General features: G+C 48.8%; 3 protein-coding genes across 15 annotated transcripts; 2 read left to right on the top strand and 1 right to left on the bottom strand.

Annotated features, from left to right (window-relative positions):
* Nucleotides 1-44,661: 44,661 nt before the first annotated feature.
* Slc9a8 (solute carrier family 9 member A8) lies at nucleotides 44,662-99,837 on the top strand. Of its 3 annotated transcripts, XR_006071674.2 has the most exons (17): nucleotides 44,662-44,784; nucleotides 47,204-47,382; nucleotides 63,761-63,841; nucleotides 68,242-68,300; nucleotides 70,236-70,319; nucleotides 72,603-72,704; nucleotides 73,658-73,692; nucleotides 78,866-79,009; nucleotides 83,373-83,511; nucleotides 84,998-85,103; nucleotides 86,736-86,852; nucleotides 89,044-89,126; nucleotides 90,710-90,821; nucleotides 93,013-93,233; nucleotides 95,005-95,151; nucleotides 95,759-95,927; nucleotides 98,889-99,837. XR_006071674.2 is itself a non-coding variant. In XM_042276849.2 (16 exons), the coding sequence occupies exons 1-16, from the start codon at nucleotides 44,771-44,773 to the stop codon at nucleotides 95,864-95,866; spliced, it is 1,731 nt and encodes a 576-aa protein (XP_042132783.1). In that variant the 5' UTR covers nucleotides 44,662-44,770; the 3' UTR covers nucleotides 95,867-99,837. The 3 variants fall into 3 exon arrangements, 2 of the variants coding, with proteins under 2 accessions (XP_042132783.1, XP_042132784.1); XM_042276849.2 differs by having other exon boundaries at nucleotides 95,759-99,837; XM_042276850.2 differs by lacking the exon at nucleotides 44,662-44,784 and adding an exon at nucleotides 44,922-45,190 and having other exon boundaries at nucleotides 95,759-99,837.
* A 3,331-nt stretch (nucleotides 99,838-103,168) lies between these two features.
* Nucleotides 103,169-114,955, bottom strand: Spata2 (spermatogenesis associated 2). 3 transcript variants are annotated; one of them, XM_006992629.4, is made up of 3 exons: nucleotides 114,820-114,955; nucleotides 107,237-107,672; nucleotides 103,169-106,630 (listed from the first exon to the last, which is right to left on the bottom strand). In XM_006992629.4, exons 2-3 carry the CDS (start codon nucleotides 107,552-107,554, stop codon nucleotides 105,404-105,406), a joined length of 1,545 nt encoding a protein of 514 aa, XP_006992691.2. In that variant the 5' UTR covers nucleotides 107,555-107,672; nucleotides 114,820-114,955; the 3' UTR covers nucleotides 103,169-105,403. The 3 variants fall into 3 exon arrangements, with proteins under 3 accessions (XP_006992691.2, XP_042132787.1, XP_042132786.1); XM_042276853.2 differs by lacking the exon at nucleotides 114,820-114,955 and adding an exon at nucleotides 114,130-114,150; XM_042276852.2 differs by lacking the exon at nucleotides 114,820-114,955 and adding an exon at nucleotides 113,151-114,093.
* A 15-nt stretch (nucleotides 114,956-114,970) lies between these two features.
* On the top strand, nucleotides 114,971-134,888 carry Rnf114 (ring finger protein 114). 9 transcript variants are annotated; one of them, XM_076571127.1, is made up of 9 exons: nucleotides 114,971-115,225; nucleotides 120,049-120,146; nucleotides 122,401-122,624; nucleotides 122,869-123,034; nucleotides 126,869-127,019; nucleotides 130,532-130,638; nucleotides 131,081-131,195; nucleotides 132,599-132,706; nucleotides 133,329-134,888. In XM_076571127.1, the coding sequence occupies exons 4-9, from the start codon at nucleotides 122,892-122,894 to the stop codon at nucleotides 133,392-133,394; spliced, it is 690 nt and encodes a 229-aa protein (XP_076427242.1). In that variant the 5' UTR covers nucleotides 114,971-115,225; nucleotides 120,049-120,146; nucleotides 122,401-122,624; nucleotides 122,869-122,891; the 3' UTR covers nucleotides 133,395-134,888. The 9 variants fall into 9 exon arrangements, with proteins under 9 accessions (XP_076427242.1, XP_076427243.1, XP_076427240.1 ...); XM_076571126.1 differs by having other exon boundaries at nucleotides 115,058-115,394; XM_076571124.1 differs by having other exon boundaries at nucleotides 115,058-115,394; nucleotides 119,996-120,146.
* Nucleotides 134,889-141,065: the final 6,177 nt, after the last annotated feature.

The raw sequence follows: 141,065 nt of genomic DNA, 5'->3' as shown, positions 1-141,065 counted from the left end.
TGGAAAGTCTGATTTGAACTCAGGTCTCATTTGTTATAGAATATTATTTTAATGTGTTACATTTGTTTATGCTGTGGAATATTTGTTCAATGATGCAAAGATGTGCTGCATTCCTTTATGTTGCATCTGTTTAACTCTGTGAAGCTGTGATTCTTTGCCTGTCTAAAATACCTGATGGTCTAATAAAGAGCTGAATGTCCAATAGCAAGACAGGAGAAAGGATAGGCAGGGCTGGCAGGCAGAGAGAGTAAATAGAAGGAGAAATCTGAGAGGAAAAGAAGAAGAAAAAGCAAGAGAAAAAGGAGGAGAGGAAGATGCTAGGGGCCAGCCACCCAGCCACCCAGCCACCCAGCCACCCAGCCACGGAGTAAGAGTGAAAGTAAGAATACAGAAGTAAGAAAAGGAAAAAGCCCAGAGGCAAAAATAGATGGGATAATTTAAGTTAAGAAAAGCTGGCTAGAAACAAACTAAGGCCAGTAATTTAAAAATAATAATAAGATTCCATTTGTGATTATTTGGGAACTGGGTGGCAGGCCCCCCAAAAGAGTAAAGAGCAAAAAACAACCAACAACATTTTGGCATCTAATGTGAGGCTCAAATATCCCTAAGACATGGGAAAGCTGAAGAAACAAAAACAAAAACGGCTCCTTTAAGAAATCCTGCTGGCCGGGCAGCGGTGGCACAAGCCTTTAATCCCACAGAGCCAGGTAGATCTCTGTGAGTTCAAGGCCAGCCTGGGCTACAGAGCAAGATCCAGGACAGGCACCGAAACTACACAGAGAAACCCTGTCTTGAAAAACCAAAAAAAAAAAAAAAAAAAAAAGAAAAGAAAGAAAGAAAGAAAAGAAAAAGAGAGAAGAAAAAGAAAGAAATCTTGCTGTACAACAGAACACTTAAACAGCATTTTTCACACTAAATAGAAACAAAAACCTAAGTAAAAAAGCCTGCCACAGTGCAGGGCACTGGCTTTCTGTAGCTGGGGGGTTGAATGTGGTTCCAGGTCAAACACACCTCCAACCAGGCCGCAAGCTTTAGGCTTGGCTCTCATGGATCTAGAAATATGCAAAGCCAGCCAAGAGAGTGGCACAGAGAATCCAGGTGTAGCTTAGCAGTCTAAAATTTGCTCACAAAAGTTAGTCAAAAAAGACTAGAGATGTGGCCAGGTGGTGGTGGTGTACACCTTTAATCCCAGCACTCTGGAGGCAGAGCCAAGCGGATCTCTGTGAGTTCGAGGCCAGCCTGGTCTAGAGAGTGAGTTTCAGGAAAGGTGCAAAGCTACACAGAGAAACCCTGTCTCAGGGGAAAAAAAAGAAAAAGAAAAAGAAAAAACCAAGGGGTGGAGGAAGACTAGAGATGTGCAGTAAAAGAGGTCAAAGTAGAAAAAAACCTCTAAACAGGTTCCAGTGTGTTTACAATGTGTATAGGCTTAATAAAGAAAAAGGGTATGGACAGTCATAGAAAGAAAGAAATAGTTTAAAAATAATTAAGTTTTAAAGAAGTATAATAAAAAAATTAAAAAAAGAATAAGCTACGTAGAGATGGGAAATACAGAGGGAGTCTTCATCCTGATTGTTATTGTGTTGATTTTGAATTTGATTGTTGGTAAGCAAACATCTGCTAAGAGACATGGGATTGACAGGACTGTTGAAATAAACCAACCTAAATATTTTAAGAATGCCTTAACTTTAAAATGGAAGTAAAAAAAATGCATTTGTCAGATAGAAGTTAAAAATGCTTTGGAGAATAGGTTTTGCTTTTGTTTCCACAGGAGACAAGAGGCTGTGGATTTGTTCTAGGTTAATATGGTTCAAGTTTGATCTAGAAAGGCCTCCTGAATCTTGACAGGTGATATCTGTTAACAAAGGTTACAGCTGATTTTCCCAGGACTTGGCCATCATCTCAAATTTTCTCAGGGCCCCTAGAGATACTTGGTCCACAGATAGCAAGAAACAGTATGGAGAAAACAATGTCCACATTCCCAAGAGTTGGGGGTTATAGATGATCTTTGGTTATTTGGTGGGTTATGGATGTTTGTTATCACTTAGGGGAATACAGTACATTGATACAAATTTGAAATTTATTTTGTTTCTACTCTTGTTTGGGGTATTGTGCTTATGCAGCTCGTTTTAAAAAGGCAATACATAATTAAGAGATTAGGTTGGTAGTTAATGTATAATAATCAAACTTGTAGTCACATTAGGTATGTTTTCAAGGTTAAATAGATACATTTAGATAGATAAATGGTTTTTAAACACTTCAAAGATCTATAAAATATGGCATTTTAAATGTTTTATTAACATAAGGTTTTTCATGACATTAGACACATCTGCTCCTGGCAGCACCCATTTACTTCAGAAATGATGGGCATTGAAGAAACTCCTTATGGAATTTGCTTTCACTGTGCAAGGTTAGCCACTGGGCAAAGAACCTGCTCTTGCCTTTGACTGCTGACAATGTGCTGTGCAGACTCAACATGCAGGACACACGGGAAAAAGACTGTTGAACTTTGCCAAAACAAGACAGGGCAGTACTTCAAAATTCCTGCTTCACAAAAGAAACTGCCAGCCATTCTGCAGGACACGGAGGAAAGTGACTGACGGACTTTGCCAATACAGGGGGGACAGTCCTTCAAACTCCCTTTTTCACTGAAAAGTCTGCCTGATACTCTAGGCCTGTAGGCTGAAGATGGATGCCCCAGTGCTGCAGAGAAACTTTAGGTGACTGTCCAGGCAGCCAGAGGTCTGTCATTTCTAGAATCTTGGAAGTTGCTTGCAATGCAACTGTTTACTTATGTAATATTGTATTCTTCTGGATCTTTGATGGAGTTGAAGACTAAATAGATATAGTTTCAGTTTTCCTGTTATGATAGAAAGTAAATTAGGTATAAAACTTTGGAGTCACTAAGATGGGATGGGTAATTTGCTGAATACAAATGAACTGAATATTGTAAATCTAATTCTTACTTGATAACTGTTTTTGTTGTGTATAGTTTTACTATGTTAAAGTTAAGATCTTTTTATTTAGACAAAAAGGGAGAAATGTTGTAGAATATTATTTTAAGACATGTTACATTTGCTTATGCTGTGGAATATTTGTTTAATGATGAAAAGATGTATTGCGTTCTTTTATGTTGCGTTTCTTTAACTCTGTGAAGCTGTGTTACTGTGCCTGTCTAAAACACCTGATGGTCTAATAAAGAACTGAATGGCCAATAGCAAGGCAGGAGAAAGGATCTTCAGGGCTGGCAGGCAGAGAGTAAATAAAGGAGAAATCTGGGAGGAAAAGAAGGAGTAAGAGAACAAGAGGTGGATGCTAGGGGCCAGCCCCCCAGCCACACGGTCACACAGCCAGCCACGGAGTAAGAGTGAAAGTGAGATACACAGAAGTAAGAAAAGGAAAAAATCGCAGAGGTTAAAGTTAAGAAAAGCTGGCAAGAAACAAGTCAACCTAAAGGCCAAGCATTTATAATTAAGAATAAGCCTCCATGTGTGATTTATTTAGGAGCTGGGTGATGGGCCCCCCAAAGAGCCAAAAAAGAACAAAGGGTAGAAAAAAGTTTAAAAAAACCCACCTGTTCTTGCCCACTACTTGATCATTATTAAGCACTTGGTTTAGACACTACTTACAACTTATGCTCTCGCTCTCTCTCTCCCTCTCTCTTTCATACCCAGACCTGTATGAGTAACTTGCCATTATCCCTACCTATTTGGCAAATGATGAAATTGGAATTCAGAGAGGTTAAGTAATGTACCCAAGGTCACACAGCCTACTAAGGCATAAAACACTGCTGTATTGATTTCCAGCTGCAGAACAAGCATGTACTAGCACTCCAAGTGTGTATGTATCTACTGAGTTTTAAAAAGGATAATGGTGATTGCCACATTTACCTTTTGTTCAGTTTCTTTGGATCAGATAATTTGGAGAAAGATTCAAAATGACCCTTGAACATACAGTCCTGACTGCTCTGACAGTCAGCTTGGCACACATGACCTGGCAGCTTCTCCCTGCTTCCTCACAGCTGGATGTAGCCATGCTCCTCCACTATGGCCAAGGGGAAGCCCTCCTGGGGTGAACTTTCAGCCCACTTCTAGCTCCTGCCCGTCAGTGTTCCTCTTCCTGCTGTTGGGATGGCAGATATGGTGCCAGGGAGCTACGTGGGGCTACCTGGAGGAGGATGGGTCTCTCGGGATGCTGGAGTGGCAGGTTCCCCGACCCTGTGAAGTCCCACAGCAATGCCAGACAGACACATGGTGCTGGGGAGCCTTCTCCAGAACAAAAGAGAACACAAAGGGAAGGGAGGAGAAAAAGAGAGGTCCAGTGTGGAGGTGCAGGGGGTAGAGGCAGGAGGACTAGAAGTTCAAGGTCATCCTACACTACACAGAGAGTTTGAGGCTAGCCTGGGATACATGAGCTCAAAAACCAAGACGGGGCTGGAGCCATGACCTAACAGTTAAGAGCACTGACTGCTCTTCCAGAGGACCCAGGTTCAATTCCCAGCACCCACATGGCAGCTCACACCTGTCTATAACTCCAGTTCCAGGGAATCTGACACCGTCACACAGACATATGCAGGCAAAACACCAATGCCCACGAAATAACAATAATATATAAAATCAACAAAACATGGTTGTTTGGGTGTGTTGGTTTCACTGTAACATACAGTACCCTGCTGTGTGGCTTGGGTCATGTCCCTCGTAGGCTTGACCCCTGGTCTGCACTGTCAAGAGCTGGTCAACCTTTAAAACATGGGACCTATGGGAAGTTTAGGTTGCCAGGGGCGTGTCCTGGAAAGGGAGGGCGGGACCCACAGGTCCTCCCCTCCACAGATCCTCCCCTCCACAGGTCCTCCCCTCCACAGGTCCTCCCCTCCACAGATCCTCCCCTCCACAGGTCCTCCCCTCCACAGGTCCTTCCCTTCACAGGTCCTTCCCTTCACAGGTCCTCCCCTCTACAGGTCCTCCCCTCCACAGGTCCTCCCCTCCACAGGTCCTCCCCTCTACAGGTCCTCCCCTCCACAGGTCCTCCCCTCCACAGGTCCTCCCCTCCACAGGTCCTCCCCTCCACAGGTCCTCCCCTCTACAGGTCCTTCCCTTCACAGGTCCTCCCCTCTACAGGTCCTCCCCTCCACAGATCCTCCCCTCCACAGATCCTCCCCTCCACAGATCCTCCCCTCCACAGATCCTCCCCTCCACAGGTCCTCCCCTCCACAGGTCCTCCCCTCCACAGGTCCTCCCCTCCACAGGTCCTCCCCTCCACAGGTCCAATTTCTGTTTTGTTTCCTGGTTTCACAAGGAGGCACTTTGTATTCCATGAGATCCACACCATCTGGGACCCCCATCAAAACACAGAGTTCCAAAAGTGTGAACTCATGTAACTGTCTTCTCTCTATAAATTCATACCGTCGTGTGTTTGGTACAGTGGCAGAAAGCTGTCCAAAGTCCACAGAGAAACCTTGTCTGGAAAAAAATTTATATTTATGTGTCTGTCTGTGTACGTGACTGTGTATGTCCCTGGTGCTCAAGGAGGTCAGAAGAGGTCATAGGCCCCCTGAGACTGGAGTTACAGATGGCTGTGAGCCACTGTGTGAGTGCTGGGAATTGAACCCAGGTCCTCTCCAGAGCAACAATTGTTCTTAACCACTGAACCAGCCCTCATGACCTTACCCCATATATAGTTTACATTTATCTATTGAGTGTAGGCATGCTGTGGTGGAAATGAACGCAGGTTGTTAGGCCTGTAAGACATGCACTCTATCCACTGGACCATCTCACCCTCCTCCATTTTTTTGTCAAGACAAAATCTTACCTTAGTTGCCCATAGTAGTCTTGAACTCACTTTGGGGCCCAGGAAGACCTTGAATTCACAGTGGTCCTCCTGTCTTAGCCTCCTCTGCTGGCCAGTTTTACATCAGCTTGACACAAGCTGGAGTTATCTGAAAGGAGGAACTCTCAATTGAGAAAATGCTTCCCTAAGATCCAGCTGTAGGGCATTTTCTTAATTAGTGACTGATATGGGAGGGCCCAGCACTTTCTGGGTGATACACCCCTGAGCAGGTAGCCCTGGGTTCTGTAAGAAAGCAGGATGAGCAAGCCATGGGGAGCAAGCCAGTAAGCAGCACCCTCCATGGCTTCTGCATCAGCTCCTGTCTCCAGGTTCCTGCCTTGCTTGAGTTCCTGACCTGACTTCCTTCAGTGATGGACTATGATGTGGAAGTGTAAGTCAAATAAACCCTTCCCTCCCCAAGTTGTTTGGGTCATGGTGATTCATCACAGCAATAGTCCCCCTGACCAAGACAACTGAGTGCTGGGATTGCAATGAGCACAAAGCGTTCCTAGCATTGGTTTTTATGGGTCAGCATCAGCTCCCACCCCCTCGCCACACCACCTGCCACCCGGGAGGTTCTTTTGTACTCCATGCCCATGTGAGGCCTGTGGAGTTTACTTGAGCCGTGGGGAAGGAAGGCTGAATGCAACAAGCTGGTCAATCAGCATATCTCATAGCTCCACCCACAGAATCTAGGATCTAGGCATGGTCATGTATCCCGAGAGGCCGATGAGTCAGCCTTTGGAATTTGGGAGGCAGGGGAACAGTTTGTTTTTTTTTCCTGGAAACAGGACTCACTACATAGTCCAGGCTGGCCTTGAACTGTGACCCTTCTGATCCAGCTTTCCAGGTGCTGGGAAGATATGTGTGCCAACATACCTGCTTCAGCCCTTGGGATTTTGCTAGAATGGATTTTGCTAGAATTATAGGGTAGGCATTGATTTCTTTCTTTTTCTTTTCTTTTTGTTTTGGAGACAGGGTTTCACTGTGTAGTTCTGGCTGACTTGGATCTCACTCTGTAGACCAGACTGGTCTTGAACTCACAGAGATCCGCCTGCCTCTACCTCCCGAGTGCTGGGACCAAAGACGTACGCCACCACCCCGTGGTGATTACTTTTAAATTTTTTTAATTACACTTAGTTTACTTATTTTGTGTGTGGCATCAGAGGGGCACACAGGCGCCATGGCACTTCCGTGACCGTCCAAGGACAACTTGTTGGAGCCAGTTCTCACCTCCCAGTGACTTGGTGGGTCCCAGGGACCAAACTCAGGTTGTCAGACTTGGTGCTGATCGCCTCTACTCACTGAGCCATGTCTCCAGCTCGGGAAGGCTTTCTCTCTGCTGAGATGAACCAGTGAGGCTTAAAGCTCAAAGGTGGCCAGGGCTGGGTCTCCAATCACGAAACGCTGAGTCCTAAGAACACATGAGGCAGAATCCAGCTGCACCTGAACCTAAATCATGCCATCTCCACGTGCCAACGTCATTCCTTCTTCAGCTGTAGCAGGTGATGTTGGTTCTCCGCGCCCGCCCACCACTGTTGTGTAATATTTTGATTCCACTCTGATTCTCCTGAGACTGCCAATAAAGTTTACTTTGAATCAGAGGGCGGAGCTAGCTACTAGCTGACCAAAATTAGCCATAGAGGTTGTGAAGGACCGAGCACATATAGAGAGACACCGGAAGTAGTAGGGAGGGGCTTAAAGAGATGCTCGGCCCTTTTGGATGGAGGAAGGAGAGAGACAAGAGGTCACTGGTCACTTTTCTGATCAATCTGACTCCCGAGTTTTATTGATAAAGAATCAGATAAATGCTTCACACCATCCTCGTACATGGTGGCCCAGGGGGTCCCATCACCTGTGATCTTGGCTCAAGGGTTTTCTCCCCAACTGGTGTTGAGAACACACCTGTGGAAGTGTTGGGGGGCACTCACTCGCCTGGGAGCAACACTTAAGCCATGACTGACAGGAGCTGGTGGCTGTCTTGCCCTCAAGTGGACAGTTCTGAGGGGTGCTCTACCCCATGTCCCAGAGTCCCCAGGGTGCTGAACCCCGGAGCCCAGACTGGCACCCTGCCAAGTGGCTGTCCATGCTAGCTCCCTCCCTCCCGTCTCCTCCCTGTCCTCGGTCTCCAGCTGAGTTTCTGGGGACCGGCTATCTCGCAACCAAACCGTTTGCACCCAAACCCAGCCTCAGACCCATTTCCTAAGTGTGGTTTCTGGCCTGCATGGCTGAGCTGCTCTAACTGACACCCAGGGTAAGCATTTCTTTTGAATATATTTGCCTCCTGGGGCTAGTGAAATGACTCAGTAAGAGCACATGCTGCTCTTGCAGAAAACCCAAATTCAGTCCCCAGCACCCACACCACATCCTGGTCACTCACGACCCCCTGCAACTCCAGCTCCAGCTCCAGGGGGGTCTGACACCTCTGGCCTCCTCCAATACTTACACTCACATACGAATATTCACGTATGGACATACACAAAATTAAAAATCAGATAATAACCAGGCATGGTGGCACACGCCTTTAGTCTCAGCACTGGAGAGGCAGAGGTGAGTGGATCTCTGTGAGTTCGAGGCCAGCCTGGTTTTACATCTCAAGTTCCAGAACAGTCAGGACTACATAGCCCCTGTCTCAAAATAATAACAGTAATAGTAATAGTAATAATAATAATAATAAAACAATAGTAAATCATCTTTAGAAGTATCACCTCATAGCTGTATTTTCCCAGCCTGCTTTACACCTGAAGCAGAGCGTGTGCTGTATTATATAAGGTAACTCACGTATGGTGTGTGAAGGGGAAAGGCCAGGCAACAAGGAGAGCCTCCTGCTGCTGTCCCTGGGCAGGATCCAGATGCCCTCCCACCCTCCCACTCCTACCTCCTCCCAGTCCATTCATCACCGAGCTTGGATCGCTCCCCAGCTGGCCCCAAGGGAGCCCTTAGTCCTTCCTCCATCCTTTCATCTGCAAGGCCTCCAGGTGATAAGAATGTTCCACGTCCTCTTCCTGTCCCTGACCTTTGAAAGAATCCCGTCCACCAGGGACCTGTGACGAAGACTTTGACGTTCTTTCTTAGGACAGAGACGGTGGGAATAGAGGAGTTCCCAAAACGTACCATCCATTCATCCATCATTCACTCACTCAACAAATACTGAATGGGCACTTGGGCAGGGGTTCCATCCTGCAGACAACAGAGTGAACTAGAGGGCTAAGGATGTAGCTCAGTTGGTTGAGCACTTGCCTGGCAAGCATGAAACCCTGGATTCGATTCTCAGCACCACATAAACTAAGCATGGTGGCATAGGCCTGTGATCCTAACACTAAGGAGGTGGAGTTAGGAGAATCAAGTTCAAGGTCATCCTCAGCTAGTAGGGGGTTTGAGGCTACATGATACTGCCTTAAAAACAGAAGAATCAGCTGGAGCCAGCTGAGCAGAAGCGAATTCATTAAAAGCAGTAGAGGGGCTGGAAAGTGGCTCAGAGGTTAAGGCCACTGGCTGCTCTTGCAGAGGAAGGTTTGATTCCAGCACTCACATGGTGGCTCACACTGTAATCTCAGTCCCAGGGGATCTAATGCCCTCTTCTGGCCTTTGCAGGCATATGAGTGGTGCATAAACATGCATGCAGGCAAACACATCATACACATAAAATACAGTAAAATCTAAATTAAAAGCAGAGGAGCTGAAGGAGTGGTACACGCCTGTAATCCCAGCATTCTGGAGGCAGAGACGGGGGGGGGGGGGGGGGGGGGGTAGGGGGTGGGGGGTAGCAAGTTTGAGTACAGCCTGGGCACATAGTGAAACCTGTCGCCAAACAAAACAAGCACACATTGGTGGGTACCTAGATGTTAAAGGCACATCAGAGCCAGGAGCTGTTCCATCTGGAACCCAAAAGACATTTTTTTTTCCAAAAGACATTTTAAACATCTTTTTGTTTTGTTTTGTTTTTATTTTCGTTTTGTTTTGTTTTGTTGAGACAGAGTTTTTTCTGTGTAGCCCTGGCTGTCCTGGAACTCACTCCATAGACCAGGCTGGCCTCGAACTCACAGAGATCCTCCTGCCTCTGCCTCCTGAGTACTGGGATTAAAGGCATGTTATACCACTGCCTGGCTCAAAAAACCTGTAACTCCAGCTCTAGGTGATCCAATGTCTCTGGCCTCTGAGGGCACCTGTACTCATTCATGCGTGTACACACGGGCACCCAGGCACACATTCACACAGAGTACAGGGAGCCAGGCCTTAGTCATTGTAGATACATTTATAGTGTTGTGTGGGAGAGTCCCAGAAAGTGTTTGGGGGAGCGAGACTCCAGCGTGTACATTCAGGCCTTAGCATGGTTCATTGCTAATATACAGGAAACAGCTGTATATTAAAGAAAAACTCACTGTACTGAATCCTTGCTCCTCAGATCCTGAGGCCTGTTAGCTGCACTCTGGAGTGCCCACAATTTTATCTCTCTTCCTAACCTGCTTCATGGATATTTTATTTACTTTTGAAGTGTGGTATTAGGCTGTAGCCCTGGCCATCCTGGAACTCACTATGTCAACCAGGCTGACCTCAAACTCACAGAGACCTGCCTCCCTCTTCTTTCAGAGTGCTTGGATTAAAGGTGTGCTCCACCATTCCTGGCTTTCTTTTTAAGTGTGTGTGTGTGTGTATGTGTGTGTGTGTGTGTGTGTGTGTGTGTGTGTGTGTGTGTGTGTGTGTGTGTTGTGCTGGGGACTGAACCCTAGGCTTCACATATTTGAGGCAAGCCCTCTACTACTGACCTATAACATATGACCTAGGTCCTTTTCTTAATTTTTTGTTTGTTTGTTTGCTTTGTTTTTCGAGACAGGGTTTCTCTGTGTAGCTTTGCGCCTTTCCTAGAACTCACTTGGTAGACCAGGCTGGCCTCGAACTCACAGAGATCTGCCTGGCTCTGTTTCCCAAGTGCTGGGATTAAAGGTGTGCCCGGCCTCTTAATTTGTTTTTAAATGGGATCTATCTGTAGCTCTGGATGGCCTCAAGCTCACTGGGTAGCCCAGGGTGGTCTCACAGAGATCCACCTACCTCTGCCTTCCAAATGCCGGGATTATAAGTACCAGCTAAAAACTTTTTTAAAGAATTACTATTTTCTTGTACATTTTTTTCCTTGTATCAGTATGTCACCTCTGTGAGGACACAGTTTTTTGGTTTTGGATTTTTATGATGATCATCACTAGGTCCACGGGTCTTTGAGCAGCCTAGCTAAGTATTCAATACACATTTGTTGCATGAATGCTGTTCTGTGCTCAGCAGGCTTATCTGAGCTAAACAGTGCCATGGCAGATTCTTTCCGGGATAATGTATATGACTCTGCCTCAGTTTTTTAGATAGATGTGCAAAGTCTACAGATGGAACAGAACACCCACTGAAGCAATCATGAAAGTGATCCTATAAGGCAGAAGGCCTGGCTCTGGTGGCACACCCTGTAATTGTTATTCTTGGGAAGTGGAGAACAGAGGGTCAGGAGTTCAAGATCATCCTCAGCAACTTACGAGTCTCTGTCTCGAAACAAAACAAAAACCCCACCAAACCAAACTGAAATGACGTTAAACAAAGCAGGGGTTGAGTGAGTCAGGACCCTTTCCCCCTCCACTCCCAAATACCAATACAGGACAGAACCGAGGAGGGGACCCAGGGGACCCACCCAGTCTTTAACAGGTTCCTTGTGTTTCAGAGAGCCAGCCCTTGAGCAAACAAGGGTGACTTCATGTCCAGGCAAGAACTACCGAAAGAACACAGTCCCCAAACACAAGGACAAAAGCATGCAGGCCACTCGCTATTGCCACAATGCTACAGGGAGGCGGGGTTAGCTCAGTTCTCACGCCCAAGAGCAATCATGCTTGTGAAGTCAGGACTTTCCTGAGCAAGCCATCTCCCTAGTCCCTACATCCACAGCCACTGCTCAGCCCCCAGTTCTACAGTCCTTGGTCGTTGAGGACTGTGCCTTCTATGCTCAGAACACCAAAGACAGAAAGAGACATGGCTGTCTGAGCTGTCCTCTGGAAGAGCCAACCTGCTTGCCCTCTCAACTGTCTGTTGGGATTCAGTTCTTGTGGCTGAGATCCCTGTCTTCTTATTTGGGGACACGAGGCAATTCTCTCCATAGTCGGAAATGAAAAGGCACTGAACTAGGCAGCCTGGAAAAGGGTATCTGAAGCTGTGACCTTCATCTGGATGGGGCGGGGCAGATACTAAAGTGCTGTGGATGAGCGTTCCCAGAAACAATGTTCACCTTGCACTAACCCTTCCCAAAAGCTGGTCAACTGATTAGGAGTTCAGGGGTCGATAAAAGGTTGGAATATTGCAAATCCAGAGTCAAACCATCTTTAGCCACCCTTAGCCCTCTTAAAAGCCATGTGTTGCCTTGGTCCGTGTGTGAGCTAACATCTGTGTGGCCATTGGGTAAATCTCTAAAATGTACAAGCATCCTGTGCACACCAACCAAAAGTCAGAGTGTCACCAGGTAGCATCTGAGACCTGTAGCTCAGATTTACCCATTAGGCTATAACCTTTCTACCTAACACTGCCACCAATGTAGTTCAAAACTGTCTGGATTTATGACTTTCTTTGTTCTGTTAGTATAACAACTTCCTAAATCTGCTTTCATGCTGCCACTGGACTGTGAGGTGATGTGAATGCGTGTTCTCCGGCCACAGTTGCCCGCATTTGGCTCCAGAATACATTCTGAACACCTCTGAGGAGAGAGCTATTTTGCATGGCCCAGCTTTTGTCCAGGAAGAAGAAGGAAGGGAGAGGGTTCTATGACTCACAGGCCACGGAGGGAGGACAGTGTCAGTGAGAAATGTCAACATGTGGCCTGGCCTTCCTGTGACTAAGCAGGCATGGCAGGCTGGTGCCTTTTAGTTTGGAAATGAGGATGGGCACTTGGTGAGTGTGCCGGACATGGGCAAGGGTTTTGCTGACCTCCTCTGTCTGTTCCTGTCTTTCCCCAGCATGCTACACAGCAGTCTGAGGACACTTTTAAATTAATTAGATGATTGACTTTATTATAGTCCAGATCAGACGCAGCCCAGGCTAGCTTCAACTCTCGGTGCACCTGAGGATAACCTTGAGCTTCTGATCCTACCACCTCCACTCTCCAAGTGTGGGACATCCTCACTTCCGGCTTCCTACAGCCTCCACCCTCCAAGTGTGGGACATCCCCACTCCTGGCTCCTTTCTCCCTTTTAAAATTAAAACATTTTTTTCACAGTTCAAACCATTTGCTATTTGCATTAAAATCAGTAAAATAGAAATAAGCAAAAGGAAGAGAAATGGAGGGAAACCTCACTGGTCCCTTTAGAGCAATGGTTCTCAACCTGTGGGTCACAATTATTTTGGGGTCACATATTATATATTTATATTATGATTCATAAAAGTAGAAAAATTACTTTTATGAAGTAGTAATGAAATAATTTTATAGTTGGGGCGTCACCACAACATGAGGAACTGTATTAAAGGGTTACAACATTAGGAAGGTTGAGAACCACTGGAACACAGGAACCAAAGGGTTAAAAGGTGGCACTGACTGAGACCTTGGGGAGAGGACAGCACCCTGTGACTGCACTGAGGATGTGGGCTCTGGCAAGGACACAGGGCGTGCAAAGGGCCTGGGGCAGATGGACCCTCGGTTCACACAGAGCGACAAGGAGGCCAGAGAAAGGTTGGTGGTGACTGTGACCGCCGGGGAAGGGGGTGCTGAAGCCAGGCCAGGTGGAAACTGAAAGTAGGGGTGCAGACGAGTCCTGGGTGAATCTGAAGGGTCTAGAGTGCAAGCCATCAGATACGGGGTGAGTAAGAACTGGGGCCGTTAACCAGGAGGGAGACACGGAGGTTGGGAGCGGCCTCAAGGCCACCGTAGTGGAGGGAAGGACTAGGGTCTGGGTGGGGGAGAGCAGTAGGAGCTCCCTGTTGGGATGAAGATAAAAACTACAGCTCCTCCTCCGCCCAGCACCAGCCCGCGTCACCATGCCACTCCATGGCACCCGGTGTCTGCCCCTGAAGCAAGCACCACAGCAAGTGCCTTCTGCAGGGCCTGGGGACAGCCCCCGGGGCCACACAGCAGCAGGGGACATTGAGAAGGCGCAGGGGTCTTGGACTGGCCCAGCAGAGCCCCCAGCGCAGGGTCCCAGGTTTCAAAGGTCCTGTTTCCCAGGTAGCAGCACAGATGGGTCCTGGGGCCACTGGGAAAGGTCCAGGGGCAACTCAGAAGCCCCAGGCAGAGGGAGAGGGACTGAGGAGGCTGGGGAGGGGCTCTGTCTCTGTCTCTCTCTCTGTCTCTCTCTCTCTCTCTCTCACACACACACACACCCTGGGATAGGGACATAGCACAGCTACAATCTGAACCTGGGTCTTTGAGACCGAGTCTGGGCCACTAAGCTGTGTTGGGGTACCCAAGACTCTTTCTGAGGCATGGGGGCCTGAGGTGGAGTTCTGGGCTTCAGGGTTGGTCAGATTCTTGGTCCAACCCCAGAGGGGCTCCCCACAAGCCCAGCTCCAGCCCCAGCCAGGTCTGTGCCTGGTCCCTGTGCATCAGGACACTTGCCCAGGAAGGGAAACCGGGACTGAGCTGGGGACCAAGGTGCCTAGGGGAGTCAGAACCTGATGCCCCACTGTCTCCCAGCCCCCCTCTTCTGGAGGAACTGGATACCCTAGCCCCAGCCTCCAGCAGATCACAGTCACCACTAACCCTTGAAATGAATGCACTGTGCTTCCCCACCCCCACCCCATCCCTGGCTAGCTGGACCCACTCGGATGCAGATTGCGGTGTGACATCAGAAAGGAGACATTCCTTTTCTGGACCCAGGGAGATGTCAACCTGTGTAGCTGCATGAAGCTTGAGTCTGGGCCACCCTCCCCTGGGCTGGGGTGGGGAGGTCACACTGCTCATGGGGCTCAGCTCCCCCAGGAGTCACTCATTTATTCTTTTGACATTTACAGAGCACCTACTGTGTGCCAGGCACTGTAGTAAGCTCAGGGGACACTGCAGGGAACAGAATCAATGAAAGACCAGGCAGCCAGCCAGCAGAGGAGCAGGAGGGGTGGCCACCAGGCCCCGGGACAGACAGGGCGGGTGGCAGAGAAGCCACAGGGTGTAGATGCTTCTTCGTGCTGCCATCACCCTTGGAGGTCATGAGAGTGCTACACCTCAGCCTGCTGACTACTGATGCTCTCCTCACCGGTTCCTCCGAACACCTGGCTGGGTCTGGGGCCCCTCAAGTTTATCACACAGAATCTGCCACAGTCTCAGGAGAAGGGGCTCCTACTGTCCCCCAGACAAGGTCAGAGAGGCCCAGGGAGGTGAGGCGAACAGACAATGGTCACACAACCAGGAAAGAGCAGTCAGGAATCAGGTGAGAGACGAGAGATAACTAATGCCAGGTGGGTGACCTGAAGCCGCTCCTGGGAGGCACCAGGCAGGGCTTGGCCTGGACAGAGCTGAGATCAAAGCCTCAGCAGCCACAGGTTACAGTCCCTGGGCCCCAGATAGGGTGACAGCCACACCCAGGATCAGCACTGGCCACGCCGCCTGCTGGAACATGAAGTACTCAGACCAGAGGCTCAAAATAGACAGCACCAAGCCTGGGGGGGGGGGGGGGGGTGCCTGGGCTCAGGGAAGGGCCAAGCCAAGTCTTGCCGGCCTGGGGTTGTGGGCTGGAGGGTCTGGTCAGCCCTGGGTCAGAGCTGGATCTCTCCTGTGACATTCTCTTTACATGGCTCTCAGGATGTCAGTGACAGTCCTGATAAAACCAGCTCTTCAGACTGCCATGTGGCCTCTGATACAACCTCTATGAGACTCGAGATTCATTATCTGCCATGGACTCATCCAGTCCATCACTCAGTCATCTCCTAAGGCCATTGGAAAGCACAGATATTTACATTCCAGTTCATAATAGTAGCAAAATTATGATTAGGAAGTAGCAATGAAAATAATTTTATGGTTGAGGGTCAGCACAGCATGAGGAACTGTATTAAAGGGTCTCAGCATTAGGAAGGTCGAGAACCACTGGTCAGGCTACTGACAAGCAGGGTGGCGAGGGGTGGTGGTGGCCAGGAGGCTCCCACTCTCAGCTTCCTGGAGCTCAGCAGGAGGCCAGGTTAGCAGTCCAGCCTGAAACCTAAGACCCCCCACCCTAGCCATGAAAGCCCCGCTGGGAAAATTATTAAGGATGTTAGGAAACCATGAGGAATGCAAGCATCCAGGCCTGGATGGACAGCGCCCGAAGACTCAGAGGCCAGCGCCAGACCACTGCCCTGCCCACGCGTGGAATCTCTCAGCCCATTGACCAGGGTAAATGGCGTTCCCAGCCTCGAGTGGCAGGGGGGACCTTCCCGTGCCCCAGCCCAGTCCACTCTCTTTACAGAGTGGCTACCTTGTGTGTGTTACCAGCACCTCCCCAGGGCTGCAGGTACCACAGAGCCCCCCCCCACTCTCTCTCTCTCTCTCTCTCTCTCTCTCTCTCTCTCTCTCTCTCACACACACACACACACACACACACACACACACACACACACACTGCACAAGAGGAGGCTGACTTGTCCCCTAGCACAGACACATCAAGCCAGGGGAGGGGAGACTGTGCCTGTGAGAGCAGAGGAGTGTGGGCAGACTGCATGCAGGACTGGCTCAGGGGAAGCATGCACTCCCTCATTCCATGTGTTCACAGGGCAGCAGGGCCTGTGCTGGGAGGTGGGTGTGCAGCCTAGAGCAAAACAGCCGGATCCCCCACCTGTGCCCCGGGTGCATTCCATAGGAGAGAGATGGAGGAGAAACTGGATAGACAAGAGGATAATTTCTAGAAAGTTCCAGGTAGGAGACAAGAGGGGTTGGCCAGGGAGGGCCTGTGAACTGTGACCTGGAACAGAGAAGTTTGTGCATCGAGCTGGGGGACCAGCGTGTGCAAAGGTCCTGGGGCAGCAGAGTTGCAGGGATGAGGCTGGTGTGGTCCTGAGGGAGGAAAGGATGGTGCCAGAGGGTCTGGGGGCAGAGCTGGGGTGCAGAGCCTTGCAGCCTCTGACGTCTTTCTGCTGAGGGACTGGAGCCCCGGAGGGTTCTTTTTTCCATTGTATAGTTTTGGCTCCTTTGTCAAAAACCAGGTGTTCATATGTGCATGGATTAATGTCAGGTTCTTCAATTCAATTCCATTGGTCCCTGTGTCAGTTTTTATACCAGTACCAAGCTGTTTTTATTACTATAGCTCTATAGTAGAGTTTGAGGTCAGGGATGGTGATGCCTTCAAAGGTTGCTTTATCGTATAGGATTCTTTTTTTTTTTTTTTTTAAGATTTATTTATTTATTATGGATACAGTGTTCTGCCTACACACATGCTTACAGGCCAAAAGAGGGCACCAGATCTCATTACAGATGGCTGTGAGCCACCATGTGGTTGCTGGGAATTGAACTCAGGACCTCTGGAAGAACAGCCAGTGCTCTTAACCTTTGAGCCATCTCTCCAGCCCCATATAGGATTCTTTTAGCTATCCTGGGTCTTTTGTTTTTCCATATGAAGTTGAGTATTTTTCTTTCCAAGTCTGTGAAGAATTGTGTTGGGATTTTGATGGGATTGCATTGAATCTGTAGATTGCTTTTGGTAAGATTGCCATTTTTACTATGTTAATCCTACCTATCCATGAGCATGGGAGATCCTTCCATTTTCTGATATCTTCTTCAATTTCTTTCTTTAGAGATTTAAAGTTCTTATCAAAAAGGTCCTTCACTTGTTTAGTTAGTGTTATCCCAAGGTATTTTATATTATTTGTGGCTATTGTAAAGGGTGATGTTTCCCTGACTTCTTTCTCAGCCCTTTTATCATTTGTGTATAGGAGGGCTACTGATTTTTTTGAGTTGATCTTGTATCCTGCCACTTTACTGAAGGAGTTTATCAGCTGTAGAAGTTCCCTGGTAGAGTTTTTGGGGTCACTTAGGTATACTATCATATCATCTGCAAATAGTGAAAGTTTGACTTCTTCCTTGCCAATTTGTATCCCTTTGATCTCCTTTTGTTGTCTTATTGCTCTAGCTAGAACTTCTAGTACTATATTGAATAAATATGGGGAGAGTGGACAGCCTTGTCTTGTTCCTGAATTTAGTGGTATTGCTTTGAGTTTCTCTCCGTTTAATTTGATGTTTGTTGTTGGCTTGCTATAAATTGCTTTTATTATGTTTAGAAATGTTCCTTGTATTCCTGATCTTTCTAAGACCTTTATCATGAAGGGGTGTTGGATTTTGTCAAAGGCTTTTTCAGCATCTAAGGAGATGATCATGTGGTTTTTTTCTTTCAGTTTGTTTATATGGTGTATTACATTTACTGATTTTCGTATGTTGAACCATCCTTGCATCCCTGAGATGAATCCTACTTGGTCGTGATGGATGATTGTTTTGATGTATTCTTGGATTCGGTTTGCCAATATTTTGTTGAGTATTTTTGCATCAATGTTCATGAGGGAGATTGGTCTGTAGTTCTCTTTCTTTGTTGCATCTTTGTGTGCTTTGGGTATCAGGGTAATTGTAGCCTCATAAAAAAGAGTTTGGTAGTGTTCCTTCTGTTTCTATTGTGTGGAACACTTTGAAGAGTATTGGTATTAGTTCTTCTTTGAAAGTCTGGTAGAATTCTGCACTGAAACCATCTGGTCCTGGACTTTTTTTGGTTGGGAGACTTTTGATGACTGTTTCTATTTCTTTAGGGGTTATTGGTCTATTTAAATGGTTTATCTGGTCTTGATTTAATTTTGGTATGTGGTATTTATCCAGAAAATTGTCCATTTCTTCATGGTTTTCTATTTTTGTGGAGTACAGGTTTTTGAAGTATGATCTGATGATTCTCTGGATTTCCTCATTGTCTGTTGTTATGTCTCCCTTTTCATTTCTGATTTTGTTAATTTGGGTGCTCTCTCTCTTTGCCTTTTGGTTAATTTGGCTAGTGGTTTGTCTATCTTGTTGATTTTTTCAAAGAACCAACTCTTTGTTTCATTGATTTTTTGTATTGTTCTCTTGTTTTCTATTTCGTTGATTTCAGCCCTCAATTTGATTATTTCCTGGCGTCTATTTCTCCTGGGTGAGTTTGTTTCTTTTTGTTCTAGAGCTTTCAGTTGTGCTGTTAATTCATTGGTATGGGATTGCTCCATCTTCTTTATGTGTACATTTAGAGCTATGAATTTTCCTCTTAGCACTGCTTTCATAGTGTCCCATAAGTCTGGGTATGTTGTACTTTCATTTTCATTGAATTCTAGGAACTCTTTAATTTCTTTCTTTATTTCTTCCTTGACCCATTGATGTTTCAGGTGGGCATTATTCAGTTTCCATGAGTTTGTGGGTTTTCTATAATTTTTGTTGTTGTTGAGGTCTAACTTTAAGGCATGGTGGTCTGATAAGATACAGGAGATTATTCCAATTTTTTTTGTATCTATTGAGATTTGTTTTGTGTCCAAGCATGTGGTCAATTTTTGAGAAGGTTCCAAGGGGTGCTGAGAAGAAGGTATATTCTTTTGTGTTAGGATGGAATGTTCTGTAGATATCTATTAAGTCCATTTGAGTCATAACATCTGTTAGGTCCTTTATTTCTTTGTTAAGTTTCAGTCTGGTAGATCTGTCTTTTGGTGAGAGTGGTGTGTTAAAATCTCCCACTACTAATGTGTGGGGTTTGATGTGCAGTTTAAACTTTAGTAGTGTTTCTTTTATGAATGTGGGTGCTTTTGTATTTGGAGCATAAATGTTTAGAATTGAGACTTCATCTTGGTGGATTTTTCCCGTGATAAATATGTAATGCCCATCCTGATCTCTTTTGATTGATTTTAGTTTGAAGTCTATTTTATTAGATATTAGGATAGCTACACCAGCTTGTTTCTTAGGTCCATTTGCTTGGAAAGCCTTTTCCCAGCTCTTTACTCAGAGGTAGTGTCTGTCTTTGAAGTTAAGGTGTGTTTCCTGTATGCAGCAGATGGATGGGTCCTGTTTTCTTATCCATTCTGTTAGCCTGTGTCTTTTATAGGTGAGTTGAGACCATTGATATTGATGGATATTAATGACCAGTGATTGTTAATTCCTGTTATTTTTTTGTGGTTGTGTTGTATTGTCCTTCTTTGGTGTATGTTGGTGTGGGATTATCTATTGCTTGATTTTTCATGGATGTGTTTAGCTTCTTTGGGTTGGATTTTCCCTTCTAGTGCTTTCTGTAGGACTGGATTTGTGGACAGGTATTGATTAAATCTGGTTTTATCCTGAAATATTTTGTTTACCCCGCCTATGGTGATTGAGAGTTTTGCTGGGTCTGGGTTGGCATCCGTGGTCTCTTAGTGTCTGCATAAGATTTGTCCATGATCTTCTAGCTTTCATAGTCTCTACTGAGAAGTCTGGTGTTATTCTGATGGGTTTGCCTTTATATGTTACTTGGTCTTTTTCCTTTGCAGCTCTTAATATTTTTTCTTTGTTCTGTGTGTTTAGTGTTTTGATTATTATGTGGCGAGGGGACTTTTTTTTTGGATCCAGCCTATTCCATGTTCTGTAAGCTTCTTGTATCTTCATAGGTATTTCTTTCTTTAGGTTAGGAACGTTTTCTTCTATGATTTTGTTGAATATATTTTCTGTGCCTTTGAGTTGGTATTCTTCTCCTTCTTCTATCCCTATTATTCTTAGGTTTGGTCTTTTCATGGTGTCCCAAATTTCCTGGACGTTTTGTGTTACGACTTTTTTGTCTTTAGTGTTTTCTTTGACTGACAAATCTATTTTCTCTATTGTGTCTTCAGTGTCAGAGATTCTCTGTTCCATATCTTGCAATCGGTTGGTTATGCTTGTTTCTGTAGTTCCTGTTTGTCTAGTCAGGATTTCTATTTCCAGCATTCCCTCAGCATGTGTTTTCTTTATTGTCTCAAATTCATTTTTCAGATCTTGAAATGTTTCTTTCATCTGTTCAATTGCTTTTTCTTCGCTTTCTTTGATTTCTTCCCATTTTTTGTTCATTTTTTCTTCCATTTCTTTAAGGGAGTTTTTTATTTCCTCTTTAAGGGAGTTTTTCATTTCCTCTTTAAGGGAAGTTTTTATTTCCTCTTTAAGGGAATGCTTTATTTCTTCTCTAAGGGCCTCTATCATCTTCTTAAAGTCATTTTTAGGGTTGATTTCTTCTGTTTATTCTGTCTTGGTATGTTCAGGTCTTGCAGGTGTAGAATCACTACATTCTGATGTTGCCATATAGGTCTTTATGTTGTTGTCTGTATTTTTGCACTGGCGTCTACTCATCTCTTCCTCTGCTCGGTGCAGGTGGTGTCTATGTCTGAGAGTGCCTCTCTTGTTCTAATTTTTAGTCTTGGTTTAGTTGGTGCTATTGAGCTGTTTCTTCATGGGCAGCTGATGTCAGTCGGTGAAGTATATACTTATGATTCTGGTAATCTGGTTTGGTGGCTGGGCAGCGCCTTCTTCTGTATTCCCAGGTCACGTTTTGTTCATTCGTCAACTCCTCAGCTATCTTGTTTCTTCAGACTTTGCTGTGGGATGGACTGTATGTCAAATAAAACACTGATTGGCCAGTGGCCAGGCAGGAAGTAGGTGGGACAAGGAGAGAGGAGAATTCTGGGAAGCGGAAGACTGAGGTGGAGAGACACTGCAGCCGCCGCCATGACCAGCAGCATGTGAAGACGCCGGTAAGCCACCAGCCACGTGGCAAGGTATAGATTTATGGAAATGGTTAATTTAAGATAAAAGAGCAGTTAGCAAGAAGCCTGCCACGGCCATACAGTTTGTAAGCAATATAAGTCTCTGTGTTTACTTGGTTGGGTCTGAGCGGCTGTGGGACTGGCGGGTGACAAAGATTTGTCCTGACTGTGGGCAAAGCAGGAAAACTCTAGCTACAAATGGCGCCCAACGAGAGGGCAAGAGTTTCCACCTAAAACCTGAGAAAAGATTCTAAAACGGAGCTAAAAACAGCTTCCTAATTGTCTCTCTCAAATGAGCAGCAGCTGTCGGTTTGAGTTACTGGCGGGTTCCTGGCGTGTGAGCTTAACCTGCAGTATGGCGGGAATGAGGCCTCTGCAAGTGGCACATTAAGCTGCGTGGTGGATTTAGCCTTTGCTAGTACAAAACAAAAAAAAGAGGTTTCTGGGCTACACGCTGCTTTGATAAAAGCATAGACCCAGGAGGGCTCCCAGAGCTGGCGGAAAACGTACCACCGCCATGTTGGAAAGCTGAAGTGGGCGGAGCCAGCAGCCACAGCGCCGTTTCAGGCTTAGAAGGCTGCAGTTTAAAGCAATAGGCTCAAGGTAATATAAAACATAAGCCACATAAAGATGGCTACCACACAGAGAATCTGGATTATGTTCTCTTTGATATTCGTAACTGAAGAGAAACATTTGATTGCAAAAGCTGTTGAGTTATGCCAAAATGTGTGTTTTAAAGGTACCTTAACTTCAAAATTTGGATGTAAGGATATGTTGCTTTGGAAAGGAGGCTCTGCTTTTGTTTCCACAGAAAGCCAGAGGCTATGGATTTGTTCCAGATTAAGATACATCAGGTTTGACCAGCCAAGACCCCCTGAAAGGTCTCCGATGACACCATGGCCCAGATGATCCAACATCCAGAATTGTTTCAAGGCAACTGGCTCAGACGATATGGTCTCACGGACTACTCCATGATCCTAAAATTTTCTTTGTGTCCCCATAAGATACAGCGCCCCCCTCCAGCAGGAAGTAGTAAGAGAAGCTACGCCCAAATTCCCAAATATACCAAGCTGGCTTTGGAGATGTATAAAAGTTAAAACCTTCCTTTTTAAAAAAAGAAAAGGGAAAGTGCTGTGGGATGGACTGTATGTCAAATAAAACACTGATTGGCCAGTGGCCAGGCAGGAAGTAGGTGGGACAAGGAGAGAGGAGAATTCTGGGAAGCGGAAGACTGAGGTGGAGAGACACTGCAGCCGCCGCCATGACCAGCAGCATGTGAAGACGCCGGTAAGCCACCAGCCACGTGGCAAGGTATAGATTTATGGAAATGGTTAATTTAAGATAAAAGAGCAGTTAGCAAGAAGCCTGCCACGGCCATACAGTTTGTAAGCAATATAAGTCTCTGTGTTTACTTGGTTGGGTCTGAGCGGCTGTGGGACTGGCGGGTGACAAAGATTTGTCCTGACTGTGGGCAAAGCAGGAAAACTCTAGCTACAAGACTTCAAATTGTAGGCATCTGAATCCTCTCCCGGGTGGATTTCAGCAGAGCGGGGTAGTCTCACCAACACCTTCAAGTTGTTGGGTTTTGCAGGATCAGCAGCTGGGCCCTGGGTTGTCCTCAGACAGAGTATTCATATTCGTTCTGGTTCTGACCCACGGAGATAGCTTCTTCCCTGGGTGTTGGGGTTAGAGGCGTCCCGTTCCAAGCTTTTGATTAAGAGTTTGTTTTCACTAGCTCTTCAGTGGGTAATAGCTCTGTTTCTGGTCTTTATTGCGACTGTGTTTCCACCGACCGCCTGCTGTGCCTGCCTGCCTCCACTCCAGGCCTGCCTGCCTCTGCCGGCCCCTGCCGTGGACCTACCTGTGTCTGCTTGTCTCCGTTGCCAGGCCTGTCTACCTCTGCAGGCCACCGCCGGGCCTGTATGTCCCTGTCTGCTGCCACCTGGCCTATATGTCCCTGTCGGCTGCTGCCGGGCCTGTATGTCTCTGCCGGCTGCCGCCGCGGGCCTACCTACCTCTGCTTGTCACTGCTGCCGGGCCCGTCTACCTCTGCGGGCCGCTGCCAGGCCTGTATGTCTCTGCCTGCTGCCGCCGAGCCTGTATGTCCCTGTCGGCTGCCCCAACGGGCCCATCTACCTCTGCAGGCCGCCGCCGCGGGCCTACCTGCGTCTGCTTGTCTCTGCCACCAGGCCTGTCTTACATCTTATTTCTCCTGGCGGCCGCTGGCAGCGTCTCCTAATTCCACCTTCCATTTCCCAGAATTCTCCACTAACTGTTCTTATAGTTTAAATTTATCCATTTCCATAAATCTATACCTTGCCACGTGGCTCACGGCTTACTGGCATCTTCACATGCTGCTTGTCATGGCAGTGGCTGGCAGTGACTTCTTCCACCTTCCTGTTCTTTCTTTTCTCCTCTCTGTTAGTCCCGCCTACACTTCCTGCCTAGCCACTGGCCAATCAGTGTTTTATTTATTGACCAATCAGAGCAATATGACATACAGACCATCCCACAGCAAGCACCAGCAAGGGGATAAAAGGTGGTCTTGGTCTCAGCTCTTAGCTACTACTCTGAACTCTGGGGCTTTTAACTCTGCATTTGGCTCTGTGTTTCTTATTTAATAAAACCATTCAGAATTACATCTACAGGGCCCCTCACTCGCAGCCCAAGCCCTTAGGCAGAAGTGTTTGGGACAGTGGCAAACACTGCCCGTTGGGCAACCCACCATCCCTGGCTCCTTGGTTTCCAGAGTGACCTCTGTCTCTCTTCTCCACACTGCTCTGGCACTGCTTTGAACCTTCTGACCCAGAAACACAAACTCCAGGTGGAAACAGAGCAGATGGGGAAACTGAAGCCTGAAGAGGACGCTGTATGTTCCATGATGGCCCCAGAAAGCACTGTATCTTCCCCCTGACATTCCTGATGTTCAGGACGGCATTCACCCAGGAGTACAGTAGCCTTCAGGGGGCACAGCACAGCCACGATTGGTCCACCCTTGGGCAGATTGCTCCACCGCTGGGGCCTCAGGTTCCTCATCTGAGAAAGGGGTCGTGTTGAATGATGCTTCACACAGCATTTGCAGAGATGAGACGCTAGGGTTTGTGGTGAGGTTTGGCCTGGAACGCAGGAGCCCTTCACTCACAGCCATCGATTAGGCTGCTGGTGGTTAGGGCTCCCTTATGGCTGCCTAGCCTTAGACTTCATTTGGGACAGACTGTGGCGGGAAAGACCCCAGCCTCTTGCTCAAGGTTGCCAAAGCCTCAGGGCGATAGAGGGGTAAAAGGGGTGTGGAGGTGTCTGGGGACAAGGCCAGGCCTGTGAGATAACTGCAGGCATTGACTGTACCCATCCCCTGGGGCCACTGCCTGCCCACAAAGGGGATGCCACATCTTGCACAACACAGGAAGTGGGGCCTGGACCCCATGTCCACCCGGCTACAGACAGGACAGTCAAGGGAGGCCCCGCCAGGCTTCCTGTGTGCTGAGCACATTGGGCAGAAAGCAGAAGTGGGTCGTGAGGTCACAGGGCAATCCCGGCAGCACCTTCCCCTCCCCGGCCAACTGTTCCGCCTGCCTGTCCTGACTCAGGGGTCCTGGGTTCAAATACCAGCTCTGCCACCTACCAGCAGCGTGATTCTGAATCCCACAGCTCTCTACACACACACACACACACACACACACACACACACACACACACACACACACACACCATGGTCAGTTGCTGTGAGAAGCTGTAGACTGCCCCAAGCCTCCCATCTCCACTGGACTTTTCAAAGCACCAGATAATTGTTACCTGCTGTGCTTGAAGATGTTAAGGGACCTCAGGAGAGGGTAGACTGGGGACCTGCTGGATGAGGAGACATGAAAGGGAGACCACTGACAGACACCCCATCCTTGTTCCCAGGCTCACATCAGGCACTACTAATCAATGAGGATTCAATTTCCCAGGAGTCCAGCTGCAACCTCAGCAAGGCTTAACTCCACACTCCAGGGGCTCCCACCAGGGACAGCATGATGTCTGCAAAACAGTGCATCTGCTCGCTCGGGGGTGACAAAGTGGATGGAGAGGGACACTGGCCCTCGGGAGGCTGGTACTGGCAGGCTGGCTGGGGGCCTTCCTGGCATCACATCTACCTGTGACCAGGATACTCAGGGCCACTTCCTCAGGGCAGAAGTGGCCCAGTGGCAGGCGGGGTACGAGCCACAGCGGGCTTTGGGGGGGGAGGAACCGCAGCTGCTCCAGGGACGGGGTCCAGGGCTGACCCTAGAGAGGCCGCAGGCTCCTTGGCAGTGCCATGGATAGTGCGCTGACCCACAGCCTGCGGCCAGCGGTGCGAAAAGAAAGCAGAGAGGAAGACAAAGCGTGGCCCCTCGCCAGCCCTGGCCACGTGCCCTGCATTGCTGGCCGTCTCCAGAGTCCAAGACACCGTCATCAGCCGCCTGGACATCTGGGTCCATCTCCAGTCTGTCTTCCTGCTTTCCCTGTCCCCACATACTGCCAGGAGGACATGGGTACAAACCCCAGCAACTGCCTCCTCCGACACTCCCCAAGTCTCCCAAGGTCCCTTACACGTCCACCGGCTCTCTGCACTGTACCCTTGCTGGTCCCTCTACCATCCCCTGCCCCACGACCCTCCAGGAAGTCACTGTGGGGTGGACTCATGTCTGAGGTGATCATGGCGTGTTGTGGGCCCAGCACTGACAGCAGAGCATGGTGTTCAGGTGGTTTATGGAACGACAGTACTTAGAAACTGTGACTCGGTGTTCCCCAAGCCACCCCTGAGGGAGGGGACTTACGATGTTCCACTCAGAGTACCAGGTAAATAACAAACGCTGTGCCTTCTGGGGAGGGAGGAACAGCAGGGAAAGTTGATACACACACAAAGCTTCTGTTTGGTTTTTGTGTGTGTGTGTTGTGTGTGTGTGTGTGTGTGTGTGTGTGTGTGTGTGTCTTTTAAATTACACTTTTATTTATTTGGTGGAGGACACTGTGCACGCCACAGCAGACATGTGGAGCTCAGAGGACAACTTGCAAGATTTGGTTCTCTCCTCCTACTATGTGGGACCCAACTGTCCCAAAAGGGAAGGAAAACCTGTACCCTAAGGGAGGGCGGGGCTACCTAGGGTCTGTCTGGGGAAGCTGCAGCCACAGGACCTTCTAGCTGCTCTTCCAATGCCTGTGTCCACCACAGGGCCCTTGTGATGCCGAGGCCCCTTGTTCCCGCTTTCCCATTCATCCAGCTCTGTTCACCTCTCTGCTCTCAGCTTCCTGGCCTCTCTACCTGTCAGGCTGACCAACAGGTAGGGCTGAGGCAGGACCGGTCCAGCCAGTCTCTCCCTAGGGTTGAGTGGGATGGTGAGTGTGGACGGCCCAGACCTCCCCATTCCACCTGAGAGAAAGCGCACTGAGCCGGGAGCCTTGTCAAAGCAGGAACTCATTTTATTGCATCAGGAGTGGACTTACATAGGTTGGGGTGATGAGGGATGGGGTGAGGACAGCGGGCCAATGAGATGATGCCATCTCAGCAGTTACTAGGCAGAGGCGATTCTAGGTCAGGTTGAGCTGAGTCACTCATATGTGGAAGCCATGTCCAAAGACAGGTCGCCAAACTCGAGCTAGGCTTGGGAAGTTACACTGGGCGTCACACCTCGACCTTATAGGGTCCAACATCTACCCTCCCAGGCTCCTCCCTCATAGTTGTTCACCTGTCATCCTGAACTGACACCCCGAGGGGCAGGAATCGTCAGCTGAGCAGACTAGGTGATTCTTGAATGCTGGCTGAGTGAGTGAGTGAATGAATGAATGAATGAAGAGAAGGAACAGGATGCACAAGTCACCTCACCCCCCTCCCCACAGCCCTGCCACTCTGGTGGGTGCCCTGCCCCTAAAAGGCCACCTCTATCATTCAGTCATGGCCCCCAAATGTCTCCTCCCGCCACTCTCAGCCCACCCTGCCTGGATGGGGACAGAAGGAGGGCTCCAGTCAGGGGTATCTGGAAGGTCCCAGGTGCTGTTTGGCAGATTCAGGACTCTCCTCTAACCACACGGGACACTCCACCACCCTCAGACAGTGCCCTGGTCCCCTGACCCACACACTTGCGTTCTGGCACAAAGTGATGCTCAGATCCCTGCAGGAGCTCCGTCGGGGTGGGCTGAGCCGGGAGCCGGCAGGACCCAACACCTCCATCCTCAGGGCCCCCCCCCCCCACCCTGCACACTGGTCTTCAAATTTCTTAGTAGGATGCTTTTATTCTCCTGGAAAGACAAAAACAGCACCCTGCCCCAACGCTAACTTTGGGGAGTTTCCTTTTTGGTAGGTTATACCTGATCATACGAAAGTCATTTGTAGCTGGGCAGTGGTGGTGCACACCTTTAAGCCCAGCACTTGGAGGCAGAGCCAGGTGGATCTTTGTGAGTTCAAGGCCAGCCTGGTCTACAGAGTGAGATCCAGGACAGGCACCAAAACTACATAGAGAAGCCCTGTCTTAAAAAGAACGAAAACAAAAAAAAGTCATTTGTTAGTCTTATAAATTAGTTTAAATGAATAGTCACGCTACTTGATGAACTATCACCTCTCCTAATTAAGAGGTCTCTCCTCTTTGCATTTAACCTTCATCAATCTTGGTGGTATCCATAGCTTTTCTTCTGTAGAAACAAAAGCAAAATCTCCTCCCCAATGTAAAACATAGCCTCATTTCCATTCTGAGGTCAATACATCTTTAAAGTATACAGGCTGATTTAATTCAGCAGTTTTTTTCTATTATCCAATATATTTCTGCAGCTATCATTCCTTTCTCATCAGCATTTAAATATTTAAAATTAATAAAGCACTGTGTAATCTATTTGTGGAGGTCTTTATTACCCTTTTCTGTTTATTAAGCATATCTTTTAAAGTACAGTTAGCTCTTTCTATAACTGCTTGCTCTGTAGGATTGTGTGGTATACCTGTAATATGCATTGTGTTGTAATATGCAAAAAACTGTTTCATTTTACCAGAGACATATGCTGGAGCATTGTCAGTCTTAATTTGTACAGGTATCCCCATGTTGGCCATGACTTTTAATAAATGTGTAATTACAGAATCAACCTTTTTGGAACTCAAAGCAGTTGCCCAATGAAATCCTGAATATATATCCATGCTATGGTGCACATACTTTAATTTTCCAAACTCCACAAAATGAAACACATCCACTTGTCAAATCTCATTCCTTTGAGTACTCTTCGGGTTACTTCCTGCAGGTAATGGAATTTGAATATACAGAGAACAAGTAGGAAATTTCCTTGGCTTGTTGCCAAGTGATAGAAAAGTGATAGAAAAAATCTTTCTTCAAACCTTTGCTATTAACATGGTGTTTCTTATGAATAAATGAGGCTTCAAGGACATTTTCTGCCAATAACTGATCTTTCATCATTACCTTGTACTAGAGGGTGTGGTAGACTCTTATGGGATCTGATATGTGTTATATACAAGGAATGATTTCTATTTCTGATTATTTGTTGTAATTGAATAAATCACAAAGCTAATTCTGATTCATCTGAAATAAGTTCAGTGATTTCAATATGTAAAACAACTCTTTCTGCATATTAAGTGTCAGTAACAATATAGTTACTTAATATAAAGAGTTTCTGGAAAATCTAGTAATACCATAAGAATAGCATATAATTCTGATCTCTGAACTGAATCATCAGGGCTTTGAGCTACTTTAGTTAAATTTCCTAATTCATAACCTGCCTTTCCTGATTTATTTTTTTTATCAGTATAGAATGCCAGCGTTCCAGAAACTGGTGTTTCTCATACAATGTGGGGAGGATCCAACTAGTTTTTTATAAAAACTGAAATCTCTTGCTTTTGTGATATTTGTTGCTAATCTCTCCCAAGAAATTACTGTAAGCTCTATTTCAACCTTCATTTTCTGTCCACAATGAGGCAATTTTAGCATTAGTAAAAGGTACCACAATTTCTGTTGAGTCTATTCTTGTTTTAATTTTCCTTTCATAATCAATTCAGATACATTTTCTGCATAAGTTTTTAATATACTGCTCTGTTTATCCATTCTTAGTTATTATTTTGTCTCTGCATAAGAATTCCAGTGGGAAATTCATAGAAGGTAGTGTGACTAGAATACAATCAAGCTCTGGATCCAAGAAATCCACATGTGCATCCTGTAATTTCTTTTCTATCAGAGCCAATTCTCTCTCAGCCTTAGCTGATCATTTTCTTGGACTATTTAAGTCCTTATCACCTTGTAATGTTTGAAATAAATTATTTAGCTCTTGAGTAGTTAATGCGATTGTGGGTCATAGACAGTTAATATCTCCCAGCAATTTTTGAAAATCATTAAGAGTTCATAATTGATCTCTTCTGATGTGTATTTTCTGTAAACCTATCTTATATCCTAGGAAATTAACAGAATCTCCTCTGTATTTTTTCAGGAGCAATCCCCAACAAGGCAAAATTCTCTTTACTTCATTAAACAGTTTTCTAAGGTATCTGAATCTGAATCAGTTGGTAAGATATCATCCATATAATGGCAAATTACAGATTGAGGAAACTGTTTATGAATTATTTCTAATGGCTGATATACAAAAGCCATTAGACATATATTGACACAAGGTGGGGCTATTTAACATTGCTTGTGGGAGAACTTTCCAATGGTACCTTTTAACAGGCTTGGGATTATTAAAAGTAGGCACTATGAAGGAAAGTTTTTCTGTATCCTGTTCTTGTCAAGGTATAGTAAAAAAGCAGTCTTTTAAATCAATCACTAGTATAGACTATCCTTTAGGTAATAAAGAAAGCAGGGGAATTCCAGGCTGTAAAGAGCCCATTGGCTAGATCACCTTATGTTAGGTCCTGCCTGACTATTAGACAGTCTTAAATGGAGGAGTGAGGATTAAGAAATAATAAATATGAAAAATAGAGACACATATATAAAGAAAAAGGCAGAGACACAGAATAGCATCGAGAGGGCTCTGGGTCAACACCACAGTCACCCCAAGTTTATTATGCACAGCTTCTTTATGCACCAGCAAGGGGAGAGGCAAAAGACCTCCCCCTCTCAAGGTTAAGGTACAAAGTATGACCAAGTGAAAACACCCCCTTAGTACTCAGACATCACATGTCTTTGGCTAGAACATCTTGTTATGCATCCTTGCCAGGCAAAACAAGCTCGGACTCTCTGACCTTGAGTCAAAATAGAATAAGGCCTCACTCTGGAGTCTCTGGGGCTCCACAACCTTATTAATAGCCCTCAGATTGGTTATCATTCTCTATCTTCCAGATTTCTTTTTAATGACCAATACAGGAGAATTCCAAAGACTGGTTGATTCTTCGATATATTGAGCATTTAACTGCTCTTATACCAGCTGTTCTAATGCCTGTAATATTTCTGATGTCAAAGGCCATTGTTTCACCCACACAGGTTTGTCAGTTAGCCACTTTAAAGGTAGGGCTGTTGTTACCTTTGAAAGAGGCTGTTTATGTACAACCTGAATGGTCAGTGCCTGTTCTTGATAATACCTTTTAATATTTCTGTCAGAAGCATTCCTTATTTTATAGTTTGTTTCTAAGATTGGGGGAATGTTAATCTGTGTTTTCTATTGCTGCACAATCACATTCCCATAAATTCATTGCTATGTTAGCCACATATGGTTTTAATTTTCCTATCTGTCCTCTGGTCCTATACACTTGACCCACCTTTTACTTTATCTGAGGTAAAATTCTAATTCCTAGAAGCTGAATATTTATCTCCTGAAAATGCCAATCTTGATGCCAAGATTTTGGTGAAATTATCGTTACATCCATGTTAGTAGACTGTCAATTTCAATGCCATTTATTCATATTTTTAGCATTGGTCTTTGATCATCTATAGCAATTTGTCAAAATACTTGTTTTTTGGTCTCTCCTAAAATTTTTGTTTTATCTACTGAAGCTGTTCTTTCATTCAGAGCAGTATGATTTTTTGTTGTTGTTTATTTGTTTGGTTTTGATTTTTTTCAAGACAGGATTTCTCTGTGTAGCTTTGGAGCTAGTCTTGGAACTTGCTCTGTAGAGCAGGCTGGCCTTGAACTCACAGAGATCCACCTGCCTCTTCCTCCCAAGTGCTGGAATTAAAGGTGTGTGCCACCATTGCCCAGCAAGCAGTACGATTTTTAACAACATGAATTAAGTCTTTCAATTGCTCTGTGGAAGAGTTTCTCCACTGCTGACAGGGAATGACTAAACCAAATTTGAGGCCTGTGAGAGGCCCCCTAAGGCATTCCCCAATGGCAAAGGGTTACCTTGTCTGTCCCTTGTTCATCTGCATTCATTAATCTAATGCTAGCCTTTGCCACACCTTCTGCATACTCCTGAAGACTTGGGTCTTCTGTTTGGATTATCTCTAGAAAATCATTGTTTCTAGGAATGCCTTGCCTATAATCCCATTTCAGATGACCTTGCTTACTACAATTAAAACATCTGACATTTTGATTTTTCTTGCAGTTTTTAGAAATCACTTCTCCTATCCAAGTATCCTCATAAGCATGAGCTCCAATATCAGCTGTATTTCTAACCCATTCATCTATTGGTGCTGATCTTGCCTTTAAAGGCCTAATTACCCTTTTGCATTCTGAATTAGCATTTTCAAAGATTCAATTAATATTTGTCTGACTTCTGGATCTGATATCATTCTATTCACAAATGAAGTCAATCTTTGTAAAAAAAAAAATTCATTGAAGGCTTCTTTTGGGCCTTGTATAATTTTTGTAAATGACTCAGTCCTCTTTCCTGATTCTTCAACCCTGTCCCAAGCATTCAAAGCTGCTATACGACATAGTGCCAAGGTGTGATCATCAAATCTAAACTGTCTTTGCAAATCAGCATACTGGCCTTCACTGAGAAGCTGGTCTTGGGAAATATTCATATCTCTTGCCCTACTTTGTTGTTCTAGGACCCTAGCTTCCTCTCTTAACCATGTTCTCTATTGTAACTGAGGACCAGCTTCCAATATTGCTGTAGCTAAATCTTTCCAGTCTTGGGGGATAATTCTGTTCTGAGGTGCCCATGAATTTAACAACTGCTTCATATACAGTAAATGCAGACCATATGAAATGACCACTTCCTTAAATCTCCTCAAGTCTAACATTTCTATAGGATTCTATTTAACATCTATATAAACTTGGAGTTATCTATCATCTGCTGTTCATACTTGTATGGTACCTGGAAAAACTAAGATTTTTTTTTTAATAACCCCAGGCCACCTCTCTTCAGTTTCATCATGCAGTGGTGTGGTAGGTTCTGGTCTAAATTCCTCTGTCTGCATCTGAATATTTTTCCTATGTTCATTAGTAGGTCTTTCTAAGGCTTGTATCTTATCAACAGTAAGTCTTTCTATGGCTTACATCTTATCAATTTTTCATATTTAACACAGTTATCAAACCACTTTTTTAAGGATAAAATATGAGTTACCTAACTGATAATAATTGTAATTGATATATCAATCCCAGCTAAGTTGTCCATCCCTTCATTTATTTTTTCCATTTTCAAGCCATCCATTGCAGCACTATACAGAATCTTAACTCCCTGCAGTGTGATATTTCCAAAGGTCTTAGCAAATCCACTGACTTTTCAGTTTGTCCACAGCAGTGGTGGCTGTAATGACAGCAACAGGTGACATGGGGGGACAGTAGGATGCTCAGGCAGTCGGACTGGCGTGGTGGGTGATGGGAGCATAGGTAGCAGGGGCGTGGAGGATGTGAGGACTTGGCGGGCTGCCTGAATGACAGAGCCAGCAGAGGGTCCCGTGTGTGGAGGATGAGTGGCAGCAGACGCCAGAGTGGGCATCGTAGTGTGAATGGGTGACTTACAGTGTATGTGTGTGCAGTGTCGGCCTGGGGAGCTGATGCAGGGGGACCGTGGCTGGAGAAGAGCTTGGGAGGGGTGGTAACCCAAGGAGTGGCTGCAGGGACAGGGAGAAGTGGTGGCTTCAGAAGCCTCGTGATCTGCAGTCATGCATCGGAAACCAGGTACTGTGTTTATCTAAGTTGTTCTATTACCAATAAAGACTCAGGTGTCAGGTATTGGGGTGAAAACCTGATAGATCAGAGAAGCAGTGGAGGAGCAACCAGCTGACCACTCTTCCCAGATCATACTCCCTCCTGTGCGTCTTCTCTGTCCATATTCCTGGCTTCTCCATGGCTAATTCCAGTCAGCTAGTTGCTGGTTCCTCCCCTGATTCAAGGTCAACTTTATTAACACATTTGGCTTGTCACAGTGGGATCAAATATTCCACAACACATGCTGCCCCTGGGGACAAAGTGCTGCTTTCATAAATGAGGATCCCACTCTGAACCTCTCATTGTATCTTGCATCTCTCTCTCTCTCTCTCTCTCTCTCTCTCTCTCTCTCTCTCTCTCTCTCTCTCTTTCTCTCTCTCTTTTGAGACAAGATTTCTCTGTGTAACAGTCCTGGCTGTCCTGGAACTTGATTTGTAGACCAGGCTGGCCTCAACTCACAGAGATCCTCCGGCCTGTGCCTCCGGAGTGCTGAGATTAAAGGCATGTGCCACCACCATCCAAATGGTGTCTTGCATTTCTCATTCAAGAATATCCATGCAGAGAGGGTGCACATCTGTGCTCATGGCAGCCACAGCAACAGCAGCCCGAGAAAAGAACAATGGTGTTCACCAGAGTGAAAACAGAAGCAAGATGTGGTTTACCTGTAAGATGGAACATTACTCGGTTAGGAAAAAGACAGCTGCCAGCTGCAGTGTGGAGAGCCACAAGGACTCTGTGCATACTGAAGGGCACAAAAGGTCACATGTTATGTGGCAACAATGTGAGCAATATGCCCTATGGAAACCCCATAGAGGCCGACTGGGGCTTCAGGGGCTGGGGCAGGAGCTCAGGGTAGGGGAGGAGAGGACAGGAAATGTTTGTCACTGGAGAGCTGGGCAAGCACAGCTTGTGACTCAGTGGTTACCTGAGATGGTTACTTGTGTGTTACTTAAGGGTTCCCAGATAACGTCCCTGTAACTTAGGCTGGCTTTGAACTTGCAACACAGCAGAGTATGGCCTTCATCCCTCCATCCTTCAGGCTCCACCTTGCACATGCTAAGAGTACAAGCTTCTCCTGCCATGCCTGGCTTAAAACGGCTACTTTTGTGATAAGTGGCTTTTCTCTCATTTGAAAACAAATGTCTACTCTTTGAAAACCAAAAATGGGGGCAGAAAAAGCAAAATACCAGATGCATTGCAAGTTCCTTTCTTTGTAATCAAACACAAAGATAGAGAGAAGGCAGCTTACAGACAAAGACTTTAAACCAAGCATACAAGAAAGGTCGCCTGGGGGTAACCAGCAATGCCTCTTCTTTTGTTGTTGTTGTTTGAGACAGGGTTTCTCTGTGTATAGCCCTGGCTGTCCTGGAACTGTTGTATCTGTTTCTCGAGACCACCAAGGAGCTGGTTTCCGATGAAAGCACATAAGGATCCTTTTATTGTCAGGTTCAAACCTGGGACACTGCACAGCAGATGGAGGGAAATGCGGCAGTGGTGGGCCCAGGGGTAGAGAGTTGTTATAGGGAAAAACCGCAAGCTGGGAATTACAAGCTTTGGCAATTTGGGAATGGGTAGAAGGGATATGGGGCAAGGTGATTTTTTTAAACTATTGGTTTAGACTTTGGAGGTGAAACCACATTTGAAACCATTGGGTTAGACTTTTTGGCGGGGAACCACAACTTGCTGAGTGGATTATTTGAGCTGCTCAACAGGATTATCTAGAGATCTTCAAGGGCCATAAACCACAGACAGAATGTCTACAGGAGCGAACTGCTCTGCATCTGTTCACGTTGTCACGGCACCAGAGGCAACCAAAGGTGTTCGTGATTGCCCAGGAGGCCTGGCTGGTAGACTGCAGGCTGTGTGCGGCACCCAGTGCTGTCTGTCTTGGCCAAGCCCGGAAATGCTCACATCAGGCCCCAAACAGGGTTTGCAGCCAGCTAGGGAGGCTTCTGGAGGGCCCCTGATGAGGTCCCCATCAACTTCTCTGAGCCTCGCTGCTCCTAGGAAATAATAAGTTTATTTGGAATAGAAATCGCAAGAGGCCCCAAAGCTGTCACGCTACTGAGAGACAAGATCAGAACTGGAAAGCTGTGGAAGGTTCCAGAGGGCTGTGTGCTGGGCTTAAGCTCCTGCTCCTTGGGGACGCAGGGCCAGCACATGTAGGCGTTGTCACCGTCCATGGGCTCTCCGTGGAGAGGAGGCGATGGCTCTCGGTGGTGGGAGCCTGAGAGGAGGGAGTTAGAGCAGAGGAGACAGAGGCACCAGGATGAGAAAGGGGAAATGGGGAGAAAAGAGAGTGAAAGACAAAATCCAAAACACCGAGAAGACAAGAGCGAGCTGGAGCGTGACCACAGAGACAAAAAGAGACACAGAACCCCCATGTGGGGAGGTGACACCACATCAGCCTGTCTCCAATGCTCCTGCTGGCACCCTGAACGCCCTACAGAGGCCCTAGGCTCTCCTTGCCAAGCACACATTGAGCACCTACTGCATGCTGCATACCGATGCTTTTCCATGCAGGGGACCATGCTCCAGAAGCAGGCAGAGCTTTGGAGGACAGGGAGCTACACAGTGAAACCCTATCTCAAAAAAAAAAAAAAAAAAAAAAACCAAAAAAACAAAAAAACAAAACAAAACAAAACAAAACAAAACAAAAAAACAGAATGGAGAGAGAGAGAGAAAGAAAGAAAGAAAATAAAGAAATAACACAGCTCTCACTTCAAAAAAGGAAAAGAAATATACCTTTCTTTTTCTTTTTATTCCTTTGTTTGTTTGTTTGCTTTTTGTTTTTTGTCTTTTTTGAGACAGGGTTTCTCTGTGTAAAAGTCCAGGCTGTCCTGGAACTCACTTTGTAGACTAGACTGGCCTTGAACTCAGAGATCCACCTGCCTCTGCTTCCCAAGTGTGGGGATTAAAGGTGTGCGCCACCACAGCTCAGCTAAGAAATTTTTCAAATACAGTTGTGGGGGCATCAAGCAGTCTAGTGGTTCTCAACCTTCCTAACACTTCGACCCTTTAATACGGCTACTCATGTTGTGGTGATCCCCCATCATAGAATAATTTCGTTACTACTTCATAACCGTGATTTTGCTCTGTTGTGAATCATAATGTAATCATCTGATATGCAGGATTTCTGATATGAGACCCCTATGAAAAGGTTCTTCAACCCACAAGTTAGAACCGTTGAAGCAGACAGCTGTAGCCAAGCAGACATACCCTTATTCCAGGCCTCAGATGCCATATGATGACATTCTTAGCTTTGGGGTGGGTGGAAGCCAGGATTCTGGTAATACAGCCCAAAAGCTTTCATGTGACAGAAGGATGTTAGGTCTCACACAGACATGGACAATGAGTGGCTATTAAAGAGAGTAACCATATCCTGAGATACTTTGGTTCAGGATTTGCAACAACCCAACCTCCCGAAGTCAAGGAGGTTTTGTTAGTTAACTGTCTTACGTAGAACATCCAATGTAAATGCATTTTCCCTCCTGAAGCTTCACTTTACAGGCCTGTAACTCAGCAGGTGGACACTTACTGGGTGTGCAGGAAGCCCAGAGTTCCACCCCCAGACTGCACAGAATGGCCATGATGGAACACGCCCATAATCCCAGTAGGATCAGGGGTTCAAGGTCACCCTCAGCTACAAAGCTCAAAGTCACCCTTGGCTACACAGTGATTGTCCCAGCAGCCTGGTCTACAGGACACCCTGTCTGAATTTTTTAAAAGGGTTGGGGGACTGTAAGATGGCTCAGTGGTTAAGAGCACTGGATGCTCTTGCAGTGGACCCAGGTTCAATTCCCAGGACCTCCATGGGCACCAGGTGTGCAGGCAAAGCATTCATGTACACAAAACAAATGAAAATCTGAAATTCAAACTTTTCTTTATAAAAAATTATTCACATGTGCGTATGTGCACGTGTGTATTTGTGTGTGTGTATTGTGTGTGTGTGTGTGTAACTACAGATAATATGTAGACGGTCACGTGTCAAGGTCAGAGGACAACTTGAGAGAGTACGTTCTTACTTTCTACCATGTGAGTCTCTGGGATTGAACTCAGGACCTCAGGCTTGGTGACAAGCACTTTGACTTACTGAATCATCTAACCAGCCCAGACTACTGGCAATGCATATATATTTGATAACATGTAGCCCCCCTGGTAGGCTTGGAATTTGCTACGTAGTCTAGGCTGGCCTGGAACTCAGGAAGATCTGCCTGCCTCTACTCTCTAAGTGCTTGAGTGAAATGTGTGTGCCACCATATCTTGTGCTGGATTTTTTTTTTCCCTTGCTACCAGGGGATTGAGCCTAAGACCCCATGAGTGCCGGGCAAGAGTTCTACCACAGAGCTACATCCCCCAGCCCAAGCCTTCCAGTACTTAAAGGTTTTATCAGAAGCCAGCTGACCCGTTGGGTGTTTGCATATTGTGACTCTGAGGCTGTGTCCCATGGGGCGCCAGGCCCCAAATCCCACAGTACTTCCTGTCAGCTCTTTAGAGACGAGCCTCAGCCTGACCGGTCAGGGAGGGCTGCCACAAGTGGTGACATTTCAACTGAGCCAACAAAAAGCCTGATAACGGGAAGGGAACAGAAAAGGCCCGGCAGAGAACACAGGCGAGGGCTTCCCTGTAACCAGATGGCTGCCTTCTACGGAGGGCTCTCAGAGCAGCTGCAGGCCAGGGCTCTGGTGGTACTGTGGCCGCTGAGGCTGGGAAACAGTACCTGTCGCCAAGACTGGCTGTGCTGTTAGCAGTTACCTCTCTGTCTGGCACGGCACACGCCGAAGTTCAATGACTCTATTTGCCTTCCTGGGGCAATAACCCAGGAATAGGTGAGAAGAGCCTGGGACTGACACAGAGGCCAGAGGGCGGATGCAGAGCAGCCCCAGGAATGGCTGAGGTTGGCGCCAGGCCCAGCAGAGGCATGGCTGGGAAGCCCATGGTCTTCACACAAACCCAGCTCAGCCTTGACTGTAGGCTCTGCAGCAGGAGAGTGGCTGGGGAGAGGGGGCAGCCCTCGGGGAATTCCAGCTAGGTCTCTGAGACTAGAAGAAGAGTGAGAGCCTCGGGCCCACAGTTAACAAGTGTGACCAGCCAGACACCCAAGTCTCCACCCTTCACAGCCCAGTCTCCATACCACGACACAGTGCCGGAGGATGGAAGGAAGCTCAGCGCAATTTAGAGGCAGACAAACTAAGACGGCCTGGAGCAGTAAAACTTTGTCAGAACTGAACTGCACCGGAATCCCAGCCACAGGAGCAGCTTGCTGTGTGACGGCAGGCTTGGCTTCTTGGTGTCTTTCGGCTACATTAGTATCTGCTGGGGTAACTCACAAGGAATGAAGGAAACAACAGAGAACACCACACCTACAGGAAGGACTAAGTGGCAAGCTGGCAGGTCTTAACCACTCGTATCAGTGTGTTTTTGACCACAGTCCTAGGAGGCCTTAATGGGCAGAGGGCTGTCAGCCACTAGGCCCAACCCTGACTTTAGTCTGCACTAGGAGGCCACTCATTCCTGCCACCTCCACCATATCACCGATGTTATCAGCTCTGTGTGGGTCACTGGTTCAGGGCCTCCATCCTAGGGCTCCCGCCCAATCAACGCTCCCTAAGCAGCCAAGGTTGACATTTCTCTTCTCTTTCAAAGGAAACCCTCCATGACTTCCTCCTACCCGCAAGACACAGCCTTGTCTCTCTACACAGCCCTGGCTGTCTCAGAACTCACTAGGTAGACAAGGCTGGCCTCGAACTCACAGAGATCTGCCTGCCTCTGCCTTGAAAGTGCTGGGACTAAAAAGCATGTGCCACCACAGCTGGCTGATTTATTTTTAAATGTTTATTTACAGTGTGTGCGCATGTGCATGGGGTGGGGGGCAACTCATGACGTAGCATGCATGTGGGGGTCAGAGGACAACTCTGGGGCCGGCTCCTCTTCCACCTTTTCACTCTTTTGGTAAAGTTGGGTTGCTGTCTTGCTGGGAAGCATCTTGTGCTGCTGAGCTATCTCCCACCCCCTTGCTTCACTTCCTAACACACCCGGGATGAACTTATTTACATTTATTCTGTGAGGCTGGAAAGAAGGCTCAGCCCTTAAGAGCGCCTGTTGCTCTCGCAGAGGACCTGGGTCCGATTCCCAATACCCAAATAGTGGCTCACATCCATCTATAACTCCAGTTCCAGGGGACTTAAAAAGTCCTCTTCTGACTCCTAGGGGCAACAGATTTAGCTATGTAACCCAGGCTGGCCTAGAACTGGATACTTACAGCAGGTAGACCTTGAACTAGAAGTGATCTGCATTCTGAGTGGTGGATACAGGAGCCCAACACCCATACCCTCACCCCTTTCTAGAAAGGGTCTTGCTACACTGGCCAGCTTGTTCTCAACCTCCAGAGTGCTGGGATTAGGGAGAGGTATAACCCTCATACTACTGGTGGCCCTGGGGTGTGGCTGGAGACACAGCTCTATACTGCCGCCTGCAGCCTGAGTTCTTTCCAGAGATTTCCTCTCAGGTAAATTCAGGAAGAATTCTTTTTCTCTTTTGCTTCGGAGACAGGGTCTCACATAGCCCAGGCTAGCCTCTGGCTCACTAAACATCAGGGGGAAGACTTTTGATCCTCTGACCCTGTGGGAAGTGTCCAGGCACACACTGCACGTGCACAGAAGTTAAAGAACAAAGCTTTTTCTCCTTCCACCATGTGGGTCCCAGGGATGACACTCAGGTCCTCAGGCCTGGTAGCCGTTATGTTTAACCCACTGAGTCATCGTGCCAGCCTAGCCCCGGGATTTTTGACTCAGACACAGAATTTCAAGATGAGTATGATGAGGGTTTTTTTGTTTTTTTTTTTTTTTAACATTTCTGTGTGTGCACTTCCCATGCACAGGTCAGATGATAACTTTCAGGAGTCAGTTCTCTTCTGAAAGGCTTAGCATCAGACACTTTTACCTGCTGAGCCATTTAACTGGTCCTTTAGAGATTTTCTTAAATACACACACACAAAACACACACACACAACATGAGATTTAAGAAAGACATTCAGGAACCAGCAAGGCTGGCACATACTTGGGAGGCAGAGGCAGGCGGATCTCTGAGTTTGAGGCTAGCCTGGTCTATAGAGCGAGTTCCAGGACAGCCAGGGCTACATAGAGAAACCCTGCTTTGAAAAACCAAAACCGAAAGAAAGAAACAAAGAAAGAGAGAGAGAGAGAGAGAGAGAGAGAGAGAGAGAGAGAGAGAAAGGTGCTGTGGAATATTTCTTTACACCATGTGAATATATGTCTCTGTGACTGGTTTAATAAATAAGCTGACTGGCCAATAGCTAGATGGGAAGAGACTGGGCAGGAAAGCTAGACTAGGAGAATGCTGGGAGGAAGAAAGGTTGAATCTAACATCACAAACAGACTCAGAGGAAAGCAAGATGGGCATGCCATGCTGAGAAAAGGTACCAAGCCACATGACAAAGCATAGATAAGAAACATAGGCTGGGTGTGGTGGTGCATGGCCAGGCATGGTGGGGCATGCTGTTAATCCCAGCACTCAGGAGGCAGAGGCAGGCAGATCTCTGTGAGTTCAAGGCCAGCCTGGTCTACAGAGTGAGTTCTGGGATAGGCTCCAAAGCTACACAGAGAAACCTTGTCTTGAAAAATCCATATATATCTATGGATTAACATAAATGTAAGAGTTAGCTAATAACAAGCCTGAGCTATTGGCCAATCATTTATAATTAATATTGGTGGGATGACTCATCCCTAGGAGGCTTGAGGCCCAGCCAAGTGAAAAAGATACTTTCTGGGAGCCAACCTGGGTCTGCTTAAGGGCCTTAGCAACAGCAGCTGAAACATGATCTGGAGATGACCTGGACCAATGAGAGACAGCCAATGTCACACCAGCAGATGCATATTCATCAGACCTCCCCGCAAGGAGGGGTGGAGAGTATATAAGGCTTTCCTCTTCCTGAATAAACTGAGCTTGTTGTTTCGACATTCTCCTGGAGTCTGTGTTGTTGACTCTGCGCCTACTTGGTCCCCTCCCCCAAAGGGAACAACAGCAAGGACCCTGCTACAAATATTGAGTCTCTGTATCAGTTATTTGGGAACTGGCAGATGGGAAAGAAAAGTCTGCCTACAGAAGGGTACCTAGGAAAGGGGAAGGCCGACCTGAAAGTGTGGGTATGGGCTTCTCCAGAGAGCTGGCTGTCTTTACAAAACCCATTGACCTGGCTTTGGTGGCTTCTGAAGGCACTCACAGGGTGACTAAGGAACTTCTTGGGTGGAGAACATCATAGGGTGGTTGGTTCCTGATGTGCCAAGGACAGGATTGTGGCTGATTAGGTTAAACCCTCCTTGCCAAGGACTGCATGGGAAATTCAGGTGTTTTCACTATAATTTTGGGAGAGTTCCAGAAAATATGTGAGCAAGGAGTGAGGTCATACTTACAGTAATCTATGCTCAGGCCTTAAGAATGCTTTACTGCTGTGGGCTGCAGAGATAGCCCATGGTTTTAGCTTATAGCTAAAACTTATTGCATAAGCCAACCCTGAAGACTTGAGTTCAGTACCTAGAATCCACATAAAGGTGGGAGAGAGAACTGACTCCACAAGGGTGTCCTCTGCCCACCACATGCAGACTCCAGTATATTTTATATTCATTGGTTTTTTGCCTGCATGTATGTCTGTGAGAGTGTCAGATCCCCTGGAACTGGAGTTACAGACAGGTGTAAGCTGCCATGCAGGTGCTGGGAATTGAACCTGGGTCCTCTGGAACAGGAGCCAATGCTCTCAATCATCTCTCCAGCCTCCATTATTTTTGAATTTTTCTATTTATGTGTATTTGTTTTGCCTGCATGTGTGTCTGTGCACTGTGTACATGCAGTGCCTGCAGAGGCCAGAAAGCAGTGCTAAATCCCCCAGAACTGGAATTACAGTTCATTCTGAGGCACTGAGTGGTTCGGGGACTGGAACCCAGGTCCTCTGGAAGAGCAGGCAGTGCTCTTATCCACTGTGCAACCACTAGAGCTCCTCATTATTTTAATAACTTTTGTTTGTTTGTTTGTTTTTCAAGACAGGTTTTCTCTGTGTAATAGCCCTGGAACTCACTCTATAGACCAGGCTGGCCTCAAACTCTGAGATCTGCCTGCCTCTGCCTCCTAAGTGCTGGGATTAATGGTGTGCGCCACTGCCCAGCTCATTTACTGCCTTTTGAAATTCCTTGTAAAAATTACAAGTATTTAGTATGTGTATCTTAGTTAGGGTTTCTATTGCTGGGACAAAACACTATGACCAAAGCTACTTACGGAGGGAAGGATTAATTTGGCTTATACTTTCATATCAGTGTTCATCATCTAAGGAAGTCAGGGAAGGAACCTGGAGGCATGAGCTGATGCAGAGGCCATGGAGAGCTGCTTACTGTCTTGTTCAGTCTTCTTTCTTACAGAACTCAGGACCACTGGCACAAGGATGGTACCACCCACCATGGGCTGGTCCCTCCCACATCAAATACTGATTTAAAACATGCTCTACAGCTGGATCTTATGGAGGTATTTTCTCAATTGCGGTTCCCTCCTTTCAAATGACTCTAGCTTATCTGATGTAAGTTGACCTAAGACTAGCCAGCAGTGTGTGTGTGCACGTGCCATATCACACGTGTGGAGGTCAGAGGACAGTTTGCAGGGGTCAGCTGTCCCCTTCCACCACGGGTGTCGCAGGAACTAAGCTAAGGTCATTAACCTAGTGGCAAGTGCTGTTACCCAGTCATCTCCGCAGTCCTATTTTTAACATCCACACTTGAAAATGTCTTTATGTGGGAGGCCTTCTTGGCAAACATTAATTGTGCTAGAATTCTTATTCTCAGCTGGTGGGTGGCTTCAATTAGACTCTGCATGGCCTTCCCAGGTCCATTTCATTTTATCTTGTTCATTTGTATAGCCTCAACTTCAGAAGGTTCACCTAAGCATACAGTAGGTCTCTATTCCTGACTTAGGCATGTTAGCTCAGCAGAAGACTACCTACCTATCTTGTGTGTTGCCCTAGGTTCCATTTCTGCTCCACAAGAGAGAAGATAGATGCCTGGGTGGGACGGGGCTCTCACACTCAAATCTCAACTACTCAGAGGCTGAGGAAGAAGGATAATTTTGGGGGGAGGAGGACAGAGCAATCATTTATTAGGAGTTATTAAACTTTATTAAGGGGGAAAGAACTACCCAGGGTGGGAAGGGCTCTGGAGAACGAATACCCAGAAGGTCCCTTATAGACTTCAGCAGTTCCAGGCCTGCTTAGGCAGTCGAGTAAGATTGTCTCAAAAATAAATAAATAAAGTATGAAAGCATGAGGACCCGGGTTCGAGTTCATATCCTCAACCCTCACATAAAAGCCAAGCCGGGCTGCTGGCATCTGTAACCCTAAGGCTAGGGAGGCAGAGGATCCTGTAAGTTGCTGACCAGCCATTATGTCAGATGCCCAACTTCAGGTTCAGTGGAGACTGTTTCATAAATTACGGTGGAGTGTAAGCAAGGAAGACATCTGACCTCAGGCCTCCCAGTGAATACACACACACAGGTTAAAAAGAATTTGTTGGGATGGTGAGATAGCTCAGTGAGTCAAGGTGCTTGCTGCCAAGCCTCACTACCAGAGTTCAAAACCAAGGCCCCACATGGTGGAAGGCGATAATCAAACCCTCAAGTTGTCCTGCCTCTCCCCATCTACACAGAAACCACACACACCAATGAACCAACGGCGAACGCCCAACCCTACACCCCCAGCACTCACTTTTATACTAGGGATGGCACAGTCCAGGGTTTCAAAGGCCCTCTGCTTACTCCTTCCACAACTGGGGAAACCGAGGCTGACTCGGGACGCGCCCCTTGGCGCGGCCAGCCCGGGATGCCCAGAGAGCCCATCCCCCCCTATTCTTAGCCCTGTAAATTCCACGCGGGGTGGACAGCCTGCTCGCAGCTGAGTCATCGGGATCTCAGAAGAGTTTCCCCCGCGTCCTCCCCGCCCGGGGACAGGAAAGCGTCGGACTGCCCAGGGGCCGGAGCGTCCCATGGCCCGAGTCGAACTGGTACTCAGAAAATCCCCGGCGCCGCCCCACTCTCGGGTTTCCAAGACAACGGGGCACAGAGTCGCCCGGGGCGGCCAAGCCCCGCCTCCGCCCGTAGCGGAAGCCGGAAGCCGGAAGCCGCCGCGGGTCCCGCTAGCCCCGCGGCGCCCAACTCGGTAGTCTCGGAGGCTCGCAGGATTGGGGAGAAGATGGCGGAGGAGGAGTGAGTTCGCTGCTCCGGGTGGCGGAGGCGGCTGGGCCGGCCCGGCGGCGACCACGGGCCCCGGGCGCCCGGGTGGAGCGGCCCTGGCCCAGCCGGCCGGGGTCGGCAGGGGGGCGGGGTGAGGACTCGGGCCCCGCGGCCTCGCCTAGGTCATACTTCGGCCTCCGCGCGCAGGCCCGTAGCGTAGCCGGGCGGAAGCGCCAACATAGTTCCCTCTCCCGGTTTCCGGTTATCTGAGGTGTCCCAGGCGCTCCTCCTCCTCCTCCAGGAAGTCCTCCCGTTGCCACCGCCCTCTTTAACCATCCGCAGTCGTCAGTGTTCATGTCTGTCCCCAGAAGGTTTCATTCATTCATTAACTGCCGGTTGTCCGCTCCACTTGGCCGCGGGCGCCAGGAGCTGCCCGCAGGTAGCAGCCATTCCGCTATAGTGGGAGACTTTGTGTGGGCAGGGTGTTTTCCCGACCCTGCCAAATGCTTGGAAGGAAACTGAACAGTGTGAGGGAAGAGGAGTCGGCCCTGGAAGAAAAATGTCTTGTGACCCAAAACTTGAATCCACAGGAGAGATAGGGAGGGTGACAGGTTCAAAAGGCCTGAGCCAAGAAGGAGTTGTAACTCAGTGAGTCCCCAGTTCAGTCCTTAGCCCTGCCAGGAAAGGAGAGGGAGAGGGTGATGGGTGATGCCGCGCGGCTGGTCGACGGTGTAGAGGGCAGCTCACAGGATGAGGCGAGCTCTAGCTCTCTGGGCATGTGCCGCTGCTAGTCCATCCTCACACGGGGCAGGACACCATTGTTGTGGCAGGTTACAAGTTCTGTCTTTGGAATGAGCTCCTGAGAACGAACAAGGAGCCCTTCAATGACACTGAACTTGTACAGGGAGCGTTTCACTTGAGGTATCTTTTGGCCAGTCAGGTACCCAGTCATTAACACCTTGTGTATCTGTGCTGTCACAGACACTAAAAGAGGCCTGGGCAGTTCGAGGCTAAAGAGGTAATGGGGAGTCAGATGGTTTGAAGTGTGTGCGTTTGAAGCTTGGTCATTTATGCAGTCTGGAGCTGCTGCTGTGTTTCTAGGTCCTGGAGTGGAGCGGTGCTCAGTGGATGACAGTCACAACTATGTCACTACGGCATTAATTCACAAGCCTAACAGTGGGAGCAAGGACCATAGCTGAGGGTGGCGTGGGGTGTACAAGAGCAGGCAATCTGAGCCTTTTGAAATTCAAGAAGGGTTTGGCAGGCAGGTTAGGGCACTCTGAGCACAGCAACTGGGCAAACTCAGGTGACATTTTCAGTTTAGGAAGTAGTCCTGGAAGGGCTGGGATCTAAGTGGTAGAGCCTTACCTGCCACAAACAAGGTCCTGGGTTCATTCCCTAGTAACACACAGTGTATACAAAATCCAAGGAGACTGTAAATTAGGAAAATAAAAGGCACCAAAAAATAGTATAGAACCTGGGGTGTGGGGCGACTCCAGTCCCACCCGGAGTATTTGTTTTGTTTCTTCCTCTTTGAGACCATTTCATGTATCCCACAGGACCGGTCTTGAACTCACTGTGTATTACTATGTATGCCGGGGTCTCTTTACCTTGAACTCCTCATTTTCCTGCCTCTTCTCCCAAGTGCAGGCATTATAGGCGTGGGTTACCATACCCTGCTAGCCTCACTAAGTTCAAAGGACAGACAGCATTTCCTCTTTTTGTTGTTTTTGGTGGAGAGAAAGGGGCCTACTGAGGATTGACCTGTAGAGTCTGGTGCGTGCTGGGCAAGCGTTCTGCTAGACAGAGTTTCACTATGCAGCAAACTTGTGGTCCTCCTCTGTTGGTAAACAAGCATGTGCCACTGTGCCCAGCTCCTCTTTTACTTATTTTGAGACAGGGTCTCACCAAGTTAGCTAGGCTGGCATTGAACTCACTAGCCCCTGCAGGCTTTTAACTTGTGGTCCTCCTGCCTAATCAACTGATAGCCTTAGGCTCAGCAGTTTTGTTTTGTTACACAGGGTTTCATGTGGCCCAAGCTGGTCTTGTAGCTGAAGGTGCCCTCAAACTCTTGATCCTTCTCTTCTTCCTCCTCAGTGCCGGGATTATAGGCCTGTGCCCCACACACCTGGTTTATGTACTACTGGGGATCAAACCCAGGGCTTTGTTGCAGGCACTACCAGCTGAGCTACATACATCCCGGGCCCTAGACTCAGCCTTTTGCATTTCATTCTGCACAGGCCTGACCCCCTTCTTCCTGACCTCTGGTCGGCCAAGGTCAAAGATGCTAGAGGTCACTGGCACTGGGTACTGTGTAGGCAGGACTTCCCTCTCTTCAAGGCCTGCCTACTGTTTGTGCCCTCAGGGCTTCGCTAGGTTCTCATTCAGTCAATGCTGTGTTTGTCCCTTGACCCTCTTCTTCATGCGACTGCCACTTGTATGTTTCCAATAGGTTTGCCAACACAACCCATGAGAGCGTCAACTTCACCCTTCACACTACCCTGGGGGTCACCACGAAGCTGGTGCTCCCGACACCTGCCAAGCCCATCCTTCCAGTGCAGACAGGGGAGCAGGCCCAGCAGGAGGAGCAGTCTAGCGGCATGACCATTTTCTTCAGCCTTCTCGTCCTCGGTGAGTAAGCCTGGGGTGGCTGTTACCTGTCAGCCCTTTGCTTCCTGAAATCAGAGGCCTCGCAGTTCTGAAAAGCCTTGAGCGCAATGTTTTGGCCTTTGAAAGAAAAAGCTTTTCCCTCCTCCTCGCTCTCTTCTCTCTCCTTGCTCCTCCCTCCTCCTTTCTCCTCTCTTCTCCTCTTCTTCCTCCTCCCTCTTCCTCTCTCCTCCTCTGTTCTCCTCTCTCCTCCTCTGTTCTCCTCTCCCCTCTTTCTGCTTCCCCCTAACTTACTAAAAAAAAAAAAAAAGAAAGAAAGAAAAAGAAAAAGAATGAAAGAAAAAAGCTTTTTTTAGACAAGGTCTTGATGTACAGCCCTGGCTGTCCTAAAACTCTCTCTCTGTAGACCAGGTGGGCCTCAAACTCACGAGATCCACCTGCCTATGCTTCCTGTGTGCTAAGATTAAAGGCAAGCGCCACCCTGCCTGGCCAAGAAAGAACTTTTGATGTTGTTGGTGTTTTTTATTCTTTTTACTCTTTGTTCTTTTGGGGGCCTGCCACCCAGCTCCCAAATAAATCACACACAGAGGTTTATTCTTAATTATAAATGTTCGGGCTTGGCTTGTTTCTTGCCAGCTTTTTTTTTTTTTTTAACCTAAATTAACCCATCTACCTTTTGCCTCTGAGCTTTTTCCTTTCCTTCTGTACTGTATATGTTACTTTCACTCTTACTCTATGGCTGGCTGGGTGGCTGGCCCCTCATGTCCTCCTCTCCTTGTTCTTTTTTTTTCTCTTCTCTCTTCTCCCAGATTTCTCCTTTTATTCATTCTCTCTGTCTGCCAGCCCTGCCTATCCTTTCTCCTGCCTTGCTATTGGCTGTTCAGCTCTTTATTAGACCATCAGGTCTTTTAGGCAGGCAAAGAATCACAGTTTCACAGAGTTAAACAAATGCAATATAAAGGAATGCAACGCATTTTTGCATCATTAAACAAATGTTCCACAGCATAAACAGATGTAACAGTTTCATCTGGACAGGTGTGGTGGCTTGCACTTGTAATCCAATTGCTGGGATGGCAGAGACAGGAAGACCCCTTGGGGTCATTGGCTAGCCAGTCTACTTTAATCAGTGAGCTCCAGGCCAATTGGAGACCCTGTTTCAAAGAAAGTGGGACGCATTTCTGATGGTAATATCCAGGATGTCTTCAAGCATCCATAAGCACCTGCCTACCCACTCAATTTTTATTAACCAATCTGAAGCCATATAAATACTTTAGATAGTAGTTCTTAGCCTGTGGGTCGACCCTTTCACAGGGGTCACCTGAGACCATCAGAAAACATATATATTTACATTATGATTCAGAATAGTAGCAAAATTACAGTTACGAAGTAGCAATGAAAATAATTTTATAGTTGGGGGTCAGCACAACATGAGGAATTGTATTAAAAGGGTCCCAGCATTAGGAAAGTTGAGAACCACTGCTCTAGATTATCTAAGGGAGAAAAAGCTTAGGGAATGTGGTCCCAGTCTGTGCTTTGCCAGACAGTAAAGCTGCACATTTACTACTCTGCCTTTTTTTTTTTCTCCCATGTTTTTTGGATGCTTAGTCTGGCCTTGAACTTATTATGTGGCACTCAACCTTACTCTCCGGGACTATGGGGGTCCAGCCCCTTGATAGTCCCATCCCAGGGTCTGGGAAGAATCTACAACCAGCTGATAATTTAATCTCTGATGAAAAGAAATGAATCTACATACATGAAACTCCTTAGTCCATTCACTTTATTCTTCTGAGTCAGCTCTCTCTCTACACAGCTTCTATTCTGCTCTCATGCCTAGCCCCTTTCTTGTCTGACTTCTCTCCACATTTATCTGCTGTCCCCTCTCAGTTCTAACTTAATTCTCTCATCTCAGTTCTGCCCCATCTAGGTTCTCATCCATCTAGTTCCTTCCCATCTTAGCTCCTCTCCCATCTCTCTCTTTCTTATCTTGTTCTTCCTCATCTGGCTCTTCCTCATCTTCCATATTGTTCCTCTAGTACTCTCTTTTAGCCCTTCAATCTAGTTCTTCCCCATCTCAGTTCATTCTTCTCCAGTTCTTACCCATCTAGTTCTTCCGTTCTCTTTTTTCCTCTCTCACTCCTCCTCTCAGTCTACTTATTCTCTCAGTTCTCCCCAGGTCTCTCAGGAATCCAGTTATAAACCCAAGCAATAGCAATCCTCTCAAAGAGCAAGGTCACCAGGCTTGAACTCTTATGGGGTTATGAAGTCAGGTAAGAATTTTCCTTAGACAGTGACCACCAGGCTTTCTTTTACAACCCAAAAGGAGGAGGTCAGTAGAGAGCTAATGATCAGTTAATATATCAAGAAGGGCATTTATGTGCTCAGTCTACATTCCTAGAAGTGGTTAGGTAAGAAATTAGGAGTCTATTAGTAAAGCTGTAAGGAAGGAGGGTCTCACCCTAAATTGCACAAGAAATAAAGCTATCCTCCTGACCTAGGAGACAGGTGTTGTTTCGTTTGGCCTTGGATGCTTGATAGATATTTTAGATAAATACACTGTTAGGAGTTCTTGGAAGCATGCATAGCACTACAAGAAAATCACTGTAGGAACCAGCTAATATGTATACAAAAGCTAAAACATCACCAAGACTTCTTAAGCCATGGCTTGACCTTTGGAGAAGTCCTTGACTTTTCCAAGTAGTAGCTTTTGTGATAGCAGCTGATTCCATGACGTTTTCCTGCGGCTTGCAGCAATTCCAGATTTTTCCTTTAGTTAAAAAAAGGAGAATGTTTAATTCTCTCTCGGGTAGCGAGAAACATGGATAAATTTAAATTTGGAGATGACTGAAAAATGATAAGTAATAGTTAATTAATATTGATATTTCATCAATATTTGTATCAATAGTCTATATAGATGGCAGGCTGAGAATTAGTTTAACCATCTAATAGGTATAGTTGTTTATAAGTGGAATATCTCTGTCCCAAAAACAGAGCAGAGGAGTAACATAAAAATCTATCATTAGCTAGTATAGCATAATATGGTCAAATGTGTCTAAATACTATAATTGTGACTTATCAAAAAGAAATGGTTAGTTGGGAACATTGACTATCTATTAATCTTTAATTAGTGGTATTAATTTGGTTAAAGCGGGATAGTTAAAGAGTTACCTGAGTTAGTCATGAGCACTTGTGAGACCAAGGCTGCAGTAGAAGCTTACCTAATGATTTAAATATGTAATCAAGGAAATATTAACCCATAAGCTATGAGAGGACAATAATAACCTGTATCAGGGTATACATAGCAAGACTTAAATACAGAACAATTGCCATAAGTACATGAGAAGAATGTCTGATAGTACATACAATTCAGGATCATGGGCAGAAATTATACAATTAATAATAGGACTTTTTTAAGGGCAGTCCAGCCCCTGGGCTGGAGAGTTCTGTTCAGAAAGAAGGGTAAGTCACAAAGGGGCTGTAGAAATCGTCCATGGCCACTTCCTGCTGAGATGGGGGCGAAACTGAGGGTCTTAAAGGCTGGAATGCAGTGGAAACCCAGGAAGAGCAGACTGTTTCAGGCTTTGTGAGACATGGTTATAGCAGGATTTCCTTTCTCATGGGCTGGATGGCGGATGCAGGGCTGAGCTGGACAGCATGTCCATGGTCCAGAGGATGACAACCTGTAACTCTTTCAATGATTAGAATTTCTGTTGGGAACAAATATATGTGTTAGTGGTAGAACATGCAGTTGAGGAGTTTTAAAGAGGAAACTTTTTTCTCTTAGGTGTACCTATGGAATATCAAATGCATGGTTTTAGCAGATAAGAAAAGGGATTTCGGGCCAGGGAGAGAGGGAAAGTTCCCCTCCCACCCCAGAGGAGAAAAAGAAAATTTGTAAGTGAGAGAAATAAACTGTAGTCAGGTTACATTCTTCCCAGTCCTTCTTGGCTTGTGAGCGTTGGTGAATTTTGATCTCTTGAAGCTTATAAGAACCTTCTTAAAAGACAAAATCTTTAGACATATTAGCAACATGGTAACTGGTGAATTTTGTCAGAGCAAAATTATGAATCCTTGGAGTCTCAACCAAACAGCAGGATAGTCAGAATGAAATCTGAAATGTTTCATTTATATATCTCAAATCTTGTTTATCTTTTGATCAAAATTAATAAAATACATTTAGAACAGAATTACTATTTTTAATCATATTCATATAAGTTTTGATATCATTGATGAACTCTAGTTCATCAAAAGGACCTGAAATTATATCAATTCATTCATAAAGCCAAAGCTCAGTATTAAGAATCTATGAGTAATTAACAGCCTGTATTCAGACTGGCAGCTTTAGAGCACCTTTGTCCTGCAGTGGCCTAGTATGTGGCATGACCAGGCGATCCAGGATTCATAAACACAGGTCAATGTCCTGTGAAGACATGTAAGCATATCCTCTTCCTGACATTATGAAAACATCAAGACCTTTTCAAATACCAGTGAGAAGAGCGTAGAGGCTTAGGTATAACTTTGTGGCTTGGCCTGGGGGTAATAAGGAATGCCTGTTGTGGGAGAATATGAAAAATTAAGCACCAATTCTTAAGAGCTCTTGAAGTATATGTAAGGCCTTTATCCATTATGAGCTCTAGGCATTCCTAAAATTGAAAGGCAGTGAAAAAATATTGTGTTACCTCTTATAACATAGCCATAAATCATAAGGATGTAGGCCTTGTGCGTGAGCTTCCATAGGGAGAGAATTTATAGTTGTTGGTCAGACATAAGAAAGTACAAGTATATCCTGTAGACCCATCTGTCAGTCTATGGACTCATAAGTTTTGTAGTTTGAGATAAGTATAATATTACCTGTGCAATAAATGTATTGCATTTTGTGTGTGTGTGTGTGTGTGTGTGTGTGTGTGTGTATGTATATACATACATACATACATACATACATACATACATACGTATATTATTACTGGGTTAGGGGACTGTGAGGGAACTGTAACTGACAGTTCTGATTATTAATCTATACATATACTGAGCAATTCTGCCAAATAAAATGAGTACTGGATAAACAGAACTTGTACCTCCTGCTCTGTATGTCAGCTTTGGCCTCCATCATGGCAGGGTGAGTAGGCAAGCTAAAAGCAAAGTGCTGACAATCTTTAGGGTGAGGAGGCATGGTAAAAAAGCAATCTTGTAAATATATGGCAATTATTTTTTGATTTCTAGGGATGACCGTGGGAGATGGGAAGCCAGGCTGTGAGATTCCCCTTGGCTTTAATAAATTTTATTTAATTTCTTAAGGCCTTGTAATAGTCTATAAGCCTGATTTTTTTAAGTAAAAAATATTGGGGTGATTTAAGGGCTGGTATGGGACCTTATATGCCCAATATTTAAGTTTTTCCTCTACCAGCATTCAAAGTCCATTGTTCAACCCAGATAGGAGCATCAGATTTCCATGTAGTGGAGTTAGCAGTAAACAGTGGCCTCTAGGATAAAATTTGATATCTTAGGCCATGTCTGTCATTTATAATTTCTGGAATAATGGGCTCAGTTATGCCTTGGATTTGTTTACCCAAGTTCTTTTAAGTTTAAAACCCATCTATAGCATTAGAGCTGATATCAGTCCATAGCAGAGATTAATGATACACCCATTAGTTGCAGCATGTCTCTTTTCCACAGAGTGTTAGGTATAAAGGGGATGACATATGGGCAGAATATGCCATAATTTTATCTGACTATCTTAATATTTTTGAGCTGCTGGCAATAATATTAGGTTGACCTAGGCCTATAAGAGATAAAGGAATAATAGTCGTCTTAAGTGCTTGGCCAATCTTTTCCTGAAATAGAAGAAACATCCGTGCTTATCTAGCAAGCTAATTATTTTCTTTCCCTGTATTTTAAGTGTTTAGTTAGTCTGGAATATTTAATTTCTGAACCCAGAAAGCCATATCCCTAGAATCCAAACTGGCAGCTCCTTTAAGTGCTGCCCTATATGAATCTGAATTGTTTTTGTAGGGGGTTGTACAATGATTTCAATCTCTTCAGTAAGGTCAGGAATCAGTCCCTCCAGGGAGGACCTTAATATTTTGTATAGCCCAGGAGCTACGGCCTATTATTAGCCCAGGGTTGCTTCTGAGGAGGTCCTAGACTCTTATATTAAGGCATATAAGTCCATTCTTAAAGCCTCAATAAAAACTTTATCCATAGATCTAACTTAGGCATACATCCTCAGTATCTCTAGGTTATTTACTGAGATTCATGTATCATTTATAACATATCTAGATGTTTATGTTACATTTATCTATCCCAATAACTGGCAACTCATATATCATAAGTTATTTTTTTTAACTTTCTTAAATATTCTCTATATCTAAATTTTCATACCCTTACAAAAACTTTACATCCAAAAGTATCTATATATTTAATTTGTCAGGAGACATAGGTGATTGATTATTGAGACCAGCCAATGTGTAAATTCCTTTAAACCAAGGAATAGTCAAAGATTATTTTGAAATCTGTTTGGTGAGCTGTCTTTTATTTGAAATTGGATAGCAAGGCAAATTATCTTTAGACCTGGTAAATAGAAATATAATCTAAATGATCTTAAAGTGTAATTTGGACAAAACCCTGGCAATAAAAAGTATGGCATAGTCTAAAGTAGGAAGCTTAAACATTTTTAAAATGCCAGGGGTTAAGTAAGGAATTTATTATATTAATACTTAGCATGTATATAAATATAGTTTTGTATACATTAGAGAATTTGGTCATTTATAAGATGATCAAGCTTTAATTTGTATCCTAATAATTATCTTTAATAGCTCGTAATTTAAGTACAACTTATCCTTAACAGTGTACAGTTTAGATTGGCCAATCAATAGGTTTTATTTCTTAATTATCTTTAATAGTTTATAATTAAAGTAAACTTATTTTTTAATAGTTTATAAGTTAGTTGTGCTTATAAACTTAAAGTTTTATTCCTGTAAAACCTTATAAATAATAAGTTTGTACTGACATTATTTTAATATAGAAATAGGAGCTCTTATTAAAAAATATAGTATATAAGGAGAGTAACAATTTAATAAATTCTTTATTGTGTATCATGAATTAAGATAAGCACAGAGGAGGAATTTTTTTTTTTTTTTTTTTAGCAGCCTCAGCCCGTTTGTCCAGTCTGTAATGAAGCCAGAGAGCTGCAGGGAATGGCAAGGGGAGGGGTCGGGTGGAAGTGAGCTGAGATGCAGATAGCAGACAGTTAGGTTCAGAGAGAAGTCAGATGTTTAGTATTCCAACCCCCAAATTTCTTGGGGGGCAGGGATCTGATGAATCCATACAGGTCGTAGTAGGGCGTCCCTAATCAGGACCTGCTTTTACAATGGTTTAACTGAAGTTCTTAGACTTGGCCGAGATTTTTGTACATTTCCAAGAACTTAATAGTCAACCCAAAAAGAGGAAAGAGAGAGAAAAGGACACTTTTTTAGGAGAGCTGGGAGTTGCTAGAGTTTTTAAACCAGCCCAGGTGGGGCTGTCAGGCTTGCATTGTTATTTAAGTGAGGGCTGCTGGAGTGAACTGGCTAGCTGCCAGTTCCCAAGGTTTACAGCTCAAGTTAGCCCTTAGATTCCAGTAGTTTTAGCAAAAAAGGCTATTTGTAGCACAAGGCTGCTGCTAGTATGGAGAACTTAGTGAACTTCATTAGCTCTAGTTACACTCTCAGGAGGTCTTGTAGTCTGATAATATTGTGTTACCTCCTTGTAAGACCCCAAATGAAATAATGGCAGGTTTCTCCCTAGAAGGGAGGGGTTAGAATCTCTGCCGCTTATCATAGTCTCACAGTAGATCAATTTTATAAGGTCAGCAGCTTTTAGGGGTCCCCTGAATCTTTCCTTACATTCTTTAGGAGGCCTTATGGGATTAAGATAGTCTGTTGTTTCCTTACCTAAGCCTGTAAACAGACTGGAGCTGACTGAAATGCCTTTCGTCTTAAGCCTGTGTCCTGTAACTTCTATCAAAAGCTGTTTCTCTTCATACTCATTCTGACTATTCTTGGGGTGGGGGAAGGTTATTCATGGCTATTCACTGCTCCAAACGGGGGGGGGGGTCGGTGTCCCCAGGATCTGCAGCATCCTTCGGTGAGGACTGATTGTAGCTGATACTCCAAAGGTCTCCAAAAATCGAACCTCTTGAAGAGTTGAGCCTCTAACTGGGGCAACCCTCTCTCTGTGAAGCGATACCTCACACCCTGGATATGCTCCAAACCTTACTTCCTATCAGTCCCCCCGAGTACCTAAACAGTTAAATCTGTTTGTGGTACGAGGTATCAGGGACTATAGGGGTCCAGCCCCTTGATAGTCCCATCCCAGGGTCTGGGAAGAATCTACAACCAGCTGATAATTTAATCTCTGATGAAAAGAAATGAATCTACATACATGAAACTCCTTAGTCCATTCACTTTATTCTTCTGAGTCAGTTCTCTCTCTACACAGCTTCTATTCTGCTCTCATGCCTAGCCCCTTTCTTGTCTGACTTCTCTCCACATTTATCTGCTGTCCCCTCTCAGTTCTAACTTAATTCTCTCATCTCAGTTCTGCCCCATCTAGGTTCTCATCCATCTAGTTCCTTCCCATCTTAGCTCCTCTCCCATCTCTTTCTTTCTTATCTTGTTCTTCCTCATCTGGCTCTTCCTCATCTTCCATATTGTTCCTCTAGTACTCTCTTTTAGCCCTTCAATCTAGTTCTTCCCCATCTCAGTTCATTCTTCTCCAGTTCTTACCCATCTAGTTCTTCCGTTCTCTTTTTTCCTCTCTCACTCCTCCTCTCAGTCTCCTTATTCTCTCAGTTCTCCCCAGGTCTCTCAGGAATCCAGTTATAAACCCAAGCAATAGCAATCCTCTCAAAGAGCAAGGTCACCAGGCTTGAACTCTTATGGGGTTATGAAGTCAGGTAAGAATATTCCTTAGACAGTGACCACCAGGCTTTCTTTTACAACCCAAAAGGGGAGTGGTAAAGGAGGAGGTCAGTAGAGAGCTAATGATCAGTTAATATATCAAGAAGGGCATTTATGTGCTCAGTCTACATTCCTAGAAGTGGTTAGGTAAGAAATTAGGAGTCTATTAGTAAGGCTGTAAGGAAGGAGGGTCTCACCCTAAATTGCACAAGAAATAAAGCTATCCTCCTGACCTAGGAGACAGGTGTTGTTTCATTTGGCCTTGGATGCTTGATAGATATTTTAGATAAATACACTGTTAGGAGTTCTTGGAAGCATGCATAGCACTACAAGAAAATCACTGTAGGAACCAGCTAATATGTATACAAAAGCTAAAACATCACCAAGACTTCTTAAGCCATGGCTTGACCTTTGGAGAAGTCCTTGACTTTTCCAAGTAGTAGCTTTTGTGATAGCAGCTGAGTTCCATGACGTTTTCCTGTGGCTTGCAGCACTTTACTTCCCAGGTACGGGGATTATGGGCATGTACCACCAACAGAGGGCTTATTACCATCTGCTCTTCTTTGGTAATACCAGAGTAGTCTTTTGGATTAGACATTCCAGGAGAGCAGAAGGCAGAAGTGGGTTTTGAATATTTCTTTTCTTGAAATAGGGTCTCATGTAGTTCAGGCAGGTCTCAAATTTGTAGCTAAGAGGAATTGACCTTGACCTTCAGACTCTCCTGCTTCTTCCTGTTGCTGGGATTGCAGGTATACCACCATGCACTGTTTGAGTAGTTCTCTGATGTCTATTAGGACTAGGTTTTGAAGACAAATATAATTTTTTTCACATTTATATTCAGACTGTAGTAAATAGTCAAAGAATTGAATTGAACAATATAGTAATGACTGATTAATCAATTGGCTGACCTTTTTGTTTTTTCAAGGCTCAGGCTGGCCTCAAATTCTGGACAGTCCACCTGCCTCTCCCTTCCCAGTGTTAGATCACAGATGGGTGGCCAGGCGCCACCATACTCTCTTTTGTAACAGCCCTGGAATAGCAAATCTTTTATCAGATAAAGAAATATTTAGTGTCTGAAGTTTTCTCTGAGCGTGTTGACCATGGTTGCAGTTAGAGGCTATGAGAGAGACACCTGGAAAGGACTTTTGTAGCCCTTTGTTTTGGAAGGTCACAGAGGCATTGAAGGTCACTTTGAGGGTGTGGAGCACTTAAGCTTAGCTTGGCTGGAGACCGGAGAACTGGCCTGCAGAATGTGCTTTCTACTCTAGATTGCAGCCGCTAACCCCCCTTGGGGCAGAAAGGGCTGCACTGTGCTCAGAGTCTCCCTGTTCTCTTGGCTCATTGGCTCCCTGTTTGTTTGTTTGTTTGTTTGTTTGTGGCTGGGTCTCACTGTGTAGCTTTGGCTTGGAACTCATAGAGATAGCAGCCTTTGCCTTCCCAAGTGCTAGGATTCATAGTGTCTGCCACTATGCTGGGCTCCTGGGGTGATTTTGAACTCCTGATCCTCCCTGCCTCCACTTCTCTGGATCACTGCATTTGGCACTACACCTGACTCAAAGGCATGGTTTTTTCCTGTGTCTCTGTGTTATCACCAGCCATTCCTGATTAGGTATCCAGACAAACAAAGTCAGCCTGATAAAGGGAAACTATTACTAAGTGACTGAAGAACTCTGACTTCCTGTAACCCTCTGGTGCCTAGTGTCCTAGTGTTTTCTAGACCTTGGGAACCACTTTGCAGCCACACAGCCCCCGCTTTTGTTTCTGTTGGAGTGAAGTCATTGGGAGTGTAATCTAGTGTTCTCTAAGCTTGTCACAACAGTCCAGCATGGCCCCGTGGCTGAGGATGAAGGCTTTACCTTGCATTTAACCCTCGATGAGCTTTGACTCCACAGGAAACAGTGAATCAGTTAACATTTAACACTGTTTGGCATAAACATTCTCATTAGTGAGTCCTCACCAAGTGTCCTGGGCAGGAAGGTGGAGAATCTGGTTAGCTCCAAATAACGTGGCTGAACATGAAATCCCACCAATCCCTGAGCTTGCCCCAAGATCAGACCACAAAATGCATGCCTGAATAGACCATTATAACTTCAGGAATTTTAAAAACCTTGATGATCAAATATATGTTGTTAAATCCTGTTGTCCATAAACCTTGTTCTTGATTTTGTCCCCATCTGTTATTTTTCACTGTCATGCAAAAATCATCATACAAAAATCTATCCTAGTGTAGGGACCATTGAACACACCGTCCTGGAGGTCTGGTGTCGCCTCCCTAGTCTGCAGAAGGAGGTGCGGTGACAACCAGAGGGGCTCAGTGGCCGAGCTGCCTCATTGGCGCTGCTTTGGTTGGTTTATACCTTAACCACGATGGTGAGAAAGTCACATGGTATGCGCTCTCTAGCCTTAGTGATGACAGCTGCTGGCCTCGTGGTTGCTTCCATCCTGATGAGGCCATCAGTGGAGATGAGGTCATCAGTGGAGATGAGGTCATCAGTGGAGATGGCAGCTGGCCAAGGTGCTGCTGTTTACTCCATGGTGAGCCCATCAGGGACCCAGCCCTTTTTTTTTTTTTTTTTTTTTCTTTTTTAAAAACATCTATTTTCCTAAACAAGAGTTGAATCCAAGTTTCATACAAGCATGCTGTAGCAAATTAAGATTACCTATGTATGTATATAAATACATATATATATATACATATATATATATATATATATATATATATATTTAACAGCTGTTTCTGTTAAAAAGTTTGAAGCTAACTTTGTTGCAGATTTTACAGATCTTTTAAACCATACTCAGTGAATTACAAATCCTGGGATACAGAAGTTTATACTTTAGCAAAAGTTTTTAGAGACATTGGGAGTGTATTCAGAGAGTTAAATAACATACTTTGTCGTTTGTAGAGCTAGTAAACAAAACTGAGAAAAAGTCTGTGAGACAAGCTGTAGCAGTCCCTACTGGGAATAGTCTGCTTCTTAGCTGTTTTAAGTACATAGTGTGTTTTCCTGCGCTGCTCTGGTTTGCTCTCCTTCTCCCTGTCACAGAATCACGTGGCCAGACTGACTCAGGACAGAGACTTGGGAGGAAATAAGCATGCTTGGGTCTGAAGAGGGAGGTCTACATGAGCTCCAGAGTCAGCTTTTTAATAAAGTAGAACAGCATGTGGCAGTTTTTAATGTTATCCACATTCAAAGACATTTGAATCCCTATAAATTGAATTTAATGATCAGGTAGAGACTAGGTCGGAGAGCAGAGAAGGCTCAGAGATAAGGTATTTGGAGATCATTTGCTTGTGTGTGGCAGAAGTTGTGAAAATCTGGAAATTGAGTGTGCCGTTTTTATCCATTGCAGTAAGACAGCTAGGCTCTAATAGAATCTGAGTCCAAGGAGGGAAAGAGAATGGAGGAGGCAAGTGAGGAGTCAGGGGACTGATTCTGAATGGGAAGAGCTTGTGGTTAGAGACAGGAGCAAGCTGAGAGAAGAGAAGACATCCTGCAGAAGCAGAGTGAGGAGGAGGTGGCAGAGGCTTAGGGAAGGGTCACAAATAGGAACTCTGCCAGACTGGGGATTCCAGTATTGTAGAGCGCCAGGAGGGTGTAGAGAAGCTGCCTGATGACCGGCACAGCGTCCTGGAGTACGGCTCCAGGAGCCAAGAGATGGAAGGCTCCGCAAGCCAATGAGCAGGCAGAGACAGAGCAGGCAGCTCCTAGTGTGCGGCAAGGAGAGACAAATGGTTAGCCGCGGTGTAATCTGGAGGTCTCTGGGTCAGTCCTGGGTTTCAGCCTCAACTATAACTGATGGTGCAGAGAAACTACTAAACTAGACTGCTCCATAGGTAAAAAAGTTTATTGGAGATCGAATTGCTAAGCTATTGGGTAGAGGGGCAGAGAGATGAGCAAATTATGGGAAAGTAAGTAGTTATATGTCAGCAGGTGGAGATCTGAGCTAATACAGGGTATTGGGATTGACTGGGACTAGGTGCCCTTGCTAGAGACCGTTGACCTTTGGGGGAAGGTTAAGGGAGGTTCTTGGAGGACTAAGGGTGGTCCCTGACAGCTGGGAACCCAGTTTGGGTGATCAACCTTTCTGGTAAACAGAAACCTGCCCAAAGGCTTGTTTACTGGATAACAATCCTTCTGTTTACCCAGCCAAAGTCCTTGTATAAACTGACATGACCACTCCTTGGTATGGTTAAGATGGGGTTTATTGTACATAAGAGGGAACAGCCAGAGGCTTCTGGAAGAGTCCAGAGCAGAGGGAAAGAGAAGTATCAACACGGCTAGAGCTGTCTGTGAGGAAGAGTCCAGAGCAGAGGGAAAGAGAAGTATGAGCATGGCTAGAGCTGTCTGTGAGGGAGCGCGGCAGGGGGTAGAGAACAGAGCAGACACAGTGAGAGAGGACGGGGAGAGAGAGCACAGTGAGAAAGAACAGCCGGTCACAGAAGGAGTAGCTGAGGGGAGGGAGGGAAGCCTGTGAGCTGCTGGAGAGAGTTTGGGGTGAGAGGAGGTGAGAAGGGTTAGGGTGCTAGCATGGTCATGAAATGTGTAGCAGGGACAGTTTCAGAGGTTTAGTCCATTATCATCATGGCAGGACATGGGAGCATGCAGGCAGACTTGGTGCTGGAGAAGCAGCTGAGAGTACATCTTGACCCCCAGGCAACAGGAAGTGAACTATGGTACTAGAGACCTCAAAGCCTACTCTCTCAGTGACACACTTCCACCACCAAGGCCACACTTCCTAATAGTGTCATTCCCTTTGGGGGCCATCTTCCTTCAAACCACCACACTTTTTCTGGCCTCCATGTGCATACCCGTGCACATTTGCATACAGACAGACACACATAAATCAGAACAAACCTAGCTTGTTACAAGCAACAGAGACCTCCCTTCTTTCATCTCTTGGGCTCATGGCCCCTGTGCTTACTTAGCTCTGGCTCAGCAGGAGGGTGTTGGTCACATCTGCTTGGTGTTGAGTGTAGGATGTTCTAATTGTTAAGTGTCAAAGTACAAACAGGACAAAAGGCCGGGGTGCCTAGTTAACATATCAGAGCAGACCTGGCCCCCAGGTTCTCCCAGCATCCCTCAGTCCCTGCCTGTCACAGGGTATGACTGGCATACCCTGCCCTCTACCTTGAACTCTGCAGCCCTGGGGCTGGGCTGCCCTTCCCCCAGAGGCTCTTCCCTATGTAATTCAAACATCTTGGTTCCGCCTCTTTTAGTACCTTTCACCTCCTGGCTGCTGTACCTGGATCCTCTCTTCCTCCTCTCCCTCCCCCACTCCCCCCCACTTTTCCTCTCATGGCCCAGCTCAGTCTGGTCATGATCACTCTGGACTCTCCCAGATGTGTGTCTGACTGTGGCTACGCTCTTCCTTTTATCTATAATAAACTTAATCCTCCACCATACCTAGAAGCAGTCATGTCCTTTCCTTTCCTCTTTTTTTTTTTTTCATTCACTGACTAGGTTACTTATTTATATTGAAACGACATCACAGATTGATAGCGTGCAGTGCAGATGGAAAAGAGGGCAGGACTTCTGAATTAACAGCTGTTTCCTCTGGCCATCTGGTCCTTTTGATGGAATTGAAGAAATCACAGTTGTCAATATAAACTCTGAGGGCGGTCTGTTAGTGTTCCGCAGATTCAGGGTCTCTGTCTCTGTCTTTGTCTCTCTCTTCTCTCTCTTCTCTCTTCTCTCTTCTCTCTTCTCTCTTCTCTCTTCTCTCTTCTCTCCTCTCTCCTCTCTCCTCTCTCCCCTCTCTCTCTCTCTCTCTCTCTCTCTCTCTCTCTCTCTCTCTCTCTCTCTCTCTCTGTGTTCTGTGTGTTCTGTGTGTTCTGTGTGTGCTTGCAGTATGAGTGTAGTATGTGCATATCTGTACATACATGCCTGTGGAAGGTAGGGTCCATTCGGGTGTCTTCCTCAGCTGCTGTCCTCACATTTCAGATGAGTCTCTCGGGGAACCTGGAGCACACTGACACAGCCAGGCTGGTGGAGCCCCAGGGCCTCTTCTGTTTTCACTTGCGCAGTGCTGGGATTGCAGAGCTGTGCACCACTCAGCTTTTTATGCCAGTGCTGGTGCTCTGAGCTCAACTCATGCATTTCTCCCACTGGGCCAACTCCTTGCCGCGTTTGAACATTTTCTTTTTTCTTTTTGGTTTTTTCGAGACAGGGTTTCTCTGTGTAGCTTTGCGCCTTTCCTGGGACTCACTTGGTAGCCCAGGCTGGCCTCGAACTCACAGAGATCCTCCTGGCTCTGCCTCCCGAGTGCTGGGATTAAAGGCGTGCGCCACCACCGCCCGGCTGAACATTTTCTTTTAAGAATTATTTCTAGCCGGGCGTTGGTGGTGCACACCTTTAATCCCAGCACTCAAGAGGCAGAAGCAGGCGGATTTCTGTGAGTTTGAGGTCAGCCTGGTCTACAGAGAGAGTTCTAGGACAGCCAGGGCTACACAGAGAAACCCTGTCTTAGAACAAACAAACAAACAGAAACAAAACCAAAAACCCAACAGTAAAAAGAAAGAGGAACGCAGGACATTCATCATAATCAGGAAACTGTGAACCAATTTAAGTGGCTGTCAAAGCTTCGTAGCTCTCTAACAATCTGCTATTAGAGGCCACAAGGTGGTTCAGTAGGTGGAAGCACTTGCCAAGCTAGCTAGTGACCCGAGTTCCATCTCCAGGACCTGTGTAAGGAGCAGAGGAGAGGACTGTAGCCAGAGCTGTACCTGCTGTGGCATGCCCCATAATAAGTTTAGAAATAGGTGCTGCCCTCCATTAGTCCCAGCACTCAGGAGACAGAGGCAGGCAGAGCTCTTTTAGTTTGAGGCCAGCCTGGTTACTAACTGACTTCAGACAAATAAAAGTAGTGAGACCCTGTCTCAAGAAACAAACAACAAAAACCACACACCATTTGTGGAGCTGGAGCCGGCCCAGTGATAAAGAGCATTTCTTGCTCTTGCAAAGGACCCAAGTTCAGATTCCTAGCACACACACAATAGCTCACAGTGGCCTCTAATTTCAGTTCTAGGGGATCCAGTGCCCTCTCCTGCCTCCATCAGGCACTGCATTCACATGGTGCGCATACAGACATGCAGGCACTCACTCATATATACAAAGAATAAAGATCCTTTTTCTTTGCGAGCGCGCGTGTGTCAAAAGCACACCTAGATATCTGAGACGGTGAGACACCTCAGAAGTAGAGTCTCACCTTCTACATGTTGGTCATGGGAATCGAACTCTGGTTGTCAGGTTTATCAGAAAGCGCCTTTATCTGCTGAGCCGTCTCATAGGCTGTACAGATAGTCTGTTGTTGGTGTTGTGGGGAGGGGGAGGAAGAAGACACTAAAAATAGGACCAGGGTTCAATGTTTGCCTCGGAATGTCTGTTAGCTGACAGCCCAGGATAGCCACTGCTTGAGCATGCTGTCTCTTGCCTGATGGGGCTTTTAAACCGCGCTTGTCCTTCTCACAGCCATCTGCATCATCCTGGTGCACCTGCTGATCCGGTACCGACTGCACTTCCTGCCTGAGAGTGTGGCTGTCGTTTCTCTAGGTAAGTGATACTGGCAGTCCATCCAGAACACCACACCATACACAACAGCGCCATTTCTCCTGGGGCCACCTCGGCGCCAGGTTTGTAAGAGATGTGTGACTCTCCCAATTCCTGCCATCCTTTCCACAGCTCATCACAGGGCCTTAGAGTCCATTTTACTGTGTGTGTGTGTGTGTGTGTGTGTGTGTGTGTGTGTGTGTGTGTGTGTGGTGGGGACCTAAGAAGGGTGCTGACCTGGAGGCTCTTTCTGTAGCCCACTGCTTCTCACCGTGGCAGTGTCCGGCTCCACTTAAGTTGGCGGTTGGCACCTAGCTTACAGAGTCACTGTCGCAGTTAGAAGGGCCCTGGCTTTACAGCTGGCAAACGGCTCCTGTAGCACCAGAGCCTGCCCCCTCCCTCCCTCCCTCCCTCCCTCCCTCCCTCCCTCCCTCCCTCCCTCCATCCCTCCACCCCTCCATCCCTCCATCCCTCCATCCCTCTATCCCTCCCTCCCTTTTTGGGGCATTTCAGTAAAGGGTTAAAAAGCTACCTCAGGGAATTGACAGTTTCCTGGATAGTTTTTTTTTTTTTTTTTTACCATTTATTAAGAATAAATATTGGGGAGCTGAAGAGATGGCTCAGCAGTTAAAAGCACAGGCTTCTCTTCCAAAGGGTCCAGGTTCAATTCCCAGTACCCACTTGGCAGCTCACAGCTGTCTGTTGTTCCAGTTCTAGGAGACCAGATGCCCTCTTCTGGCTGCTTTGGGAACTGCACACAAGTGGTGCACAGACCTATATGAGGACAAAACACCCATTCTTATAATTTAAAAAAAAGAGTAAATATTGGGCTGGGTGCACACCTTTAATCCTAGCACTCAGGAGGCGGAGGCAGGCAGGTCTGTATGAGTTCGAGGCCAGCCTGATCTGTGTGTCAAGTTCCAGGACAGTCAGGGCTAAATAGGGTCTGTGGGGGGGAAAAAAGAAGAAAAATTGGCTGCTTTTACAGAGGACCTGGATTCAGTTCCCAGCACCCACAGAGTAGCTCCCAACCATCTGTAACTCTAGTTCTAGAGGATCTGAAACCCTTAGGCAACAGACATGCTTGTAGTACACAGATACACATGAGGTAAGACAGCCACACATAAAAAATTTTTAAATGAATCTTTTTTAAAAAAATTAAAAAATAGGGGCAGGATAGGTTGCTCAGTGGTTAAGAGCACTTGCTGCTTTTCCAGAGGACACAGTTGGATTCAGAACCAGCTGTGGCTTCAGAGGGTCCAATACCTACTTGTGAACATGTGCACACACACACACATAGACTGTTAAATGTGGGCAACTGTGGCTCCCTAACACCAGCACTGGCCCTCGGGCTCTCAGCAGACATGCCTGCCTGGCAAGAGCCCTCTGCCACTTGTTTCTTGGAAATAGAACCTTATCTTATACTTGGATTTTGTTGCCGGGGACTGAACTCAGGGCCCTACAAGTGCTAGGTAGGTAGGTGTTCACCCACTGAGCTATATTCCCACCACCTTTGGTTTTTCAAGACAGGGTTTCTCTGGGTAGCCCTGGCTGTCCTGGAACTCCTCTGTTGAACAGGCTGGCCTTGAACTCAGAGGTCCACCTGCCTGAGCCTCCCAAGTGCTGAGATTAAAGGTGTGCGCCATCACCCAGCAGAATTCTCATTCTGATCAGACATCTTTCTGTGGGATCCAAGAAGGAAGGGGTGCTCGGATAGTTTTGGTCTTGGCTATCGTGATATCACATGTTTCTTTGATATGATTGGTTGAGAGGGGTAAGACAGTTGGGCCAAATTGAAGTATGCCAGGATGGTAGGGTTTGGAAAACTTTTTCCTTCCTGGTGGAATCTAGAGAAGTTAGCCTCCCCTTCTTTTGATGCTGCAGTTGAATATACGATGCCTGGAGCACTGTAATCATCTTGTAAGTACATGGCTGAAAGACAAAGGCAGGTACTGAGTATGGCCAAGGGGACCGATGGGAAGGCAGGAGTCTTGGTTTATTATTGTTTTCTTGAACTGATGGCCCACAGTAACCTGGGGCTGGCAAGGTGGTTTGGGGCGGGGGGGGGGGGGGGGGGGGGGGGGGGCCCCGCGGCGCGGGTAAAAGTGCTTGCTGCCAAGCCTTCAGTCTGAGTTTGATCCCCAGCTTCCACATAGGGTGGAAGGTAAAAACTTGACTTTTTAAAGCTGTCCTTTAAGCTCTACATACTATAGCATGGATGCCCCCCCCCACACCATAAAATGAATTAATTTTTTTTAAATGTAAATAGCCCCTTAATTTTTTTTTTTTTTTTTTTTTTTTTTTTTTTTGGTTTTTCGAGACAGGGTCTCTCTGTGTAGCTTTGCGCCTTTCCTGGAACTCACTTGGTAGCCCAGGCTGGCCTCGAACTCACAGAGATCCACCTGGCTCTGCCTCCCGAGTGCTGGGATTAAAGGCGTGCGCCACCACGCCCGGCTTAATTTTTTTAAATTAATTAATTTTTTAAATTACATTCATGATATTCATTAATTATACTCATGGTATTAATTACATTTGTGGTATTCATTGATTACATTTGCAGTATTCGTTCAATAATTATATTTATGATATTAATTACATTAATTGTATTGATTTATTACATTCATGATATTATGTCCTGCTACTACTGTCCATTTGTGGGTTTTTTCCAGCACAACAAAACAGAGATTCTGTACTTAGTGAATCATTGCTCTATATTCCTTTCATGAATTAGTTTTTAAATGACTTGAAATGGAAAGAACACCTTTCTCCAGCTGGAGCGTGGTGTGACAGTGCTGAGATGACCACTTGAAGAATGCCAGACTCTTGTGCCAAGAACAGCTCCACAGGAGGCTGAAAGGAAGTGAGCCTGTCCCTTACGTACGAGTGGCCTGCAGCAGCTTAGCGCGTGTGTATTGGCCTTCTTTCTGTGTTGAGGCTAAGAGGAGCTCCGTCCACTTCAAACACTTCCCCTTCCACTTGACTGTGAATGAGAGCCGCGCTGCCTTTTCACTCTAGAAACAATTCCAATTATACGTTCCTTGTTCACAGCTTCCTGGATAGCTCTGTGTTTGGGGGCGTTACTCACAGGAGCAGAAATGACTCAAAGACAGCTGCATCACCAAAGCCCACCCCAGCATGGGTGATGGCTCATGGAAGGGAAACCTGGGGTTGGCCTTCCGGCAGCTCAGCAAATAGAGCTGCCATTTCCAGGCCACTCACTCAGCTGATCTCTTTTCCTTCCAGACAGCTCACAGCTGCGGGGAGAGGGAAGGGGTATGGCCCCTGGTAGACGGCCACATATCCAAGAGTATTTATGGGCAGCACATATGGACTTGATAATTTGGTTCTGTCTGGGTTTTTTTTCCTTGTTTGTTTGTTTAATCAATTTTTTTTTTTATTTTTTTATTTTATTTTATATACGTTGATGTTTTGCCTGCATGTAATATCTGTGTGAAGGTGTCAGATCTTGGAGTTACAGACAGTTATGAGCTGTCATGTGGGTGCTGGGATTTGAACCTGAGTCCTCTGGAAGAGCAGCTAGTATTCTTAACCACTGAGCCATCTCTCCAGCCCCGTCTGTTTGTTTTTCAAGACAGGATCTCACTATGTAGCCCTGGCTGTCCTGGAACTCACTATGTAGACCAGGCTGGCCTCAAACTCAGAGATCCATCTGCCTCTGCCTTTTGAGTGCTAGGATAAAAGGTGTATGTCACTATGGCCAGTGTGTTTTTTAAAAATAAAAGGACACAAAATTGAATAACATTGCAGAAAATAAAGGATCAGGAGTTCAGGCTCTCCTTAGCTACAGTTTGAGGCCAGTCTCCGAACTGGCCTTTGTTCACCTCAGGCTGCCCTCCACTGTAACCCACACAACAGTTGTGTGTGTGCCCTTGCCGTTGTGCTTAAGTGGAGGTCAGAGGACAACTTTTGGGAGTCAGTTCTCTGTGTGGCATGTGGGTCCTGGGTTAGAACTCATGTCATCAGGTTTAGTGGTCAATGTCTTCACCAGCTGAGCCACCCCACCCCCAGCCCCATTTTTAATGGTAGGAATAAGTGGTGTAGGGCACGCCTGGCCTATAACCCTCTGCTGTCCTTCATTGAAGCTGGGTGGTACAGGAAGGGTGACCAGCCATGTGCCCTCCACACCAGGCAGAGCAGTGACAAGTAGGTTTTTCTTCTCCCCACGTATCTTAGATTTTGCCATGGTGTGTTCATTTGAGATATAAGTGGGTAATTCACAGCGATTTACACCACTTCATGGTAATTCCTCCTTTAATTCTCAGACGCAGACCTGAACTCTAGGACAGCCTACTCCAGTGGGTACCACCCAGTCTCGAGTACTGCCCAGTCCAGCCAAGTATCCTCGTGTTGTGTTTTTATTGAGCTTTGCTTTTCCTTTCCAGGTATTCTCATGGGAGCAGTTATAAAAATTATAGAGTTTAAAAAGCTGGCAAATTGGAAGGTAGGTTTGACATAATCACAGCTTTTGCTTGTCTTTGTGTGTGTGTGTGTGTGTGTGTGTGTGTGTGTGTGTGTGTGTATGCATGAGCACATGTATGGAGACCAGAGTCAACAGTCTTAGGTGTCACAAGTTCCTGGTGCTGTCCACCTTGTTTTTTTGAGAAAGGTCTCTCACTGGCCTAGAACTCATTATGTAGGTCAGACTGGTAAGCCATGGAACCCAGGAACCATCATGTCTCTGCCTTCCTGGTGCTGGGATTCCGAGTATGCATATATCTTCTTGTTTAATTGCCAGGGATAGATCTCTTCTCTGTCTCCTGAGTGCTGAGATTAATTAAAGGAGTTGCCACCACACTTGGCTTGGTTTGTTTTTTTGAAACAGAGTCTCTCTGTACCCAGGCTTGCTTGGAATTGTCAATCCTCCTGCCTCAGCCTCCCAAGTAATTGGGACTACATGTGAATGCCATGCACCCTGCTGGGTGATCATTCATTTAATTTGGTGCTGAGGATGGGCCTTGAGCATGCTAAGCTGGGCTTTATTACTGAGGTGCACCCCTACAGCCTACATAGATTGGATACAAATGAAGTCGGGCTGCTCCAGGGGCCAAGCCCAGGGCTGTAGCCTGGGCTATAGACTAAGGTGCTTGTAAATACTTAAGATTTGAAAAGACCTAAGGGGATATAGGTGGAGAGATGGCTGTGGTTAATAGTGCTTGCTCTGTTGTGAGGACTGGATCCCAGTGTCCATGCTGGGCAGGCGGTTCAAAAACATCCATTTACTCTCCAGAGACCTAACCCCTTCTTCTGGTCTACACACACACACACACACACACACACACACACACACACACACCACGCACGTGTGCACACACCTACTTTTTTGAAATTCATTTATGTTTTGTTTGCATGTATATCTGTATTACATGTGTGCCTGGTACCCACAGAAGCCAGAAGAGAGCATCAGATCCTCTGGAACTGGAGTAACAGATGGTTGTTAGCCTCCATGTGGGTGCTGAAACTTACACCTGCCTCCTCAAGAGCAATCAGTGCTCTGAACCGCTGATATCTCTCTTTAGCACCAGGACAAATCTTTAAAAAAAAAAAAAAAAAAGGAAAGAAAACAAAATTTAATTTTCTTGGGTTGTTTTGTTGTTGTTTATTTGTTTGTTTTTGTGACAGAGTCCTGGCTGTCTTGAATCTAGCTATTTACCAGGCTGACCTTGAATTCACAGGAAATCCTCCTGCCTCTGCCTCCCAAGTGCTGAGATCAAAGGAGTGTGTCACCATGCCTGACAAGAAAGCAAAATTTTGAAGGGAAAAAAACAATCCAAGTTTCCTGGTCTGTGGGTGGTGTTGTTGGACCTATATTGCTCAAGTCCCAACCACAATTACCTCAGACCAGTCTTGGGACATGGCCAAAAGGTTCATGGGACCTTCCGGTGAGGTCCTCCCGTTTGTCCTTTTCTGACTTGCAGGAGGCTCCCTTAGCTCTGTGAACCTAAGGCCTAGACTCCAACCCCAGCACCGAGAAATCATGAAGCAAAGCAAACACACTGTCTGTGGCCTGGGCCCTTTTCATCGGCTTCCGATCTCTCCTCACTTCCGTTCTTAGCCTGACCTCCGAAGACCCTGTTTCCAAGTTAGGTCACAGTCTGAACTTCCTGGTGGACTGCATTGGGGGAGGGGACCCTGTAACCCCACTGCAAATGCTCACCCTCCAAAGCACCCTTGACTTGGAGCAGTCAGCCGCCCTTCCCTGTGACAGGGTTCTGGAAGTCAGACTGGCCCTGTGCTTTCTGTCAGATGCAGTCGGGATGTATCTCTCTGCCTGGTGTGTCACCAGACACTGCTTCAGCATCGTACGTTTCTGCCAGGCTGCTCAGCTCTCCACTGACTGATAGAGAGGTCTCATGGGTGTACGTGTTCGCTTTCACAGGAGGAAGAAATGTTCCGCCCCAACATGTTTTTCCTTCTCTTGCTGCCGCCTATCATCTTTGAGTCCGGCTATTCGCTGCACAAGGTGAGGTTCACCGGGGCGGTGCTTAGGTGGGGATGGGTACTGTTCTGTAGGGCGGGCTCACAGAGTTTGGGACCTTCAACAGCAGTCGCCCCTCCTTCCTCATCCTGCACAGGTTTCCAAACTTCTGGGCGGGCATTTTTTTTTTTTTTCTGAGATAAGATCTCATTGTGTGGCTCTGGTTGGCCTGGACTTCACTGTGTCTCTGCTTCCTGGGTGCTAGGATTAAAGGTGTGTGCCACCACACCTAGCCATAGAAATGCCTTAACTGTTAGGCCATTTCCCCCCCAACCCTACCCCAGGGGATACTCTTGAAGTAAACCTTGACCCTAGAAACAAGGAACAGAACTCTTGGTCACTGAGACCCTTGGTGGTGCCTCCTGAGTGGAGTGTGAGGTTCTGGTAGCTTCCTTTCCTTCATCATGTGGAAATGTGGGAACTTTACATTCTGCTGGAACTCAAATTTTTCTCTTTTATGGTTTGGGTTCTTTTGAGATAGGGTCTCACCGGGCGGTGGCGCTCGCCTTTAATCCAAGCACTGGGGAGGCAGAGCCAGGGGATCTCTCTGAGTTCGAGGCCAGCCTGGGCTATGGAGTGAGTTCCAGGAAAGGTGCAAAGCTACACAGAGAAACCCTGTCTCAAAAAACCAAACAAACAAACAAACAAACAAAAAAAGAGATAGGGTCTCACATAGCCCAGGCTGGCCTGGAACTTTCTATGTGCCTGAGAATGACCTTGAACTTCTGATTCTCCTGCTTACACCTCCCAGGTGCTAGGGTTACAGCAGATGTCCCAGCACCTGTTGTATCCGGTGCTGGAGTTAAACCCGAGGTATCATGCATGCCAGGCAAGCACTCTACCAATTTAGCCCCGCCCCGCCGCAGTGAGATCTCTGCTTGTCTAGTTGATGATGCTAATACCACCATAATACCAGGACTTCCTGACTGACTGAAACCAAGAGTGGCCACTCCTAGGTACGGCTGAGGTTTTTAGTGTAAATAGGAGGGAGAGAACAGCCAGGGGCATCTAGAAAGATCCAGACTGAACATGGCTAGCAGAATAGACAGGGTCATGAGAGGAGAGAAGGTGTGGGGGGTGGGGGGTGGGGGGAGCCGACCAAGAGAGATCCAAAAGCAGAGCCAAGAGAACCTGTGGCCAAAATGGCCGAGTTCTATAGAAAAGATGCTCAGGGGCTGGAGAGGTTTAGTGTAGGGGACTCGGTGAGAAGTTCTGAGAGGAGCCTGGACTCTGTAACAGGTATTTGTGATGCTGAAGAGCCTGGCATCCAGCTTCCGCTTTGATGTGGTAATAGGCACTCAGCCATTTGTCCCAAGTTTCTTTGGGACTTAACACTGACCATTGTTCTGATCTTTGAGCTTAGGTGCCTTTTCTTTTTCTTTTTTTCTTTTTTTCTTTTTTTGAGACAGGGTTTCTCTGTGTAGCTTTGCGCCTTTCCTGGAACTCGCTTTGTAGACCAGGCTGGCATCGAACTCACAGAGATCCGCCTGACTCTGCCTCCCGAGTGCTGGGATTAAAGGCGTGCGCCACCAGCGCCCAGCTTAGGTGTCTTTTCAAATGCACCTTTTAAGTGCATTTAAGAGTAGAAAAGTGTGATAGTGTGGATTTTAGACTGAGACCAAACGTGGACCAGGGTTGATTCTTTCCACGCCTGTGTATTGAGCATCGTCCATATGACCAATGCCATTGCTCCTACTGAGCCTTCAGCCCTGTGAGAAAGGCAGGTGTCAGTCCGCTGTTACATAAGTGAGTGCTAGAACGCAGCTGCCATTGAAAGAGCTCACTGGGGGACAGGACCAAGGAAGACAGCTCTGCAGGAGGCTTAGCAGAAGGCACACAAAACAGGATCAGGGCACACCCCTGTGACGAGGGCCCAGGCAACAAGGCAGCATGCTGGCATATGAAGACACAGGCCTTCAGGGTCAGCTAGGGCTGGGGCTCACCTGCATCTCAAGTGCAAGTGGGAATCAAGGCAGAGGCAGCACCATCAGGCCGGGCCTTGGCAGAGGTCACTCTGGAAGCAGTAGACCGTCGAGGGAAAGGGACTGGGACAGGTGAGACTGGTTAGTGCTTGCCTTGGTCAGGGTGAGGGACCTGTGAGTCAGGAAAGCAGGGAGATGGTGGCAGGGATTCCAGCTAGCAGTGCGGGGCAGACAGGGTGTCCTGGCCTTTGTGTGAGGGTCCAGCCTTGGAGAAGGCACAGTCGGGGAGGCTATTTGGGCTTCCCTGGCTCACCGTTGACCTCTTGTCCCTCTGCCCCCCCCCCAGGGGAACTTCTTTCAGAACATCGGCTCCATCACTCTCTTTGCTGTCTTTGGAACAGCGATCTCTGCTTTTGTAGTAGGTGGAGGAATTTACTTTCTGGGTCAGGTAAGCAAAGCACCCCTGATGACCTTGAAGATGTTCTATTGCAGGGTAGTACAGGGTGGGGCAGGAGCTGCCTGGTAGTGTGTGCCCTCCCAGGAGGACGTCCCCGCTCATGCATGTGACTAGGGTATCTAGAACTGAGGGGACTGTAATCACCCCTGATGCTTGATTTTACTTGCAAGCTGGTCTCTTCAGTTGGAATGCCTTGAAGCAGAGTGGTGTGCGATACTGCAGCTTGGAGCAGTGTTAGCTGTGTTCTCAGGGAGCTGCAGTCCAGAGAAGGTTGTTCTTGGATGAAGATTTACATTTAAACCAGAGCTGCCTATGACTCTCTTCTCTCAGTTCCCATGATGCTCCCTACCATTGTCAGCCCTTTGATGAGACCCATGCTCTGGATTTGGGTTTCATAACACCTTACTTCAACTAGAATGAAAGCCTCGGAAGATAGCGCTTAGACCTCCCTGGTGCATGCTGTGCACCTCCGTTCTTGTGTCATTTGCAGAAAGCTCAGTAGCCCAGTGCTGGGAACACACCAGGCTGAGCCCAGTGCTGGGAACACACCAGGCTGAGGGTGTGGATTTCTGTTCATGTGGCTGCTGTTTCTCTGGGTAGCCACAGCCTATTCCTGCTGATGTTGTTACCTTCATGGCTGTCTCACAGCCAAGATCAAGTCTGCCCTGTAGCTTTCCTAGATGCTCGCCTTCACTGTTTTCCACCTTTAGAGCAGAGGACCACAGCTGCCAGGCTGGAAGAAAGAGAATTGTGCCCTCACTCGGGTCTAAATGCCCATGCATGCTCACAGCAGCCCTTGGGGATTTTCCTTATTTCCATGGGGACTGAAGATGATGTCCTTATTAGTTGCTAAGAAAGCACTGATGGACATTTTAATCTTCTTGGCTGTTCTCCAGGGAATTTTTTTTGTGTTTGTCTGTGTGTTTGTATGTTTTATTTTACAGGCTGATGTAATCTCTAAACTCAACATGACAGACAGGTAAATCTTTCACACTGTAATTTTCTCATGTGACTGCTGTCCAGACCTGGGACATTTTCTGCACGTGGCTTCCTGGGTGTGGTCCTTTCCTCTCCCTCTGCCTGGCTTGCTGGTATTTCCAGTATAGAATCTATTCTGAATTAATTGTCTCTGAATTGAATCAGAATTATATTGAGACTTTTGAAGACCCCTGGTCACAACATTGCTGATTGAAATGATTGATCTCATTTAAGCTTTGGAGGGAATGACTGACCATTTAACTACCCGCCTGTATCCTAGTCACAAAGTATACTCTCTGTCCTTTTGTTAGGAATTATCTTTGGAGCTGGGGATGTATGTATAACATAGTGGCGGAGCCCTCGCCTGTCATTTATGAGGCCCTGGGTTCAATCATCAACACTGTAAAAGCAAACAAACCAAAACCTCAGTTTTCTTTATAGCCATTGTGGAAGGAGGTTGCCTTCCCATTAGTGTGGAATGGGGGAGAATGAGGTGAGAACTCTGACCCTAGAATTCCCACCAAGACGGGGGAAGCAGGCAGGACCAGCCCTGGGATGGACATCTTCTCAATGCGAAGTCATTCCAGTAGACACTGCAGTGACCTGCTCGGGAAGCTCTTGCAATCTTATTGGTCCACTCAGAGCAGGACCTTGGGCGGCTATTTCAGAAGGCACCAGGTCTAGAGTCCCAAAAGGCCCTCGCCTAGTGCAGCCAAGAAGTCTGTATTGTGGCTTGCTCTGGGTCCCTGTGCCCACTCTCAGCACCTGTCTTGTGGCCGGCTGAAGAAGAGGGCCAAGTCCTCAGTTCTAGATCATTCCTGTGAACTGACAATGTCGGACCAGAGCCTTAGAACCTGTTCATGGAAATGGGCCACTGATAATAGGCTTGATCCACAGTGCCCATCCTTCACCCTCCCCAGGCAGGAATATTAGAGCTTTTTGTTGTTTTTTTGTTATTTTGTTTTTGTATTCCTTATTTGTGACAAGGTCTTATTCTGTAGCCCAGGTTGCTCTGGAACTCAATATATAACCCAGGCTGGCCCCCAAACTTGAGGCAATCCTCATGCCTCAGCCTTCCAAGTGTTGGGATCACAGATGTGTGAGCAGCCCAGAAAGTCTGATATATAGACAAGCAGCCCGAGTCACCTTCCTTCCTACAGGAGCCTGAAGTACAAGAGAACCAGGACCTGGTGTTGTCTGGGTGTGCCGCAAGGGAAAGGCAATGCTTGGAGCACTCTTGACATGAAGGAAGGTGCGGGGTTCTGCCTGCTCTGGGAAATACTTGTGAAGAAGCGCGGTGTTGATCATTGTCTGGAATGGAGTTCAAGCCAGGAGTTGGACATCTGGGTGCAGAGGCAAAAGCAACACCCATGGCTGAGTGGGTGGAACTCCATCCAGCCTCACTGTGCACATGCACTCTTCTGTTGGAGGCTCTGTCCATTGGATGGGGACTGTTGTTACAGACAGCAGAGCCTTAGCAGAGGGAAGCTACCCGGTAATGGTGGCCACAGGCGAGCATTGCTATCTGCAAGGGACAGCATTGCTCAGCTCCTCCTGACTGCCATGTGGACACATGGGCTGCAGTTACTGGATGTTTAAAAAGGTTTTCTTATGCTGGAGGTGGAGCCCAGGACCTCATGTGCTTGGCAGATGCTACATGTATATGCTGCTGCTCTGCTTTAAAAAAACCTCTGGCTGGACATGGTGGCACACGCCTTTAATCCCAGCACTCCAGAGGCAGAGGCAGGTGAGGTGGATCTCTCTGAGTTCGAGGCCAGCCTGGTCAGAGAGAGTTCCAGGACAGCCAGAGCTACACAGAGAAATGCTATGTTGTGGGAAGGGAAGGGGAATAACTAGACCAATAAATAAATGATGGATGGATGGATGGATGGATGGATGGATGGATGGATGGATAGATCTTCACTTCTTAGCCAAAAGGCTGAGAAGTCAGTCTCCCTCTCTTCCTTCCTCTCCCTCTCCCCACCCCACACCGCACATACACACAGAGTGTGGATTTTTTTTTAAGATTCATTTGTTTATTATGTATACAGCATGTATGACAGCAGGCCAGAAGAGGGCACCAGATCTCATTACAGATGGTTGTGAGCCATCATGTCGTTGCTGGGAATTGAACTCAGGACCTCTGGAAGAACAGTCAGTGCTCTTAACCTCTGAGCCATCTCTCCAGCCCCCAGAGCATGGATTGTAAAAGGCCAAGTTATAGATGTTTACTGAGAGTTTTTCAATTTTGTTTCAGTTGTGTGTTTTTGTTTTGTTTTGTTTTGTTTTTAATGTGGTTTTGGTTGTTGTTGATACAGTATGTCATGTAGCCCAGGCTCGCCTTGAACCTGATGTGTAGCTAAGGATGACTTTGAATTTCTGATCCTCCTGCTTCCACCTTTCAAGTGCTGGGGTTATAAATGTGTACCACCATACCTTGCTTCAATTTTGTTGTTTGCTCTTTGAGATAGGGTCTCTCTCTGGAGCCCTGGCTGACCTGGAAATCACTTTATACTGCAGGCTGGCCTTGAACTGGAACTTATGGAAGAGGGCCTCCTGCCTCTGTCTCTGCTTCTGTCTAGCATTAATGGTGTGCCACGCCCAGCCCATTGCTCCAGTTTTTGAGTGTTGACAGCATCACTTTCCTCACAGACCCGCAGGCTGCCTGTCTCTCTTCTGCTCTTCAGAGGACACAGCCCTGACTGGTGACCTGGGCCTGGCCTCAGCTAGTTCTGCTGGTGAGGGTTTGCCCTGAGTAGGCCGTAGCGCCTCACCACTTGTCCCTGCTCCTCCCTGAGTCCCACCCTGTCTGTCTTTGCACGTTTTGTTGGTGTCATTAACTTTGAGGGAAAGAATAAAGAAACATGGTTTTAGCTTGAGCCAGTTGCTTGAAGTCCTTCAAGGACTGGGTCCTGGCAGTGGATGTGGAACCAGGCCCAGGCCTCTTGAGGCCTCGGGGCTCGTGGCCAGAAGGACCCCCGTCAACTGGTTTCTCAGCAGGCACCAGTGTGATGTGCTGGCTTTCCCCACAGGGCATGTCCTCAGTTTGTCTTCTGAAGAGCGTGACTAAACACCCCGACCCTGTGTAGTGAGCGCCTGAGCTCCTCTCCACCCGCAGCTCCAGCATCTCTGCTGCTTTCCCTCTGTCCACCCTCCCCAGGCGTGCCTGTGGCCCCGATCCCAGACCTCTAGTTAAGAGGCTGCAGTGGCTGTAACAGTGTCCTGGTCAGGCTTCTCCCTGTGCACCTGAGACTCAGTCCGAACAGAGTTCACAACAAAGAGAGTTGTTGGCTCACAGGGCCAAAGTGTCTCAAGCATGATGGCCTAGCTCAGCACCCTCCAGGACACTCTCCCCTCGCTGGTGTCCACTTCCCTTGTCTACCTCACATGGAGCACAGACCGCTCCAGGTACTCCTCACCAAGGGTCAGTCCGATCCCAGTAACCTGGTAAAGCTGGTCCAACCTTGTGCACTGTGCCCACTCCTGGAGCCCCTTGGCACATAAGGATAGAAAGTCGGAAGCCGGGCGTGGTGGCGCACGCCTTTAATCCCAGCACTCGGGAGGCAGAGCCAGGCGGATCTCTGTGAGTTCGAGGCCAGCCTGGGCTACCAGGTGAGCTCCAGGAAAGGCGCAAAGCTACACAGAGAAACCCTGTCTCGAAAAAACCAAAAAAAAAAAAAAAAAAAAAAAAAAAGGATAGAAAGTCGGGGACAGCTCCCAGAGGCTGTGGGTGTGGGCAGTGAGGCCAGAGACTGTGTCTGATGCCCTCCATGCAGAGCACAGTTGAGCTGTTCATCTTCCTTGATGCTACTGTGGGTGATGAGGGTGAAGAGGAGCTGGAGAGTCTGAGTCTGGTTCTGCTGGCAGTGCTGCAGGGCCTCAGGGCCTTGGCCCCCTGGCTGCTGGGTGGGGCCGCCTTCCTTCCTTCCTCTTCCTACCTTCTGTCTGAGGCTCTGGCTTGTGCTCAGCACAGACCCTGAGAACATGGTCAAGTGAAAACTGCATCCACCCTGGGACCTCAGAGAGGGGGAACAGACGGCTTGCATGCATGTGCTCACTTTGAGGAAGGCAGAGTCTGGGAACAGGTCTGGTTCTCTCCTGGACGCCTCAGACTCTTGGATCTGTCACTCCGGGAACTGCCACCTAATAGACTGATAACTGGGGGAGTGACTGGCCTGCTTCATAGGCTTTCTCCCAATAGTATTTCTGAAGGGCTCCTCGGTGTCACCAGTCAGATGACTCCAATCACGCCACCTCCTGTGGTCTCAGTTCTACGCACTGGGTTTCCTTCCTACTGCACCTGACATTTTCTTATGTCTTTGGTTTCCTGAGACAGTCTCAGAGCTCAGACTGGCCTAGAACTTGATGTGTAGCTGAAGGTGACCTTGAACTCCTCATCCCTTCACCTACACCTCCCAAGTGCTGAGGTTACAGGTGTGTACCCCTACACCTGATTTGTGATGCTTGGGATCAAACTGAGGGCTTCCAGCATGCTTAGCATGCACTCCAGCCCAGCTCCCATTGCGCCTCCTAAGTTGACCTGGGCCCTGCTTACTGCTATACCTGCCCTCCAGGCCAGGGGCACGAGCTCTGAGCTAGACAGTGGTGAAGGGCTTGGGGCCAGAGCCCATGTACTAGGGAGATGCTCACTGGTGAGCCACAGGGGTTGAAAACCTGGTAGGCAGGTGACCAGTTTTGGTGGCGGGGGACCTTATGATCCAGTGCTGCCTGTGAGACCTGAGGGCCCGGCTTCCAGTCAGCAGCCCAGGCTTGGATATTCTGGTGGCTGCTGGCCTTTGGCACCTTCTTGGATGCTACAAATCTGAGTGGAGGCTGGTGTTGGTCACAGTGAACACAATTGACCTGCTGGCAGAGCAGAGGTCAAAGACAAGAGTTTATAGGATTTTCTGGCTGAGAAAGCTGGGCAGTGTGTGCTAAGGTAAGCAGTCTTCTGGGCAGCGTTGGCCAGCACAGAGTGCAGCCCTGCTCCTAGGATGCAGGCACTCTGAGCACTGCATCTAGGCCTCTGCGCTCCTGTGCTAGGCAGGGCTCAGTGGGAAAGCATGCCCTCTCTCTTGGCCCTTCAGCTGCCATCTCGGCCTCACAGCCACAGTGCATCTGTGTGGATCCAGCACCACGCGTTACAGAATCTGCCCTTGCTTCTCTCCTTGCAGTTTTGCATTTGGCTCCCTGATTTCTGCGGTTGACCCAGTAGCCACTATCGCAATTTTCAATGCACTGCACGTGGACCCTGTGCTCAACATGCTGGTGTTTGGAGAAAGCATTCTCAACGATGCAGTCTCCATTGTCCTAACCAAGTAAGTAGGAGAGAGGGGAAGGTCCCGACACCACACTGAGGCCAGTACAGAGGCTGGTCCCGTATAGTCAGCTCTCTACTGCCTCTGCACCTTGCCACTCTGACAAGGGTCTGTGCCACAGGACTGTCACAGCCTTGCTGTTGCAGGGAGTTGTGTCTGTGTTTCTCAGCATCCTTGAAGGGCTTCTCAGAGATGGCATTCCCGGGTCCCACCTTATAGCCTCTTTTGCAGGGGGTCTGGCGTATGCTCCATTGATGGCCATTGGCAGCCAAGTGAGGGGTTAGCGTTTGGGCAGCATTGCTGGAGTAGTGAATGCATTGTGGACCAGTGTTGAAGGCTTGCTCACCCTGTTAAAGGCCACGGGACCATGTCCAGCTCCATAGAGATGGACAGCTTACGGAGAGCAGAAGAACTAGAGTTACAGATGATTGTGAGCTGCGGTGGGGATGCTGAGAATCAAACCAGGGTCCTCTAAAAGAGCAGTAAGAACTTTTAAATGCTAAGCCATCTGTCCAGCTCCCCCTTGCTGTGAGATAGTCTCATGTAGCCCAGGCAGGCCTCAGATTCACTATGTAACCAAGGATGACTGTGAACTCCTGATCCTCCTGCCTCCACCTCCCAAGTGCTGGGGTAAGAGTCCTGCTCCATCACATGAGGCTTAAAACTGTAATACCAGGCAATGGTGGCACACGCCTTTAATCCCAGCATGCGGGAGGCAGAGGCAGGTGGGTCTCTGTGAGTTCGAGGTCAGCCTGGTCTACAAAGGAGTTCCAGGACTGTTCCTGGTGACTGTTACACAAAGAAACCTTGTCAGAAAGAAAGAGAGAGAGAGAGAGAGAGAGAGAGAGAGAGAGAGAGAGAGAGAGAAGAGAGAGACAGAGAGAGACAGAGAAAGAAGGAAGGAAGGAAGGAAGGAAGGAAGGAAGGAAGGAAGGAAGGAAGGAAGGAAGGAAGGAAGGAAGGAAGGAAGGAAAGAAAGAAAGAAAGAAAGAAAGAAAGAAAGAAAGAAAGAAAGAAAGAAAGAAAGAAAGAAAGAAAGAAAGAAAGAAAGAAAGAGAAAAGAGACCATTAAAAAAAAAAAAAAAAAAAGCCGGGCGGTGGTGGCGCACGCCTTTAATCCCAGCACTGGGGAGGCAGAAGCAGGCGGATCTCTGTGAGTTTGAGGCCAGCCTGGGCTACAGAGTGAGTTCCAGGAAAGGTGCAAAGCTACACAGAGAAACCCTGTCTCGAAAAAAATCAAAATAAATAAATAAAAATAAGACTGTAATACTTCTTTTTATATGTTCACTGGGTTTCTGCCTTTGATGGGATCTGAGGTACTGCAGATGGATAATAAAACCCATGCTGCAGTGCAGAGCACAGGTTTTCCTGTTGACCCCACCCAGCTGTGTGACTCTGGACCAGCTCCTCCCTCTCTCTGGGCTTCCTGACAGATTGTGTCCCTCAGTTATAAAGTGAAAGTAATACAGCCTCCGGTCAAACTGAAGGACTGACTAGGTGAGCAAACGCAACATCATTGGAGAGGCAGCCTTCCGCCTCTAGCCCTGTGCTAGGTCACCTCTTTACCAACTGCTGCAGGCAGATCTTGCCAAGCAGTGCTTAAGTGCAAGAAGTCCTCCTTCAACCTTAAAATGGAGCCAAATTTCAGAATCTTTCTGTTATTCTATATAAAAGGCAGAAAATGTCGACATACACTTCTAACCCTTAAAGTGGAAGCAAGAGGGTTAAGAGTTCAAGGTTGCTGGGCTTAGTGGCGCACACCTTTAACTGAGCACTCAGGAGGCAGAGGCAGCAGGATCTCTGAGTTTAAGGCCAGCCTGGTCTACTGAGTGAGTTCTAGGACAGCCAGGGCTACACAGAGAAATCCTGTCTAAAATCAAAACAAAACAAAAATTTGTCTAAGGTAATATCATTCCTGGGTATCACTTTACTGGCATGTTCACCCACTGCCTTCTCACTGGCTTTCTCACACCCCTCTTGATAGAGATGCCTATGGTTTTAGTTGGGAAATTGTTGAGTATCGTTGCATAAGGCCTTTAGAGCATAGACGGCAGCTGGTTTTCGTTGTAAGATATTTCCTGAAAGTTTAACTTAGTTGGTACAGTGCTTGCCCAACAGGTACAAAGCCCTGGGTTCAATCCAGAGCACCACATACAACTGTGCATGGCAGCAGATACCTATAATCCCGACATTTGGGAAATAGATACAGGAGGACCAAAAGTTAAAGGTCATCCTCTACTACATAAGGAATTTGAGGCCAGCCTGGGCTACATGGGACATTGTGTCCAAAATCCATTCTTTTCTGAAAGCTTCTTAGTTCTGGATTTTGCCTGCATCTCATTTCCTGGTGCACTAAGCATTGTGATAAGGAATTGCCTGCTTGGAGGTAATGACAAAAGCTATTTTTATGATTAGGATCAGAACTCAGTTGCTTTGCCTCTGATGTCCTTGAAGAAAAAAAAATCTGTCAGTAAGGAAATGCCAGTTTTCTCAGGCCTCTGCCACACACCTGCCAAGTCGAAGAGCTGTTTTGGAAACAAATGGGCAAAGATGTCCCCATGACACATCTTACTGGAAGAGGGGCTTCAGAGGCCGCCACGTCAGTTCCTGCGGTGGCTCTGGATTCAGTGTGTCTAGACGGGTCACCTCCACACAGTCAGATTCTCTGGACTGCAAATGCTCTAAGGGTTGTCCACCTCCTGCCTTTGCGTTTCGATTCCACTCGGATTTGACTTACTTGGTCCATGGTGTGCCAAAGAGAAGAGACATGAAAGAGTGGGGCAGGAATGCCATGGAGGATTCCAGAAAGGCTGTCTTAATGCTCCAGGCCTTGCAGGCCAGTGAACATTTTGAGATAGAAGCAGGAAGAATGAGGATAGAAGGCCTCTCCCCTTTTCATTGGCCTTTGAACTACCAAAACCCAGCTGTCCCTCCTTAGTTCTGAAAGGATGCTTGTCAACAGTTCCTTCCAAAGTTGTCAGACATCTGGCCTATGCCGAGTACACATGCAAATGAAGTATGCAAGTGAATGGCCTCCTTTCTCTTCCTTTCCCAGAAGGGTCCTTCTGGTTCTTTAACTCCTGGGTTATTTTTAGCTTTATTTATTTACTTAGTGGTTTGGCGGTTTTGTTGGTTTTTGTTTTTAAGAAAGAGTCTCCTGTAACCTAGGCTGGCCTTGAACTCCTGATCTTTCTACCTCAGTCTCCCAGTTGCTCGTTGCTGGCTTTAATTTGTTGCTCTCAGTTTGTTCTTTTGTCAGTAGCTGGGGAGGAAATCCTGTCTTATGCCGAGGGTGTAAGTCTGCTTTAATTTCTTCGGCAGTCCCAAGCCCCTGCTGGTCCTTGGCTGTGACAGCCAGTTATTATGTGGAACTCCACTCCCGCTCTAGTAAGAGGCAGCATGTGTCTAGCCAGAAGTAAAGAGTGCTGAGCTGCTGTGAGATGGGAAATGGGGCGTGTCCGCGGGGGACGCTGAGATGATCACTAGGGAGAGATGATCACTAGTGGATTGGGAAAGCTGCTCACACCACGGGCAGAGAGGCAGGCCCGTGGTGGGGGCTCCAAGGACCTCTCAGGTTCTAGCATCAGAGATGCCGTGGACAGAGTGGGAGTTTAGTTTACACTGTTGTGAGGACGGGAAGGTTTCACAGCATAAGCCAGCGTGGAGGCTCTCTGATTCCAGGGAGGAGACAGGGGAGGAAGTGGGAGCAGCGTGCGTGAGTGCATGCGTGCGTGCGTGGCCACCAGTACCCCTTGGAAGTCTGTCAACTCACTTCCCAGGGAACAGGTCCTGGCTCCTCGGGGAAGTCTGTTAGCTAGGGACTCCCAGTCTCTCAGCAGGGTGTCTGTAGGTGACTGAGAGGGGGAAGCCATTGCAGGTATGTCCTGAGCAGCAGCTGGACTCTCCTGTTGCATTCTGACACACAGTGTGTGGCTGTGGTCCACTGGGAGTTGGTATCCTCTGTGTACTTGAATGTTCCCACTCAAGCTCCCTACTCCTGGGCACTGTTTCCTCAGCCTGAGAACCCTTTCTCCTAAATGGAAACCCAGCCTGCATTGCCTGGGGAACCTTCCTCAATCACCCATCTACCCCAGTCTGAGTTAGATGCCCACCCTGTTTTTATAGCCCTTGGCCCTTCCCCCTCATTACCCAGGGCAGCTCCTGAGGACATCACCTTTGCCCTCACCTCTGAGCCCCAGAAACAACCTCAGTGCTTGGACAAGTAGGTGACCATAGAAGCCTCCAGCGGTGGATCGAATGGCGGGAAGGAAGGGGGAGTTCTGGAAGGAACAGTAAGTTATGTCGGAGCTGATTCTAAGGACTCTGTCTGTAGCACTTAACTCTCTGTTTTCTTCTTTCCTAGCACGGCTGAAGGTCTAACAAGGAAACAGATGTCAGATGTCAGTGGGTGGCAAACGTTCTCACAGGCCCTCGGGTACTTCCTCAAAATGTTCTTTGGCTCTGCGGCACTTGGCACGCTGACTGGCTTGATTTCTGCATTGATATCCTTTTAGCATGAGAGCACAAAGCGCGAGGATCACATGGATGGTGTCCATGCTCACTGTTTTCCCCTCTTCCTCAAGAACCCAACTTTAAAGTTTATTTAAAGGAAGGTTTTGCAGCCAGAAGGTGGTGGCCCACGCCTTTAATCCCAGTGCTCAGGAGGCAGAGGCAGGTGGATCTCTGAGTTCAAGGCCAGCCTGGTCTACAGAGTGAGTTCCAGGACAGCCAGGGCTATGTAGAGAGAATTTGTCTCAAAAAAAAAGAAAGGGAGAAAGAAAGAAAAAGAAAGCAGTTGTCAGCTACTGGATGTGGGTGCGAGGAACCGAACTCAGTGGGGCAGCTCTTAACCACAGAGCTCTCTCTAGCCCAACAGTGTGGACCACTGACAGCCCCTCCCTGGGGGGAGTTTACCTGGAAGGATGGCAAGGACCATCCTGGTTTGCACTGTGAACTGCTTTCCAGCTGAGGGCTGTCGGGCAGAGAACGAGGCTCGACAGCAATGAGACCTTACTGCTGGCAACAGTTTGTCATGCAGAAATAGGTCAGGCTCCAGAGCAGGCCACATGTCCCTCCTGGAGCAGTTCGTCTGTCAGCCAGCTGGGTCTGAGTATGTTTCCCACCATCCTGGCTCTGTTCTGGTCTGTCCTCTCTCCAGAGGCTGAAGGCTGCCTGGGTTGGTTGGCAGCTGTCAGGAAGCAGAGTGAGGCTGACACGGTCAATGCAGCCTTTCCTCCAGACGGACAGCTAGCTCAGCAGGAAGAGAACTGCTGTTCTGTCCTACAGAGGATCCACGCTTAGTTCCCAGCACCCCGGGGCAGCTCACAGCCACTTGAAACTCCAGGTCCAGGGGATCAGACTCCTTCTTCTGGCCTCTGTGGGCACTGTCATGGGCACATGGCACACAGACATACAGGCAAAGCACTCAGACATCAAATGTAAAAATTTTAAAAAAGCATGCTAGAGACGGCAGTACATGGCTGTAATCCCAGCATTTGGGAAACCGAGACAGAAGGGCTCCCACAAGTTTGAGGCCATCAGGGCTACATAGTAAGATCCTGTCTGAAAGAGAGGCAGCAGAAGGAGGAAGGGGCAGAGAAGAAAAGAAGGAAAGAAGCAGTGAGTGTGGCCGCATATTGTAGTGAGTGCATGGAAACTCAGCTTCAGTCGGGGCCTGGGAACACGGGCCTCTGTTCCCAGGGCATGAGTGCGCTATTCTGCAGGGACAGGAAAGACGGGCCTTTCAGCAGGGCGATGAGTCCCTGGAGAACAGGCAGTTGAGTGACCTGTGTCTGCAGCCCCAGCTGAGTCAGTGTTTCTGAGCGGCTTGTCAGATTCTCATTTCTACAAAGAGAAAAGTTTCGTAATGAGAAATTCCCCAGGTAACTGTGCCAGGATCAGCGTCTCCTGTGCTGCTCATCTGCTTATGTATCCGCCTTGCCTCGCGTCCATCCAGTGCCTTTTCCTTTCTCCTTGACACCGGGCCACGTGCTGAAGCACATCGACCTGAGGAGGACGCCTTCCCTGGAGTTTGGCATGATGATCATTTTTGCTTACCTGCCGTATGGGCTGGCAGAGGGGATCTCACTCTCTGGTAAGGACAGTAACCAGTACACTCTGACCCTGGCTAGAGACAGTCACCAGCACACTGTGACCATGGCTAGAGACAGTCACCAGCACACTGTGACCATGGCTAGAGACAGTCACCAGCACACTGTGACCACAGCTCGGTATTTTGCCTGGGGATAGAGGTTTTGTCCATTGAGGTGCTTTTTCTGCCACAAAGGTGCTGTGATGGCCCCTGTTTGACCACAAGAAAATCTGAGGTTGAAGAATAGTACATTGTTGGTTGAGGGTTGGGGGTGCAGGCAGAAGGATCAGGAGTTCAAAGTCATCTTCCACCACATAGCATGTTCAAGGTTAGTCTGGGCATCATGAGATTCTACCTCAGAAACAATCAAGCTCATGAGATGGTTCAGCAAGGGAAGGCAGTTGCCTCGTAATTGCTACCAAAACTGATGACCTTAATTTGATCCCCAGAATTTCCATAGTGGAAGGTTGAGAACTAACTCGAAAATTTGTCCTCTGCCCTCCACAGGTGCACACATTCACACACACACAGACAAAGGACAGACATACAAAGTCCTAGATCAACGTCATCTCGTTTTAAAAGTCAGGGGCTGGAGGGCTGGCTCAGTTGGTAAAGTGTCCCTGCGAAAGCATGAGGATGCGAGTTTGGACCCATGCTGCTGAGTAAAACCTAGATGTCGCAGCGTGCATGTGTCTGTAACCAGCAGGGGGCGCTGAGATATGAGGATTCTTAGAGCTTGCTGGCCAGCCAGTCTAGTAGAATTGATGAGCTCCAGGTTCAGTGAGAAGGCCTCCTTCACAATGAGATCCAATCTGGGTGGTGGTGGCGCACGCCCTTAATCCCAGCACTCGGGTCTCTGTGAGTTTGAGCGAGTTCCAGGACAGGCTCCAAGACTACACAGAAAAACCCTGTCTTGAAAAACAAAACAAAACAAAAAAATGAAATTAGTAGAGGAAGACACCTGAGGTCAAATCAAACTCTACCTCCATATGCACACAGACGCTCATATTGAGCGTGTATATACAGTGTACGCAGCACAAAAGCAAAACAAAACATTTGCTGCTGTCACAGCTCCCTCACTGGCTGACACTCAGGTTTTCACCTTGCCACCCCCTGGAGTGGGCACCTAGTTGACTTCTTACTCAAGGCTGAGGTTGTGAGATTCAAACACTGGCCCCTGAGCCCCGGGGACAAGGTACGTACTTCCAAGGTGGAGGAGGAGGGCTGTCCACTGAGCACTGGTTCCTACAGCCTTCCGTGCTGTGGGGTCAGTCAGCAGCCTGTCTGTCAGCTCTCTGCCGAAAGTGGTGTGGATCCTGGGCCCACTGTTTGTCCAGTTGTAAGAGCACCAGCCTTGCAGCCTTGCAGGGCCAGAGCACGCTGCATGCCGTGTTCCCAGGCGCAGGTATAGCTGAATGAGGAGGGCTCTCCCTGACGCCAGGACTCCACCCTTAGGTAAGGGCTGTGTAGAGACCTGTTGAGGAAAAGGAGCCATTGCTCTGAGTCGTCTTTCCAGCCCCTCCCATTTTCTTACACCCCTGATAGTGGGGTTCTGGGATTGTAGAAGAGTGTGGTCTGACTCGCACACCTGTCCCTGTGTTCTGTGTCATGTCTGCCCTCTGCCTCTCTCTCCAGGCATCATGGCTATCCTGTTTTCTGGTATCGTGATGTCACACTACACACACCATAACCTCTCCCCAGTCACCCAGATCCTCATGCAGCAGACCCTCCGGACTGTGGCCTTCCTGTGTGGTGAGTCCCACCTCTGAGTGCCCACACAACTGGGATTCCTGCTCTGATGGGGTGTAAGCGAGGATTTTTCCTTGGCATCAGGGCCCAGAATCCTTCCAAGCCCAGCAAGTACCATGCTCCTACCTCCTGCCTGGGCTGGCTCCTGTGGCTTGTGATTCCGTAAAAGATGTACAGTACTTAAGACGTTTGGTGCCTGCAGTTTATGGCCAAAGATAGAACTGCTGCTGGATGTTCCAGATGTAAATGTGGAGATCTCCACAGTTGTTCTTGGGAATTTTTTTTCTTTTGGTTTTTCGAGACAGGGTTTCTCTGTGTAGCTTTGTGCCTGTCCTGGAACTCACTCTGTAGCCCAGGCTGGCCTCAAACTCACAGAGATCCACCTGCCTCTGCCTCCCGAATGCTGGGATTAAAGGCGTGCGCCGCCACCGGCTCTTTGGAAATGTTTTAACAGCTTTCCACCTAGGGGCACTGTGGGTTTCTAAGCAAGGGCATCCTAGCACTGGGGGAAACTCCAGAGCTGCAATCCCTGGGACGAATGTGAGGTCTTTTTTTTAAGCAGTGACAGTTGGCACTTCCTCCCCCTCCATTTACCATGTACCCATTCCTGGTCATACCTGGAGTAAAGGTGCTACCTTCAGGCATCCTTTTAAACTGCATGCGCGCGCGCGCACACACACACACACACACACACACACACATATATATCCTGGGGCTAGGCCTCAGCTGCAATCTTAGCATCCCCTGGTGTCAAGGGGCCATTTCACTTTAGAACCTGGACGGCAGGGCTATCTGTGAAGGTCGGGAGGCTAGGTGAGGAGAGGCCAGATAGCCCATTGCCAAGGAGCGAGCTGGAAGACTGGCCTCTAGTGCCCCAGTGGCTGTTTGATCCACAGCTCGTACCAGAAAGCCTTGGTCAGAGGCTCTGACCTGGCCCTCAGGGAGGAGCAGAGAACGGTGCACCTCTCGGTGTCTCTGTTCTGTGCCCCAGACCAGCTCTGGTTAGCACTCAATTCTGGGGCTGCACATGTATGCCATCTCCTCCTGAAGCTCCGTCACAGCATCTGTGGGAATTCACCAGGCACGTGCTCTCTCCTGACCTGCTCCTCCATGAGAAGTTTAGCCAGTGCGCCAGGCTGTCTTCATGTGGCCTGCATTGCCAGAAGCAGCGTACATGGCCACCACCCTGAAAGGATGGGTTAAGTCAATCACACTTCCCTGCTGCCAGGGAAAAGTGGGGTGGGCCTGAATGCACTTTCTTGAAGGATGGCCCAGCATTAGCTAAGGATCTCAGGGAGAGGAGGGAGGACAAGACCCTGCTGGCTGTGGCTGCTGCGTTGAAGAGGACACCAGCCAGTGCACATGCCACTGAAGTGAGGTGACAGCCTCGCCGCCTTATGTTCACATTTAACATGCTGCCTGTCTCCTGAGGTGTTGGGCTCTGTTGGGTTCTTCTTTTGAGCCCCATAATTTAATCAGGAGCCTGGAATTTATGAGGTGCTCTGTTTAGCACACGCAAGTGACAGTTGTACACTGAGTGCAACTACGCCTACAGATGGGTCCTTCCCACAAGCCCTGTGGGTTAGCTGCCTCTTGAACCTCCAGCCAACATCGGTGCATTTTGTCCACCAGTGGGTGCTGCTAGCATTGTGCACTGGGAGGGCGTTAACTCAAGGCCCCTTCTCACTTGCCATGTGGCACCTACAGTCAAGTGCTTGGAATTTTTGCCTCTTTGCTCCCATGATGAACCCTGACTGGCCAGTGTTCAGCAGATGCACAGGTGGAAGCTTGTTTGTGCACACCGTGTCCGACAACTGACTCCTGATGTTGGAGATTCTCAGTAGCAGGGCATACTGCCTGTGTGGCGGTAACAGAACGCTGGCCTTAGCGATCCACGCCCGCAGTCCCAGCCTGTCTGTAAGACCTTCTCAACCCATCTGCTCCCTACACACGCACGCACGCACGCACGCACGCACGCACGCGCGCGCGCGCACACACACACACACACACACACACACACACACACACACGCACGCACGAAGATGAAGTACAAAGTCTGACCACAGTATCTGTTGCAAGACTTTTCCAGAAAATAAGATGACTATTGGTGTGGCTTTGGGGATGCTTGTTTAAGTTACTACTGAATTGTAAGGAAGGAACTGGGGTGAATAATCCACTCTTTGGTTTCTTTCAGAAACGTGTGTGTTTGCATTTCTTGGCCTGTCCATTTTTAGTTTCCCTCACAAGTTTGAAATTTCCTTTGTCATCTGGTGCATAGTAAGTATTTCTCTTGTTTTTGTTGAATGCTTATTTTCAGAACAGCAAGTACATGGTCTAGAACCACTTTTGTAACTATCATCAGTTCAGAGTCAGCAGCTGCAAAGACAAGCTTCTGTTGAAATTTCTTTTGTTTAAACGATCCCAGACAGTAAGGTCTAGACATTTTACATTTTCAGTGTTTTGAATGGTATATGCCTTTACATATACAGTTTCAGCCAGAGCTCAGCAGTGGGTACCTAGAACCCCAGCATTTGGGAGATGGAGGCAGGAGGATGAAGAGTTTAAGGCCAGCTGGGTATGGTAGCGCCTCTAGTCCCAGTGAGTTCAAGGCCACCCTGGTCTATGTAGCAAGTTCCAGACCAACCAGGGCTACACAGTGAGACCCTGTCTCAAAAAAAGACAATACAGAGGGGTTTTTTGGTTTTGGTTTTTTTATCTTTTATTTTTTATTTTCCAGAGCTGAGGACTGAACCCAGGGCCTTGCGCTTGCTAAGCAAGTGCTCTACCACTGAGCTAAATCCCCAACCCCTTGTTTTTGTTTTTTTAATGATTTAATTTTTATTTTATGTGCCTTAGTGTTCTGCTTGTATGTATGTCTGTTTGAGGGTGTCAGATCCCTGGAACTGGAGTTACAGACAGTTGTGAACTGCGATGTAGGTGCTGGGAATTGAACCCAGGTCCTTTGGAAGAGCAGCCACTGCTCTTAACCACTGAGCCATCTTTCCAGGCCCCCCAGTAAAATGTTTTAAGGGCAGTTTTAACTACATGGTAAGTTCAAGAACAGCCTGGACTTGCACAGCAGAATCCTGCCTCAAAAAAGACAAGGAGAAGTGCAGTCAACTGCAGGAGACCCCACTTTTCTTGGGTCCTATTGAGTCCTTTCCCCATCCCCATGTGACCTCCATCTAGAGTGGCTGCCTGCCTGTGTCACAGTTCTGTCCTGTGAGCACAGATCTCAGGGGGAGAGCCCTGTACAGCTGCAGATGCTCTGTCCCCAGCCCCTCCCCCAGCCCCTCCCCCAGCCCCTCCCCCAGCCCCTCTTGGCTGTTGTTGGTTACAGTAGGAAGGAAGCCTTTTCAGAGGCTTTACCCCACAGCAGGCCCAGGACTTGAGCCACCTTTGCGCTCCCAGGTAGGCCTCACTCAGCCCACTCTCCTTGTTCTGAGGAGCCAGACCCCAGAGCAGAGACTGGAGTACCTGTCTGTTGTCCCCTCTCCCCACAGTGCCCCAGTGGGGGAGATTAGCATGAACCCACCAATTGTAGAGTCCTGGTTGTCCTTGGCTGGTTGTTTCTAGGCCAGACTGGGAGCCTGGTCGTGGCTGCCTTTGTTCTGAGGCTGTGTGACTAAAGCCCAGAATGATGCTTGCTAGTCTCCTCTTCTAGCATCTGAGACAAAAGGTCAGACCAGAAAGCTTCACCCAGGCAGAGCCAGGGCAGCAGCACACGTGTGAGTCTCCATCCTTGCTGTGCTGGTGGGTTGTCTATGGCTGAGGGTGAGACTGCCTTAGACAGGTGTGTTCCACTGATGTTAGCCTGAAGACGCAGTGGATTCCACCACACTGACATTTGATATTGACAGGTGCTGGTACTGTTCGGCAGAGCCGTCAATATCTTCCCTCTGTCCTACCTGCTGAACTTCTTCCGAGATCACAAAATCACCCCTAAGATGATGTTCATCATGTGGTTCAGTGGTGAGTGACAGCCGGGGTGGGTGAGCCTAAGCCTGGGCTGTGTACATGGGTCCCTGCGAAGACAGGCTCCAACAGGTGCTACCAAATGGTGCACCCTCATCACAGCACCATGAAGTGGTTGGCCCTTTCTGTCCCTGGGATGAAGACTCTCAGGTTCCAGGAGGGCAAAGGTCATGCCTAGCTTCCGGGAACCCTTGGAGGCAAAGCAAGGACCTGTCCAGCTCCATGCACACCCTTGGCAGGCCTGTGTAGCATGGTGTGGAGTGTGGAGTGTTGCTGAGCATAGGGATTTGACCCAGGGCTTCCTCATGCTACGCAAGTTATTTCTCCTCTGCTGCAGAATCCTCATAGCTGAATCTGAGCATTGCAGCTGCCTGTCAATCACACCTCTCTACCTTCTCAAGGCTGGGATGATTTTGTCAACCTTCAGCTCTAAAGAATCAGTCTTAGAACCTTTAACTCTCTGTACTCCTCCTATTTCAATGTCGGTAGTCAAGTGTGGTGAAACATGCCTTGGTCCCAGCAGAGGCAGGCAGATCTCTGAAAGTTCCAGGCCAGCCAGGGCTACAGAGTGAGACCATCTCAAAAAATAAAATAATAATGAATATAATTGAATATCTCCATGTGGGCTGCAGTGCTTCATAGTGTCCACTACAGTTTGCCTCAACCCTTTTTCTTCAGAAAGGCCTTATTGTAAAACTGTGAGCCAAGGTCACTGGCACTGAACTGTAATGCCAGCTACTTGGAAGAACAGGGAAGGAGGATTTCTAGCTTGAGTCCAGCCTGGACCCTGTCTCACATGGACATGTAGAGGTCTGGCTGGCCTGACACTTGCAGTGTAGTCTAGGTTTGAACTTGCAGTCATCCTTGCCTCTGCCTCCCAAGTGCTGGAATTACTTCAGCAGTCAGTGTCTCCTCCCAGCCCTCACCCTGTCCTCATTTTGCCCACTCTGCTCCCTTCTGCTCTGCTGGCCTTGGCCCTGATCAACTCACAGGTGGCTTCTGCAGCATCAGCCCTCAACCTAGTGTATCTGCCGGGCCATTACCGTTGCCAGTATACCAAAGACACCTCCCCTGGGGCTCCCCTGGGGCTCCCCAGCCTCCCACCCAGCACTTCCCACACTGACCCCAGACAGTGGCATCCTAGGGCCAGGCCCCACCTCTTTCTAAACCTGTCCTCTGACAGTATGGACTTCCTGATCTGGCCTTTCCATCTATGCAGCTCTCCAAACCAGCCCTTCCTCTAGAACCGTTTCTACTTCTGTTTCTGGGTGTCATGGGCCACAGCAAGTTCCTTGAGCCAGAGCCCACTGCCTGCCTGCTGCTTGGCTTGCCCTCCCTTCATGGGAAGCAGCAAGGTGGATTGGAATACATGGGTGCCTTCCTGGTACCGCTAGGCATATGTGCACACTGAGCCTGTCATACGTGTCAGGTCCCCTCATCCTGTGACCCTTGTGGGTTTGGAGAAGAGTAGATCCCCCTGCTCATGTCTCTGAGTCCACCCACTCTGGCCTCCTGGCCATCTCAGGGCTGGACTGCTGCAGCAGCCAGGCCCTCTCCAAGCTCCCCCTTCCATGTCTGTTCCCAGTGACTCTTGTGACTTTAGTGTTGTGTTTACTGTCCCAGCTGCTCTGGGACTTGTGAAGGCAGGGCTTGGGATCCCCTGCTCCGTGTGTATGGTGCAGAGCAACTGCCTCCAGCTCTGTCCACACCCTTAGTCCTGTCGTCCTTGCCAGCAAGCTCCACAGAGAGTCCTTAGACAGGCATACACTGTTGCCTGTGTCTGCTGCACGTCCACTCTAGGCTGCTCCCCGACCTGTGTGCTGTGGAGAGTGGCCGCACCTGCTGGGCAGGCTCTGTGGCAGGCTACCCTGCCTGTGCACAGAGCACCTAGTTGAGGGCCTGGGAACCCCAGGGAGGACTCAGCTACCTTAGCTGTCATATGACAGATCTGGTGGGCCCCCAAATATACCTGCTACACAGCAGCATGGCTGTAGTCACCTTGCCTGGAACCAGCCCATGCAGAACATGCAAGGGACTTCAGCCTGTCCACCCTGATACCTCTTCTCACACCCTAGGCCACTTCTGTCAGGTATAGGTCCTACGGTTAGTGGTGCTGAGCGGGATGGAGCCACTTTCTCCTCTGCCCCGCCCCCTCTGGCTTGGCCTGAATCTCCCTTCACCATTGCAGGCCTCCGAGGGGCCATCCCCTATGCACTGAGCTTGCATCTGGGCCTGGAGCCCATGGAGAAGCGGCAGCTCATTGGCACCACCACCATTGTTATTGTGCTCTTCACGATCTTGCTGCTGGGCGGCAGCACCATGCCCCTCATCCGCCTTGTGGACATTGAGGATGCCCGGGCACGCCGCAGGAGCAAGAAGGATGTCAACCTCAGCAAGACTGAGAAGATGGTTAGTACGCCTGTGGGCCCTGCGGCCTGTCTGCCAGGGGGAGCAGGTCAGGCTTCTGGGGGCATGTGCACTTGCTTACCTCGGTCAGCGGTGCAGGCCTGAGAACAGGTGCGGGAACTTGGCTTCTGCAGCATGGCTCTCTGAGGTAGGATGTGTGCCAGCCTTGTGACCTGCTGGAGCCATAGAAGCTGAGGACGATGCCATCTGTAGCTCAGGACATTTGAAGTAGAGCCTGATCCTATGCCAGCGTCCTGGGAGTGTGCCTCTGCTGCCAGGAGCTGAGCCAGGAGCCCAGGTCAGAGACCAAGAGGTTTCAAAATGAGGGTTTCTTCAGTGTGCATTCACATCTCTTGAGAGGGGCCGAGAGGATGGTGGCTTGTGGTAGCTATGAGGGCTGTAAGCAAGGTGGCATCCTCAAGAACAGAGGGATCACGGTTCAGGGATAGAGGTGTTCAGGACCCAGACATATTGGAAACGGAGGTTTCTGTGCCCCCTTCCCCCCTCTACTTCCTGTGAGCCACCTCCTGCTGCCAGGCCACTCTCAGGCTGGGGCTACCTTACCCTGGCCCCCTGCCTTCCTCCCTACTGCAGCAGCCCTGACTCCTGACCCATCCTCCTATCCCACCCACCCCTCCTGCATCCTGAGATGCTTTGCCTTCTAGTCTCCCTCTTTGAGATGTCAGTAACTTGGGTCAGTCATCCAAGTGCCATCTGAGAGTGGGAGAGTCAGAGCCATTGGTCCAGAGCATTTCCTCCAGCCTCAGGCTCTGCAGGTCTTTCCCATTCTCAGAGGCCTCTCCTCCAGCTAACCAATTGGCTTGGTGTTGTGTTGTGATCTCTATTTTTTTGTTTATGCTGCTGTTGTTTCCTTATTTCCAACTTTTTTTTAAAGTATATGTGTGTCTGTGTATGTGTATGCCTTGCCATGGTAATGTGCTTGTTTGCGGGGGGGGGGGGGGGGCAGTGCGCATGCACACCCCCATGAATGTAAGAAGAGAGCATTAAGACCATTAGATCCTCCAGAACTAGAGCTTCCTGCAGCTATGAGCCTAACGTGGCTGCTGGGAACTGAACTAGAGTTCTCTGGACAAGCAGCAGGCATTCAGAACCACTAAGCTGTCTTTACAGCCCAGTTTTGCCTTTTGATACAGGGCTCACTCTGTAGACGAAGCTGGACTTGACAGTGTTATGGCTACAACTGTCTTGCAGTCTTGTTGTCTCAACCTCCCAAGTGCTGGGAGTTACAGATGTGAGCCCTGTGTTGATTGACATTTCTGCCAAGGCTGCAGCCGCTCTCAGACAACCATAATACACTGTTGTGGCCACGGCACTTGGACTCTGCAGGTAGCTGGGACTTTCATAGTCCCCATCCTACAGGGGAGAAGAACACAGGCACACAACCAGCAGCAGCATAGGCACTTGTTAAGTGTGCAGATCTGTAGCCCCGCCACTGACTCGCCGCAGAAAGTACAGCTGGGGCTGTCGGAAATCTGTGGCATCTTCAGGGTTCTCAAAGCCGAGACTGACTGTGCACCCCCCATTTTCCTCGGCACGGCAGGCCCAGGCCAGCAGGGCTTGGCAACTTTGAAGACTCCTGTGCTCCAAACCTGTCACTGGGCCTCCCTGCAGAGGGTAGGCTTTGGGGGCCCCAAAAGGTCTGTGCCTGTGATTGCTGTCTAGGGTAGAGTGTGTACTGGTGGTGTTCTGGCAAGAAGGCAGAGTGGGGGCTCCCAGGGAAGTGCCTGCTGACACTGCCAGCTCTGTCACCCAGGGCAATGCCATCGAGTCAGAACACCTGTCAGAGCTCACCGAGGAGGAGTACGAAGCCCACTACATCAGGAAGCAGGACCTCAAAGGCTTCATGTGGCTGGATGCCAAGTACCTGAACCCCTTCTTCACACGGCGGCTGACCCAGGAGGTAGGCATGTCTCGGATACCCTGCCTCCCGAGCTCAGGCCTGCAGTGGCCAAGGCTGCGGAGGAAGCCACTGCTGGAGCTAGTGAGCAGCCAGCTCTACCCCTGCTGCTTTCTTCCCTGCACACCTTGGAAGATGGCTAACAACAGTTTGGGTTTCCCTACTGCCCTCAGGAATGTGGGTCAGCCTCTGATGCTGAGCCAAGAAGTCTCAGATCGACCTGTGGCCCTGGCCCTCCTGGCACTGCAGCTGTCTCCTCCAGGCGTGGGGGCTCTCCTGGCTGTTCTCCCTCTCCCCACAACATCATCTCACCCCACCCCACCCCCAAGACCATGTCCTCCAACAGCTAAGCAGCAAAACATGCTACCTCACTTTTGACAGCAGGGAAAGCAAGGCCCAGGGAAAGGAGCTCATATCCATGGGGCAGCACACTGCAAAGCTGGCAGAGACCAGGCTTATCTAATTCCTAAGGCTGAGTTTCTACATGCCATTTTTCTCCCCGTCCCCTCAGATCTCAGCAGGCCCTCCTGTTATCTCCAACACACAGGTTCCAAGCAGCCTCTTGTCCCCTGACCCGTCACTGACGTCACTCCACCCTGTCTCACTCCAGGACCTCCACCATGGGCGCATCCAGATGAAAAGCCTCACCAACAAGTGGTATGAAGAGGTCCGCCAGGGCCCGTCAGGCTCTGAGGACGATGAGCAGGAGCTGTTCTGAGCCCACAACATCTTGGGCCTGGAAGAAGATGCCTCATACAGCCTCCTCAGAACACAAGATGGTAGGTAGGTCAAGGGCTAGTCCTAGCTAGGAAGCTTCAGGCCTTTGGAGAGTGCTGGCTTCAGAAACATGATCGGCCTCCATGACTCACGGAACCAGACCTGCCCCAGCATTGTTCCTGGGCCCACAGAGGAGGGCAGCAGCAGCCCCTTTCTGCTTCTGTGCCGGGCCACAGAGAACACTAGGCAGGCTGGCTTGCTCAGCTCACGCTGTGCGTGGGCCATACCTTCCTCACATCCCTGGAGCAGCTACTGGCACACATCTGCTCTGTCCCCGCATTGTCAAGGAGCCTTGGCGGCGGCAGCGGCAGCGGCAGCGGCAGCAGCAGCCGCCTCAACCTGGTGCCAAGGCCAAGTGACTCTGAAAGCCTCACACTCCCTGTCCTGTGTCCTGCGTTCCCAAAGAGAAAGGCTAAAGGACCTTTTTTTTTTTTTGACATGGAACTGGCACCTCTCAGCCTGCTTTGGGCAGGCAGCTGCAGCCCTCCTGTGGGCATACTGCAAATGTTTACACTGGTACCTGGCAGGGGTCAGCCTGCAGGCTTCTAGGAAAGGTGTTGGCCTATCCCCTGGTTTCCGAATACTCTCTGAAGAGACAAAGGGGATCTTGGGGGTACCTTTCCTAAGTGTGGGAGCCACCTCCACATCCTCTCCTCTCCACCAGTCTCCTCCTGCATTCTTGTCCTCTGCCCAGAAGCCTCTGACTAGACCCTATAGTGTGAAGCTCCTCCCGCCCAGCTGCTGTTGAGAGCACAGCCTTTTACTAGTTCCTGGAGCTTGGGTCCTCTGCCCTCCGTGCCGGGCCTCGGATCTCCAAGACACTGGGACAGTGGCCAGAGCACAGCACCTGAGACCAGGGTTCCCCACTCCAATCAATTGCCACTTGGGATGCCGGTGACTTTGGGTCACACAGACGCACTCCCGTGCATGTCTCGGGCTAAGGCACACCACAGGCAGTGGTCGCTGCCTGATGTCCTAACCTGCCCTTTTACAGCTGCTGCAGTCTGCCCGTCCGTGGCCCCTCAGCAACTCCCCATGTGGCCCTAGGCCGTCCTTGCACCCCTGGTGCGTAGTTGTTGTGTATGGCCTTGGCTCACAGTGGGGGCACAGTGGGTCTGAGTGGGGTTTTGCACCTCGGTGCTGTGGTTCTGATGTCGGCAGAGGGCCAGGCCTCTGAGGTCCTCCACCTCACTGCTGCAGAAGGTGGCCGAGCTGGAGGCATGCAGTCTGCTTCTGTACATAAGGCCACTTGTCCTTGGCGCAGCCAAGCTGGGTCCTCTTCCACCCATGGCCTTGTGGGATTGGGAGTGGGGCTGGGCTCGGGCTCATCTCTGAGATGGAAGCTGCTTCCCAAACTCAGTGCTTGCCAAGATTTCTTTTTAACCCTTAAATTCATAGAGGAAGCAGTGAAGCATCAGGTGTCATTCACTGGCCCCTTGCCACCCAGCCTCTCGGACATACCACTCACTCTTGGCCCCTGCTTTTTCCTGAGTGAGCTTCCGGGAGCTTGGGAGGGCTGCTGCACCAGCCCTGCATGTCAGTAGGCACCTCTGCCCCTTCCCGGGGACTGTGGGCTTAGCACCTGGGATAGTGCCCAGCCTTCCAGGGCCCAGTCAGGGAGCAGAGCTCTAGAGGGATTTCTCAGATGAGAGACCAAGTGCTGCCGTCACCTCCTCAGACCCGCGAGGCAGACCCGCGAGGCCTGTCTGTGCAGCGGAGAATGTGTGCATGGAGATGACCCAGTTGTGCGGGTGGCAAAGTTCAGTCTAGGCCAAGGGACGGGTCAGCTGGGCACACAGAAGGTAATGCTTCAGAGTGAGGGCCGTGGGTGCCCTTGGAGATCTGGCACTCAGGGTGGTGGTGGCCCATCCCTACAGAATATAGGAGCCAGTTCTTGGAATCAGCAACCTGCTTTCTACAGTGCTGTGGTCACAGGGTTCCCCCAGACAGCCACATGCAGCATCTTGGGGACTTGGTGTGCAGTCCTTTCTGTGCAGTAGAGTGCCAAGGGACCGGCAGAGAGCCTTCCTAACCCCCCCCCCCCCAGAACTCCGAGGTCCACATGCCCATGGTAGGTTCTGGGCTGGGTGGCTGCTGCCCGCCCCCTCCCAGCCACTTAGCTATGGAGGTACATATGGTAGAGGTCAGCTGTTCCTGGCTCCCGTGTGAGGAGGAATTCAGTAGGTGTCTGCCATCCATTAGGCTTCTAAGATGCCACATGGAGACAGGAGCCCTCCCCATTCTCAGAAATAGCAGCTTGATTTCTCTGCTGGCTGGTGCCTAGGAAACCAGGTCCAAGTCCCTGGCTTCTCCCAGGGCCCCAGAGCCAGGCTGTGTTAACTGAAACCGAAGGGCGGGAGGGAGGGAGGGCGGGCCTTCTGGTGGCCCTGCTTCTCCGCGCTGCCTTGCCACCTGTCCACCCAGTTGCAGACGGGCAGGTGCAGTGGTGCTGGGACAGGCCACCCTTGGTGGCTGTGGCCCTGCACTAGAACCATGGTAGCACAGGCTGGGGACTGGTGGAGTCCCCCTGCTTCCACCAGGAGGAGGCTGAAGGCTCTCTTCATACCTGGACTCCACTCTTCCCTGACAGTGGAAGATTTGGGGAACGCTAGTTTTCTGTTGTGATTTAGGGGGGCCCCTGGGGCCTGAGGGAACCTTTGCTGCCTTCTGGGCCTGAGCAGGAGCGAACTGTGTCACTCTGCAGGAGCTCACCTTCGCCTGCCACTGAGTGGGAGGTCACATCACGGGACAGTTAGAAATAAAACGCTGTGGAATCAGAGCTGGCCTCTGCTGTGTCAAGTGACTTTGCAAAGCTCCTGGATGTGGCTCTGGGTCCCCACAGCTCTCCAGGACAGCAGTGGGCATGTTTCAAGAAGTGTATTGGTTAGGAGGGACAGCCTCTGCCCCTCAGTGAGCCACACACGTGAGGCAGAATGCTCATGTCAACCATGATTTCCTCCCAGGTGCCAGGAATCCAGTGCTCCAGGCCTCTCAGGGCCTGCTGCTGGCTGGTTGCACACTTGCTTTGACAACTGTCTACCTGCAGAAAAATGGAAAGCTTTAAATCCACACAGCTGAGGAGCCAGAGCCTATTTGGTCCTCAGCTCACAAAGGGAGGCCTTATGTAAGGTCCTGCACATACATGCACACACGAGGCAAAAGCCCTGAGACTCCCTCTCCCCCACCAGCAGCCAAGAGGGTGAAGTGGCAGCCGTATCTACCTGGCGCCAGCCACAGCCTGGAGATGCACCAAGGGGGCAAGGACATGAGGGAAAGCTGTGTGTGACATTTCGCTGTATCTTAACTAGCTGAAGTCAGGGGACACACTGGTGAACTACAGACTGAATTCTCAGGATGCCCTGACCTTGAAGATGGCTGGGAGTAGTGCCAGCCTGGAGGAAAGGGTTCAGTCCCACTGGAAGACAGGACCCGGCAACTCCAGAAAAAGCCCTCAAGGTAGAGGGGAGAAACAGGAAGAAATAACTTCCTCAGAGGCCAGAAGCTGTGAAGAGCGTCCCAGAGCCCCTACCTATCCCAGAGACATTTTAGTGCACACTAAAAACATGCTGTATTGGGTGTGGTGCTGCACACCTTTAATCCCAGCACTTGGTGTGGTGATAGATTGTGTACCCTAATAAACTTGCCTGAGGATCAGAGGACAGAGCCGGCCACTAGATTAGACACAGAGGGCAGGCAGTGGTGGCACACGCCTTTAATCCCAGCACTTGAGATCTCATGCCTTTGCTTGGGAAGCACACATGCCTTTAATCCCAGGAAGTAATATGGCAGGGCAGAGAAAGATATATAAGGCGTGAGGAAACAGGAACTCACTCTCTTTAGACTGAGATTTTGTAGAGGTAAGAACTAGTGGCTGGCTGTTCTGCTTCTCTGATCTTTCAGCTTTCACCTTGATATCTGGCTCTGGGTTTTCTTATTAAAAGACCATCTAAGATTCAAACAACTCAGGAGACAGAGACAGGGGAATCTCTCTGAGTTGGAAGCCAGCTTGGCCTACATAGCAAGTTCCAAAGCAACCAAGGCTACACAGTGAGACTCTTTCTGAAAAATAAAAACATGCTTCCAAGCATAGGGTATACACATCATAATCCCAACACTGAAAAGGCTAAGACAGGAAGATGGCTTCAATTTTAAGCCAACCTTGACTATAGACTAAGATTGTCTTTTTAAAAAAAAAAAAAAAGCCGGGTGGTGGTGGCACACACCTTTAATCCCAGCACTCAGGAGGCAGAGCCAGGCGGATCTCTCTGAGTTCGAGGCCACCTTGGTTTACAGAGCGAGATCCAGGACAGGCACCAAAACTACACAGAGAAACCCTGACTCAAAAAAAAAAAAAAAAAAAGATACCCATACTGCAAACCCACTTGAGTTCTCTATGGTTTCCACCTTTGCTTCCTTGGGCCTTCAGCTCTGAGCTGCTTTGAAGAGAGCTGGGCCCATTCCCTGGTCAGCACTCCTGTCAGCCCCTTTACTTGTTGAGGAAGGCCTCTGACCCAGCATGGCAAGAGAGAGCAGTACCTTGAGGAGCTGGACCTGCGGGTTGGGGATTTAGCTCAGTGGTAGAGCACTTGCCTAGCAAGCGCAGGGCCCTGGGTTCAGTCCTCAGCTCCAGGATGGATAGATAGATAGATAGATAGATAGATAGATAGATAGATAGATAGATAGATAGATAGATAGATAGATAGATAAACCTGGACCTGCTGCAGCCGTTCTGAGGCCCAGAGGGAAGATGGGGCTTCATGAAGATGGCAGAGCAGAAAGCATCGTTTTGGTTTGTTTTAGACCGAGTTTCACTGTAGTCCTGGCTGTCCTCAAACTCAAGATCCACCTGCCTCTGCTCCTGAGTTCTAGAATTAAAGCCATGCGCCACATGAACTGGAATTACAGGTAGGTGTGAGCCACCTAAAGTGGATGCTAAGAAAAAAATTCCTGTCCTCTGGAAGAGCAGCATGCACTCCACCACGAAGACATCGCTGTAGTCCCACATCTGGCATTTTAATGTGGGTCCTGAGGAACAAATCGGGTTCTCATACTTGGGAGGCAAACATTTAACCAAATGAGCCATCTCCCCAGAACAATTTTAGTTTCACATGAAGCTAAGGTATGGTGGTATGTACTTAAAAGCCAAGCATTTGGGAGGCTGAGGTAGGAGGATTGCTTCAAGTTTGAGACCAGCCGGGGCTCTATGGTAAACAGCAGTTACCAATGACTAGAGTGAAATCCTTATAAAACCAAAAAAAAGTTTAGGTGGGGTGCGTGTGTTCCTTCAGTGCTGTGTCTAGAGTCACACCACCACCATAGAGAGGTCCTTTTGTAGATGTGGTAGCAATGATCCGGTTGCTAAACAGAACGGAACTGTAGTGCCCGCAAGTTAGTGTGAGTGAAGTGACAGCTGAGTAGGAAATAGAGGCCTTAATAGCCTTGACTCCCAGAGGGCAGAACCGCAACCACACAATGCCTCCTCCTGAAACAGGAGTCTCTGACTCGCTCTTGTTCTGAGCGATGCCAGAGCCAGAATGTATGCATAACACTCCATATTAGCAGAAGGGAAGATAAAACCATGGTCATTTCAACTGATGTAGAAAGAATATCTGACCACATTCCAGATGTTTCCATAAGAAAAGCACTCAACAGAGTAAGTTTCCAGGACAGCCAGGGCTAGAGAGAAACCCTGTCTCAAAAAACCCAAACCAACCAAACAACCCTACCAAATGGGGCTAGAGATGGGCCAATGGTTAAGAACACTGGCTACACTCATAGAGAACTGGGTTCCATTCCCAGCACATCTGGTCCTCAACCATCTATGTGGACTCCACACCCTCCTCTGGCCTCAATGGGCACTGCATGCACATAATACACAGACATACACACGAGCAAAATACCCATACACATTAAAAAAATAAAAATTTTAAACCAGGCTGTGGTGGCGCACGCCTTTAATCCCAGTACTTGGGAGGCAGAGGTAGGTGGATCTCAGTGAATTTGGGGCCAGCCTAGTCTACAGAGCAGGTTCCAGGACAGCCAGGGCTACACAGAGAAACCCAGTCTTTAAAAAAAAAAAAAAAAAAAAGCCTTACACACATAAACTGCATTAACTTACACTCGTTAGAGCTGGACCCCCGCATGACCCAGCAATCCCACATCACCCTCTTCCACCTGCCCACACAGCCCTGATGTGGCGGCCAGTGGAGACTCGGAGTGTCAGGACTAGACCAGGCCTCACTCATGTGCTAAGCTGGCCCACTGTAAGGCACTGTCCTCAGCCCACAGTGGCATCTTGGAGCAACACCTGCCAATAGGAAGGAATCAGGAAAAGGCAACAAGTTTTGGGAAATGAAGAGACTAGAACGTGACAGCAGGACTGGACTAAGCGAAGCTCAGACCCCGGCAAGCCTGTCAAACTAGCTTATGTGACAGTCACCACATCTGAGTTCTGGGCCTGACTGACACCCTGCCTCATTGAAGGGGAAGAGCAATCAAGCTAGGGCTTTCTTCTTCTTTTTTTTTTTTTTTTTTTTTTTTTTTTTTCCGAGATAGCTTTGGACTAGCTCTCTGTCCTGGACTAGCTCTGTAGACCAGGCTGGCCTAAAACTCACAGAGATCCGCCTGCCTCTGCCTCCTGAGTGCTGGGATTAAAGGGGTGCACCACCACCGCCAAGGGCTTTCACATATGCATGCACACATGCAAACATGAATACACATCCCTCTCGCACACACACAAATGGAAAAACAAAACAAGTGGGGCTCCTGTGCTCTGCAGGGCAGCCTCGGTAGCAAAGGTGATGGCCATTTAAAGATACAGCAGTCTGGGCTGGGACACACTGGTTCAGTGGCACAGCACTTGTCTAGCATACCCTTGGCCCTGACTTCAGCACCCCACACACCCCCAAAATGTGAGGAACTTGAGCTTTATGGAAACAAAAGTAAATATCTATGAAATCATTTCTAAGATTTTGTGTATGGTTGTTCTGCCTGTATGTATGTATGGACACCATGTGCATACCTGGTGCCGGCACCAGAGGCCAGGAAAGGGTGTTGGATCCCCTGGTACTGGAGTTAGAAATGGTTGGAGCCACAATGTGGGTTCTGGGAATAGAACCTGGGTCCTTGGAAGAGCAGCCAGTGTTCTTAACCATTGTGATATCTCACCACCTGTAAAGTTTGTTTGGTTTTTTGTTTGTTTGTTTGTTTTTAAGTTAAAAAGAAAAAGGAATCATTGGCCGGGTATGGTAAAACATGCCTTTAATTAGAGAAATCTGGAGGCAGGAATAAAGGGGAAGGATTCTTAATAATGTCTGCAGCCACCAACAGTTATTTCTCCCAGAGGACACAGCCCACTTTGGGGAAATGGGCAGCTTGCCCCCTGGGCCTGGTTCCCATCTTCCCCAGATGCCCAGACAGTACCTGGGTCCTGTCATTTGTGCTAACAATGGCTTACAGGCCAGAGTGTGCTGCAAAAGAGGGAAGCCACAGAAGGGGCTGGAACACCATAAACACTTGTTTAACAATGGAAGACACTTTATTTAGTTAGTTTTTTAAAATCTTCTCTGAACATTTCAACTCTGTAGAAATCAAATGCAAAATATGTGCATTTTTAAATTAGCATATACTCTACTGTCCGGATCACAGCAATCTCCTACAGTGAGACACACCTGGGGGGGGGGGGCGGCGTGCCAGTCTGCACACCCAATATTTCCTGGTGGAAAGCACTCGGGACTAACTCCAGTAACCTGGCCTCCATCTAAGAGTCCCTGCAATGCTGAAGCCAACTGGAATGGAAAACTAGAGCTCTCAGGAGTGGACCAGGCAGTGCTGGCCAGTGTAGAAGGAACATCAAGGACCACAGCCCAGGGAGGCTAGTCTCAGTAATAAGATTGCTCAAATTTAGCTGTATATACACTTATCTACATGTCATCTATAGCTAGAGATAAAAAAGAGCCGTATAAGATTGGAAAACCTTAAAATCACTCCAGTAAATCGGAAGAACACCAGCAAATTCACAGTGGCTCAGGGTGTGGCCAGAGTCAGCCTGCTCCAGAGCTGAATGCCTTTGGGAAAACCCCACTAGCACGTAGATCCCACACAGCAGACATCACAGCTGTCTATGGCTAAAGTGTGTTACCAGTTCACAAGAAAGTGAGTTTCAAATTCCTGCCCTTCTCCTGGCTCTGCTCCCCAAAAAGGAAAATCCAGAGGTGGATTATTTATACAAGGAATCGTGGACACTCAGCTGAGTACTGGAGAAGCATTTGTCCGATGGGCACACAACACCTCTACCCACCCTAGTGCAAAAAGACAGAGCCCTGGGAACCAGTGAGGAAGGCTTAGATGGGCGTAGAGGGAACCCCACCTGAATTTCCTTCTGAAATGAACTCAAGGTCTGGGGTACAAGATTCATGCTCAGCAGGCACCAAGACCAGAGCTGTAGATGTGAGGGCTGAGGTCTCCAACTTGTCACTGGGGTCACTGCAGACCTCGGCACCATGCTAACCCCGCGTGCACACTGGAGGTAGGTGTCGAATTTTACTGTAGGGAAGGGCAGCAGCTCTCTACTCACATGAGGAGGAACATGGGCTTTGTCAGTCCCCTACCCCGAGGCTCTCAGCTCCACCCTAGCAAGTGGAGACCACCCCGGGAAAGGGCATGAGCACCCCCCTGGAAGACTAAAGGACTCAGGGCACCTTTATAATTACCATATCATTAATTTCTTTCACCATGTTGAAACACACAGCAAGTTGAATGAATACTCACTTAAAAATAAACCTCAAACTCTGTATATACAGTACAGTAGGGTGCAAACAGGAAGGGACATCAGTCCTGTTGTGGAGTCCACTTTCCAACTGCTGAGCAGAGCTCGCCAACACTGTGGGCTGATTGAGTGGAGCTGGCAAGATGGCATTCAGCTAATACTGGACTTGGCTCCCCTTTGATAGCAGTTGGGGGAGGGAGGGGGCGGGGACATCTGCCTAGGGATCCTTGTTGTATTGGGAGCAGGAAGAGGCGAGCCATCAGAGAGGCCCCATATGGCAGGAGGGCTCATTTCACAAGCCAGCAGGCCTCCAGCTCGCCCGCCACTCCTGGTGGGCATTTGAAAGTGACCCGAAGGATCCTTCCCAGTCCAAGCTGGCTTTGCAGAAGGAGGGGTAGGTGTGGCAAGAGTCCCAGAGACAGAGACCTTCTTTCAAAGGAACCAGAACCCAAACCCAAACCCAAACCAGCTGAGCAGGGAGTGGAGAGGTCAGTGAAATGACTGGATGAAGTGCCACCCTGTCCCTCAGAGCAGACAGCAGCCGCTGGTGGGGGGTGAAGTGCTCAGTGAACTCCAGTGTGAAGGAGCAGTGGCCCCGGCTGCTTCCACGGTCAAGCTCAGGTCTCCACTTCTGATGCTGCTCTGCTACCTCTTGATGGGACCAAGCCAGGTCAGTGGTGTAGCCCTTATAGCGGAAGATGGGGGTGGGGCCTATCTGTACACGAGATGGGAGAACTGAGTGGATTTGTAGTTCAGCTGGTTGTTGGGCATGAACTTGTGCAGCTCGCTCTTCCTGCAGCAGGGGTCGTAGTGGTAAGCGCCAAGGCAGGCGTCACAGGAGACTTTTGAACACTGGGTGCAGGTGTTGGTGGCACCCACACGGTTACAAAAGCCACAGCGGGAGGTGCCTGTGGCAGACGGCTTGGGCTTTGAGTGGACAGGTGGCAGCCGGTCCAGGCCCTGAGTCTGGCCCATATACTTCTCCCGCATAGGTGTCCCGTGGACCAGGCTGTCGTGAGCGGAGGCCTTGCTAAGGAAGGCGCTGGGCTTGGAGCCTGAAGGACAGCCGAGTAGACTATCACAGCGCTGGCAGAGGGAAGAGCTGCAGGACAGGCCGCAGTTTTGGCACTTGGAGAGGGCAGACTCTTTGGTGGGGGGTGAACGCTTGTGGTAGATGGAGTGGGCATCGTTTTTGACCAGCCATACATCCGGCCGCAGAGCATCCTGCCTCCGGTAGGAGGCCCTGGGTTCCGAGTCTGTATACAAGTCCACGTCATCCTGAGTGGAAAAGTATGTACTGCGCAGAAGGCCAAGGCCGTTCATGGGGGAGATGGAGGGAAGGTCATCGGGGCTACCATGGGGGGAGCTGGACATGGTCAGCAAGGAGGGGGATGGGCGGATGATCTCGTCCTTCAGGTCATCCCCTACATCCATGGCCAAAGGCTCCTTTCGCAGACTCAGGGAGGCCTTTGAGGGGACCTTCCTGCTCTCCCAGTAGCTGTCGTAGGCATCCACCGACCTGGAGGGTTTGGTCACTCGGGGCTTGTAGTAGTCCTTGGCTGCCCGCTCACTGGCTGACTTCTGGAGTGCCACACGCGTTATGGAAGTGGTCAGGTGCTCCCGACTCTCGGCCCGTCGCCGCAGAGCATCTGAGCACCCATGCACGTCCTCTGGGCTGCTCTTCCGCTCAGTCACCACGTCCAGCTCCGAGTAGCCCTTGTCCTTCACCTGCGAGTGGATCCCCAGCATCTGCTCACACTCGACCTTTGCCAGGAAGAGCTCAAAGGAGACCATCTTCACCTGGAGGGACTCCACAAGTTCCTTGAGTTTGTACGCAGTTCCCAACTCGGGCTCATAGCCCATGAACCTCAGAATGGCTCGGATGTCCTTCTCCAGCAATGTGGACTTGACATAGTAAACAAAAGGGCCTGTGTAGGTCTAGGGAGAAAGTGGGCAAAAAAAAAAAAAACAAAAAAACAAAAGAAGCATGCTACAGAGAAGCCTGTTCAAACCAAGTGCATAGCGGGACCAGCAGGGAGAGGGATGGGGAGTTTCTGCCTGTAGACCAGAAGCAAGAGCATGCTAAATGCCCACCAAGCAAGGGACACATGTGGCCCCTATGAGGCCAACAAGGCCATCAGCTTTCTGTGTAGGCATGAAGGCTCTGTTCCATGAGGGAGCACAGGAGATAACATTACAGGGGTGTGACACTAAGCCCAAAGAATGCCCCTTTCAGGCCTTTGCCAAAGTTTTAAGAACACACTAGGCTGGGGATATAGCTTGGGAGACAGCATGCACCATAGGTTTAATTCCCACTACAACAGACAAACACACACACGCAACATGCCACAGTTCCAGCCTGGCGTGGGCAGTCTCTACTCGCCCTGTTCCCCTGCTATGGAAAGTGCAGACTCTTCTTTCAACCCTCCACCCCCACCTGGGGCTTTGGTCCACACCAGCTCCCAGATGCTTGGAGCCCATGGGATGAGAACAGGGCCCGTACACTCAGGAGGGAGCAGCAGGCAGTTGGCCACCCCACCTCACCTTGATGCTGCGGAATTCCTTCTTCCAGGGGAACAGGAAAAGGTTGATGGCCACCGTCTCTAGCATGCTGAAGGCGCAGTGCAGAGCGCTCAGGCTGGAGCTGCTCAGTGAGCGGAGGGAGCTCTCCACCACTTCATAAAACTGGATCAGCCGAAATCGATGCAAGGGGTCCACTTTGTGCAGGCTGAGCAGGGTGGCAGCTGCCACCCGCAGGTACTCATCGCTGCCAGGCTGCTGCTTGCCGGGGGTGGTGTCCACTTTGCTCTCATGGAACTGCACGTACTTCCGAAATAAATCATCCTTGTACTTCGTATCCATTGAACTGGGCTTCCCCAATCAAACCCAAAGGGCTACCTCATCTTCCCCATGGCTCTGGGACCGGAGACTGGCACATCACATGAAGAACTGGCATGGTGCCCATGAACCAGCACATGCTCTGAAAAGGGAGGAACAAGAAGCCATCACCCATCTGACTAGTCCCTACCCCAGCTTTGGAATGCTGAGGACAGCAAAGCCCAGAGCTGGCCGGGCTCTGCTGGCTCTTTAGTCCAGATGGTCCCCATATGCTCTTCTACCTGGCACAGATATGGAACACATAGGTGGCACAAGGTGGTAAAAACCTACCGGGCCCTGCAGCTCAGCAGCTCACAGGAGTGACTAATGCCCTGGAGGCAGGGTCAGGGAGCTGGTATGCGCTTGGCCTTGGTGTCACAAAGGAGGAGTTTGGGAAAGCCCCGAGGCAGAGTTCAAGTGAAGCACTGCCAGGCCAGGGTGTGACTTGGAGGTGGCAGGAGGGAGGTGCTGAGCTGGCTCTGCAGAGCATGTCCAGGCACTTAACTCCCTTACTCCTGAGCAGGTGGGGTCAGGAGCTGCTGTGGCTCCTGAAGACAGACAGCTATTGAGAAAACTACCCAGGGTCACAAAACCCCCAAGGCGAAGGTCAGAGCCCAGGCAGGCTCCAGAGTCCAGGCCCAGCCCACCACACCCTGCTTTCCTGGAGCAGGAAGGAGCTTGGCACCAACAGAAAGAAGGCTGCTAAAGGCCAGGCAGCAAAGAGGGATGGGGGCGGGGGGAACTACCCACAGGACACACCAACGACTGTCCTGATGGTGGGGGCTGGGACTGCAGTGTGGGAGACGCTGGTCCCACTCCCAGCGGCACACACAGGGTTTCTGTGACTGGCCACATGAAGCCACTGAAGCGTTAATTCAGGGTCTGAAGAGGGACTACAGAGACCAGGCAGTCTACTGTCCCCTTCACCTTAGAGGGCACCACAGCCTTTCGGGAGAGGAAAAAGGGCTGAGCTGGGGCCTGTGTGCACCCCAGCCCAGCATCCACAGGCAACCTCAGGTAAATACAGCGGCGCTCACGCGGCCACACACTGCAGGCAAACACGGCTCAAAAACAGGGCACACTGGTGCCAGTGAGGCTGTAGTATGCCGGGGCTCCAAAGCCTGAGCTCAGAGCCCTGGTCCAAGCACTTGAGACCATCCCTCAACCCTTTGGCTCCTTCTTCTCATGAACCCTGATCAGCACACACAGCTCCACACAACGTGGCCAAGGAAGGACTTGTGTGAGATGTTGACAGGACCTTCTGTGCCCTGGCAAGGTGCCCACTCTCAAGACGGGGCTCTCATGAAGGCTCCAGTAGAGGGGGTGTAAACCACGCCTGACACTTTCCTGGCCAGAACCCCAGAGTCTGGGTGGTGACCACCCTACTCTCAGCCGCCTCTGCAGCTGCCCAGGTGCGCTAAGAGCTCATCCCTATCACTGAGCCTGTGGGAGGAAAAGGGGGTTGGGGCTGGCCTGTGGGGTCCTCTAGCAGATCTGTGCTCTGGCAACAATCACAAGGTCCACAGAACCACCCGGGCCTCAGTAAGCCACAGCTCAGGATCTCTGGTTTGGGGGGATGCCTGGTAGCATTAACGATGGAGTAAGAGGTGGAACACACAGCAAAACTGGGGGTACACACTGGATGTAGGGGCACATTCTGGAGGTACGACATGACAGTCTTGTACAATGTGAGGTCAGAACAAACAACAAATACTTGAGGACCCGGAAAGACCCCCCCTTTCCCACCCCCCTGCTCTTGAGGGCACCCAGCACTTTAGAAACAAATGGACTGAGAGCACACAAAGGGCCAACACAGAGCCCCAAAGGTAAGTGCTACCTCCAGACCAAGGCCAAAGGCCCTCAGTGGTCACACTCGTCCGCACAGCAGCCAGACCAGCCCTTGCTCCCCGGCTGTCAGGCTGACTCTACATCAGGACTTGGCACATGCACTGGGTTTTGTTGGTCCTTCTCTGACTCTTTGGTGACTGGCTCACCGCAGCATGCAGGCCTCAGCTCCAACACAGCTGTCACAGTCGAGTCACACTGAGAAAATCCCACCTTCCCAGTCCCTCACTGCCATGTTACCCTGGGATAGACACAATGTGAAATTACTGGCTTTATTCTTTTTCTAGCTTCCTCTCAGTTTCTCCGCCATAACCTGTAATTCCCATGAAGTCAGAGCTCACCACAGTACTTAGCACTGATGCAGTTTGAAGTAGGCAACTAAGACATGGAGCAATGCCTGATGTAAGGAACCCATGCACACACACAATGACCCTTCAGGTTCTCAGCAGGTCACAAGAGCAGCTGGAGGATGAGCTGCAAATATGGCATGTTATGCAACCTGAAGCTCAGGGTGAGCCTGTGCCCCAGACAACCCTGAAGTCCGTGTCCCACAAGTGTATTACAAAGGACCTACATTCTGCCTGGCCTGGTCATGGGTGGAGGTAGGAACTGTAGAGGCCACCAGTGAAGAAGAGAGTGTAAGACCAGTTCTACCTAGAACAGCTCTGCATCGACCCAAGCACGCACATCCTCTCAGTACAAACTCATTGCCAGCCAAAGAGGATCTCTGCAGCTGTTCCTGATAATAAGCATGGGGTTTACCTATGAGAAGCTCCCTCCTGCTACTGAAGCAGGAACTGGTTTTTGTTAAGTTTGAAAAGCAACATGAATATCACGTGGATGGGGGGACTCAGTGGTGGAGCACCTGCCTAGCATGCCTGAGACCTGGATCCCATCGGAAGCACTAGACATGGTCTCATGGAGCAAATTTGCTATACAGCTGAGGAAGACCTTGAACTTCTGATCCTCCTGCCTCCGCTTTCCAGATGCTGACGTAAAATAAGAAGAGCTGGGGGCTGGAGACATGGTTAGGTGCTCCAGCAGCTCTTGCTGAGGACCCAAGTTTGATTCCCAGCACCCACATGGCAACACACAGAACTGCCTGTCACTCCAGTCCCAGGGGATCGATCTGACGCCCTCTTCTGGCCTCTGCAGGAACTGCATGCACATGGTGCACAGACCTACATACAGGCAAACACCAATACACATTCAATGAGACAGGCAAGGCCACATACACTTTTAATCCCAGCACTCAGGAAGCAGAGGCTGGTGGGTCTCTGTGAGTTCAAGGCCAGCCTGACAGTTAGTTCCAGAACAGCCAGGGCTACACAAAAACAGTCTTTTTGAGGGCAGCAGTGGGGTGGCTATCATGCATCTTCCTATATACTGCTATTTTTTTCTCTCCATGGAAGTCAGCCTTGAGCTCCAAGCAAGTGATATTTTCTTCCTTTTTTTTTTTCTTTCTTTTCAAGACAGGGTTTCTCTGTGTAGCTTTGCACCTTTCCTGGAGCTCACTTAGTAGTCCAGGCTGGCCTCGAACTCACAGAAATCCGCCTGGCCCTGCCTCCTGAGTGCTGGAATTAAAGGCGTGAGCCGCCGCCACCGCCCCGCCACCGCCGCCGCCACCACCACCACCACCACCGCCGCCGCCGCCGCCGCCGCCGCCGCCGCCGCCGCCGCCACCCGGCCAGGTGATATTTTCAAGTGGGCTATTCTCCTGCCTCACTCAGCTCCGAGGTGTTGTTTGGCAGTGGCTCCTCACTCCACAACAAACAATGAAAGGAGACCCACAGCTTCACTGGGTGCTCAGAGTCCTGAAATGAGGGTGAGAAACACATATGGGAAGAATCCTGAAGCTGAGAGGAGTAGCAGCACACAGCTAGAAATCCATCCCTAGAGAGGCTGAGGCAGGAGGATTGCCATGCACTTAAGCCCAGTCTGGACTACTCTCAAGAAAAATCAAACAGGCTTAGTAGGGGAGGGGAAAGAAAAAAGAAAATGAATGCCTGCAACCCCAGCACTCAGGAGGTTAGACCAGGAAGATCTCTAAGAGTTCAAAGCCAGCCTGGGGTACAGAGTAAGACCCTGTTTCAAAAAAAGGAAAGAGGGGCCAGGCAGTGGTGGCGCACGCCTTTAATCCCAGCACTCGGGAGGCAGAGGCAGGTGGATCTCTGTGAGTTCGAGGCCAACCTGGGCTACAGAGTGAGTTCCAAAAAAGGCGCAAAGCTACACAGAGAAACTCTGTCTCGAAAAAGAAAAAGAAAAAGAAAAAGAAAAAGAAAAAAGAAAAGAGAAAGGGGATAGGGAGATGGAGATGGTTCAGCAGTGCTTCCCACGCAAGCATGAAGAACTGAGTTTCAGCACTCAGCAGGGCACTGTGCACACTGTGGTGCCAGCACTGGGGAGCAAAGACAAGAGGATCCTGAGAGCCTGATGAAGAGCCAGCCTAGTAAGAACAGGGGAGCTCCAGACTCAGTGAGAAACCCTGACTCAAAAAGTGAAAGAAAAACCTGGATATGTTGGCGCATTTCTTTAATATCAGCACTGGAAAAGAAAGGAAGGAAGGAAGGAAGGAAGGAAGGAAGGAAGGAAGGAAGGAAGGAAGGAAGGAAGGAAGGAAGGTGGTGGTGGCTGGAGTGACGGCTCAGTGGTTAAAACACCTGCTCTTGCGGGACCTGTGTTTGATTCCCAGCACTGCACGGTGGCTCACAACTGTCCATAATTCCAGTCCAGGGGATCTGACGCCCTCTCCTGACCTCTGTGGGCACCTGGAATGACCAGAATGTGGACTGACATACATTCAAGCAAAATGCTCACACACATTAAAAAAAAATTATTTTTTTTAGTGAGGGAGGGAGGCTGGAGAGATGGCTCGGTGGTTAAGAGCCCTGGCTGCTTTTACAGAGGAACTGGATTTAATTCCCAGAACCCATATGGGGGCTTAGTACAGTCTGTCACTCCTATCCCAGGGGGTCTGACACCCTCTTTGGGCCTCCAAGGCACACACATGATCCATAGACATGCATGAAGAAAAAAAAAAAAGAAACCAACCACATAAATAAAAATAAAGAATGAAAAAAAAGTCTTAAAGTGCAGAGATAAAAGAACGTCATGCAACCTCTGTCTTCCTCTAAAGATACACGCACAATTGTGAAGACCCAAATACACCACACTCAGCAGAGTAAGAGAGTGAGAAAAACAGTGAACAGGGACCTACTATGTTCCGAGTGGTAAGACAGCTCCCCACTTCCATCACAGCTCCCATTTCATCCTGACAGCAGCAGCTGAGGAAGCCAAGATGCACTCAACATCTCCAGCAGAGCCAAAAGGGCCAACAGGTCCTGAGGACTGGCTCTCGTCCACTCTGGCTATAATCGGTATCAATCCCAAAGGGGTCAGGATATGCAGGTCCCTGTGCCAGCTGTTCAAAAGTCAGTAAGATGAGCTGGGGGGGGGGGTGGCACACACCTTTAATCCCAGCACTCGGGAGGCAGAGGCAGGTGGATCTCTGTGAGTTCGAGGCCAGCCTGGGCTACAGAGTGAGTTCCAGGAAAGGCGCAAAGCTACACAGAGAAACCTTGTCTCGAAAAACCAAAAAAAGAAAAAAAAGAAAAGAAAAGAAAGAAAAATCAGTAAGATGCACAGGACAACCCCAATATTAAAGAGGAAACTGAGCACAGAGCGCCAACTCACTTGTCCTAAGTCACTGAGCCAAGAAGTAGATCTGAAATCTTACCAAATCTTCTGGTGTGGGCTCCTTGAAAGGTTCACTCAGTCAAATGCCCTGCAGCCAGGAATCCGAGTCTCATAGTAGCAAAACTGCCATCTTCCCACACCAAATGGGCTGGGAGAGCCACCAGCCTCTTTATGATGTAAGCTTAAGGGCCCAGGAGAGAGGCTGGCCAGAGACCAGCCAGCAGTGAGGCAGTTACATCATCCCTGCTGAATACATTTCCTAAGAATACAGGCTGCCTTGTGGCTGGCCCTAACTGGTGTCTTTTCTGAGCACAGAGCCAGCAATTTATTCCCAACACTCTGGAAAACACAACAACAACAAAAAACACGTTCTCTGCAAACACAGCCTGGTTACAGGAGGGAGCAAGACAGCCCAGCGACAGAAGCTGTTAATTTCTCCAGGCAACCCAAAGACTGGAATGCCAAGCCATACCAGGCTGGCAGGGGGAAAATACAGCTCTGTGAATCTCCGGAACACAGAAGCAGAAGGATGGATGCCTAGTGCCGTCGGCTCTGGGTGGCATCTCCTGCACCCACAATCTGGACCCCTTTGTTAAAGCAAGTCAGAGAAGGCGAAGCTAGTGCACAGGCAGGGGGGACTTTACCAACAATTATTCTTTAAACATCCAATGGGGAAAGCCCAACGCGTTTAAAGTTCAGCTGAATGGAAACCAAATAACCTGGGAAGTGGAGCATCGGTTCCAACCTTTACCTCTGCTGGCCCATTCAAGCAGAATGTGCCCCGTGGCGGCCCTGAAAGGCACTCCCTCCCTATACTGGCAGACGGTATTTGGGTCCCAGTTGGGTCCAATCTACATGTTTACACACCCCGGTTCAGCTTCAGCCGCCAAATACGATCAGAGATGCGACTACACCTCTCTTCTCTACCCAACCTCTATGTACCTCACTGAAAGCGAGAGGTCCCCAGACCCATCGGCGGCATCTCCTGCTGACCGTAGAACACTACAGGAACTCCGCACCTCTACCAGCCTCCAGAAACAGTGTCACCGGGGCCTTCCAAAGCTCTGAAAACAACTTGGGCTATTCTGGAACATGGTTGCCCTCCCCACAGCGGCTTCTCTTGGGAGTTCTGAAGGGAGCTATGCCCCTTCCCTGCAGGGGACGTAAACCTGCGGCGGCTACTCCCTGCTGGGGGAGCCGCCAGCCTCTGCTCGCCACAGGTGGGGAAAACGCCCCGGTCTCAAAGGCAGGCGCGTAGGGTCGGTGGTGCTGGGAACCGGGGGCAGAACCCAGGGCACCGCACACGCTGGGCAAGCGCTCGCTAACGCCCCTCCGTCTACCAACGAAGTGCTAGGACCTGTCAATGGACACCTGCTGTAGCCCGGCACCGTGCAAACCCTGCGTCCTCTCCTTCCACGCCCACCGCAGCCCCGGAAGGCCGCCGTGTTCCTCCTCACAGACCCGGAGACCGAGGCTCCCGAGGCGGAGCGACTCGGGCAAGGTCACTCGGTGAGTCCGAAGCCAGGTCCGCCTCCCCTCCCGACTGCGGGCCACGGCGCGGTGCCTGCCCCCGAGGGGGGGCGCGTGTGCAGCCTCACCCGGGAGCAGTGCTGCGGCCGGCCGCAGATAGCGGCTGCGGGGACGGAGCCGAGGGCCTGGCCAGCGACCGCGCCCGCAGGGACCCGCCCTCCCGCCTGCTCCGCACTCACCCGCCGCTGCCCGCGAGGGAAGCGAGCGCCGCCGGAGCACAGCCCCGCACGGCCCCGCCGCTCCCGCCGGCTCCGGGGACCGAGACTAGTACGGGAGCTAGCGGCGGCCCGGAAGCACTCGGACCGGAAATGACGTCAGCTGAGGCGGGCCCTCAAGAGGCTGGGTCGCGGCTGCGCGGTGAGCCTGAGGAGGGGCGGCGGAAGCCGGTGGCCAGCAGGTGAACACGAAGGACGGAGAGCAAAGAGGAGGAGGCGGGAGATGAAAGGAGGGGGAAATGCGGGGGGTCAGCGCTTCTCCGCGGAACCCGACCTCACCCCTTAAGGACAGTCGAGGAGGCACAAGCGGAACCCGGAAGCAAATGAACTGGAAGTGACGCGCAGCGCTCCGCCCACAGACGCTGGTTAGGCGAGTTGTCATGGAAACGGGTTCCAGAGCGGTGGGGAGATTGGTTTTTCCACCTGACCGGCTTTCCCCTGGTCAAGACCGTGCTTGAGAGCCCCGACTGACGTCGAACCCCGCGATCCTATTTCAAAGACGAAACCGCGGAGGGTAGAGAGCCAAAGCCTAGGCGGAGGTCAGGCGAGACTGGAGAGAGGACCGTGGGTGTTACCACTGGCGACCGGGGTCGGGGATGCGGATCCAGGGATGGGGGAGTGGGGGACTCAGGAGAGGGCTCAGCGTTTAGAAGCACTTATTGCTTTCAGAGGACCCGGGTTTGATCCCCAGAACCCACATGGAGGCTCACAACCATCCATAACACCAGTTCCAGGGGATCTGATGCCCTCTTTGACCTCCACGGGTACCAGTCACGCACGTGGTGCACATGCATAGATGCAGGCAACACATACATAAAATAAAAATAAACCACTACATAGCGAAACTCTGTCACAAGTGATAATAACAATAATGGGAATCCATTATTCCCATTAACCCATAGATTGGACCTAACGGCGCGGTTCTGTAATCCCAACTATTCCAAAGGCTGAGTCAGGAGGATTGTGAGTTTAAGGCTAACATGAATAACTTAGCGAGCTCATGTCTAAAAAAAAGAAAATAATAAAAGGCTGGGGCTGTGGTTCAGTCCTAGAACCCTTGCCTAGCCTGTGTGTACTCCCTGGGTTCAGTTCCCAACAATGAAAAAGGAGAGTGAGGAGACTCCCAGTGTTGACTTAACTGATTACTAGCAGTGTGGCCTTGAATAAGCTCTTAACCTCTCTGAGCCTCATCATAACACCTTTTAAAAGCTTAAAAGCAATAATAATAATAATAGCAATAGCAGACTGCCTAGTGAGATGTAGTCAGAATGAACTACATAGAAATTGCTCAGAACATATCGAGCACAGACTAAGGACCTAAAGGAGTTGTTTGAGACAGGTAGCCCAGGCTAGTCTGAGCTCACTGTGTATTCTGGCCTGGACCTCACTTGTAGGCCAGGCTACTCTCAAATTGTGGAGCTCAGCCTGCCTCTGTCTCCTGAATGAAGCTGGCTTCTTCCCTCAGTTATGTAACCATGGAAACCATGGGGGCAAGAGCAATCCTCCCATGTCCTTTGGGACCTGCAGTCTTGACTCATGTCCGGACAGCTTGCCACTTGACTTCTCAGAGGTCTCTCTAAACTCCTGTTTGCCAGGTGACTGGGAGCTCCCCGAGAGATGAACTTAAGCGGGCTGTGCTGGAGAGATGGCTCTCAACCTTTAAGGGATGACTGCTCAAGGACCTGGGTTCAGTTCCCCAGAACCACATGTCAGTCTCAGGGAATTAGACACCCTCTTCTGGCCTCCGAGAGGGCACTGCATGTGGTGCACAGTTATACATTCAGGCAAAAAAAAAAAAAATGATTATACACGAATTTTTTTTTTTAACTTGAGAGATGGAGTTTGGTTTGCTGCAGAATCCTTAGAGTTTGCCAAGTACCAGACACATACATAAGGCATGGATCATATTTTCAATTGGCTGCAATTTTTGTTTTTTTTTTTTGAGGCAGTCCCAATGTGTAGCCTGACTGTCCTGGAACTCAGTATGTAGCCCAGGCTGGTCTTGAACTCACAGAGCTCCACCTGCCTCTGCCTCCTGAGTGCTGGGATTAAAGGCGTGCACCGCTGTACCCTGCCTTTTCACTTCACACACACACACACACACACACACACACACACACACACACACACACACACACACACACACACCCCAGCTCTCCACACCCTGCTGCCTGGCTGTGCATGTCCTTCCCAGCACCTCTTACCTTCCCTGTGTTGCTGGCTAGTGTCCAGCCCCAACTCAGTCTTGCTTTCTTTCTGGAATCTTCTGATTTCTCCAGCTAAAGGACCCAGAGCCTTTCTCTTCTGGCTCCTCACAACACTCTTTTGTAACTGTATCTCAGCTCTCGGCACTGGAGGCCACATATGTATTCAGCCTGATGTCTGCACCACGACCCACGTTCCTTCCCATCTGTAGTCCCCAGGAGCTCTGTGCCTGTCTGACCAGGAGCCATCCAACTGGTGTCCTTTGATTGTAGGAGTCACTCTTAGAACCAGGGTGACACCAGCAAAGTAAAGCCAGTAGGGTTTGCCTGAAAGCTTGATCTAATTCCACAATGAGTTCAGGTTAAGATAGTGTGCTGCATTTCCCGATGATCCAAGTTCAGTTTGTAGCTCCCACATCAGGCTCCTCACAACCTTCAACTCCAAGGGATCCAACACTGTGTTCTGGCTTTACCTCTGAGGGCACCTGCACTCACAAGGCAGGCACACACACATGATTAAAAAATCAAAATAAACCTTTCCAAGCCAGGAGTGGTGGTGCACGCCTGTAATCTCAGAACTCAGGAGGTCGAGACAAGAGAATCAGGAATTCAAGGTCGTCCTTCCTAATAGTGAGTTGAGGCCAGCCTGAGCTACATGAGACCCTGGCTTAATTCCCCAAACAAGAAGAGAAAATAAAAGCCCTCTCAGCAAGTGTGACAAGCTTGCATTTTCACATGAGGCTTCGAGAAAGTCCCTTCCACCTCTGTGGTTCTGTGACAGCCAAGAGGGAAGCCCTGATGATGGAAACATGTGACATTTCCTGTCAGAAAAGACCCAAGGTCTCAAGACAGGCACATCTCTCATCCTTCACACAAATGAAGACTTGTGGCTTCTGTGCTTGGTATCCAGACTTCGTTACATAATGATTAGCAGGTTACATAATGATCACGTGCCAACCATCAGGCACCCTCACTTTTTAGGAGCCAACACTCTACCTACCTCTTTCTATTTTTTATGATTTTTTTTTTCTGTAAATCACAAGAGTAGCAGGATTCCAACAATACAGAAGCACACAGAACAAAAACCAAAAGAGGAGCTACCCTGTGACCCAGCAGTGGGCCTCCTCGGCCTCTGGGAGAGGAACACGAGTGCAGGAAGCTGTGTGGCTACAGTGGCAGACAGGAGTCGATTGTAAACAGCAGCAGGTGAGTGGAGTCTCTGCCTAACCAACCTGTACCTGCAGAGGATGATGGAGCTCTACACGATGCCTCACAACGTACCTCAAAAAGTGTGCAAGGAAACACACACTGTGTGACACAAGCAAACAAAACAAGCACCGGCCAGATCACAGAGTTTAGGTTTGTGTAAATATCCACAGCCAACCAGAGACAGGAATATAGACCAGATGCCTGTTTCCCCCCAGGCATTCCAGTCTCAGCACTGAGGCCGAGGCAGGAGAATGCCTGTGAGTTCAATACCAACCTGAGACCTAAGCAGTGAAAAGTGGTCTGGTTGGGGGGCAGAGGAGGCACTGGACAGTTAAGAACCCTTGCTGTCTTTCCAGAGAACCAAGGCTCAGTTCTCAGCACCCATCACAAAGCCCACGGTCACCTGTGGCTTCAGCTCCAGGGGATCTGACGCCGAGCTGCACATAAGAAATAAGTCTTGGCAGCATGTGGTGACGCACGCCTTTAATCCCAGCACTCAGGAGGCAGAGGCAGGCAGATCTCTGTGAGTTCCAGGACAGCCTGGTCTACAGAGTGAGTTCCAGGACAGCCAGGGCTACACAGAGAAACCCTGTCTCAAAAAAAAAGTGGGGGGGGGCAGGCTGGAGAGATGGCTCAGTGGTTAAGAGCACTGACTGTTCTTCTCAAGGACCCGGGTTCAATTCCCAGCACCCACATGGCAGCTTACAACTGTCTATAACTCCAGTTCCAGGGGATCTGATACCTTCACATCAATGCACATAAAATAAAGTTAAGTAAATTTAAATAAATAAATAAATAACCCACAATTTGTTTTAAATGATTTTATGTGCATGGGTATTTTGCCTGCATGTTTATCTGTGCACCACATGTATGCCTGGTGCCCATGGAGGCCAGAGAGGTCAAGGCGTTCAGATCCTCTAGAACTAGAGATACAGACGGTTGTGAACCTCCACGTGAGTGCTGGGAATCAAACCTGAGTCCTTTGGAATAGCAACTAGCATGGTTTTGGTTGTAAAGTGCTTGCCTCACAGCCTGAGGCCTCAGGTTCAACCTCCAGTACTCAAGTAGTGAGTTCCACAGTTTGGGGTGGGTTTGAGCTTATGCACAGGTCTGGCCCTTCCTCTCGGCTGGAGGGAAGAAAGAACCAGGAGACGAAAAGAGGTACTGAGGTACCAGAGCCTGGCACACACTCTGCCGGGCATAGCAGGAATGGCATCTTCTAAAGTGCTAGCTCACAGTGTCTGATGAGCACAGGAGAGCCTGAAGCCTCTCTGCCTCAGGCTCCACAACTGTCAGCTTCCACATGCTAACAGCACCCACTGGATGCAGCTGACACTAGGCGGTCCACACAAGCACTTGACTCCGCGCTCAGCAGCAGCTGTCATTATCGGGGCTGGGTTGGTAACAGCCCTTGCTCACCTGAAACCTGCTATGTAGCCTAGGCTGGCCTAGAACTCTGCCTCCACTTCCTAGGTGGGGGATTACAGGTGTGTGCAGCCACCTTCCAGCTTAACCATTGATTTTTGTTTGTTTTTATATTTAGTTATTGTGTTTGTGGGTGTGGGGGTGTCGCTGCACACCACAGCACATGTGTATGGAGGAGGTCAGAGGACAGCATGATGGAGTCACTTCTCACCTGCCTCCATGGCCCTGGGGTCCAACTGAGGTCACCAAGCACCTAACCCACCTTGCCAACCCTCCGTCTGCTTTTATTCCCGTCCCTGCAGAACTGAGAGCCGCTCCACTGCCGACCGATCTCACGTCCTTCTTTTCCCTTCAGAGCTTCACACTGTCACCAAGGCCGAGGACGCACTGTGTATCAGCACGCCGTCCCTGAACACAAGGCAGCTCTGCTGCCCATGCCTGCTTCCATTAGAGGTGTGGGTCCTGAAACCTGACTGTCCTTTTGACTGAGTGAAATATCCCTGACACATCTTTCAAGGACCTTCCCTCTGGGTGATAAGCCCTTTATAAAGACTTGAGTTTTTTTATTTTAATTACATTTATTTGTTTTGTTTTCTGTATCTTTTTCCTGCATGTATGTATGTGTACCATGCGCATGCTTGGTGCCCCTGGAAGTCAGAAGAGAGCATTGGATCCCTTGGAATTTTGCAGTTATAAACAGTTATAAGCCAACATGTGGGTGCTGGGAATTGAACCTGGATCCTTTGCAAGACTAATAAGTTCTCTTCTGAGTCATCTCTCTAGCCCCTAATTTTTTTATAGATTTATTATTTTAATTTTATATGTATAGGTGTTTTGCCTGCATGTGTTGTGTGTGCCACATTTGTGCCTGGTGCCCACAGAGACAGAAGAGGGGTCAGGTTCCTTGGGGCTGGAGTTACCGTTGGTTGTGTGCTGCCTGATGTGGGTGCTGGGAACCCAACTCAGGTCCTCTGGAAGAGAAGTCAATGCTGAGCTCCCTGCCCACATTGTCCAGCCTTTCCCTAACTGCATGTATGTAGGCTGTCTCGTAATGGTGAGTATATGCTTCATGTCAGACCATGTGTGGAATCATCTCTCCAAACCTGGCATTCCTAACCTGTATCCATAGTCCCTTCCTCAAGGTTATCTTGTTGGTTTGGTTTGTCTTCATTTTTGGAGACAGGATGTCATGTATCCCAGGCTGGCCTAGAGCTGGCTATGCAGACAAGGATGACCTTGAACTCCTGACTCTCCTGCCTTTCTCTCCCAACAATTGGAATTAGAGGAGTGCCCACCTTGCCTGGTTTATGCCATGCTGGGTCATGTATTCGGGCAAGTACTTCACCAAAAGAACCCTTTCCCAGCCCTGAGGACGTTGTCATGGTCACTGGATGCGATGTCAGGAGGAAAGGCCTTCACCTGAGCCTGCTAGGGAATGAGTGTGCAACAGGTGTGTTACCCTGTGAGGCTTACTGTCCTCCTCCAACCTGGGTTGCTGGAGGCTGAGGAGGCCACCTCAGCCTGCACTGAGCACTCATTGACCTGGCAGAGGCTCTTGCCAAAAGCAGGCACATGTGTTCTCTGGCTTCTTCACAACACTTGCTTCCCCTTTTCTCACAAATATAAACCTCACTGCCAGTGCTTCAAAGCCCTCATGCTACCCACGAGTCCAAAGGTACCTGGCTAAGAGCTATCATTACTGGGGACCCACCCTTCCAAAACCACCTCCAAGGAGATACAGCTCACAGGGCTGGGTCTTGAGCTCAGCTGGGTGCTGCTTAATTGCTCTGAAAACAGTCCCTGGAGGCCACAGCTTCTGCTTTGTACTGTACAGCCCTTAAAGCACCAGGCCTCAAAGAGCCGTTTGCAGAATGCAAGCATCTCTGCCCTTTGAAGCATACAAAGAAAAGCCACACTCAGTGTCCTCGTCACATATCCGTATAGTCCCTTGGCAGAGAGAAAGGGGAAGTAGGGGGCTGGAGAGATGATTCAGCAGTCAGGAACATTTGTTGCTGAGGCCCAGAGTTCAGATCCCTGCACCCACATGGGGTGCCTCAAAAGGGACAGTAACTCCAGCTCCAGGTGATACAACATCCTCTTTTGGTCTATGGAGGCAACTGCACACACAGGTGCATAAATACACATATATGAATAAAAAATAAACCTTTTTTGTTTGTTTGTTTGTTTGTTTTTCGAGACAGGGTTTCTCTGTGTAGTTTTGGTGCCTGTCCTGAATCTTGCTCTGTAGACCAGGCTGGCCTCGACTCACAGAGATACGCCTGGCTCTGCCTCTGAGTGTTGGGATTAAAGGCCTGCGCCACCACCGCCCGGCAAAAAATGAATCTTTAAAAAGAAAAAGGGGGGGTAGGAAATCAGGCAGGCACAATACAAGTACAGTACGCTCTGGGGCCCAAAGGCCTGAATTCAGGTCTCCACTGGGACTCTGGGTGTGCACTGCCACACCTGGTGTACACAGTGCCAGGATTCTGAGTGTGCACTGCCACACCTGGCACACACACAGTGCGGGAATTCTGTGTGTGCCGGGCAGCCAACCCTCGGTTGACACTGGACATCAGTCACTGCCAGCACCCAGCACCTGCCAGAACCCTTGGCACTAGCAACCCTGGCTGGTCCTTCACAGCCCAGTGTCTTCCTGCTGCACCTCTTTGCAGTCCAAGCCTCTGACTATTTTATTTTGTTTTTCCAGGATGCACAAGCCATAGAGGAGGGGCACAATCCTTAGAGGACTGGAAAGATTTACGGGAAGGGGTGAGTATGTGAGATACACACGCACCCCCTTGGAGGAAATCCTACCACCTTGTTTTCAGTCAGGAAAAAATCTTGAGAAATCTGATGAGATCATCCAGCTACATCCGGTGGTGCTGTCAGAGGCAGGAGGTTGGAAGGTTCAAAGCTCGCCTGGGCAAGTTGGTGAGTTGGCCAAGGTCAACTTTAATAACAGGACTCACTCACGGTGTAGCTCGTATGGGCACGGAGTGGCCGGGTCACCTCCCGCCGAGAGCCTGCCTTCTCCAGGCGGCCACCACCATACCTGGGTGGGCGGTGGCTTCCAAGGGCCTGTGGCCGTAGGCTCCGCCCACCTCCCCGCCCCCGTCCCTCGCGCGTGCGCCAACGCCGGCGGCCCCGCCCCGCTCCGCGGCTATTTCTCTGGCAGCGCCGACGCTCCTCAGCGGCAAGATGGCGGCGGCGCAGCAGGACGCCCGCGGTGGAGCGGCGTCCGTGACGAGGCCCGCGTCAGACACTGACCCCCTCAGCCGCTTCACGTGTCCCGTGTGCCTGGAAGTGTTCGAGAAGCCGGTGCAGGTGCCCTGCGGACACATGTAAGTGGCGGGCGCCTGACGGGAGGGGGCGCGGGCGCCTGACGGGAGGGGGCGCGGGCGGCCGGGGCGGCCGGGGCGGGGGCTCGGCGGCCGGCCGGTCCCCTCGACCTCGGCGTCGCGCCCCCCACGCCGCGGGCTGTGCGGCCGAGGGGTGCGCGTGACCGCCGGGCTAGCTCGGGACCGAGGGGACGTGTCGGGAGGCGCGGCCTTCCCCGCCGACCCGGCGCTCACCGAGGCGCGCTCCGCGCGGGCTTCCATGACGCCCCAGGTCCCTGTCCGGGCCGCCTCAGCCGGCGCGAGGGCTGAGCGAGGGCGGCCGTGGGCTCCCCTGGGCGCCGTGACCGGCCGTGCAGCCGGGGGTCCACGACCTCCTGCTTCACTCCCTCCCGCTCCGCTCAGATTGTCCCCCGGGCGTTGGCCGCGGTGACCCCGCCACGCCAGCGCCCTGGGGACCCACAGGCGTCCCCGCTGCCGCCCTGGGCGGGCCGGCCCTTCCCAGGTGAATGAACTTGAAAGGCTCCCTTGCGGCAGCCTCGCCTGCCAGGCTGTCCCCAGGCCCGGTTTGATCCAGAAACGCCGCCCGCGCAGGGCAGGACAGGGCCTTCCCAGCAGCAAAAGCTGCTTGTTGTTGCTTCCCGGGACGCCGAGATCCTGCCAGCTCTAGTTTCGGTCTGGGTAACCTGGACCCATCCCCGCTCCCCCCTGCAGTGGCTTTGCTCTTTTCCTTACAGAGCAGCATGTTGGGACCACAAGGACAGAGTGCCATGTCCTTTTGCCCCTTGCTGTAAACCAACGCTCAGCACTGAGGGCATCCCTAGACCCCTCGCAGTCAGCTGGAGTGTCTGCATGCCTGCCCTCTGTGTGCCGGCTGTGGGCTAGAGTAAGAAGATGATTTGGCCCCCGGGTTGACGGCCCAGGAAGTTGATAGTTATCAAGTGGCCACTGCCTTGGCTCAGAAGGTGAAGGCACTTGTGACCAAACCTGATGACAGTTCACTCCTGGGGAGCCACATGGCAGAAGAATTGACTCCCGAAAGCTGTCCTCGGCGGCATACACATTTCCATGCACACCCGCAAAACATTTTTTAAAACAAGTACCAATGAATGAACGAGCTATGGTGTGGTGTAGGTCACTATGCAGTGGGAGAGCATTACAGGGGTGTTGTGGGAGTGTTAACTGCGAACAAACTTGAGCAGATTGAAAAGCAACCCAAGTTGAGGCCTCCTTGACCTTTTCCTAGGTCAGAGGTCAAGGACCAGCACTGGCATAGCAGACATTACCAGCCCAGTCCTCAGCAGTCTGGTGCAGGCTGAGGTCAGACACACCTTGGTGAGGCAGCTGAAGTCTCTTAGCCGTCTCTGAGTGCTCTTTGCTCTACCTAGTTGATTTTTTCATGTTTGCTTGTGGAGCTGAAGAGTCCCACAGCTGTGGTTGGGACATTTGATTTTTATGAAACTCAGGTCAGACCCTGAGTGGCTGCACCCTCTCTGGTCTGGTGGAGTGCAGACAGCTAGATGCTAAAGAGGCAGGAAGGCTGGACTAGAAACATCCCCATTACTAGGAAGTAGAAACTGAAAGCTCAAGGCACAGGCAGCTTAGAGCTGCTTCCTTGTCAGGGCATAGCTCGGGCATGCCGAGGCTGGTGAGCATTTGATAAGCCAGAAAATAAATTGCTTTTTTCTGCACGCTGGGTCGATTTCCTCTGTTGTCTTGAGTTACTCTTGGGATGGGATTTTGGAAAGGCCCTGCCTTGCCATTTCTCTATGTGATCTGCCACATCACTGTCCCAAAAGCCTTCTTGTCTGCACTTGACACATTCCTTGTCACACATTCCTGTGGCACTCTCTTCGTCCAGGTCTTTGTGGCCTGTGGTTCAGTATCACCTCTTCAGAAGTGCTTCCTGTGCTCACCCTGCCCAGGTCTCTGTGGTGTTATCCTTATTCTCCATCACTGTGTGAAGTTACTATGTTTTCTTCAATTTAAAAATCACAGAGTATCGTGGTCCACAACGTTAATCCCAGCTTCAGGAGGCAGAGACAGGTGGATTTTGAGTTTGAAGCCAGCCTATTCTACAAAGCGAGTTCCAGGACAGCCAGGTTACACAGAGAAATCCTGTCTCAAAACAAAAATAAAAACATATATATATAAAATACACACACACACAGATATCATCATAAGGACAGAGAGACTTGTGTGTCCACTCTGCCCTCAGGTAAATGACTGTCAGGACTCCCAGCCTGTACTAGAATTTTGCCTAACAAATAATAAAGATTTCGTAAAGTAAAAAATGGGTCAACTCTGCTTTAAATACATATCCTGGGCTCTTCCATCAGATTTTGCTAATGTACAATCTGTAGAAATCTGTCAGAGTGGGTGAATAGTGTGATCCCTGTGCCTTCGTAGCCATCTTCCATATGCTTCTCCTCAGGATCACCACCTGCTCTTCATCTTTATCTTCCAGCTGAGTGAGCCAGCAGATGCTGCCTCTGCCTCTGGACCACAGTGTGCATGTCTGTGGCCTCAGAGCTTTGCAGTGCTGGCCATGAGTCACTGTTAGGTTTGCGCTGTCTCCCTCCTCCTCCTTCATATTAAAACTGCTGTTGCTGGGCAGTGGCGCATGCCTTTAATCCCAGCACTCAGGAGGCAGAGACAGGTGGATCTCTGTGAGTTCAAGGCCAGCCTGGTCTACAGAGCTAGTCCAGGACAGGCTCCAAGCTACACAGAGAAACCCTGTCTGGAAAAACCAAAAAAACCAAAATCCACAACTATGCCGTTGTCTGCAGTGCACCAGAATCCATTTCCTGAAACTCGGATTTGATGATAGTGTCTTACTTTAAACCTTTGGCCTGCTTTTGAGAAAAAACTTTTGCCTTCAAAGTGCTGGGATTAAAGGTGTGTGCTATCACCTTCTGTCAAGAAACGCTTTAGAATTTGGGTTCTCTGAGTACATAGAGAATTTTAGTGCACCCCCCCACCCCGTCTTGTCTCTTCACTGTTTAATTTGCAATGTTCCCTTGACACTTTTGAATTTGGGGTTGGTATTTGTTTGCTTTGGTTTTTTTGGGGGGTTTTTTTCTTTTTTTTCTTTTTCTTTTTTTTTTTTTTTTTGAGACAGCCCTCTATGTAGCTCTGGCTGTCCTGGAACTCACTATGTAAACCAGGTTGGCCTCGAACTCAAAAAGAGCCTCCTGCCTCTGCCTCCCAAGTGTTGAGACTGTAAAAAAAATTTTTCTTTTTCTTTTTTTTCCCCATCATGCATTGACTGAAAAAATTAACTTGAGGTCATAGAGTATTCTTCCCCTTGTCTGAAATTGCAGTCTTTTAAGGCTGATCCAGAGGCTGCCTCTGAGGGCCGCTGCGTCCTGTTCTTGGGTTATACCAGCTCCACGGGTTTGTATGTGCCCATGCTTTGCTTTCACCTCTGAGAGTAGCAGTTCCACTTACTGTTTCACATGTGCTTAGACACCCGAGTTATGTGTCTGCTATACATAGGTCATTCTCCAGTGTCCTCCGGGTGGGCATAACATCGCCACACACAAGAAAATGGGGTCAGGCGACCCCACCAAGACTCCCTAATGACAGGAACTAAGCTTTGACAGCTCAAGCATGATGCCTTTCTCCACCTAGTGTAGTGTGTGTGCGCGCCTGTGTTCTCCACAGTGTCCCCAACCCCCAGCCACAGTTGTTTTCTGCCCTGAAAGGGCTTAGCATTGTTTTTGAATGAGTAGGAAATAGGCTGTCAAATCCATTATTCATTGGTGTCTTTTAAAGAGTTGATCCACTTTTGTTGTCTTGTCTCTTTGCATGACAGGTTCTCTGTATGTCTTGTTCTAGCTTTTGCTCTGCATGCCTGCAGGAATGTCTGAAGCCGAAGAAACCTGTCTGTGGGGTGTGTCGCAGCGCTCTGGCACCTGGCGTCCGAGCTGTGGAGCTCGAGCGACAGATCGAGAGCACAGAGACTTCTTGCCATGGCTGCCGTAAGAATGTATGTGGACATAACATGGAGAGTCCTTGTCTTTCGGTGATGAGATGGTAAAACGGTGCAAGTGTCTGAAGTTAGAGCCTGAGTAGTGACTAACAGCACAAGTGCATGCCTGCTGTGTGTGGTGGCGGCGGCTGTGCTGCTGGGGTTTGGGGGTTTTTTTTTGTTTTTGTTTTTTCCTACGACTTTGCTGGCTTTTTGTTTTGTTTTGTTTTCATGAGTTGGTTTAGTGATTTATACATTTTACCCTTGAAATCCATAGGAATAAACCCCCGCCCCGTAAAAGACCCATCTTGAGCTGGGGAGTAGTGCCCACCTCTAAGCACTTGAGGACAAAGGTAGCAAGGCAAGGAGTCCCCAGCAGCCTAGTTACTAAGACCTGCTGTAGAAAGTGTTAACTCTTGTGTGCTTTCTGTTTTCATTAGAATATTAAGGGTGTTTCATTATTTTATATACATATACATACATATATATACACATACATACATACATACATACATACATACATACATATATATATATATATATATATATATATATATATATATATATTAGTGGCTCAAAACATCTTGGGTGCAGGGCAGTGGTAGCACACGCCTTTGGCGGATCTCTGTGAATTTGAGGCCAGCCTGGTCTACACGGAGAGATCCTGTCTCGAAAAAATTGAGGCTAGGGGTGTAGAAGTCTCCACTGAGCTCAAAGGAAAGCTTCATAGTCTGTCACTAGTCATAAATTTACTGCTTTTGTTTTAACCCTTGAAAGACTCCTGAGTCAGGTGAGATGGAGAGACACTAGCAATGTCTACCTACCAATGGGATGTGGCCGTGCTGCGCAGTTATACAGGGCTGCATCACTGTGTAACTGCTGCTGAAGCACAGATAGCTAGTACTTTATCTTCCTTATTGGTTCTTAAATCATTATAATATTTTATTCTCAATAGTAAAAAAATAAATAAAACACCACTGTTTGTTCCTCCACAGACCCCTCTTGAAAGGTGGGTCTCTTTGCTGTGTGGTGTTGCACACTGGTGATCCTGGCACTCAGGCTGAGGCCGGAGGATAGCTTTACATTTAAAAAGCTGCTCAGCACTTTGTACCTTTCTTTAGGCGAACATCAGTGTAAATGTGTACAAGCACACAGTGAGGGTACACCCCTGCTGCTTCTTACATTCCTTCATCTTTTTATATTTGAATTTTTTGTTTTACAAAGTTACTAGATAACTTTGTATGTCATCTTGTTGTTTTTAGTTTTCTGTTTTTGTTGTTTTTAGACAAGGTTTCACCACGTAACCCTGGCTAGCTCAGAACTTGCTATGTAGGTAGACCAGGCAGAACTTGGACTGAAGAGTTCCACCTGCCTCTGCCTCTCAAGTGCTGCAAAATTAAAATTAATAGGCATGAGTCACCACAACAAGCCGAGTCTCATTGTCTCTTTTGTTTACTGGACAGTCTCGATGCTCTCCCTGGCTGGCGTGTTTGGTTTATTGGGGGTTTTGTTTTGGTGTTTTTTTGTTTTGGTGTGTTTGTTTTTGAGACAAGATTACTGTGTGTAGTTCTGATTGTCCTGGAGCTCTATATGTAGACGAGACTATCCTGGGACTCATGGAGAGCCACCTGCCTTTGCCTCCCGAGCAGCGCTGGGATTAAATATTCACACCACCACGCCCAGATTATTTGCTTGTTTTAAAACAAAACAAAACAAAGACTCATGTGGCCGAGGCTGGCCTTAAACTGGTCTTCTGCCTCCACCTCTGAAGTGCTGAGATTACCAATGTGAGTGATCATGCTTAGCAAGTTTCTTCCTCTCCTTTTTTTTTTTTTTTCCCCCTTCTCGAGACAGGGTTTCTCTGTGTAGCTTTGGAGCCTTTCCTGGAACTCACTCTGTAGCCCAGGCTAGCCCCAAACTCACAGAGATCCACCTGCCTCTGCCTCCCGAGTGCTGGGATTAAAGGCGTGCGCCACCACCGCCTGGCCAAGATTTATTTAATTTTATGTGTATGTATACATATGTGTCTGCTGGTCCCCTGAAACCGGAGCCACAGACAGTTGTGAACTGCCAAGTGGGTGCTGGTAATTGAACCTGGGTCCTCTGGAAGAGCAGTCAGAGCCCCTTAACCGCTGAGCCATCTCTCCAGCTGGTCTCAGACTCAGTATGTCTGGGAATAACCTTGAATTCTGAACATTGGGCATCATGGTGTAGGTGGCCATAGAATGGATATATCTTTTCCCCTCCATCTTTTCAGAGGGGTTTAGTTTTGGTGCACAGTGAGACTCTTACAGTCTATACAGGCTTGTTCCCACATTTATTTTCAGGCGCCTCAGTGGGCAGCTGAGTCCAAGTGCTCTGAGCTGGCTCTAGCTCCTAGGTTGGCAGCTGAGTCAGTGTGCTCTGGCTGGTGCCTGCAGCTCTGGGATTGGAACCTTGTCTCTTCATAGTTTCTTCATTTTGAATCTCAACACACTAGCCTTAATCTTTGTCTTTTTTCATGCACACTTTTCTCCTCGTGTGCTTTAATTTTCTCCATTTGCAAGGTTAGTAAAGTGGTGTGTTATTGTACCAGTGTACCAGCACTGGGAAAGTGGAGGCAGGAGGATCGAAAGTTCAAGGCCTGCCTGGGCTATGTGAGACCCTGTCATAAAACAAAATAAAAATGGATGGTTTTAATGGTAGATGTGCCCATCACATCTCTCTCTCCTCCTTTCTTCTGTATAACTCTTTAAGAGCTCTCAAACAGGTGTGTGAGTGTCTGTCTGCATTCTCTCCTGGGGAGACGGAGACAAGAGGGTTTCTCCAGGCCTACTCGGGGAATGAATATAAGACCCTGTTACAAAACAACAAAAATACAGCTGCAGGCAGACCAAAACACTGTCCAGTCTCTGTGGGTTAAGCTAGCCTGGAACTCTTAGGAGTCTTTCTGCCTTACCCTCCCAGGATCCTTGAGATCACTGATGTGTGCCACCATGCCTGGGTAAACGACAAATTCAAATGTGAGTGTAGGGCCAGTGAGGTGACTTTGTAGGTAATAGTGCTTGCTGCCTAATCATGACACGTGAGACCTGAGTTCAGAGAGATGCAATAGCAGAATCTTCTGTAATACCACAGGAGAATGAGCAGAAGCTTGGGGGACACCCAGCCTGGCTTACATAGTACTGAAAGTCCTTGTCTCAGTCAGGGTAGAAAAGGGGGCCAGCACCTTGTGTGGCCTCCACACAGATCACGACACATGCACAAAATAAATAGGAAGAATGTAGACGACTTTTTAAAACATCACTGGATTTGGAAAATGTCGGTAAGCAGAGAGCAGATGGTGAGAGTGACCTCACAGTGGAAGCAGATGTAGGAAGTGAAACAGGCATCCTGGTGTGGTGAAAAACTGCAGCAGCCTGCTTTCTGCCCTCTGCGTAGTCAGGAGTTCTGTGATTGTGAACCCAGTGTGTGGTCTGGTTCTGCCCCTGGTTTGGGATCACCTCTTGATGGCTCCTCACTGACTTGTGGTCCCACTCTTTCTATTCAAGTACGTCCTGTCTAAGATGAGAGCTCACGTGGCTTCATGTTCCAAATACCAGAATTACATCATGGAAGGTGTGAAGGCCACCACCAAGGATGCATCCCTTCAGCCAAGGTAATGACCTCTCCCCAGAAAGATGTGGATGCTTGTGGTATTGGCGGTTTTAGGTGTGTGGATTTGGGGAATTGGAGAGATGTGATCACTGATGCTAGCTGAGGTTGAGAGCTTCTGGGGTGCAGGATGTCCTCATGTGTTCCTGTGTTAGCCCCCGTGCTATGGTATCAAACACTCAAGTCTAGCCGGGCGGCAGTGGTGGCGCACGCCTTTAATCCCAGCACTTGGGAAGCAGAGCCAGGCGGATCTCTGTGAGTTCAAGGCCAGCCTGGTCTACAGACAAGATCCAGGACAGGCACCAAAACTACACAGAGAAACCCTGTCTTGGAAAAACAAAAACACCTCAATTCTAACGCATGATGGTTTTGGTTCTTTGGAACATGCAGTGGTTGAGATGGTGTGGAATGCTTCTCAGGGTGCTCTTCTGTATCTCACCTCCCAGAAATGTCCCAAACCGGTACACCTTTCCTTGTCCTTACTGTCCTGAGAAGAACTTTGATCAGGAAGGACTTGTGGAGCACTGCAAATTATCACACAGCACGGATACCAAGTCTGTGGTAAGAATTATCTTTTCTTTGACTAAGTAAAAAGTCAGACATACAGAAAATTATCAGACTATCCATTGAAGTCTTACCCTTCACCTAACAGCATTTTGCCAAAATTTGCTTAACTGTGTTGTATATATATGTATGGTTTTGATGAGCCATTTAGGAAGAAGTTAAAGATACTATGACCTTTTCCCCTCTTAAGTTCTTCAGCATATATCTTAACATTTTATTAAAAATCACTTAAACAACAAAGAGTCTCATATAGGTTATGTTGGCCTCAAACTCATCATGTAGCCAGGGCTGGTTTTGAATATCTGATCCAGGATTGCAGGCCTGAGCCACCAAGCCCAGCTCTGAATATTTTGTTATTTCCTTATTGTGCTGGTGGTTCAACCCTGGGCCTGACCTATTATAGGCAAGTGCTCTTTATTAAGCCATGTCACCAGCTCAGAAGCTGTCAAGGTTAAGTGTGGTGCTGTCAGAACTGGTAGAGATGATCTAAGCCCCCAGCCCCTTTCAAGATTGGGTGCTCTTGTTCATAGGCAGTCAGAAGGAAGTGACAGAGCAGGTGCCGCCTCCTTATCTAGCTAGGCTCACAGCTAACGGCTCCAAACTCGACCATCCAAACACCTACCAGGGGTCTGCAGTCAGCCCACAGAGAAGTCAGCTCCAGCTGAGGGGCGTCTTCCAGGTTCCAAAGTAAAAGGTGACCTCTGAAAGGCCTGGAAGTAGGGTGGCCACAGCCTAGTTAAGGCAGGGCTGTGCAAACTTGGAGAGCTGAAATGGAGTTGGTGGCTTGGATTCAAGGAGGCAAACTTGAGGTTTTTGAGTTTATGGAAGCCGAGTTTGCCTCCTGGACTAAGGAGAAAAGCTGGGATGGTCTGCAGGTGAGGAAAACTGCTGCCTGTTGAGTTCAGTGAACAGAGCAGGGAGTCAGAGAGTCAGGAGCTGTGCCACATGCAGTGTCCCCGTGCTGCTTCACTCCCATCTGAGCCAGGGCAGCCTGCTCTGCCGTGCCCCCAGTCACTCCCTGATCCTCCTTCCTCTGCCTCTTTGGTGCTGAGACGTCAGGTGTGTGCTCTGTGCCTGCTCAGATTGGCTTTTGGCGTGCACAGGCCTTATCCCTGTCATTTGGGCCTTTACTTTATTATCATTGGTGTAAAGCTGAATTTTACTTTGTTGGGAATCGTAAAGTCCATCATTTTACGAGCCTGTCACCATTCCCACATGTCATTTGAATTGATAGACAGTGTTTTCTGGGTTGCTTCATGTTTATGGGGCAGAGTGACCAGGCCTTGTACCTGGGCTTGTCAGTAAAGCTGTCCTACAGAAAAGGGGCTGAGCAGAGGTCACAGAGGGCTAGGTTTAGCTCAGGCATCATCAGGTCACAGCACCTTGCTTCCTCCTGACAGGTTTGTCCCATATGTGCCTCGATGCCCTGGGGAGACCCCAGCTACCGCAGCGCCAACTTCATGGAGCATATCCAACGCCGCCACCGCTTTTCCTATGACACTTTTGTGGTGAGTATGTACCTATCCCAGGGGACAGCACTGCTGCCCCATTTTCTGGAGGGGGTGCAGCTGGCACTATTCAGGGTTGAAGAGCTTCCAGTCCCAGAGGGAAGCTGCACAATGTCTCCTCGTGGGCGGGTGAGTACCAGAGTGGGGCTTAAGATACCCTGGTAGAACTCGGGTTCTTGTGCTCGACACAACAGGCTGTTTATCAACTGAGTCATCTCTGCAGCCCCAGGAATTTTTTATTTTTTAGATTTATTTTTATTTTATGAATGTTTGCACACCACATGTGTGCAGAGCTGCAGAGGCCAGATGTCCGGTTCTCTGGGGCTTGAGTTAACATTGGTTGTGATCCACCATGGGTGATGGAAATTGAACCTGGGTCCTCTGGAAGAGAAGTCTGTGCTCTCAACTACTGAGCTGTCTCTCCAACTCCAAGCTGTTAATTTTTATTTAATGATGAGACAGCAGAGACACTGAGAGATGAAGTAATTTTCCCACTTCCACAGCATCTAAACAGTGACCTGGGGTCCTTAATAGCCTTCTCCAGACCCTCTTGCTAGGCTCCTGCTGAAGGTGGCTCTTCTGGGTGTGAACAGTTAGTTAGGCTGCTGTCTTCTGCCCTCAGGATTACGATGTGGATGAAGATGACATGATGAACCAGGTGCTGCAGCGCTCCATCATTGACCAGTGAGCAGGGCCTCACTGTCCACCTCCTTCTGGAGCTTCCATTACCATTAGGTGTGAGCCCTTGACTCCTGCACCACACATGTACTGCAGATCTGGAAATGAGCCATGGCACCAGACAGGGTCACTTCTCCCAGGGTGACAGGACCCTAAGCAGATCCCTGTTTCCTTTGGGCTTTTGCTGACGTCGTCTTCCCCGCTGGTAACCTTGTTTGTCCGTGGTCTGCTCTCACCACACCTCAGCTACTGCCTCCTTTAAGAAGAGTCCAGCTTCTATTCCCACATGTTCTTGTTTCACAGTCATCCTGCTGTCCAGTGTTTGTCTCTTAGGTCCTCCCAGCCAGCCAGGCCCTTCCCTGGGCCATGAATAGCACAATAAAACTGGGACTCCTTTCCTTGGCCCTGAGGTACCTGGGCTCTGCTGTGTACCAGACCAGGGCTGCGCTCTTCTCTTCCTCCTGGGTGACCTTGGGGTTTCATAGACTGATGCTGGAGGTTTTGATCACTGCTGTTTTCCCTGCACCTCCTGCACATCCATAGGACTGACGGCGTCTGTCTTAAATGCCTGACAGTGCCTTTTTAGAATAAGGTGTCACCTTAGAGATGCAGTGCAAGTGTTGGGTAGCAAAGCTGGGCTGCAGTCATCTGTAAGTGGAGAAGTGTGGCTTTTGGTTCTCTTTCACACTGATGAGTGTTCCCAGAGGGCTGGGTCATGTGCCCCTCTGCTGGGTATCTGCTGATATTCTTGCTCTGAAGACTGAAAGAGTCCTGTGTGATGGGAGGAGGGAGGGAGGGCACTGACTGCTGTATGTGCTGCTTGGTGACTGATGAAGCTGAGCATTGCTGTCATACGGGCCTCCTTGCTTAAGTATGTGTTTTAAAACCCTGCCTCTCAGTGAAAAGGCTGTGGCAAAGCCAGCGTCATACTCACTTGTCTCTTCAAAGCCCCTGCTGGGAAGTTAAGAAAGTTAGGCCCCCTGCCGAGGTTGAGGAAGGCGGTCTGCTGGAGACTGTTGAGCAGCAGCTCTAAACGCTCGAAGTCCAGCACATTCTTTATAGTACAATGGACACCACCAGGCCGATGAGCAGGACAGAGCTAGGGCTTGGGGGTCTGTCGTCTCTCCTGTCGTGTGGCTCTGGTCCAGCTGAGACTGCACGCAGTAGTGTGCTTTTGATGCCATACATCACTGTGGCCTCTGCCTGCCAGGGAAAAGCTAACTCAGACCCTCCTAACCAGCAGAGTTGGGTAGGATCACTTTCCCAGTGTTACTGTTTAGAAGGGCCCAGATAATTCCCACTTCACTATACACTCTGGAAAGGTTTGCTCAGGAGACACCAGGAGGGAAGTCGGACACGGCATAGCTGTGCGACAGTGCAACAGGGACCTCTTGTCCTGCCTCTCGTTCACTATTTCTAATACAGTTACTTTCCAGAAAGCGTAGTTCTGTTCTGTTCTGGCTTTTAAAAGGTGAAATACAAATAAATTTCATAATTTATCCAACCATCAAGCTGCAACGTGTTTTCATTAAATAGCTTTTTCTGAAGTCTGGGCCTGGCAGCCTCCAGAAGGTTGTTACTTCAAGGGAGCATTCTTGTCTGTCTCCGAGTCCATCTGGCTTCTAGTCAGTTCTGAGGCTTTGGCAGCTGGGTCTGTCTTCTCTGAAAAATAGCAGAAATTTCCCTCCTCTCCTTTCTGAGTGGGGAATTCACAGTAGCAGGCCAGGTTCTAGACCCGCTGCTGCGGTGACTTCGGTGTGACATTTAAGGGGTTCCAAGGGCTCAGACTTAGGTCCTTGGGGGGGGGGTGCATGTATGAGCACCATGCCAGTTGCTGAGCCCTGATGAAATGGAGTCATGGTATGTAATGAGCCATCTAAAGGAGTGTGAAGAACGGTGCACTAGATGCTACTTGGGATTCTCTGTGGGACTGGCCTCCTGGGCTTTGTTCCCATTTTGGTCCTATAGGGACTTGAATACGGCCCAGAGGTCTCAATACATCCTGTTTCTACCCTGCCCTGCCTTTCCTACTTTGAGAAGAAACACCTAGCCCAGGTGACTGAGATGGCTCATTGTAGCATCTCCAAGGGCCACGTTGCATTCCAGTTGAGCCTTGGACTCCAGTCAGTTTTCATTTATGTCTGTTTGTTTCCTTGAGTTCTGTTAACACTGGGAGTAAAATCCCTTGTAATACTAGAACAGGTCCAAAAGGCATGTGGATTTCTGAGTTTGAGGCTAGCCTGGGTTACATAGTAAGACTGTCTCAAAGGGGGGAAATTTTTTTGAAGTGAGTGAGTCCTGGACTCAGCTGAGTTCAGAGGCCTATGATGACAAAATGTTATTTACCCATGAAGCACTGTGCCAAGGTTGGTGGGGGGGTTGGTCAGTGGAGGAGACTGAGCATGGGTAGGACGCAGGTTGGAGGGTCCTTTGGCTGAGACCAGGCATTGAGGGTTCTGAGGACATGGTCCAGCTTAGATGCAAGGGAGACTCCTCGGACACATGGAGCAGACCAAGAGGCAACCACTGAAGTAGTCACAAGTGTGTGGTTGCACCCGACGTAGTCTCACCCAGTCAGGTGTGGAAGGTGCAGTGTGAAGGCAAGAACTGGGGAGTGACCCCATGGTTGCCCTTGAACCGAAGGCCAGGTAAGCAGAGGTGTGGGAGTAGAGCTCCAGGGTGATGTGGGAGGAATCAGTTACGTTTATTACTGCTGCTCTGGGGTTTGTTCAGTGTGTTAAGACACTCTTGCCCTGCAGTCTAGGCTGGCCTCTCAGCAGTCCACCTACCTCAGCTCCTAAGTGCTGGGATTAGAAGCTGAACACATCTAGAAGAGGCAAGACGTGGAGTTTAGAGCCTTGTGCAGTTAACCAAGGGCCAGCCTGACTCTGGTGTGCCTCTCGTCACTCCACTCCTTGCCTGAGGGCTACACCTCACAGCCCAACTAGCCAGTCTCAAGCTAAAGACGTCTCCCACTGCATCCATCACAGCCCTGTTCTTGCATCGGCTATTTAGTTGCTCAGGAATTAACCTGAACATCAACTTGAACTCTTGTACCTCAGCTCCCCATTATTCCCAGATCAAACTTTAGCTCCTGGGCAGAACATCTTTCTCTCATGCAACTGTCTTCAGCATCTTAAAAGGCCCCAATCTCTAGCCAGGAAGTGTTGGCACACGCCTTTAATCCCAGCACTCGGGAGGCAGAGGCAGGCGGATCTCTGAGTTCGAGGCCAGCCTGGTCTACAGAGTGAGTTCTAAGACAGCCAGGGCTACACAGACAATCTCCGTCTCAAAAACAAAACAAATCCTAGAGTTGAGTTGAACTACGTGGGGCCTTTCCCTCTGGTTACTTCTCTATGGCAGTACTGGGAGAGCCAGGCACAGCCTGCAGGAAAGCCTAAGGAGTGATGGTGTCCCAGGGCTCCTGGGCACTGAAGCCGGGTGTGGTCCCTGGGCACCTCTTGCCTAACTTCACTAAAGTGTTCCCATTACACAGCCAGGAGCACAGGGGCCAGGAGTGAAGGACTTGGGAAGCATGAGGAGGTGGCTCTCCGAAGGCCTCCCTTCCCAGCCTCCACCTCCACCAGCTGTGTGACCCTCCTTGTTCTTCATTACCATCTGACAGGAGACTCCTGAAGTGACTTCCAGATGTGTGAGAATCTCTTGGGGTGATCCACACAAAGAATTAGGAAACTAAGCAGAACATGGCACACCACGGCACCTCTGCACTCAAGTGAAGGCCGGAAGATTAGAGGCCAAGGACGTCTGCAGCTAAATAGCAGGTTCCAGGCCAGTCTGGGCTACATGAGACCTTGTCTTGTGTGTCTACACGCCCCCCCCCAATAGTATTATTTTTCCCTTTTTTTTTTTTTTTTTTTTGAGACAGTCTCTTATGGCTGTCCTGAAACTCACTATGTTGACCAGGCAGGCTTCGAACAAGGATCCACCTTGCCTCTGCCTCTAGAGTGCTGGGATTAAAGGTGTGCTTCCACACCCAGCTTGGAAGATCATTTCAGTAAAATTCTGGGTTTTTTTAGACAGGATCTTGTATATCCTGGGCTGATCTAACTCTCTTAAGTAGCTGAGGAGAATCTTGAACGTGTGATTCCCATGCCTTAACCCTGAGTAACAAGGTTACAGGTGTGTGCCACCTTGACCTGTGTGTGTCGTGCTGGGCATCAAACCTGGGCTTCAGTCATGCTAGGCAAGCCCTCTACCAACTGAGCTGCACCCCAGCCTGTGTTCGGGTCTGTCTTGTCGTGGGTATTCAGAATTCCATATATCCCAGGATCCTCCGGTCCCTGCCTTCAGCTGCTGGGATCACAGGTGTGTCACTACACCCCACTCTGAAGGTTGACCTTTAAGGGCCTCATGGCACTTTTGGGTACAGATGGAAGAAACTTGTTTTTTTTTTTGGGGGGGGGGTTGTTTGGTTTTGGTTTTGGTTTTTGGAGACAAGGTTTCTCTGTGTGTAAGTGGCCCTGGCTGCCCTGGAACTTGCTCTGTAGACCAGGCTGGCCTTGAACCCTGCCTGCCTCTGGGATTCAAGGTGTGCACCACCACCGCCTGGCAAATATACTTATTTTTTTCAGTGAGCTTTCCAGTTGACACTGCTGTTGTCGCACTGAGGGGAACAAAATGTTAGATGGTCTTATTAATAAAAACAAATCTGAGCCAGGTATTGGGGTGAATGCTGGAAGTCAGAGAAGCAGAACAAGCCACAGCTTCCTCACCTCACCAGTTCCTCAGCTGATCCTGTTTCCTCAGACTGGAAGCCTCTGAGTCCTCATCCAGAATGAATCTCAGCTGAGCTGCTGCTTGAAAGCCTGAAAGCTTAACCAGCCAAATGCTTCTAGTTCCTGGTCTTCGCACCTTATATATCTTTCTGTTTTTGCCATCACTCCCTGGGATTAAAGGCTCACTTCTTGGGATTAAAGGCGTGTGTCACCATGCCTGGCTGTTTCCAGTGTGGCCTTGAACTCAAAGAGATCCAGACAGATCTCTGCCTCCAGAATGCTAGGATTAAAGGCGTGAGCGCCACCATTTTCTGGCCTCTGTATCTAGAGGCTGTTCTGTTCTCTGACCCCAGATAAGTTTATTAGAGTGCACAATATCTTGAGGAACACAATATAACCACAACTGTGTGTTTGTCTATGTGGCCAGCTCTTCTGTCTGCGGAACTGCTGGATCAACAGGAGAGAGGCTGAGATGAGAGCCTAGGACAGTGGCTCTCAACCTTCCTAACGCTGCAACCTTTAATACAGTTCCTCATGTGATGACCCTCCCCCCACCATAAGATTATTTTCAGGGGCTGAAGAGATGGCTCAGAGGTTAAGAGCACTGACTGCTCTTCCAGAGGTTCTGAGTTCAATTCCCAGCAACCACATGGTGGCTCACAACCATCTGTAATGAGATCTGGTGCCCTCTTCTGGCCTGCAGGCATACAGAAACACTGTATACATAATAAATAATAAATATTTTTTTTAAAGGATTGTTTTCACTGCTATTTCTTAACTGTAATTTTGCTACTGTTATGAGTCAGAATGTATATAGTTTTGAAGATAAAGGTTTGTCTGTGGGGTCGTGACCCACAAGTTGAGAACCACTAGCCTAGAAGGGCAGTGAGAGGGAGACTGTGCACCAGAAAGACCGGGATGGAGAGAGAGAAGAGCACGAGATGGAAAGAGGAGAGGTACGAGGATCTATCTCTTCTGGAGACTCCAGGTGAGGGGTCCCCAAGCCTGGCCACAGGAATCCCAGCAGAAAGTGACGCAGAGACTTGGGAACACATCCTACACAGACGTAGATGGGCCAGACTCAATCTCTCTCTCTTCCAAGACAGGGTTTCTCCGTGTAGCTTTGGCACTTTTCCTGGAACTCACTCTGTAGCCCAGGCTGGCCTCAAACTCACAGAGATCCTCCTGCCTCTGCCTCCCGAGTGCTGGGATAAAAGGCCTGCGCCACCACCGACCAGCTGGAACCAGACTCTTAGGAGCAAAGAATTTCATGAGTGCCTCTTCCTGGAGAGCAAGGTGGGGCTCAGCCATGACTGCTGATAGGCCCCTGAGTGTCATAGTTCGTGTGCATGTGTGTGCTTAAGTGTGAGCTCGTGTGTGTGTGTGTGTGTGTGTGTGTGTGTGTGTGTTCGCATGTTGAGCTTTGTGTGCATGTGTATATGTGTTCATGTTTGTGAATGTGGGCATGTGTGTGGTGATAAAGTATGAGTGAAGATGCTCATGGCTCATGTGGATGTCATAGGACAACTTGACAAATTCTAGGTTCCAGGAATTAAATCAGGTAATCAGGCTTGTACGCAATAATGCTTTTATTAGATGACCATCTTGCTGTTTCAGAACTATTTCTTTTTCTTCTGTTCATCTGATTGCTTTGAGGGTCTCATGTAGCCCAGGCTGTAGCCTAGCCTAGAACTCACTTTGTAGCCCAGGCTGGACACCTACCTCCACCTTGAAAGAGTTGTGATTGTAGGTATAAGCCACAGCACCTTATTAGAGCCAGTTTCTAAATAGATCCCAAGATTTAACAAAATTGTGGGAGGTCCCAGTTAAATCTGATTTTCAGCTAGGTCTTCTCTGCAGTCTTATGCTAAGAACTTGTTATCTATATAAAATTCTAATTCCACCTGTGCATCTGTGTTGTATCTGGCCAATTTATCTCTAAGATAGGGAGTGGAAGGATGGATTTGGCTCAGGGTTCCTCCTGGTGAGGGCTGTTCCACCCCCAGACACACAGCCCTTACATTCACTTTAAGACCAGGTCTCAGGAACTGGTTCCATCCTCACCACTGCATAAACTGGGTGTGGGAGCACACACACTGTGATCCCAGCACTCGGGAGGGGAGGCTGGGTCAGAAGTCAAGGTCATCCTCAGCTGAGGAGCCCAGTCTCAGAACTCAGGGCTCCTGGGCCTGCTGCCCTCAGCCTCATAGCTTTAACCTCCAGAACATTCTCTTTTCCTGGCCCAGGGCTTTCTCATCATATGACTTGCCTTAACCACAGGCTTTTCTAAAGGATACCCATGCCTTATCTAAGCTTGCCTGGTTTATCTCAGTATCCCATCCCCTCAGCCAGGTTTGTGGCTTGGAGGTGACAACAGCATCTCTGAACTGCGTGCTCACTGGGAAGATCTGTGGGTCCAGCAAAGGCCAGTGAGCAGGGACAGGACAACGGTCCACTCTAGGGACAAAGTTTGGTGGCAGGAGCAGGGTTTGGACTGAGTCCAAAAGGAAGAGCTAACTATGACCTTGGAAAGACATTGGCTTCCCATGAGAGTCGCCAGAGGAAGGAGATAAGAGAAGATAATTCAGGGATCAAAGTACATTTTTATATATTATACAAATTATATGTACATTTCATATATGGATATATAAATATTTCATATATATATGGATATATAAATATTTCATAATTGTGAAATGAGGCAGAGGCAGGCAGATCTCTAAGTTCGAGGCCAGCCTGGTCTACAGAGAGTGAGTTCCAGGACAGCCAGGACTGCTTCACAGAGAAACTCTGTCTCGGAAAAGAAAGAGAGAGAGAGAGAGAGAGAGACAGAGAGAGAGAGCGACAGAGAGAGAGAGAGAGAGAGAGAGACAGAGACAGAGAGAGAGAGAGAGAGAGAGAGAGAGAGAGAGAAGAAAGAAAGAAAGGAGGAAAAAGAAAGAAAG

This window comes from Peromyscus maniculatus, chromosome 4 (assembly GCF_049852395.1).
Source record: "Peromyscus maniculatus bairdii isolate BWxNUB_F1_BW_parent chromosome 4, HU_Pman_BW_mat_3.1, whole genome shotgun sequence".
Taxonomy (NCBI): Eukaryota; Metazoa; Chordata; class Mammalia; order Rodentia; family Cricetidae; genus Peromyscus; species Peromyscus maniculatus.
Note: the sequence above shows the minus strand (reverse complement) of the source record. Positions and strands in the feature narration are given on the sequence as shown.

Bases quoted from the DNA above. Each gene is read 5' to 3' on its own strand.
- Slc9a8 (XM_042276849.2), top strand. The intron at 90,822-93,012 runs GTGAGTGACAGC...TCACCATTGCAG, and splicing joins GTTCATCATGTGGTTCAGTG to GCCTCCGAGGGGCCATCCCC. The intron at 93,234-95,004 runs GTTAGTACGCCT...TCTGTCACCCAG, and splicing joins TCAGCAAGACTGAGAAGATG to GGCAATGCCATCGAGTCAGA.
- Spata2 (XM_006992629.4), bottom strand. From the start codon at position 107,554: ATGGATACGAAGTACAAGGATGATTTATTTCGGAAGTACGTGCAGTTC. The intron at 106,631-107,236 runs GTGAGGTGGGGT...CTTTCTCCCTAG, and splicing joins AGGAATTCCGCAGCATCAAG to ACCTACACAGGCCCTTTTGT.
- Rnf114 (XM_076571127.1), top strand. From the start codon at position 122,892: ATGGCGGCGGCGCAGCAGGACGCCCGCGGTGGAGCGGCGTCCGTGACG. The intron at 127,020-130,531 runs GTATGTGGACAT...TTTCTATTCAAG, and splicing joins GCCATGGCTGCCGTAAGAAT to TACGTCCTGTCTAAGATGAG. The intron at 130,639-131,080 runs GTAATGACCTCT...CTCACCTCCCAG, and splicing joins GATGCATCCCTTCAGCCAAG to AAATGTCCCAAACCGGTACA.